This window comes from Pelobates fuscus, chromosome 1 (genome assembly GCF_036172605.1).
Source record: "Pelobates fuscus isolate aPelFus1 chromosome 1, aPelFus1.pri, whole genome shotgun sequence".
NCBI classification, from domain to species: Eukaryota; Metazoa; Chordata; class Amphibia; order Anura; family Pelobatidae; genus Pelobates; species Pelobates fuscus.
In genome coordinates, this window is record NC_086317.1 from 163,957,773 (window position 1) to 164,101,951 (window position 144,179).

At 41.3% G+C, this 144,179-nt stretch overlaps 1 protein-coding gene across 2 annotated transcripts; it reads right to left on the minus strand.

Annotated features, from left to right (window-relative positions):
- Window positions 1-24,947: 24,947 nt before the first annotated feature.
- On the minus strand, window positions 24,948-80,168 carry FOXP4 (forkhead box P4). 2 transcript variants are annotated; one of them, XM_063451706.1, is made up of 17 exons: window positions 79,697-80,168; window positions 51,892-52,078; window positions 50,459-50,548; window positions 50,240-50,362; window positions 49,779-49,874; window positions 49,248-49,443; window positions 48,542-48,731; window positions 48,001-48,108; window positions 45,326-45,413; window positions 45,132-45,215; window positions 44,825-45,026; window positions 37,033-37,109; window positions 36,820-36,921; window positions 33,069-33,190; window positions 30,856-30,922; window positions 30,598-30,752; window positions 24,948-29,274 (listed from the first exon to the last, which is right to left on the minus strand). In XM_063451706.1, exons 2-17 carry the CDS (start codon window positions 52,060-52,062, stop codon window positions 29,136-29,138), a joined length of 2,010 nt encoding a protein of 669 aa, XP_063307776.1. In that variant the 5' UTR covers window positions 52,063-52,078; window positions 79,697-80,168; the 3' UTR covers window positions 24,948-29,135. The 2 variants fall into 2 exon arrangements, with proteins under 2 accessions (XP_063307776.1, XP_063307785.1); XM_063451715.1 differs by having other exon boundaries at window positions 49,248-49,398; window positions 79,697-80,164.
- Window positions 80,169-144,179: the final 64,011 nt, after the last annotated feature.

Genomic DNA, 144,179 nt, shown 5'->3' on the forward strand with positions numbered 1-144,179 from the left:
TCATGTTTGATGCACGGGGAGATCTCCGCCACACAAACCTCAGAATCAGGGTTCGCAGTGCGGTGAAAAAGGCTTTTGGGATGGATATCGGTAGGGCCTGACAGAGGTATAGGACTTTTTTCTATATACACCATAATATGATATACAATATATAAATAAGGGGTTGAACTTTTTACAACAGCACTTTTTGTATACACAAATCAATTATATGCACGTTCCCCAACCCATTACAGACACAGTCACTTTTTTTTTATATATATAGAAACCCCTAATGGGTATATTAGTCACACTGTTTAATTTTTTCATACAATCCAAAAAATATTTTTATATTGATTTTACACTTTGGGAAGGGACATTATCTTAGTGAATATTTTTTATAAGTGTTCTCTTACTGTTTTATAAGTTGTGTTTGATAACTTCAATATGTAAAGGGATGAGAAATACAGGGCAGACCCACAGCGTCACAAAAAGTTGTGAAGTCGTGGAATCTGTCCTATAATGGCCTACTTCAGAGCTACACAGTAGGGGGTAACCCAGACAAAAATAGATACAGTGAAGGAGACCCTTGAAACAAGGGGATCCCAAAGGAAATAGCTCTGGATACAGAAAACGGATTATATGTAGTACCAGAAGATAAAAGGAGTCACAAAAGGAAGGGAGAGGGAGATTCCAAATAATGATAAATAAGGGAAATGGAGATGGTAAGGAACAGGATCAGAACAGCAGAGGAGCCCCTCGCCGCCCCATACCACCCACAGCTTCCCAGATAAGAATAGAACTAGGAGCTGATAGCCCAAACAAAAAGAAAATGGAAAGACCCCCCCTTCTCTCAAAAGCAGTTACTGTAAAGTCCTATGGACAAATGGGTCCTTGAAAAAATGACCTAAATATAGAGTCCAAAAAGGGGACTGAGGTAGCTGCTAGAGAAACCAAACTAACTGGGAAACTAACTAACTCACACCAACATACTAACTACCTAAGTGCCACCCAGAGTGAAAATAAAAATAAAAGAAAAGGTGCTCGACGCGCGTTTCAGCGTGGATACACGCCGTCGTCAGGAGCAAGTTCGCATGTGGTTCCATTAGACCGGTTTAAATACCTGTCTAAATTGCAGAAGAGTCTTCAGCTGATACGGCGTAAAGAAGGGCGTGGGTAAGTAACGTAACATCACCACGCCCCTCTAACAGGATCATCGCCGGCAGCATAAGCCATTGGACGGTGGTGGGATCAAACAACGTTGGTCCCCACCCACCCCTCCATATCACAACAAATGCGGCAAAGGCTAGCCCTGTAAGAATAGACATCAAACCCCTCTGTACAATCAGCCCGAGGATAAATTACAAATAACGATCGTCTAATCGAATATTAACCCGGACAAGAGATAATAAATATAGCCCAAATCTATAATATAAATACAAAATAGGTGCTGTCACATCCCATATGCTCTAAAACCCTCTACTGTCAAAAGACATATAGTGTTAGGTAAGTTACCAAATACCAAGTAGTGTACAGTCCACACTATACACAGTAAAGGGGTAGAGGGAGGCAGGCACATTTACCAATTTTCCCAAAATTGTATATACATATGTACCATATAATTGAGAGGACCATTATTAGAGGAGGGGATTGAAGTTCATGATCTAAACAGTGGTTTGGGCAATGGGGTAAATCCTATAGTCAGGTGGGGGCCGGTAGGAATTTATGCGATTATTCAATAAAGAAAAAAAAAAAACTTTTATTTACATATAAACATATTTACAGACAGCAAAAGAAAAGTTAGACAAGTATTATTGGTTGAGTAGACCCATTTTTCTGTAGATGGAACACCTATAAGTCTATAAAAATGATGTAAACGAAAAACCTTTGTTTAGTCCCTGTGGGGAAAGTGTTTTTAGCTTGTAGATCCAGTAGGATTCTCTTTGTTTTAGCTTACGATCCCAATCTCCTTTTTTCGTTGGGTTTGGGATATGAGTTCTATGCCCATAAAGCGTATCCTACTGGATGAATTAGCGTGGCAGGTTTTGAGATGTCTTGAGATGGGAGTTTCTAATTTCCTTCTGACTGAATTAACATGTTCCCTTATGCGGAGCTTAAAGGGACGGAAGGTCTTTCCTACATACTTAATACCGCAGGAACATGTCAGAAGGTAAATTACCCCCTCTGTACGGCAATTGAAAAAAGACTGTACTGATTGAGAGTCATGATTCGAACTGTCAGAAAAGGTCCTAGTTTCCCTGGCTATATATTGGCAGGAACTACAGTGACCACAGCTGTATGTGCCCTTAGGTAGGTACATCTTAGGGGGGCTATTAGGGGTGCCAAAATGACTGGGTACCAATAAATCCTTGAAATTCTTCCCTCTACGTGCTGTAACTGAGGGAAATGATGAAATCACTGACTTAATATGGGTATCTGATGTCAGGATTGGCCAATATCTGCCAAGAATTGACAGCATTGTTTGCCATCCTGCATCAAAAGTCCCAATGCATCGAATCTGATGATTTGAAGATGGAATATTATCATGAAGAAGGTCCACTCTATCTGAATTTAGTGCTCTAGAATAGGCCCTTTTAACACTCTATTAGGGTACCCTTTATCTTTAAAGGACTTCCGTAAGGTGGCAGCTTTTATTTTAAAATCCTCGAGAGTTGAGCAATTTCTGCGCAAACGCAGGTATTGCCCAATCATGATACCGGCTTTAGAGGGATAGGGGTGATAACTGTGCCAATTGAGAAAACTGTTCGTAGCTGTTTTCTTACGGTACAGAGTTGTGGAAATTGCACCATCTTGCAACGACAGGGTGATATCCAGAAAGTTTAAATGTTTACCCCCAACTTCACTTGTAAAGTGTAAATTCAATTCATTCAGGTTCAACAGACGTACAAACTCATTGAAATCGTCTGCTGAGCCTAACCAGATTATGAGCACATCATCGATGTAGCGTTTCCGGCAGTGTATTTGTGCCAAATATTGGACCAAATGCTCATCGGTTTGAAGATTATTTTCCCATGTGCCCAAATATAAATTTGCATATGAGGGGGCACAAGAAGTGCCCATGGCCGTACCCATGGTCTGATGGTAAATTGTGCCAAAAACGTTTTCAGTAAGCACAACGTTCAAAATTTGGCAAACAAAGTCTATGAACTCCAAGGAGAATTTGGACTGTAGTTGTAGGATAAGTCTCAGATTTTCAATCCCTAGATTGTGTGGGATAGAACTATAGAGAGCTTCTACATCAAGACTACACAGTAGTGCCTCTTTAGGTGCAGTAAAGTTCTCCATAAGTTGTAACATTTGTTTCGTATCCCTCACAAAGGAGGGAAGTGCTGATACAAATGGACTCATAATCTTACCAAGATATATACTCATATTTTGAGTTAGATTGCCTGTGCCAGACACTATCGGGCGCCCAGCAGGATCGGTCAGGGACTTGTGGATTTTCGGGAGGCTGTAAAACGTGGATGTCATAGGGTGCCTTGTGAACATAAATTCAAATTCATCTTTAGTGATGAGTTTATTATCCAATGCTTGCGAAAATAAACTTTTCACTTCTATAAGAAAAACACTAGTAGGATCATTTTGTAAGGTTTGGTATGTCTTGGTATCGCTCAAAAGGCGATTAACCATAGTTACATAGTGGGGACGGTCCATCACAACTATATTCCCCCCCCTTATCGGAGGGTTTAATAATTATGTCCGTATTGGAACGTAGAGATTTAAGCGCTTTCATTTCAGCGTTAGTTAAATTCCCATTAGACTTTAAATCCAAGTCATTAGATTGTATTTGTTCAATATCCTTACATACCATTTCAAGAAAAACGTCCACACATTTATAATCCTTAAAGTGAGGAGTAAATGTACTCTTAGGTTTCAAATTGGTCACAGGCACCTGAGCTGATCCCACATCATCATTACTTTGTAATAGCTCGATCAGCATGTCTAGACATTCCAAGTCTTCTTTTCTCATGGTATGATATTTGAATAAAGCCAGTTTCCGGGCAAAAAGGTGTAAGTCCTTAGTCCACATGAACTTGTCAAATGGAGGGATAGGTACAAAGGTAAGGCCTTTCTTCGGGACTAAAGTTTCTGTGTCTGATAAGGTGAAAGAAGAAATGTTTACAATTTTTAAATCATCAGGGCCTAATTTCGGTACTTCCGTTGGCCTCTGCTCTTTTGGGACTGTCTGGTGTTTGGACCTTTGAGTTCCTCGGCCTGTCTTAGGCCTTAAAAATCAACCCCTTTACGTAATATACTTTTCGGGGCTGAAGGTTGGGAGATTTGAGTAGATTTGAAGTGGTAGAGTCATGTTCCTCATTATCAGTTGACTCATACTCTGAAGTACTAAACCGGTCAGAGTCCGTCCTTACTCTTTTTTTTAAAATGACGGTATACTCTACCGGTCTCAAAGTCAGTAGAGTCTCTTAAAAATGTCTGATGTTTTTTGGTCTTAATCTGATGTGAGAATTTATCAAGATTATTTTTAAGCTTGACTTCAAGACTCTGAAATAGAGGGTCTGTATTAAATTTTTGGACTGCCTCTATCTCAGTGTTCAGTTCCTGCTGTATCTTGGTAAGTTGTAAATTCTCATATTTGCACATGATGGACATAAATTTGACTGAGCATTTAGATGCTGCTTCCTCCCATTCTTTATTGAAACCTTCAATTTCTATATTCCTAGAGGGGGGTACAAAGACTCTCAATCCCCTTGGAATATTTTTTTTATTAATATACGTATTAAGTGTAGAAATGTCCCAGCTTGTTTTTATTTGTTTTTTGAAAGTCCTGGTCAATTTATTAAAACTTGTATGTATATTAGGAGAAAAGGAGGACGGTAAGGAGGTGCTGTTAGAAAAAACAATGTCAGCCAGTTAGTTTGGTTTCTCTAGCAGCTACCTCAGTCCCCTTTTTGGACTCTATATTTAGGTCATTTTTTCAAGGACCCATTTGTCCATAGGACTTTACAGTAACTGCTTTTGAGAGAAGGGGGGGGGGGGTCTTTCCATTTTCTTTTTGTTTGGGCTATCAGCTCCTAGTTCTATTCTTATCTGGGAAGCTGTGGGTGGTATAGGGCGGCGAGGGGCTCCTCTGCTGTTCTGATCCTGTTCCCTTACCATCTCCATTTCCCTTATTTATCATTATTTGGAATCTCCCTCGCCCTTCCTTTTGTGACTCCATTTATCTTCTGGTACTACATATAATCCGTTTTCTGTATCCAGAGCTATTTCCTTTGGGATCCCCTTGTTTCAAGGGTCTCCTTCACTGTAACTTCAATATGTATTTTTATTTTTGCCATTTCTGAAGAGATTAGAGGTATTTACCGTATAATAATGTTTATTTTAAATAATAGTAACTACCCTTGTCTATTTTAGTGGTCTCTTTGACTGTAATTTGTCATTTGTATTATTTGGCAGGCTCTGTATCTTTGAGTATCTCGGTTACCATGATAATACATGTGCACGGAGAACGAGCAAACAGTAAGGGTTTGGAGGAAATTTGTTCCCCTCGGCTCCCGTACATGGTCAGGAGATGGGAGGGGATATGCCACGCGCATCCCAGTCTCCAAGACAGAGCTGCAGTTTTACTTCCTGAAGTAAGAGGTGGAATATAGATCCGTCGACACAGCATAGAGGGTCAACACTGATTGTCCACACATGAATCCTGGTAACGTGAGCACACCAAGGTACAGACCTGTTAGCCCACAAGTGTTACAAGTTGGTAAATAATTTATGTCCTATGTAAATCAATCATTTTGGTTATGTGTATTGACTGTCCTGATGAAAGTTCCAGGAAGAAACTGAAACATTGACATATGGATTTAGAATAAAGAAAGAACCTTTGGAAAAAGAACAGAGTGAGCACTTGGGAAATAGTAATCACAATATAGTGTCCTTTGAAATAAAGTTAAAAAAATAAAAGCACTTACCAAACTCAAAACGGCAGTAACGAAATATGTCTGGAGGGACGGGAGACCGAGGCTCAGACACGACAGATTGTGTCTACCCAAACCGTGGGAGGCTTGGCGCTGCCGGACTTTCGGAAGTACTTCCAGGCGACCGTGCTCCAGAGGATTCGAGAATGGCACACGGCACCCACTAACAAGCTATGGATGGCTTTGGCCAGGGAAAGCACGAATAGGGCGCTACACACATACATCTGGCTCCACCCGACAGGACCTGCCGACGCTCTGGGGGTGGAATCTCCCATCGCGCAGATGCTGAAAACCTGGTCCACCCTGAGAAGGAGCACATTCATCTCGCCGCAACTAGTCCCTTGATCCCTCTGACGCACAACGACGCCTTGGGAGGGGGACTGCAGATGAATGCGTGGCCGATACACAACCAAGGAGACTATGTACCCCTATGCTCTGCCCTGACCAACACTAGCCTACGCAGGCCTCCGAGACTGGGCCACCGTGGAACGCCCGACGGTGATGCACCAATTTCACTACGCGCAGCTGAGGCACTTCTACTACAACTTACCCAATAGAGAGGCGGTACATAGGGAACGGTCCTGGTTCGAGCACCTCTGCGACACCTCCCCTGAGGCGGACGGTAGAGTGTCGGTCTGATATCAGGGTCTGCTTATGGGGGACTTAACCAGAAATACTGCCTTCCAGAGGCAATGGGAGGAACTGACGGGCCGAACTTTTACAGACGCCCAATGGGCACAAATCCTCATACTACAACATAAAAGCTCGATAAGCACCAGGTACCAAGAGGTGAACTACAAGCTGCTCTCACATTGGTACAGGACACCAGCGAGGCTACACCGGATTTTTCCGGGGGTCCCGGATTAATGCTGGAGATGTGACATGGAGCGGGGCACGCTCCGCCACATTTGGTGGGACTGCTCAGGGATCAGACCATTTTGGGATGGGGTGAACCGCGAAATCACCTCTATTCTGGGAAATTTACCAGACCTCACCATCGAGGCAGCGCTCCTCCATTTCTCTACAGGTACACTAGCGCAATATAAGCGCTCAATCCTGCGGCACCTGCTGAATGCAGCCAAAGCACTGATCCCGGCGAAATGGAAACAACCCCAACCACCCACTACAGTGGAATGGCTCCAGAGAATTGAGGAGATCCATACAGCCGAGGCGAGATATGCTGACATACACGGGAGGAGGGACAAATATCTCGAGCTGTGGATGCCATGGTACCTGTACACGTCGCGAATGGAGACAGGGGGAGGCGCACAGGGACATTAGTTACCGAAATCGACATGAGCACTCCGACAATGCCCCAGTAGGCTAACTCGAGAGATACTCTAACACTATCAGCTAGTGCAGTTCAGCTCACTCTTACCACTCCCTCCCCCCACTCTCCCTTCCCTTCCCCCCCCCCTCTCCTCTTCCTTCTTCGGGCGGAGCCGGGACCCGCCTAGTGCAAATTGAATTCGATACTATGCGGCCCTAAAGGGTCATTGGGATCTCTAATAGAGCTTAAGGCTCGCGTGATGTTGCGTTACGCATTAGTGAGGGACCCTAGATTGGGGGTTCACATAAGCAGCACGGCAACCGCCTGCCAACCTATGAGGGTCGACACGACCAAACACTGCGACAACACACCAGCCCTACAGGGGGTGGACACGTGAGACACAGCACGAATAACCCACGCAGCTGGTGACTGGACAACCACACTAAACACCACATATGAGGAAGCAGGACAACAACACTGACTACACACTTTACTGAGCCTCCTCCATACGGGCAACATTCTGTGACTGAGAAGCAGACGGGGACACATACCAAGACAGTGAACACTCCGGAAATGACCTGGGTGACCTCAGGGACGCGGGAGACGCTAGGGGAGGACAGGGCGGGCTGTGGGGACCTGGCCCTGATGCGGAGCGGGGGGGCCCTGACCCGTACGCCTGACCGGTCCCTTGCGCCCCGCATAAGTAAATACTAGCTAAAAACCCTGCCCCGCTATTGCACAACCCGTAAGAGACTAAGTACACGAATGAACGCAGGACCTATGTGTCCACTGAAGCTGTAGGCCAGAATAACTTCGTATTCTGAAACACTACATAAAATTACACTTGATACTTGTTATGCTCACGTCATTGCTGTTAAGATGCTGGTTGAGACCTGCGAGCCTCACTGTTGCCATTTGCATAGATACCCAATTGTGTTTGAACTACAAATAAAAGCGACATTATACTAAATTTACACATGCTTACTTCACAGCGATAGGTTTAGCCACCTCCTAAATAGGGACAAGGCAGCTATTTGAATATATGCTAACATTGTGCTTATGTCCTGATCATATGCTACACCTACTTATCTGCAACCATCTAAGCTGACCACGCAGTGGAATCTAATGTTTTGCATGTTTTATCCTGTTCCACAAAAAATGGTAGTACACTCTTTACTTATTATTTTTATGTGGTAGAATTACTATGCAGAGATGTTTACCTAACAATTGCGCAGTTCTATCAATTGTCATGACACTGTTTAACCTACATTGTTCTTAAAAGCCTGTACATGTTGTTGTGACAGTAAATGCCTGCTTGATTGATACTCTATGCACAAGAAAATAAAGAATTTATAACATAAAAAAATAAAAGCACATGGGGTATACTAAAACATAGTTTTAAAAAGGCCAATTTCAATATGTTAAGGGGAGCTTTACAATATATTGACTGGCATAAACTCTTTAGTGAAAAGAACACTGAGGATAAATGGAATATCTTCCAATAAATATTAGAAAGGTACACACGTCACCCAAAGCCAATGGTACTAGTATATGTATTACAGTCACAGAGTGTACCTATCCCTCTCTGGTTTCTCCTCATTGTATTTTACCTGCCTGTATAAATACACTTGTGGACGTGGTGTGTCCATGCATTTTGAGTGAGTGTGTGAGCGCATTATCTTTACTTAGCTTAGAAGATTGATTGGTGCTATGTGTGAACACCTCAATGATCAATGGGGTAAATTAAAAAAATACTTTTTTATTGGGATCTTGTGGTTTTTAAACCATCCTTTCAGAAAAAAAAATAAAAAAATTTCAAAACACTATTATTGTAACAGTGCATACAACCTTGGTGTCCCACATTTGGATACATTTTTAAGTACATACATTCTAAAAAAGAAACAAAAAATAAAGCATAGGTACACTAAAAACCAGGATGGGAGTGTTAGTTAACAAAATAAAACTATTACATTTTGTGAGACTTAAAATTGCTGTTTAGTGAATAATTGTTAATTTGCTTATTTGGGTAGATTTGCATATTGCTAATTCTGCAGGCAGGAGAGATATTTGTGTTAATTGTCTTCCCCGCTTAGTTACATAGTTACATAGCTGAAAAAAGACTTGCGTCCATCAAGTTCAGCCTTCCTCACATAGGTTTTTGCTGTTAAACCAAAAGTAGGCAAAAAACCCAGTCTGAAGCGCTTCCAATTTTGCCACAAACTAGGAAAAAAATCCTTCTTGACACCAAAATAGCAGTCAGATGTCTCCTTGGATCAAGCAGCTGCTAACCCACTAATTGTAAGTATGTTTTGTAAGTATTTATCCAATTGCAGTTTAAACATCTGTAGTGACTCTGACAAAACCACCTATTCAGGCAGAGAATTCCATATCCTTATTGCTCTTACTGTATAAAAACCTTTTCTTTGCCTTAGATGAAATCTCCTTTCTTCCAGCCTAAATGTGTGACCTTGTGTCCTATGTATAGCCCTGTTTATGAGTAGATTTCCAGATAAAGGTTTGTACTGGCCCCGAATATATTTGTATAATGTTATCATATCCCCTTTCAGGCGCCGTGTTTCCAAACTAAACAGATTGAATTTTTTAGACCTTTCTTCATAACTAAAATGCTCCATTCCTGTTATCAATTTTGTATCTCGTCTCTGGACGTTTTCTAGTGCCATGATATCTTTCTTTAGAACCAGCGCCCAAAATTGCACAGCATATTCAAGGTGTGGTCTCACCAGCGATTTATAAAGAGACAAAATTATATTTTCATCCCGAGAATTTATGCCCCTATTTATACATGACAAAACCTTACTGGCTTTAGCAACTGCAGACTGACATTGCATATTGCTGCCCACCCTGATATATACTTCTACTTACTTCTTCGTAGAATGCAATTGGGTTAGTTTGACATGACCTATGTTTCATAAAACCATGCTGATTATTGCTAATAACAAAGTTCTTCCCAATGAATTCCTGAATATTATCCCTTAATAGCCCTTCAAATATTTTCCCAGTTACAGAAGTTAAGCTCACAGGTCTATAATTTCCAACAACAACATCTGCCTTCCTCCAATCCTCCGGTACAACACCTGAAACAAAAGAATCTTGAAAAATTAAATACAGAGGTTCACTTATTTCCCCACTTAGCTCCTTAAGTACTCGTGGGTGAATACCGTCAGGCCCCGGAGCTTTATTTACATTAATTTTCTTTAATAGATGTAGCACCTTGTCTCGAGTTATCCAATCACAAGTTATCTGCAAGTTTTTTGCAGCAATCATTTGCATATCTCCTGCCATAGGATCCTCATTAATATATACTGAAGAAAAATACTTATTTAAAATGTCTGCTTTTTCCTGGAAACTCTGTTTCCAGTGTACATACACTTTCATTTTTTGTTTTTTTAGAATTTATGTACTTGAAAAAAAATTTGGGGTTGGTTTTGCATTCTTTAGCTATCAATTTCTCATTTTCTAGTTTAGCCACTTTAATTGCCTTTTTGCAAGCGTTATTGGCTTCCTTATATCTTAAATAGGATGCCTCTGATTTGTCTGATTTATAAATATGTCATTGTGTTATAATAAATTGCTGTATGTTGTCTGCTACGATTTAATTATTTGTATTGTATTGAAGTTGTCACAGTAAGGTTGATGTAACGAACATATGGGCTAGTCCCAAGTAAAGTAAAGTATTGTATGTCATTCACAAATGGAACTCTTTGTGGAAGTTCAGAGATCCCAGTAACAGAGTCTTCAGACCTGTTGGCTGGTGGCACGGTCTCTGTACTCCAGGACAAGTGGAAAAGAGCTAGGCCTGAGAGCCTCAATTGCCATTGGTAAAGGTAATAGTTATAATCAAATTATATGCAGTGTTCAGGATACCTGCCTGATAGAAGGTCTGCAGCAGAATAGGCAGAGCTGTAGCCTGGTTGGGGGGAAAAGCTCCAGTGAGACCCCAGTCAAGCCTTGGCGACGAAGTGCTCCAGGCTCCCTTCCCAACAACTAGGTAGCAGATTATCAGTCATATTACAGGAGCTCCGGGTGTAGCCACAATCCTCAAACCCAGCGCCTGTGCTCTGACTCCCTTACAGAGTGCCAGAACCGTGAGGGAGTGTGGCTGCACCACGGACCACCTGGGAGTCAATTTTTAAAGAACCGTCTGGGAGCACTTTTGATCTCCCTGCTGGCTCAAGCCAGGGGGTCGATCGGAGCCAGAAATATGGGTATATTTCCTAACCAATGCATACCTGCATACTAATACTTGGTCATGCCTCTGTTTTGTAAAAAATTACAATTGCTATAATTTTTATATGGAATCCAGTCTATTAATTGTTTTAAGTTGAATACTTTGAATATTGACTTCCTGTGGACTCGAGAATGAGTGGGTACCTGGTTGAAATTTCTACAATATTACTTTTATATGCTGAGCTTTACTTGTTTTCGTTGTGGATAGTGTTTACTGTGAAATTTGAATTTAAAAGCATATTGGCATCTAGGGGTGGGGGGGGGGGTGGGGGGGAGTACAAATGCATGTGGGCGTTATTGTATTTGTTGTCCAGTCACAAACTTCCCAATGCAGCTCAATGAGAATTCTTTGGAAGGCAGGTGCTCTGAGCAATTACAGCCTCTTGAGTTTAGCTCCACTGAGCTAACCAAACCAGGAAGTAACAGGATAGATTGTCTGATTGAGAGCTGGGGGGATATAAACAAGGTTAATTTATAAAAGTGCTAATTTCAATTGAAATTTGTTTGTAAAACAACAACAAAAGTTTTGTTTTTTTTAAATCTCTTTTTATTTGAAATTTTTAAGTGATACAAGGAAAGTTATGAAAATCATGAAAATCATTACTTAGAAACGTGCAGGTTTCAAATAACTGGTAGAGCAATATAACAGTAGATCAATTGAGATACACAGATCTCCCTGGTACCCATAGAAAAGGGAGACACGCAGGTCTCTCAAGAAATCCCCTGGGTCTGTGGTGTCAATTGGCATGACAGAAATCAGAATAGGCATACAAAACATGACAGAGGTACACGTAATTATGGGCATGCAGGTCCGATTCAGTAATAAGGCAGGAAGACCTGCCGTGGATGTACTAGGTAAGTAGAAACGTCATGCAGGTGATTGCTATTCAAGCCTATGTACAATGAACTTTTAGAGGTCGTGACACTGCTCGGATTGTCCGACCACTCACCCCTGATTCCTCCTGTTACCCCCCACTAGAACATTGGGCTTTTCCCATGAACCATATGGTTTCTTAGTGCGGCTCTTCTCGTGGTGTCTAGGCGTGTCCAAGGGGCGGGGGGCGAGCCTATGGCTTTCAAGAGCGGGGGAGTTTTAGGACATAATTCCCAGGTGTATTCGGCTCGATCCCTTGCCGGTCATGTGTATCGTTATCTGTCAAGGTTTTTCGTGGTGTGCAGAGTAGGATGAAAAGGTAGTGGGTAGAATAGGAGTGAAGAAGAGAAGGAGCAAGAAAGGGTAGAGAGCTGAGTAATGTCACCAGAGCTCCAGCACCCCCTGAGCGGCATCAGGACCCAGCATCCCGCAGGCCCCCCCCCCGCGGGTACCCAGGATGGGATGGGTGTACAGACCGACCATGCCCCCCCGTGGGTCCCCCCTCCAGCTGCTTACCCAATCTAACGGACTAACGATCCTGGGACCTATAGACAACCCATGGTTGCCACCTCTCAGCATGTTTGTCCCCTCTCCCCAACAGGGATGCTTGTAAGGCCTCTGCCCCCCGAATGTCCTCCACCCTGCAGATACAGTCTTCCAGTCGAGGTGTCTCTTTCTTTTTCCAGTATGCCGGGATCAGGGCCTTCGCCGCGTTGAGTAGGTGGCGCAAGATCAATTTCTTGTACCTCGCTATAGACATCTCCGAGATGTGTAGCAACGATAGAGCCGCAGACCATCCCGGCGTCTCCCCCAGGACTTCATTGCATTCCTGCCGAATCATGTCCCAAAATGGCACAATCAGGCGACATTCCCACCAGATATGCAACGTCGTGCCCCTCTCCACTTCACACCTCCAGCACGTCGGTGGAATCGTCAGGAAGATCCTGTGGAGTAACGTTGGTGTCCTGTACCACAGTGTGAGCAACTTATAGTTAGTTTCTTGGTATTGCGAGCTGGTCTATTCCCACTAATAAACCACTAATATGACATGATAACCCATTTTTGGATCCAACTAAAATATTAATAACCGCCGCTCTAGAATACGTTGTCTGGATTCTAGTGAAATAATGTCTGCATGTTCATCACATACGAGAGACTGGTACAGCTGTGAACTGCCATCTCTTATATAGCACCAACTTATTCCGTAGCACTTTACAATATAATAAAGTGGGAAATTTAACAATAAATGAGACAATTACAAAATGTTGCAGAAACAATAGGCTGATGAAGACCCTGCACAAACGAGGTGATGAATCGACAGCAAATCAGATACACAAAAATGTTTTTTGGAGTGCACATATAAAGCTTACCAGTTGACTTTCCAAAGTCCCACCATATTTTGGACACCTTTATTGACGTGATGTTTGGCAGTGGTAGTCAAAGGTAGATCCATACACTGGAACACTATTCCACCCCACCATGAAAGGGTCATGTTATATTATGTATAATTTTCTCTCTGTTGTCATTTAGACTCTAGAACCACTTCTAAAATTCTTCCTAACAGTCACACACCTGGTGAGACAGTCCAAATTTGAAGCACCAGTCCAAAAATGTTTTTTTCTCAGGTCCCAAAGTAAAAGCTTTCCAAAACATGCGGCACAAGCCTGTTATTGTGCTGTTCGAGGGCAGTGTAAGCCTTGTCTATCCACACAAGTAAGCTTTAACAGCTCCCTCTCCATGGGCAGACCTGGTAAGCTGACTGGCAGGTCTTCATATGCAGCAGGCATACTAGTGAGCCAATACAAACACATAAAAACAAATCTGCACTCAGACTCCAACTACTCCTGGGCGGAAGCAATGACAAAAGTACACATCAGCCCCAATACATACAATAAAAACCAAAGAAACAAAGATTTACCCCAAACTATATAATACGTTTTTTGAGTGTTAATAAATATGTAAGGGTTTAAAAAAAAATACCCCTCTCAGTCTCATTAGAGATATTTTTTTACCTAAAGCTGAAGGGCACAAGGGGAATTGTTAGTGAAGGATCCACCTAAGAGGTTTGCCTTGACATGGCAGGTGGGCTTACACCTAATGGCCGTTGGAGTGAAACAAAAAACCTCAATTTATCCAAATATGCAATTTGGGATAGTGTGCAGGTAACTCTTTTTTATTTGTTTTTTATACTAGTGAGCCAGGCTGAAACACGGTCTTTCCAGGCTCGTTTGCCAACACTCTCCACCAAGACACATTACGTCACTGACATATCCTTACAACCTTCAATCTGGATTTCATCTCTCGGAATGTTAGGAAGCATGACTTTGCCTCTTTTACTAGAAGCAGAGCTGCAGGATTTACCATGCTCTGGCAACGGACCTAGTGACAAATTGAAAGTTATAATACCATACATTGCACCTTATTAAAGCTGACTGTGAGCTTCAGGAATTTTTAGTGTGGCCTGACACAATGTAAAGTCAATTGTGCATCAGAGACTGCCATGAATACTGAAAGAAGTAGCATAACCTCAGCGTTAGTTTTATTCTAGAGAAAGCATGAATGAGATGGTATAAGTCCTAAACCAAATCTCATTTAACACCCCACTCTCATACCATAAAACATTTGATCTGCCTTTGCTATCTCCAACATAGCTTCCCCTCTCAGATCACAACAGTCTGACATGTAGAATGTACCCTCTACCCAGTCTCATACACCATGCCAAAGCCCTCAAGATTGTAGCGGACCACGGGTAACCCGACTGGTTACCTCCGCTAATTCCTTCACTCAGCCACTATGGAACCATTAAAGACATCCATTCCCCCAGTAACCAGATGAAACATAGTTCTGGGAGTCAACTGATTTTATTTTGGCCACACACGGCTTTTATGCACAGACCCAATACAAGAATGCAGAGGTTTCAATCCCAAGATCCTCTGTAGCTGAGAGATAATTATGTGAGAAAAACCTATAATTCAATTATCTCACAGGTACAGAAAATCCACAGTACCCCAAAAGTGCCCTCACCATAACTAGGAACCCCACAAAGTAATATCCCTGGATAGTCTTGATCTGAGTGTATAACATATTCAAATATCACTCAGATCGGTTCAGTGAAACTGGAATGCTACCAGGGTAAAGTTTTGACCGGCCGGACACGAGGCACTAGCCCAAAACAGTTCCAGGGAAATAGGTGTCCTGGCCGGTCTCGGTTCGGGGTTATTGTGCGAACGCCATGCAAGGGAATCTCTTAGTTTCAGGATACGAATGCTCCCTTCTGTTTGGTAGTTCATATCTCCCGAACGTCCTTCGAATAGGTTGTTGGGAAGTAGAACGGGCAGCGGTCTAATCTTTACCAGGGTTCGTGCCTAGCCTAAAAAAGTTCCAGGAACTCAACGACCAAGTGCTGCTGCCCACGTTTGGGAGATAAGATGGACGCCATTCTTTTGTCGACCACGTGCATTCGGTTATACGACACGGCGGCCACCCAATGGGAAGCATTCATTAATTACTTCCCTTGTGGTTTCGCACTTAAGTTGATGCTGTGAAATTTCTAATGGGGTATAGGGGTGGTCCTCGTTCGGGAGATGAATGGATGGCATTCGTACAGAATAACTCCCGAACAGAAAAAGGGAAAAACACACGAACAGGGGCAAAGTATACAAAATTGGTGGTAGGTTCCGCCACAAAGATAGTGATTAATGTATTGTTTTGGCAGCCCCAGGCCTGGCCAAGTCTATTTGCCCCCCATGCACTATATTACACAAGTGTAATGAGTCTTACCTGATCGGGAGTCCAGCTCGCAGAGTTATACGCTTACCCTTGCAAAGTAGACACAGACCAGGGTGACCAGGTAAGACGCCACCTGGCCTTTGAGTCTGTGCATGGGGGCTTTGCTGGAAAAGTGCTCCAAGACGCTGTACAGTAGGGATTAGCAGAAGCGTAGTCAAGGGAAGCCAAAATCAGGGAAGCCAGAGATCAGAGTAGTCCAGGAGGAAAGCCAAGGTCAGAAGCCAGAATTAGACAGGAAACACTGGAACGCAGGTACGGAGAAACAGGAACCAAACAAGGGAACCAGAGTCAATGAACTGACACCCCTCCCAGGGTGTGACAGGCTTTTATATCCAGCCAATTAATATGGCATACAGGTGTGCTAGAGTAGCCACGGGTAAGTTCAGCTCCCAGTGCTGGAACAAGGCAAGGACACCTATTACGGCGATACTATGAATGGCTGGATGGCACAGTGGCAAAAGAGCAAGATACACAAAGCCAAAGTCCAGGGTTCAAATCCCCTGCTGGGCACTCCTGGGGTGACCTCGTCTGGCAGACTGGATGTCGCGGCAAGAACCGCACATTTGCAGAAACTCCACAAGAATTAATAATACAGCAGTTCAACAGTAACAATATCAATTTAATCCATATTCATAAAGCATTAATCGCTCAGCCAATCGATGTCATTGTTATAGATACAATTGATATTGCTAATACAGATACTGCAAACTAATTTTCAAATACAGACTAAAAAACACTATTACTCTATGCATAAACATACACACAAACTCTCACGCTAACAATAATCATACACACACAAAACAGGCATAGTGCTGAAGTGCTTTTGTCCATGATGTCTAGGGGAAGTGGGATAGTTCTGCTCTGTGATGCTCACTCTCTTTCCTGCTTTCTTTTGCATAATAGATGTTAACATGGAATTATAATGATTTGAAGTCTAATCATTTGTCCACAACCTGCTATTGGCTTTCATACCTGGGCAACAGGTAGTTACCCAGAGATTCCAAGCTGCCTTGCACAGGTAAAAGGTAACAGGCAGTGCATTAACTGATGACTGTACAGTATCTGTAAAAATATATAGGGAAGTATAGCAAGTATAGCAGCAACTTTCCAGAGATTTCCAGTCTCTTCCATCTACTGTTGCACCTCTAGAGTTCTAGAGTTCCTGTTCAAGTCCACTCTCATCCTTACTAAAGAAAACAGAATCAACAGCACTCAGTTCCTTTTAATATACAACACTCCAGCTACAGTATACAAAGTTATTGCAATACCCCCAAAGCTGCTCCAAAACAGCTGAACATAGCTGGAGAAGGTCCTGTGCTAAACCTGACTTACTGCACCATACATTCAGGCTGCACTTGTTTAGCTAAACACATCACCTTCTCTTATAATAGACACATCTTCCAAACCTTTAACACATTATTTCAACCCATTGCGGCTGTCCCTCTCACCAGAGTCAGAGCTACTGACTTTCTGTCCTCAACACTGCACTAAAACTACTTTAGACAAGGTGATTTGAGTGCTGCTGGTGTTCTTCAAAGTTCCGTTCTGGGACCGTTTTTGTTCTTACTCTACACTGGATCACTGGGTGACCTGGTAAAAAAAATTGATACCAGTTTATGCCAATAACACACAGATCTATCCCATTTCCCCTGACCTAACACCCTCCCTCCTTAATTGCATCATCAGTGGCCTCTCATTCACTCCAACTGGGTTAACTGCTCACTTTCTAAAATTCAATCTATCAAAAGACTTCTTGTCATTCTTTTTGTCTTCTACTTCAAGCACTCTTCCTCCACTATTGCTTCAGGTCAATGGTGCTACTATAAAGTGCACCCAGCTGGCTCACTGCCTCAGTATTTTCTTTGATTCTACCTCTCTTTAACTCCCTTCTTAAAGTCAATATTCAAATCTAACACTTCCATTAAAAACCATAGCTTTATTTTTGCCCCTTCCTAACACTTCATATATGTACAATCTTGTGCATGCTCTCATCATCTTATTTCGATTAATGTAAGTCGTTCATCACTGTTCTCACTCAAGGTCAGGTCACCTGCTTACAATCCCCTGAAATTGCATGAATTATCTACCTAACCTCCTACTTCTCCTATATCTCTGTCAAACCTTATGTTGTGCCCAATACATTCTTAGATCCAATTCAAAATTCTAAGCATTAGACATGTGCAATTCGTTTCATTCCGAATGTCAATTCGGATGAATTTCGGGCAATTCGGACATTCGGATACATCCAAATGTCCGAATAGCTGAATTGCCGAGGTCCCGAAGTTCTGAAATTGCTGAAGTTCTGAAATCGCCGAATTTCCGAAGTGCCAAAGTTCCGAAGCACAGTATTGCCGAAGTACTAATATACCTACCCAGTGGAAGAATGAAGAATGTTACACTGTATACAAGTTAAATAAAAAGTATACAAACATAGCCAGGATTCAGCTGTAAGCATTTACAACACTTACAACAATCAAGTAACACATTCAGATAAAATGTAAGTTACTTCCATTACAGTCAATGGATGGGAATGAGTAAGTAGACAACTCCCTAATTCTCACGTCTATTAAACAGTGAGCCTGTGGCTGCTCACTGTAACCCCCCCCCCCCGCCCCCTCCCCCTAAACGGTGGTTGGGGGCCCTAAAGAATCATAAGGGGGTCCTATTGTCCTCCCCCCGGCCCCCACCCCTGAGCGGCAGGTGGGGGCCCTAAAGTAGAATAGGGGGGAACATATTGTCCTCCCCCCGGCCCCCACCTCTGAGCGGTGGGTGGAGGCCCTAAAGAAGAATAAGGGTGGGGACCTATTGTCCTCTCCCCTGGCCCCCACCCCTGAGCGGCGGGTGGGGGCCCTAAAGAAGAATAAGGGGGGATTACCTATTTTCCTCCCCCCACCCCCCACCCCTGAGCGGTGGGTGGGGGCCCTAAAGAAGAATACGGGAGGGGGACCTATTGTCCTCTCACCCGGCCCTACCCGTGAGCAGCGGGTGGGAGCCCTAAAGTAGAATATGGGAGGGGGACCTATTGTCCTCTCCCCCGGCCCTACCCCTGAGCGGCAGGTGGGGCCCTAAATTAGAATAAGGGGAGGGACCTATTGTGGTGGATTGAAAGTAACCAATCAGAGAGTTATGAGTCAAATTACACAGCATGGGAAAATTCCAAAGAACTTTCCCACGCTGTGTAAAATGACACAGAGCACTCTGATTGGCTGGATTTCAAGCTAACCAATCAAAGTGCTATGACAGGTAAATGTAGACTTAGAAAAACAATACGAATTAATACTTATCTCAAAGAGATACAATGCGGCAGCCTCCCAGGTCACTACCCAGAAAAGATGACGTTACACAGCAGAAATATGGGATAACAAAGAAGTTTGGGATACGGCTGCAAATCTACAACAAACAAAACACATACATAGTGTGATACAGTATAAAAAAACAAATCGCATAAATGTAATGCACTCACAGGATTTTGTAGAAAATTAAGCCTTAGGGTGCCTCCCCGGATAGCAATGGGGGGCCAAATTATCCCTTCTGTAGTTCACCGATGAATACACAATGCAGGACTCCAGAAATGGTGAAAAAGTAGCAGCTTTATTGATAAGGTGGGAAAAATACCACCAAACAATGTCCTCCCCCTGGCCCCCAACCCTGAGTGATGGGTGGGGGCCTAAAATACTAATAAGGGGGGGACCTAATGTCCTCCCTCCTGGCCCCCACCCCTGAGCGATAGGTGGGGGCCCTAAATTAGAATAAGGGGGGACCTAATGTCCTCCCCCTGGCCCCAACCCCTGAGCGGTGGGTGGGGACCCTAAACGCTAATAAGGGGGGGCCTAATGTCCTCTCCCCTGGCCCCTATTCCTGAGCGGTGGGTGGGGGCCCTAAATGCTAATAAGGGGGGGACCTAATGTTCTCCCCCCTGGCTCCCACCTCTGAGTGGTGGGTGGGGGCCCTAAATACTAATAAGGGGGGACCTATTGTCCTCCCCCCTGGCCCCCACCCCTGAGCGGCGGGTGGGGGCCCTAAATAAAAATGTTACCCCCCCCAGGTGACTAGGGGTCTCCAAACCCCTAGTCACCACCCTCCCAAAAAAAACCTAACCCCTACTAGAAAATAAAACTTACCATTTGATGTTTTCTTTCTTCTAAAATCTTTTTTCAGCCCCAAAAAAGGCCAAATAAAAAATCCATAATAACCAACGCAGACTGAGCTCTGCAGGGTGGGGAAAGGCTTATAAAGCCTTGCCCCACCCTGCAATTAGGCTCAGAGCACTCTGATTGGTGGGTTTAAGCCATCCAATCAGAGTGCTCTGACAGGTAAATGAAGAGACTGACAGGTAAGTCTCTACATTTACCTATCACAGCACTCTGATTGGTTGGCTTGAAATCCACCAATCAGAGTGCTCTGTGTCATTTTACACAGCGTGGGAAAGTTCTTTGGAATTTTCCCACGCTGTGTAATTTTACTCATAACACTCGGATTGGTGGATTAAGTAACTTAAACCCACCAATCAGAGTGCTCTGAGCCTAATTGCAGAGTGGGGCAAGGCTTTATAAGCTCAGTCTGCGTGGAGCCCTCCATGGGTGAAGAAGGATTATTTTTATTTTTTTTAAGTGCGTCAGTTAATATGGATTTTTTATTTGGCCTTTTTGGGGCTGAAAAAATAAGATTTTGGAAGAAAGAAAACATCAAATGGTAAGTTTTATTTTTTTTACAGGTACTTAGTTAATGGCCCCCCTCATTATTTTTAGGGCCATAGGCTGCTCACTGTTTAATAGACATGCCCCTACTCGCGGTATAGAGAGTAGGGGCATAATTTACTAATACTAAGTAATCTTTACTTAGTATTAGTAAATTTGGCTGAAAGACCAATTTAGGTCTTTCAGCCTTTTAGTAGATAGCTCCCTGATACCGTGGGAATTAGGGAGTTATCTACTTATTCATTCCTGTCATTACATTGACTGGCTAAGTAACTTACATTTTATATGAATGTATGTTACTTGATTGTTGTAAGTGTTGCACATGCTTACAGCTGAATCCTGGCTATGTTTGTATACTTTTTATTTAAAATTGTATACAGTGTCACATACTTCATTCTTCGACTGGGTAAGTATATTAGTTCTTAGGCAATACTGTGCTTCGGAACTTTGGCACCTTGGCAACTTCGGAACTTCGGCACTTCGACACTTCTGAAATTCGTCACTTCAGCACTTTGGCACTTCGGAAATTCGGCACTTCAGCACTTCGGAAATTCGGTAATTTCGGAACTTCGACAATTCATCTATTCAGACATTCGGAAGTACCCGAATTTCCGAATTGCCCGAAATTCGTCCTAACATTCGGACCGAAACGAATTTCACATGTCTAATTATCAACACAAATACAATCTATAGCTTTTTCACATGCTGTACTCTACATTTACTTACTGTGTAATTGTACTTCATTTGCTTTAGTTTGAATTGTTCTTGAGCAGGACACTCAGCACCTCTTGTAAGTAATACCCCCCGGGTGTAAATTGTGTGTCTCGTGAAACCATTGTGTTTTATAAATAATAGTAATAATAAATAACTATAAAAATAGGTAATTGCACTCACTCAAAATCAAAATATGAACTTGAAGAAAATAAAATAAAACAAGTTCCTTAGCGTTGAGAAATGTTGATATTGTATGTAGTGACACCAAAAGATAAGAATCATCCTTAAAATGTTTACTACTAAACAAATTTTGCTGTATGTACAATATAATCTCTTACCAATGAGAAAAGGCATAATTAGAGATTATTCGTATGCATTAGCCATTCAGTTATTCCAACAAAACACAATTAAGTAGATGAGTTCCAAAACGTATTAGGGCTACAACGCTGTAAATAAGTCCAATTCTAGGTTCCATTTAACCTAAAAAGGATCCTCAGAATATAAATAAGAATGAACTATTATGGAGAAAAATACATTTGCAAACAATATGGACGACAGAGAAAGGAAGTTATGTCAAAGTCCAATAAGCTCCTATTTAGCAAGTGCTGTGCACAGTAAAACAGAACAAAATACTCCATCCATGATACGTGGATTTTAATGGATTCTTGGACACAGGACGACCTACTATGAGTAAGTTTGTTTATTTAATATGTTGTATATATATATTTAGCTGTCTTTCTCTTTTAAACTAAGGCAAGGGTGTCCCATTAATTTAGATAATTGTTTAATCATGTATATTCGCAACGGTCTCTTTTAACTTGAGCATGTACAATAAAATGAGTTGCTATGATGTCCTAATATCTAACTTGTGCTTTATTCACTGCCATTTCCTCTAGAAAGGGCCTTCAAATGGTTAGAAGTCCCAAAACAGCGCACAGGAGATACCATTTAGGCAACTAAATTTCTTACTCAGGGACAGAGCATTTTTCGGACGTGGCCAGATCATGGACTTCAGAGGTCGACAAGATCTACGCATGGTATGATTGTTTCATTTTACTATCCACAGTACAGGCTCAAAAAGCTTATTGCCCACTTTTTCTGTTTTGTACCCCATTTTTCCCACTATATTTTGGTTGTTTAACCGAGGAGCGACAATGCATCCACTTCTCTGCCTAAGAGCTACATGTATTTTGTTGGTATCTATTACATGCCTACCCTAAAGGGGAACTGTCACTCATCTGGAGAATACACAGTTAAGTAAAACATGAAATATTGTCTATAATTTGTTTTAACCTTTTATGCACAAGATTCTCAATTTTCTTTTAATATGTATATTAAAAATGTAGCAAATGGCATCATAACACGATAATACAGTTCTGATGTGCAAAAGCAGACCAAATATTGCAAATGGAGGGGAGAAATAAAAAAAAAATGCATACTTTCTCCCCTTCTCTGTATGATTTCTGTACTCTGACTACCAGGTGTGAGGGAGAGAGTTTCTAACAATGATTGACAGAAGGCTAAGATGGAAGGGCCTGGTTGCAGGATAAATAAGTCTTAATTTCTATATTTAATTTAATTTATCATGCCTCACAAATATTTATTTGTTTAATGTAAGGGAAAATAAACATATTGCTTCAAACAACGGGAAAGTGCCAGTTCCATTTTAAGTGCTTATTGGTTAAGCTAAGACTTAGATATTGTTGGTGGACGATTAAATGTACCGTGTTTGTGGAGAAATTTTGGCCCACTCTTCTTTACAACATTGCGTGATTTGTATGATTTTTGCTGCCATTTGTTTATGCACAGCTCTATTAAGGTCCCGCTGCAGCATTTCAATAAGGAATAGGTCTGGACTTTAACTTGGCCATTGCAAAACCGTGATTCTTTTATTTTTCAGTCATTCTGTTGTAGATTTGCTGGTGTGTTTGAGATCATTGTCCTGTTGCAAGACCCAATTTCGGAAAAGCTTTAGCTGTTGGACAGGTGGCCTTACATTTGACTCTAGAGTACTTTTGTATACAGAGTTCATGGTCAACTCAATGACTGCAAGATTCCCAGGCCCAGTGACTGCAAAACAAGCCCCTCCACCACCGTGCTTGACAGTTAGTATGAGGTGTTTGTTCTAATAGGCTGTTTGATTTATTTTTGGTTTTCACCAAACATAGCGCTGTCCATTATGGCCAAACATCTCCACTTTGATCTTGTCTGTTCAAAGGACATTGAGTAGCGGCACCTGTCTTATGCTATTTAGCCTCTTAACTCCTATGAAAGCAGTAAGGGTGTACCTAGTTTTTGACATATGGCTTCTCTATTTTGGCTTTATTTTTGTTATAGTTACCTAATGTTAAGACCTGTGAAGAAACAGATGATTGTTATTATGTCCTGATATGTAAAACCATGGAGTTCAAGGAGGGTGTTATTTCTAGGTGTGTATCACTTCATTTGATTTGGTGAATTTTGTGAGGTGATAAGGGGATACACATGGAACACACCCTTTATTTAACTTTTTTGAGAAGTACCTACACACCTTGTTTTGCATATATATAATAATAATAATAATAATATATATATATATATATATATATATATATATTTATTTTTTCTGGTTAAATTGAACTTACAGATAGAGAGATTTACAGCCTTATGTACCCTGAATAGTTTTGGGACTTATCTTCTTAATTGCATTTAGCTAGAAACACGTTGTTTTGGACTCAGAACTGTGATTTCTTATTAAGAAGAATTTCACCATGGTGATTGTGACTTATTCACTAAACTGTGCTTTATTGTGAAGTCCGAAAATATTATTATAGGTTAAATTTTGAATACTTACTGTGCAAACTCAATTTTTCTATTACCTATGCATAAAAAAAAAATAATCTCTTTGTTTCTACCTGTTCCTGATTGTACATACATATTTTTTTTTATTATTTTTTTTGTAAATACACATTTTAAGGATTATTCTTGGTGTCACGATCCGCAAAATAAAATATTTCTTGAGGTTAATAAACTTGTTTTCTTTCTTTTTCAAGTTTATATTTTGAGTGATTAATATATATTTTTTTTAATAATAAATTACAGCAGCAAGTGCTTTTAAAATACATAAAACATATAGTCATGGGAGAGAAACAAAAAAATAAAATAAAAAAAAACAACACAAAAAATCTTAAGCCGTTTTCTCTCTTCAGGTTAAATTTATAAAACAATATATTTTTCACAGAGTTGACACCTAGGGGTTATTTGTTTATGTGGGATTAGAAATGTGGTGCAAATTTGTAAAAGTGGAGAGTAATAACCTTTGGAATGTTTTAATGTTGATTGCTCCATTTGTACAATTTTGCAGCTCTCTTAAGATCATTAAATTTGTATCAATCTCCCCCTCAGTCTTTTTCTCTACCTTTATTACCAACAAACTTAAAAACAAGTATGTTTCTCAATAACAAATTTATTGATTCTGATCTTGAAGATTTCAGAAGGACCCACTATTAGCGTTTTCTTTGTAGTGATGCTGGTATTTACCTTGTTAAAGTAACAATTTCTGTCTATGTATTACTTGATTATACACTGACAGAGCTTTTCTCCATATATAGCAGAATCTATAGGAACTTGACCTGTCACCAGACAAAAAAAGCAATTACAACCACATTGAAAACAATAGTTATATATATATTTTTAAATGTTGTGGTTTTGCATTTTTCTGATTTTTTACAAAAAAATTTTTTCAATAAAATATTTCCAAGTAAGCACAGTGGCTTCTTTTGGTCAATCATTTTTTTTCATCCTTAATCTTTGCAATATATTTTATAACTGATGTTGTGTACCGAGTGAACAAATCAGGAAACAGGATGTGGTTTCAACATGTCCGGAGCGTACGTTTAATCAGCAGGTAGGTTAACTAAAACCTATCATTAAAATATCTTAAAACCCCCTCTTAAAATAGGTTAACATCATTTATAACTTGTTTTGTATGCTCTGTTGAATGATGTAATTTTTTTTTTTCAGGTGACAGATCTGTATTTTTATTTTATTATTTTTTGACTTGGTGCGCAGAATGTGCCCGTATGGTTCTAAATGTTGAATATGTAAAACTATACACTGGTCAGGAAATGCCAATATTAAATTGGTTATTACAGACTTAGCTAGACATGATCAAAGAGGCCTCTACTGTTACACAGTTAGAAGGATCTGTGACACAATTATATTTATTGCGTGTTATATATACCAATGTCCATACATGTTTCATGCACCTAGAACCTATTGTACACGAGGAATCTGTGACCATGCATACAAATGATGCTGGCACAGTATCAGAAGCCACAACACTGATCAGCCGACCCAGAGCATGAGGTAATATGTCCTGCCTATTCCCTCCAAATCCAAATGAATAGACTTGGGGTGGTACCTGTTTGTAGATTCTCACATGGAATCTATGTGTATAAGCTCGAATTTGCACACACTCCCATATTACATACATACATCTGTGACATACTTAAAAAAAAAAAAAAATAATAATTAAACAATTTTAATTGAGGTCACATCTGCCATATTACTACCGGAAGTTGGAGATCTTTTGTAGAACAATCCACGACCAACAGGGAATATATATCTATATATACACCTGTATGACTAGTTTAATAGATTAAACTTCAGTGAAAACATGTTCCATTGTGAGTTCTGAGGTTTTGCTTTGGTGCAACCTTTTGTGACATCTACTGTAATGGTCTCCTGTGTTTTGCACAACTCAGTTAGTGATGGGTCCATTAGCTAAACAAAGAAGCATGACAAATCATGAAAACCAAACTTTACGGCAAAATATTCAAATGGAGAAAAATGTTTTGACTGCAGCGTTATTTTACAGCTCATCGAGCTACTTTCTCGAATGAAGTATAAACGTAATGGAAATCTTAGGTTTCAACCCTGCAAATGAAAATAAAATAGATTTTTGAAAAGCAAATTGCTTTTTATTTCTAAATTTAAATAAAAAACAAAAGGGATCTTGTGGTTTACAACCCATTGCTATAAGCATCTTTATAAGTAACAATTTTTAGTACAATCAGAAACCGTTTCTGGCCTGCACTTAAAGGTAGTTCAGGCCGCCATAAACATCTAACTGAACCACTGAAATGACTCTCCTCTACCAGACCTACTGTTAATTAGAAAATCAGCAATCAAACTAAATCCAGTTCTAATCAGTGACACAAGCAGAGTCCGGTGACCCAAGTGAGCTCTCTAGCTGTTCAGCCTCTGCTCGGGTAGAGACGTTTTGCTGGAGTTACACTCTTCTTTATAGCTTTCACATCATATATGCTTATAGTCATCCTGTTCTTTAATGCACTCTTTTGTACTCTGCTTGACCTGCTTCGATCCAAATGTGGGACACCAAGGTTGTGTGCACTGTTACTCCCGGACACAGACATATTCAAGAGGAGGGGGGTTCAATAATAAGTGTTTTGAAGTGTTTTGTTTTTTTCTCAAAGGATGGTTTAAAAACCACAAGATCCCAATAAAAAAGTATTTTTTAATATACCCCATTGATCATTGAGGTATTCACACATAGCACCAATCAATCTTCTAAGCAAAGATAATGCGCTCACACACTCATTCAAAATGCATGGACACACCAGGTCCACAAGTGTATTTATACAGGCAGGTAAAATACAGTGAGGAGAAACCAAAGAGGGATAGGTACACTCTGTGACTGTAATACATATACTGGTACCATTGGCTTTGGGTGACCTCTGTATTCTCTTCTGTGTCCTTTGAACACAACGCCAAAGTAAGAGGAGGTTTTGGTTTATTTGGCATGAGAGGTATCTTTGGTCAGGGAGGGGTAGGAGGATGCAGCACACATGAGGGAGAGTCCTACAAGTCCTTTACTGAAAAAGGGACGGTGTCGACAAATGTGACGGCAGTATGTACATGACAAATAGACGTTTTGGACAACATGGTCATTGCTTAGAACATACATTGTATGTTTGCGAATACATTGGAACATTAGAAATTATAGTGTTTGTGAATTGTAAGTGTCTCTGTGTGTCCTTGTAAGGTAACAACTTGTACATGTGTATGAGAACCAGCAATATCTAGGTTTACTGCGCAAATGGAAAATGTCTGCTTGTGATTAGGAATGTGTAAGGCAGTTACTATGTGTGGATCAATTAGCTATATCTGTGAAAATGTAAATAGCTGTGAATTTGTACATGAGCAATTTTTGTGTTATTATGGATTGTATGTATGGAGCTGAGAATGGGCAGTTTTCGTAGCATGGATTTTATTCTGTAGCATTTCTAGAATGTAGTAAGTGAATTGGTCCCAATAGTGCGACATTCTTTCAAGGTTGAAATACCTCTTACATGTCTCAGCCCACCTACATGTACTATGATTCATAACCCACAAACACTGTGTGTGCTAAGGGATGTAGTTCTATGAGATAAGAGAGGGTTTCTGCATGAGTACACACTGCATACAAACTGTAAATCTATGTATAAGTGATGTGTGTAATTTGTGAAAGTACACCATAGGGCCAACATAGCAAAGATCATCAATAATCTTTTTTGGCACAAGTCTATTTCACCAATTTTCCATTTCCAAACTAGCATACTATGGAGTGTCACTTTTTTTTTCTTCACATGATTTTAACTCCTACATATGTGGAATTACATTCGCAAGATCACAGAAGTTTCCAGATCTGTGCTAAAAAATGATATTTTAGTTAATATTTTCTCTGATATTTTGTTACATGGTGACTGTGAAACAAGGGCCACAAAAGACCATCTTTTTGTTAGTTTTTTTTCTCCAAAAGATACAGCACCAGGTATTCTTTAGCATTTTACAAATATGGAGCAGTTTATGCCAATATCTCTGTGCACAATTTGGCATCTAGACACTCACAATGTTGCTTTGTACATAGAACCCTTTGTATACCCTTGTTTTAAAGCACACATCTTTGTACACACATACAACGTGTGTACTACTGTGCACATCATGTGTTTGTATATGTAGGTGTAAATTTGTGCACACAGTGTGGCTGTATCTGCATCCATGCATTAAGGGGTCCTTGTGTATTGCGTACCATGTGCTCACATGTATGAGTGAGGAATGCCAGCAGTAAAATTGATCCGAAACACGCAGAGCAAAATAAATAAAGTCTGGTTCTTTTTGGTACCTTCTGAATTGACCAGACAGGGAAACAGCTAGCAATAGGGAGCGGGAGCCAAGGGAAGGACACCCAATCCTGCATGCATTGAAGGGCATGGCAGAGGATGTGGTCCAGAGGTGTTCCTAACTGCAGTTGCAGGAGGAGTTCATAGTTCCCATAATGTGCAGTGGGGGATAAATACACAGGACTGGAACCCCCACCCTGTCAATGTCAGAGGTCATTAGTAGCATTCCAACTCTGTTGAAGGGAGAAAAGGATTGTGGGAATTCACCCTCCAGTCCATAAGTCACTGAAGTGCTGCCAGACTGAGGAAGACCCCAAGGAGTGGGAGAGAGTCAAGTTCATTATCTCTCAGTTCAGGCTGGATGAGGCTTAGGGGAGACGGTAAAGTTGGTCTCTGGTGGAAGTGCTGGACTTTGGGGTAAGGAAAATTATTCATTGGGTTCAGAAACCATTACGGCAAGTCTTCCATGGCTGTCTCTGGTTCCAGGTCTCGTTCATCTGGCAGCACTGTTTTCTGATTGGTCGGTGCTGAAAGTAAGGCAGGCCTGACATCCTCTTCAGCTGGTTCCTCTTTAACATGGACTGGTTGACTGGAATAGAAAATAAGGATATTGATAATGTGTATTGGGATAGGACCTGACCTATCATTGATCAACTGACACAATTATGAGAATCACCAAATGGGCAATAGGCCCCATCACTGGTGGTTGGTACATAGATCCTTCATCCCCAGTTTTTGTTGCAAAAACAAACAAATAGTAAGTGTTTGTTAGGAAAAAACATTGTGTGCATGATAATTCTGCAGTTTCCCCTTCTACCTTTTTGAACGCTTGAGCTGTGAAGTAGAGCAACTATGTCAAGGTTTAGATATTTTTGTCAGATTATCTTAGAAATGCATAGTCTGCTCTAACGGGATTTCTGACATCACCCACTGTTTTTGTATTGGACTATGTGATCCTAAAAGACAGTGTATTGTCACAAATAGTCTGTGTGGGTGTGTGTCTCTCTCTCACCCCACCCACCTCATCCTCTTAATACCTAAACAATTCCTTCGGGGGGGGGCTCTTTTTTTTACAGGCCTACCACTACGTCGGTTTCGGCACACCACACCGACTTGATCCAATCACAAGTTATTTCACGATCCCTATATTAACCGACCACAAATATATATCTATAAACACACACACACTACTGTTTTAGGGACATTAGAATACAGTCATACCTGGCAATCACACACAGAAACCCCACCACCACCGCAAAAAAGAATCCACAACTACAGATTGATAATCCATAGCTAAACTCCTTACTACATAAACCACATACTCCTATTTCATATTGCATTATGTAAATTGGTTAATCTCCGCTGGACATACACCACCAATGTGGTGCTCCAGCAGTGAAAGACCAACTAAAGTACCAAGGAGAAACTCCAGGTAATATTTAGGTGGTAGCCCTATTTATTTCTTGCCGTCCCGTTACTAGGATAGCACTGCAGAAGCCCATAGAGCCAGCCCAAATAAAGCTCAGAGGGGATATCTGCTGCTAAGAATATGCTGGTGATACCTTTATCCCACTCAGGGATTATGGAACATTTTTGTACCTACTTGACTTTTTAAACTCACACTTATTGGAACATCTCAATCCTTGAATTCAATGTATATAGTATATTTTTATTAGACTGATGTATATTTCCAGGTAACACAACTAGCCACATTTGTCTTTTGGCATTGTGACTAGCATTTTGTGTTATTCTCTCTTTTTTCATATTGCATTATGGTTTGTGTTAAGGAGATCTTAACTTCTCCTGTACATTATAAGCACAGTATGCCATTCACTTCTTCTAGTATTGGATTACTGTATTACTAAAACAGTCTAAACATATACTGTAACAGAGTGGGGAAGGGTGACGATACCTGTACTGAGGAGAAAGGCGAGGGCTGCTACCATTGCTGTTTCCAGGTTCCCCAGTGCTGGTGACATCATCATGTCCTCCATGAAGGCCACTGCCTGAGCTGTTGAGCAGTGGGGGGCTGTTCAGAAGTGGGAAGCTGCTCTCGGCCAATGCCGCCTGTTTGAGGACATAAAAACAGTGGTAAAAATACAGATATTTAGAATAAAAATGCTGGCTAACTCGGAGCCCAACAATTACATGGATTGGGGTAGTATCTCACCTGATAGCTTGCATTCAGGGCTCCATAACCCAGGCCTGAAATCATATTCTTAACAAGTGTCGGGCTCCTGTAATAATTCCAAACTATTAAAACTTTGTTTCACAAAAGTGCTACAATAAATTAATAGATTGACAGGTAAAATATTTTTAAATAAAGTCATGTGAGTTGTCTAGTTAAAATCTCCATCGGTGCATTGAGTATGAGTCAAGGCAAAAACACGTCAAATCTCAACACTATGACTGGATTATGTTTGCTGAACAAAAATGTAACTCTAGCTCTATCTGCTGGCTATGTTTGGTATAAAACTGCTGTTTTGTCAAAAACTTAAGTGTTACAGGGATATTCTGGGAACTGAGTATTGAGCAGAACTAACTAGACAATTTCACATTCAAAATAAACACATATCAAAAATTCTTCAATTCAACTATAATGTCCACTCATCAATTGTGGCATTAGAAATTGAAATTTCAAGATTCATTCTTAACAGTTCCTACAGTGTTATTCACTGAAGTGAGAATGGCTAGAAATACAAAGTGAATTACAAATGTAAGGCCAAAATAGCCAAACTGAACAGAGAATCAATTTTTTTCTAAATCGTGTATCTTGGGCTAAATTTTGAAATTCGCTTTGAATTGCCAGTAATTCTGATTAAGAACCATTAAGATAGAGAAAAAAAAAGCAAGCTACTTATCTATACATTGTATCCACCAACGTCCCTGCAAAGTTAAAACATGCTACTAGAATACAGCAGCTTATTTTAAATAGAACGGTATGTTCTCCAAATTATCCGTGCTATAGATGTGCTGTCCACTCATGCCACACGAAATGCTCATATTTCATGTAACAAGACTTTCATGTAATCCCCTCTGCTTCCATCCTGGGTAACATGTGTCTTCCACTCTTTACGTGTAACATTTATGGCCTCTGTGCCCCACATGTGCAGTATACATTCTCGGTATACTTTAAAGGCATAGTGAAGAATCATGACAAGGGAGCTCTACATTGGATTATACTAGAACTACATGAAAGGCAACATTTGCACCAATATACATGTTAACACACTCTTCATAAAACGTAACTCTCTGCTTCTGGGACATAGCACATCTCATTTACAAACACAGTCATAATGAAAACATGTCACTAAATGTTTTATTCCTTCAATTATTTATACCAAATAATTACTGATAAAATTATCTCTCTCTTTTTCCCTACGTTTGCTTCACTGCCTATAGCTTGATGACAGCAGAGGCCTCAAACTGACTACAGGGGAGCCTGTCTACGTTACGCTTATGCCATAATCCATTGTGTTGCATAACTAAATTCAAAGTGTGAGTTTTTGTAAACGGAAAATGCAAGAGATTGCTAAGTGTAGTCTTTACTCTGTAACAACAATACCTTGTTCTCTTGCAAAACTATTGATGCTCTGGTTAAATATATACATATTCACATACACAAACTGGAATGTCTATTGTAACATAGTAATACAGATTAAATGTTCAATATGCATATTTATACAGTTGAGAGATTTGACATAAATTATGTATGATTGATAAAGTCTGAGTTCATAAATGAAGTGCTCACCCCCTAAGGACCATACATATAACCCTTTAAGGATATGGGTCCTAAAATCCATCCTGATTTGGCACTCTTATTTGTTAAAAGAGTGGGGCATTCCATTTTTATATTGGACTTTTAAAGGAAAACTGTTATTTTTTCAATGTTATTTAAAATGTATTGTAGGCTATGTGTGTATTATTTTGTTAGTAAATCTACCTAGTGCATCTCCTGGCAAATCTAGGCTCACCTTAAAGTTATCTTTTGTTGGAAGCACAGCTTATCGAGTAAACATTTTTACAGGAAATCAAGAGCTAGTGTACATTCATTAATCCTGACTTCATGTGCAAAAGCCTAGCATCTCTGAAATGCACTCTGGGACACTTGCAGCCCTTTAAATTGTGCACGATTTTAGCAGATCAGTGCTGCTTCTGGCCAAACAGATCTAAAGACGGCTGCCCTAAAACAGCAAATGTATGTCAGGAGATGAACTAAAAATAGCAAGAAGGTATATTACGTGTATTTTTTTCAGTGATATTAATAAAAGTAAAATATCAGTTTTCCTTTAAAAGTTGATTTGTTCCATCTCTGGTCCTTAAGAGGTTAACAATGAATAAGTTGTAGCTGCACCATAATGGCAAAGAGTAGCCCCAACTTACCCTGTCATCTTTGGTGGTCTCCTCTTTTGGTATTCCAATTCATCCACAGTCCACACAGCCCCCTTCACGTTCTCCACTCGCACAAAGCACTTGTGCAAGCTAAGGTTGTGACGCACGGCGTTCTGCAAGGAAAGACTGCGGGTGAGTATCATCATACACAGCCTACACAGGAATGCACGATTCCATCTGAATATCCTAATGGCACATGCGTGTCTTAACATGTACAGCTGCCATTGCGACGGTTAGCCTATTTATTGCAAGACACCACTCAACCATGTGTGTTGGCCTCAGGGACTGTAATAAAGCGAGCATTCTGACAGCAGCCCCTAAGGAATATTTTGCAGTCTCAGCCTCTTTACCCAGTCTAATTCCCTTCTAATTAAACCCTGTACATTTTTAGCAAGTCTCATGAGCTGCTGCTGTGCCAATTCTGATTACCAAGGAGTTAATCCCTGGGCGCTGGTGCCCGCACGTGCATATCACCACCCCTTGCTGATGCTCTCACACACAAATTATATGACCCCAATTTCAAAGCAGAGCCCCCTTCACTCATTCCAAGGCCTGGCTGGAGATGAGAGACTAATTCGTTAGGCTAAAACATTAACAGCAATTTGAGAGGTCACATGAGGGTCAGGCAGACAGGCCTCAGACAGATGGGAGGGAGAGAAAACCAGCAAGAAAGGTAGTCAGAGAAAGAGGAAAAAGATGTGGTCGGGGTATGAGAGGTACAATAAAAATGAATGTGAGATTATCTTATCTTCATAATTTCCTCTGTACATAGTGCCAGCTAAATAACTAGCAGAAATGTAGAAATACATTTTTTTGCTTCGTTTTTTTCTGAGCCTGGCTGTACTGAACTTGAATACTGTATGCATGGAATTCACATCCGTGCCTGACACGCTATTTTGTCTTCTGTCAATGGACATCTGCAAATCTATACATATGCGAGGCATTACTCTAGCAAAAATTGTGGATCAAATTATTAGATTAAAAAGGCATTATAGACATAAAAGGCAAAACTATTCCATGGGAATCAAAGCAAGCAGTAAACAAAAACAAAAAGTGTAAACAAAAAACTAAATTGTCTCGTTAATGCCAGAGAACACACAAAAAGCTTCATCCACCAGTAGAGAACATTAGACTCTTACACAAGAATACAACAATGAGGTCTATGGTCAATCTTTTGTGACTGATAGACCCGAGGATGCTCCACATTTTGTCAACCGAGACTTTTCTCATAAGTCAATGTAGAACTTTCAGTAAAATCCCAACACAATAAACACAATAAAAGAAAGTATTTCTTAAGATCATAAGAAAAAGACTGAGCTTTATAGCTATTCATCTCCATTTGGAAAATTACCACCAAGGAAAAAAAAACAAAAACCTTTTGGTATTGTGTATAACTGATAAAGGGTGTTTAGGCCAAAGTTCAGAAAAACTAAAACGTATCTATCCCACTTATATTTACAGCTTGGTTATCACCCCCTCCACCCCCTACCCCCTGATACTACCCTCCTACCCCCTGTCACTGCCCCTCCATCCACCTACCCCCTGTCACTGCCCCTCCACCCCCCTACCCCCTGTCACTGCCCCTCCACCCCCCTACCCCCTGTCACTGCCCCTCCACCCCCTTACCCCCTGTCACTGCCCCTCCACCCCCTACCCCCTGTCACTGCCCCTCCACCCCCTTACCCCCTGTTACTGTCCCTCCAAACCCCACCCCCTGTCACTGCCCCTCCCCCCCTCACCCCCTGTTACTGCCCATCCATACCCCACACCCGTTGTTACTGCCCCTCCTGCCCCCCACCCCGTTACTGCTCCTCCATCCCCCCACCCGTCACTGCCCCTCCACCCCCTACCCCATGTTACTTCCCCTCCATCCCCCTATCCCGTTACTACCTCCTGTCACTGCCCCTTCAACCCCCCCTAATCCCAGTTACTGCCCCTCCATACCCCCACCCCGTTACTGCCCCTCCATACCCCCACCCCCTGTTACTGCACCTCCATCCCCCCCACCCCAGTCACTGCCCCTCCAAACCCCTCACCCCCTGTAACTGCCACTCCATCACCCACCCCCTGTCACTGCCCTTCCATCCCACTACCCCATGTTACTACCCCGTCACTGCCCCTCCACCCCCTAGACCCTGTCACTGCCCTACCCCCTGTCACAGCCTCTCAATCCCCCAATCCCTTTTTACTGCCCCTCTATCCCCCCACCCCCTGTCACTGCCCCTCCATCCCACTACCCCACCACTGTCCCTCCACTCCCCTAGACCATGTCACTGCCCGCCATCCCTCTACCCCCTGTCACTGCCCCTCCACCCCCTACTCCCTGTTACTGACCTTTCACCCCCCACTACATGTTACTGCCTCTCCATCCCACTAACCCCTGTTACTACCCCGTCACTGACCCTCCACCTCCCAACCCCTTGTCCCTGCCCCTTCAACCCTCCACCCCCTGTCACTGCCCCCTGTCACTACCCCCTGTCACTGCCCCCCATCCCACTAACCCCTGTTACTACCCCGTCACTGCCCCTCCACCTCCCAACCCCTTGTCCCTGCCCCTTCACCCCTCCACCCCCTGTCACTGCCCCTCCACCTCCCTAGACCCGGTCACTGCCCCTCCATCCCCCTACCCCCTGTCACTGCCCCTCCACCCTCCTGCCCCGTTACTGCCCCTTCACCCCCCTATCCCATGTTACTGCCTCTCCATCTCTCTACCCCCTGTCACTACCTCCGTCACTGCCCCTCCACCCCCCTACCACCTGTCACTGCCACTCCAACCCCCCCTACCCCTTTTCACTCCCCCTCCACCCCCCGTCATTGCACCTCACCATCTCTTGCACTGTAACACACAGTCCCCAACCCGGTCACACTCACCCTTCCACGTTAATCTAATCCTGCCACAATAACCCCTTTAATCTTGTCACACTCACCTCCCCTCATTCTGTTACACTGCCTCCTCCAAACATGGCACATTCACCCCAACCATGCAATTAATTTAGTTTGCAAATTATGCCATAACTACAGTCGGAGAGCTCACAACACAGCGACACAGGGAGCTATGACACTGCAAGCCTCTGAACAATGAATACAGAGACTAGCTCTCTGTATCCAGTGCTGCAAGCTTGTCCTTCAATACAACTACAGCACCTTATACATACAATGCAACCCCTATTTTCTTTTTCCACTTTGGGTGTTAGTGGGGACTCATGTTTGAGTTTCGCCCAAGGCCTCACAAAGTCTAGAGCCGCCACTGTCTTGACCTAACATTTTCAATTTACTCATGAATATATTATGTTTGCAACACAGTAAATATGGCTGATAAAAGTATTTTGGTGGTTTGCAAACTTGCCTTATGGAAAAATGAACTCTACAAATGCAAAACTAAAATATCAAAACTTTGCAAAATACCACTTGTATGAAACGGATAGTGACACTATATCCCTCAGGCCAGGGATAGGTACCTTCAACACTCCAGATGCTGTGCACTACATCTCTCATAATGCTCTTACAGCCATCTTGCTGGCAAAGCATCAAGGGTGCAGACGGTTGCCTACCCCTGCCTTAGGCTGTGTTTAAATGGGTAACTTGATCACCCCGAGTTCTGAAGGCAAACCTGTAAGAGTTCTTCACAACTATAAAGAACCTGTAGCAGGAAGCACAGGTTCCATATTACCAGATAACACTTAATACCAATCTTACATGAAATCGAAGCTCAAACTGATGTTATAAGGATAAACCTTCTCACCTTCCATGTAGCTGTATTCCTCCGAAAGTAGGCAAACATCCGTGTGAACCAATTGTAAATCTCATTTAGTGTCAGCTGCCTGTCGGGGGTGTCCAGGATAGCCTAAGAGGAGCACAATGAAAGGTTAACACATACATGTTGTTACAATGCATGTTTGGTAAGCAAAAATCACTTGACATCATCATCCCCCCAGTTATATCTGTGAGCTCTGACCTGTCGGATGAGAGAGGCATATGTGAATGGCGGTCGGACTTCTGCATTCTTATAGAACTCGTGATTCTGAGCAAGCTCTGAAAGAGTGGAGAGTGAAGAAGACAAGACAAGGTCACTAAATAGGACTTTGAAGATACCAGAGCTATAAGTGCTAAAAGTAATGAACATTAAGATGGAAATTAAAAGATAATCATATATCGCACACATAAATTGCTAACAAAACTTTAGCCATTTCTTAAATTTAATAAAAGATAGGCATGTATTTATGTATATATATATATATATATATATATATATATATATTTATTTTTGTCAATATTTTTTTTTTTATTGAGTTTATGCAAGTCAATCAACAAAACACATGAGGTTAAGTAAAGCTTTGACATATCGGGAAAAAAAACAGGAAATATGATGGAAATACCTAATGTTGTTGTTTTTATTTTATGCATAAAAGATGAGTAAAACAATATTACAAAGGCTGAGAGCCACTGGGCCAAATATTGAAGCCAGAATACACTATGGTATAATACCTTTAAATTTAGATTTTTATGAATTCCCTTTCTATAAAGAGAAACACAGATCTTGAACTATACTTTAGGAGGGCATTGGGGTTCAATCCTCCATAATGAATGTGCCCTTAAACAATTACACAATTCTACAACATTACATTACACTCTCTAATTTAGAAAAATATAGAAACTGGATGTAGTTAGTATGAAGTATTATATTTGTATTCATATTATTTCTTTAAAATATCCACTTAGGCTCAAAGGTGATATATAGAAGGCATATGCCTGAAATTGTGGGAGGGATTTAGGCCTATTTAAACCCAGCATTCCCCTCACTCACCTGTCTGCGACGATTTCGGAAATTCACCTCATTTCCGTTTTCACAGACCTCCGACGTCAGTCTCCCGCGACGCTCGTACACTGCCCGCCGGTTTCGTGAGTATTTTTCACACGCTCGGAAGCCTTTCGTTGATCGCGTACAAACAGTAAGTCTATTCGAATAATCCCCCTGTTACGCATACGTCCCGTTCGCATTATCATTCATACAACATCAAATGCTCTGTTTAGCTTCCCGCTCACGTTTTCCTTCTCTCCGGCTAGCTGTTACAACCGCTATCCATACTGTCCTCGGGCAGGGCTTTGTAAGGGGGTATATGGTTTTACTTACCAGCTCTGCTGACCCATGGTACTTCCTGCCAGTTTAACCCCGTCGGCAGCCCTGATTCTCCGAGACTGAGCTGGAACTAAACCGCTCCTTACCCTGGATGAACTCCGTCTATGTCACTAGTTTTCTCCTCTCGCTCTCTCTCCATCTCTTTTTGTGGCATTTTTCTGCTCTCGGTTGCATTGTTGAATGAGCGCGGATTGTGGTGCACCATCTCATCTCTACAGGGGAGACTCCTCGTTTCTCACAGCCACAGCTGTTTGTTGCGTCTCTTTGATGAGAACCGATGACCGTCTCGCTAGCAGGGGGTCCTTCCTGTACCTGGCCATGCCTGTTCGTGGATAAGAGGCTTTTCAGAGTACAATGTCTCGCCCCTCAACCATGCGCTACCGGCCTCGGCAACCCCAGTCATTGGGTTTCGATCCGACATTTGGTCGTTACGGAGTTAATTAAGGAGAGGTAGGCTTGCTGGGGGGAAATCTAAACGACCATTCGCATTCGCATGAGCACTCGGTCGATTGGGCTCTCCACGTGTACTTTGGTCCACGCTAACCGGCTGTGTAGTTTGTTTTATTTATATTCACTTTATGCTATCTCGAACACTACTAATTTCTACTCACACCAAATGCAATCTACAACTCCCTTTACTCTCAACCATTACGGATAGGGTTTATGGGGGCTATAGTTTATCACTGTTTGGAGGGATAATGTTACGGAAAGCAGTCGTACGGGGTTTATCAACTAAGTAGTGAGTTCTAGTGATGTGACAAGCTGTTTGCTCAATTCGAAGTACAGTAGCGCAGACAGGTAGGCTAAGGGGGTGAATATTTGAAGTAGGCATTTCCCCCTTTATCTTGCACGTGGATTATCAGCGGGTGGTGAACTGACCCTTCGTAATATGTGACTCCATTAACCTCTGTCTCCTAAACACTTCATTATTAGCTCGCTGTCATAATGGTTGTGTTTTAAACTTTCCCTATCTCCTGTGCATGTCTGTTTTGCATCTTATTCAAATGTATCTATACCACCGGCATTGTTTTACGTGTCTATGGACCGCAGCCGTTAATTTTCAGGGAGTAGGGGAGCCGTCACTTAGCACTCCCGCTGTACCTCCAGCACGCTGGCGGTATACAGAGCACAGCTGTGGGTGGTTTTACGCTCGGGTTGGTTTAGAATGCATGCCCCATGATTGTATGTTACAGCTTCTATAGCTTTAAAAAAAAAAAAAAAAATAAATAAATAAATAAAAAAAAAAAAAAAAAAAAAATAAAAAAAAAAATTTTGTTTTTTGCATGTCTATTCATCCTACATTTCAAATCAGGGCCACGATTTGGGCACCCCGAGCCCCGAGGGCTCTACTTTACCATCATGAACGCATTCCAGTTTATACGTCCCGACCGTCTGGACCCCAGTTTCAGTCAAGCTGTACGATCCTCACTCGTTACCACCCACGTTTCGTTCAAGGTTATGTCCTCTCTCACTAACTACCCTTCCGTCTTAGTTAGCAACTGCTGGCTGTTAGGTTCCTAGGTGTCCACTAGTTGTTCTTCCCCCTGGCTTCTTCGCCATAGGTTAGTGGTCCCGCGAGGCCAACACCCATCCTCATACTCGGAGGTACTATGCCCCTCGGGCCAAATCATAGTTAGTCGCCTCGCATTGTGGCATAGAGAGGGCCTCATCCGTCACTCCCATTCTATCTTATGTTTAACTGTCACCGAGAGGCCGACACCCCGCCACCTCATTCAGTGGCCACGCTGCCCCCTCACGCCAACGCATAGATAGAGCCTCTCAAGCCGCTTGGCAACTAGCAGGGCCTCACCTGTCACCAACCTAGTGTAATCGTTTCGCCGCATCGCGGCACTAGCTAGTCAGCCAGCACGCACGCACTCACGCTCGCGCTCCTAGTAAGCTGGGGGGGGGGGGCGGCACACCCCAGACCCGTCCAGCATAGTCACTATGTTTTCGATCCCTTAACCGCTTCAGGTATCCTGGCGCTTTATTTCCCGCCTTAGATTCGATCGTGCATTACATACTCCTACTTTGAGGCAAAACGGTGTTTAAGAACTATCGTACTCGGCTGCTCCGGTGCTTTCTATACGTTAGCTCTTGCGGGCAATGGGTCTGCTAGCCGCTTAGCGCTAGCTGTTCGAGGATACCTGTGTATATATGGTTGTATATATTTATAGATACATTTATATGTTCCCCCAACCTGTCGCTCGCTGGCGATCCTTAGGTACCACGTACACTACGTACCCAGTCCAAGCTTGGAGACTCCAAGACCAGCGGTTCCTCCAACAACATGTTTCGGGCATTTCTTGCTTATATTCAGTCGAATTGGTGCGTTGGGTCTCACGTTGCCCTCCGCATTGCACGTCGTACAGATTTGGCCTCGTATCGGACCATCGTCGGGTCCGCCAGGCGCTGACGTGACGTACAGTAACTGCTTCCGGACTCATGTATCACGGATATACCGTTTGTTTCTTCACAACGTTTTGGCGGCACTTTTGCACACCGTATTCTCAATTACCGTTTCTCGACTCATACTATCACTCAGTTTTCACGTCGGCGTCGCTTATACGGGCTATGCAGGACAAGCTATGCAGGACAAGCGATCTGATCGAACGGGTGAACGGAATTCCCACCTGTTTCATATCGAACACCGAAGCATCACTCCGCCTCCATTTTTGGCCAAACCAATATTATTCGAATCCTTATCTGCTAATTAGGGTCTTGTCTGCACGCCCGACATTCACGGGGTCCTCCATGCGCAGTCTATTCATTCGTCACGCATTTGTCGTCGTTTACGCTTCCCTTGATGTAAGCTTAAGTAGCTCATCGGGAGTTACTTTCGGTCATACTGGATGTTCAGATTCAAGGCGTAACACCTCATGCATCCTGTAGTTCAATCCTTTACGTTCTCGTGCCTACCAAGTAACCGCTATAGGGTACTTGCTATACGAGCACATATCGTCTTCATTTAGTCAAAGCTTCTTTTCTGGTTCCTCTCTCGTACAAACGTTTCCCTACGGTGGGTCACGGCTTGGCATTCTGTTCCTTGTTTTACATCACGGCAGTCTCGCCAGGCGCGGTTACAGTCCTTCTTCGCTATGGTTTAATGCAGGTATTCGCACGTGTACGATCAGGTTACGCTTTTCCACCCTGCCGCGCATAGATGGTACAAGTCCACATGGCCCAAATCGTAGGTAGGGCTTCTCTCAAACACAGGGCTACTAGCACGGCCTCAACTCTTACGGGATAATCCTTATCCTCACCTACCGGTACCCATTAGCTAGCAGCTCTTCTACACGAGTAAGCTCAATGGGCTTCCGAGTTTTGCATAATTTAAACTTATTACGTTTCCTCCCCCTCACAGCATACTACAAGAACTAGCTCCAGGTATAGCATTATCTTTAATAAACGCTAACCCTGACGTCTCAAGTTCCCTGCGGTATCCTCCGCTTTCGCCACTTCCGAAGCCCTGAAGTCGGACCTTGCTTAAGCATAATGGTTGAGATAAAAGTACACGCGGTCCAGATTTCCTCCGCAGGTCAAAAAAGGTATCAATCATGCCTGAAGTTAGAGGCTATGCAGGTAAGGCTTGTCTACTAATACTAAGCCAACACACTCTGCGGCTTACGATATGCGTAAGTATTGTACGTGGTGCAAGTTACTAAATGCGTTCCGATTATTATGGTTGCTCGTACAATTTTTTGCCACATCTCTCAAACAGTTCATGCTATACATTCGCTCCTTGTTTGTTAGTCTTGGCCTCAATCCGAATTCCTTCTCGGGACATACTTTCCGCATCAGGGCCGCCACAGCAGCCTCAAGTCGTCCAGTTCCAACTCATCTTGTCGAGAAGATGGGTCGCTGGAAGTCCTCGGCATACTACCGATACATTCCAAATCCAGAAGAATCAGGCTCGCTTTCTATAATACGTCTAAGTAATTTATTATGTTTAATAATGTCTCACACTTTTTGGCCCTCTTTTGCAGGCCTAACCTCACGTCGGTTTCGGCACACCTCAACCGACTCTCATATATTAAATTACACACAGTTTAGTGTGCGCCCCTTCCATAATCCCGTACACAAATAGAAGGCATATGCCTGAAATTGTGGGAGGGATTTAGGCCTATTTAAACCCAGCATTCCCCTCACTCACCTGTCTGCGACGATTTCGGAAATTCCCTCCCACCACACCCTCTTCATTTATCATTATACCTGGGTGGGCCCTCTTTTGCAGGCCTAACCTCACGTCGGTTTCGGCACACCTCAACCGACTCTCATATATTAAATTACACACAGTTTAGTGTGCGCCCCTTCCATAATCCCGTACACAAATGAATAACTCTATCCACACAAATGAAGAAAAAAAAAAACATGTGAAATACAAAATGAGTTATTCATTAAAGTGAGAAATGTTGGGAATTCTAATGTAAAATGTAAGGCCAAAATAGGCAAATTGGAAAATATCTACATGTAAACTATGCTACCAATTAGCTACTTTGGATTCCCAACAGTTTTCACTTGAGTATTTCTCTCCAGGTCAGAAAAATGTTCATAGATATGCACATAGCCTTCAGTTAGAAATATAAGGTAATAAAGGTGCATAAAGGATAATAGGAGAACAAAAACAAACAAACAACATAAGTGTATTCAGTGCTTCCAAATGGAAGTCTTTTAGATGCCAAGAATTATGAAGAAAACAGTAAAAGATATCATAGAGTAAGGGGGCAGGGTCTGATAGCCATGCTGACAGGTTGCACTGTGCCTGAGCTCTGAAGGATGTGCAGAATTTTGTGTCTTTAGAGGAGTTTAAACCTATTGAGCATTTTGGAGTAGTTTCCGAGCGACCTTGAAGCTCCTGAGACCCAGGGCCTACTCTGACAACGGAGTGGCAGGGACGCAGGCGCTCCCTACCTCTATGTGTACCAGTCTTACGACTTGTTGGCTCCCCCCTTCCACCCCTTTGGAGCGGTGGGGATTATCTCGGTCCACACAGAGGAGGTGTCTGTCTATTGGTGGATAAGTGCACACCGAGTCTGTGGGCCGGCTGGCCTTTCTTTATTATCAAGATGACCGAGAAGCTGTATGTCCTAGAGCGTTGCTCTCAAACTGCAGAGGTTTTGGCAACCTTTGATAGAATCTGTGAGACATTTTGAATTTAACCAACGCTCAAACAAGCTAAAGCATACTACTTACCCTCTACAGCAGAGAGCCATTCGAGGGATGTTCTCAACACACTACCCCATGCCTATGGAGGGAAACCTGGAGGAGACCACGAAGAAGCCAAATCCCATCCTGGCACCTTCACAGACCCATAAGGGTAATAGACTGGAGCACTATTAGTCGCTGGGTCCATTGAGCAAAGCTCAGGGCGGGTACAGTTGTCCTCCAGGGCCTATTTGGGATACCTAATCAAGAGACCCCCGTGAAAGATCTCTGCCCTTACCTAGCCTGGCATCTCTTGACTGTGTTAAGTCCATAGGCTAGCTGGATCGGCACTAGTCCCTCACATGAGGTCTTTTTCCAAGGGATTTCCCTGTGGTCACTCTACTTTAAGTTTAAAGTGTAGCCAGTGTATATGTTTCTGTTATTATTTTTCTCTTTGTTTTCTTATATAGGCACTGTGCCATCTGTCTACTTAACAAATAAAAAAAACTCAATCCACATGTTAATGACATATTATGCCATTTTACATTATCCAATAAGTATTTGGTGTATATGTCAAGTATGTGGTTTGAGTTAAAAAAAAAAAAAAAAAAAAAAAATGTACAGTCATGGTGAGTTGTTGTTTGTGCTATTTATGGCTAATTGCTGCATTCTTGCACTCATGATCTGGATCCTGACGGATACCATTGAGAACCAGAATAAAATTGCGTTTGAATAATTTGAGCAAGGGCAATCATGGGAACAATATTCTCACATAACAATGTCCGCCTCTAATTCGTGCATCGGAAGTTTTACTTATTCTTCATATTGCATATTTGGCCACAGAATACATTTCAATGGTGTTTAGCAAAGGCATTGTAAAAATTATGAGAATTTGAAAAATAATGTTATTTTTAAGTTGTGCAGAAAATAGTTTTTCAGAGAATCAAGACAAGGTGGATCAGTAACATAGATAACACAGAAAAGAACGGTGGAAAAAAAAAGGAGCACAATAGAAAGCAAGGTTGACGGTTATTTGGAGAATGTTACAAAACAAGGTAGGATGAATGCGATTAGAAAGATAACAAATGGTGTCCTGAGGCAATTAAGTAAAAGAAACAAACTGGCATTCAGGTTACTTAATTCTATAACGTTCATATTACTTGAAGAGACAAGGAAACAAATTACATAGACTCATAAAAGAAGAACTCTCGTTGCTAGAAAAGCAAAGGTCTAAAAGTGGAACAATGACCGTTAAAACCAATGGAATCAGCAGCAACAGTCCCTGACTCCTATGATAATTGTTCTACTTTTAGGTTAAACATTTCTCTAGTGTGTCTTATCTCCTGTAGTGAGCAACCGAAACATACCAGCTAATTTTATATCACGAGGATGATCACAGAAATTAACAATGAATAATTCCACCTAAGAGATCTAGAATTACAAATGATTATCCTCATGATCTTACCTGAGGATACAGGAGTACAGAATTTGTCCACTATCCTTCTGCGCACAGGACCAAGAGAGGGAAGGCTTGAGGAACTTATCACAGATGTGCCCTGTCTTAGAGGAGTTATGGGGGCTGTTGCTGAGGTGGGGGGTTGAGGTAAGCCGTCTGGGTAAGTGTCAGGTGACATTTTGGTATGGGAAATACTGGAGACCAGGTTCAGCTGTTAGAAAAAGGGTGATAGAGGGCATCAGGTTTAGAAAGCAGTAAGTATGTGGCCAATAGACGAGAATCAAGACTGAGAAAGTATGATAGTTTGGATACTCACTGGTTGACTGAAAGGTTTTGGTTCTGAAGGTCTCATATGCAGATGGGTCATCATGGCCTGTAACCGCTCGCTCTCTTTTGCAAGCTAGCAGAAAAAATAATTTACTGGTTAGTCCAGACAATTAATATTTTCCATAAAGACCAACTGCTAATTTTTTCCCTAAAGCCCAACTCAAAATTACTGATGCCCCTCACCTGTATCTCCAACTGTTGAACCACCTGCATCTGTACTCGGCACTGTGCCGTGCTACGATCATCGAGCGCATGCTCTGTGTTCAGGTGCCTGCAAAGCCACAGGAAAAAGTATATTCACAAAACATGCAGTTTACATGAACAAATTAAGCACTGTGTTATAAATATTTCAATAACTAATATGCTTCCCATGGGCTGAGGCGCCATATGTGACACCACTTCTCAGGGTAATTGAACAGCAACCCTCAAGGCTCACAATAAAATTGATGAGCACTTAGCACATTGCTTAGTGGCAGACTATAAAAATGTTTTGGCTACACGTTAAGAGAAATCTAAAATATCTCCATGGGTAGAAGCTGACAGATGTTGGAGTCTAAAAGTCATGACCTATGTATTTATACGCATACAGAATTGGTGTACATATTGATCTATATCAGAGATGTCTAACCTCTGCCCTCAAGCTATGTTTCTGTTGGTAGGCAGAGGATTTGGGGAATTCTTGATCTAGAAGTATTAATTCGAGCAAATGCAGAAACAAAACTATCATGGAAATACTACTTTAAATTCAAATAGCATGTCCACGGATCTTACACCTAATATTTACACTGCTCTCTCCACTCGGCTGCTTCCCCTTGATATTTACTCTTCCATATCCCAGCGTCTCATCTCAAGTGACCAGATGCTATATCCATTAACTTAGCTTGTGTTTTACCATATCTATCACTCTTTTAAATTTATCACAGATATCCAGAAAGAAACAAAACATTGCAGAACCGAACGTAAGAGACAACGAAAAACAAGATAAACATTATCTTTGTCAATATTATATTTGATTTATTTTCTTAGTCTTTTTTTTATTTGAATTTTTTTTTTTTTAACCATACACCCCAGATTTATAACCAATCCATGAACTGGTTGGGGAACCTAGCTATAAAACATAAAGTATTATAATTTGGCATTGCAAGGTTATATGACTGCCCACCGCTGGAGAAATCAGAGCCCCAGTGCAACCACTTTTAGGGGAATAAAATGTGCATTGGGAAGTTACATAAGTGTGTTCCCCCCTGAAACATTAACCATTCCCCACAACATTTCCCAATGGTCCAGCGATACGTTTGATCACAAATTGTCAAAGCAACTGACATATAATATAGTCATATATATCACACACCGCGTGCACCACATGAATAATAATGGGATAATAGATTTGCTAAAAGCCTTTGCTATGTAAAACCTACAATTTTGGCATATAGGTTTTGCACAATATATATTCATCTGGGGCAGTTTTAGAATCCTAAATAATAAATGGTCCCCTAGGGGCACATGAGGGTTTGGAGACACCACAACGAAAAACAAGATACACATTATCTTTGTCAATATTATATTTGATTTATTTTCTTAGTCTTTTTTTTATTTGAATTTTTTTTTTTTTTTACCATACACCCCAGATTTATAACCAATCCATGAACTGGTTGGGGAACCTAGCTATAAAACATAAAGTATTATAATTTGGCATTGCAAGGTTATATGACTGCCCACCGCTGGAGAAATCAGAGCCCCAGTGCAACCACTTTTAGGGGAATAAAATGTGCATTGGGAAGTTACATAAGTGTGTTCCCCCCTGAAACATTAACCATTCCCCACAACATTTCCCAATGGTCCAGCGATACGTTTGATCACAAATTGTCAAAGCAACTGACATATAATATAGTCATATATATCACACACCGCGTGCACCACATGAATAATAATGGGATAATAGATTTGCTAAAAGCCTTTGCTATGTAAAACCTACAATTTTGGCATATAGGTTTTGCAGAATATATATTCATCTGGGGCAGTTTTAGAATCCTAAATAATAAATGGTCCCCTAGGGGCACATGAGGGTTTGGAGACACCACATCAACAATTACATCACTGCTTGCAGGTTGCTATTACCACAACGGGGGAAATTTATCAAGGCAAAAACAGGTGCTATTCTGGGGAAATGTACTAAATAAGGAGCAATCGCCATTGAAACCAATGGACTGTCTCATTCATTTAACACTTTATAATCAGAATACCACCTGTTTTGCCATTAAATGTTCCCCCAATGTGCAGGTGCCACACAGCATGACAGATGTTTCAGGTCGTCATGTTTATTGCACGTGACAACACAGAATCACATTATAATAATAACAGGATGTGAGAGAAAATAACCCAGATTATAAAGGAACCTGTACTATATATATATATTTTTTAAAATGCTTAATTTGCCTATCTAACTTTTTCACATTGATGTGACTCTCTGCTGGATTATGTTTGTAAATTGGGGATCAGAGCATCGTACAATGGTTGTTTGTAAGTTAGGGATTAGGATGCCCATTTCAGATGTTTGGCCCTTTGGCCCCTGATTGAAGTTCCATCACCAATATATATGTATAGGTATTTGTAGTTGCGGTAATGAATGAAATGATGAGTTGGTTCACAACCCAGACCTATATACGGTTAATAAATCTTATAAAAATTAAGAAATAGGAGATGGAGGGAAGCAGGCACAAATGGTGTTAACAATGTCTGATGACTTGTGTGTTTAAGCATGTTTAACATCTTTTGTATAATGCAATGCAATATGTTGATGTATGACTACACATTCAGTGGCATTCAAAAAGGACACCAAATGCACCATGAATACTGACTTGATAAACTGGCCCATATCCTCGCAGAGAGCCTCGCAACCTGGCCACCGACATTCACCATGTCCATAAAGAGGATGAGAATTGGGGGTGAACTCATAATGTGAGGAGCTGCAATGAGAGAGAGGAAAAAAGTAAGTATGTAAAACCTTTTTTTAAATTTCTGCAGAGACTGCACGACTAAAGACTAAGTGAAACAGGCAAATCTCCACTTTAAAAAAAAAATATTGTACACCCAACAGACAAAGAGAAAATTAAACACGACACACAGGAAAATAATATCATATACTGAGCTATATAATAAACAGAATCAGGACTGGGGGTCTTGACATTTTTCATCAACAAGACCTAACCTAAGCAAAAGGTGTAAATTAGGGATTGGCACCTCAAGAAAAGCGACTTTGATAAAGAGAGATAATGCCACAGATCCCAGGCACATAAGGGAACTAGAACAATCACAGCTTACAAAGTGCCAAAACAATCATGAAAAGACAAAGACTGCAACAGTAATTTGCCAGAGTTTCACTTGATGTCTAACACTCACCTGTCCCTGCGTGTATTCTGTAGGGCACCCTGCCCATTAGGAAGTGAAGGATGAGCTGTAGGAGGTGATACCTTGGTTGGGTACGAGGTAGTGATTGAGGTGGTCAGGTCTACACTGTCCTGTTTACAGGATTCATCCTGACTGTTGGCCATCTCTTTCAGGAGCTGTTGTAGATCTGATGGTGATACAGCTGGAAGAGGGAGAATGTATTAGAAAAGGTCAAATCTGGCCACAAGAGCGTGTCATTAGTTTGACTAGATTTGGGGAAGCTCTGCACCAGCATGTGTTGGGCATGTTGGTCACGTCAAAAAAGAACTTAGCTTACACTAATATCCAGGATATTATTAACATAAAATGACACAAGGTATACAGTGAAATGAGTTTATAAGTATGAGCTACTACTATTTTATCTAAAAAGTGCAATATACTCTGCTGTGCTGTACAGCAGTTAAACAAAACACCTAAATGATCGATAAAAGAAGATGTAGGTGACCATAAAGAAAAAGACGGAAGAATTGCCCTACTTTAAAGAGCTGGAAACTGAAGGGGGCAGGAGGTAAGAGTGCAATAAGGTAACATGGGTTCAGCCAGATCTATAATATTTATGAATTATATGCGATGAAATGACTATAGTGTAACAGATCATAGTATAGCTAGACAGTGATAGGACAAGGTGAGAGGCGAAATTAGGTCAGTAAAGGTTTACCTTGTGAAAGGTTTTGCAAGGACATTGGTCCCTGTCCGGACTGCAGTCCCACCATACTCTGTCTCTGCAAGTTTAGTAAGTGCTGCTGCTGCAGTTGCTGCATCTGTAAAAGCTGTTGTTGGAAAGCAATCTGCTTGTTCCCCAATACTGGCTGCAAAATACAGAGATCATCCACGTTATATCTCGGTAGGTGCTCCTGTTAAAATAATTACGTGATTTTGACAGCATTCAGTAGTATCCAATTTCCAGACTTTTCAGTCACATAATACCCACCCCCAAAAAACTGCACTTTTTAAGGCATAAACGGGTGTTTTTTCAACAAACAACATGCTTCTGTACCAGGTAGCTCTTACTGTAGAATGACAACTCCGATAATGCCTGTGATAACAAGCAAGCAGGCGTTTCTCATACTATTACCAAGAGCACTCAACCGAAAGCTCAGGTGTAAAATATACGAGACTATGCTTACAATCAGCATTGATCTAAAGCTAAGGATTCACAGCTAAAAGATCTTTCTCCAAACCAACTAACCTCTTTGGGCTGCTGCTGATGCTGCTTCCCTGCTTGTTGCTGGGAGAGAAGCTGAAGATGCAGTTGTTCCTGCTGCTTTTTGTAATATTCCTGCAGCTGTAGAGGCAATAGGAGAAACTATGAGAACTGAGAAAACAGCACAATTATTACAAAGTCAATATCACAAGCATACCATACGATGACAAAGTGTTTTAAATGGCTTCTTTACTAAACACATTTTAGTGAGACCCTGATGCTTTAATGGCATATCGCGTTCTTACTTTCTGCAATCCTGCCCCCTAGTGGACAGACCGCACTGTAAACTTGCAGAACTGTTTCATGTTCTTAGATGGCAACCTCTACAAAGTTTATGGATTATGCAGAATTAGCGAGTGTAGCACGACACAGGAGGTTTTAACCTTGGCCACTGGCTTTATTAGTCATTTGTGTCAAAGCACTGGTGGACTCAAACCAGATCTCACCTGTTGAAGCATTAGGGCCTGCTGCTGCTGAAGAACAGCTTGGATCTGACCAGGGGACAAGATCTGCTGCATCTGCTGCTGTGTGATCATCTGTGGAGACATCATGGCCACCGACACTGGAACCTGTGGCATTCAAAGATTTTAATTTGCAAGCGATCTAGACACTTCCACCTGCAAACATCACCATGTTGCACTCTGTACCTGTTTAAAAATGCCCACCTGAACGGACGGCTGTTTGTTCTCCGTATTGCTGGGGGTGCTCAGTCCTGTTGCCTGTTGCAGAAGAAGCTGTCGTGCCACCTGTAAAGCCTGAGAAAGAAGAGGAGTACAAACAAAAGCAAACTCTTACTTTGCAAGCCAATAAGAATATGGTAACCGTAGAACTCAGGATGCCTGTTACATTTGCAATGTCCCTCAGTAGATCTAGAACTTCTTGTAGTTCAAAAACATCTGTAGTACCTAGATTATCTATGATTGACTGTGAGTCATTTCTATTATATTCCATGTCAACACATGAACGTAATCCTCTCTACAACTTCACTTCTCTACTTTACATAACCAATTTCTCCCCCAACATTTTTAATTCCATTACATGGGTTCTTCTGACTTGCTGCATAATGTCTTTCTGGAAGGTTTCTTAATTTATCCGTTCTGTCTTAATTTTGAGAGATGTACATTGTGGAGGGGGCATTTTGTTAGTATTGTAATATTTATTAGTAACAGCTCTCCAAATGTTGTGGACCTTGCGCTCCATAATGCTCACTAAGAATTAGGAAACTTAGTCTTCAACAGCAGGATTGTCATGATTTCTACTATGTCATTTATACAGAAACCTTAGGGAATATTTATCGAAGTATTCTATTCTAAAAAGTGGTGCAAAAATATAAATGGAATGTTCCTGCTGACCCCACAAATTTCCATGGTGATTGCATGACTATTAGTACTTTAGAGCAGAGCTTAAAACTTGAGGTCCTATGAGGCTAGCCAGGCCTTAAAGTTACTGGCCACTGCAAGTTATAGTGCAAGGGTGAATTTCTACCTGCCAGGACTAAATTCTCACTCGCCAATGGTTAGTGCAGAATGGAAATTTTGAGCCCTGTTTCAGAGTACTTTTTTGAACAGAACACTTTTGATACATATAATCCCCATATTTTTGCATTTTATTGTTACCCTGCAAGCCACAAGAGCAGTAAAGTAATATTCACCTTACTTCTATCCAGCCCTGTTTGGTTACCAAACTATCAGCATTATAACAAGCACTTGTAAATATAAAGTCACAGTGTCACCCTACAATACGTCTTTTTGATGTGTTATTTATTAAACATGTGGAGACAATAGGTTTCACACTTTACGTCACAGCCACAAACATTCTTTATATGGTGATGCTGGTAAATCATGAATAAACAGGAATGGGGTAATTTAAAAGAGCCAATAATCAAGACTGACAGGCGAGTAAAGATGCAACCAATGATTTATAAATTAGCTCAGTAAATTAATGTTTTGATTTCCTCCACTTGTGCAGATACCTCAAAGCATGGAAAGATTTACCCAATGGTTTATTTGCATTTGTTTTATTGAAGGAGAGAACACACCATGTTCAACCGCTCAGTAATCCACATGCTATTTCTCATATGACATGTGCCCCCCATTACCTGCTGCTGCTGGAAGTGCAGGAGGTCTGCTGGAGTCAATTCTCCATTGCTCTCTCCACTTGCACCACCGTCCCTCCCTCCGCTTCCATCTGATTGGTTGGGGAGGCTGCCGACTCCGTTCTGACTGTTCGGTGTGGATCGTATGGACTCAGATGCAGATTCCACCATCATGACTTGTTTTTACAACCTGTAGATGACAAGGCGAGATAACATATTAGTGTGATTCAGACAAAAGACGGTCAATGAACCATAGGACCTCCCACACTGTGTAATTACAATGACTACTCTAAAAAACCAGATGTAACAATGAAAACGATGATTTTTTTTTTTTAACACCTTACGAAAGGGAGGGAAATTCAGAAAAGCATTAATAATTTGTCAGTGAACAAAAACTGATGCATGTCCTGCATTAGTACACATCCACACAATTGCAGAATTAGAGAATAGATGTTCTCAAGCAACACATTGATACAGCATTTTACTCACCCATGCTTTAAAAATAAATCCTTGAACAAAAAAAACCCCCAAAACTTGGAAATTTCAATTGTACAACAAAAGACAAGACAAGTTATGATACAAGCATCTTGAAAAGTGGGCTTCTTGCCACCATACTGTGGATTTCAGATTTGCTATTTTAGTATCAACTATTATGAGACAAGTGGGAGTAGCGCTGGGTATCTGTGCCCCCTCTCAGTGAGCAAACATTGCAGGGCGTTAGTTTCCAGCTAACACTGGGATGTGGCCAATCCACATTCTGCTGTGTAGGTCATGCTGCGCAGGGCGGGGAGGGGTGAGATAAGGAAGGGCAGTGCTTATTGTTTTACCTGCACACCTGACACATGTAGCACGGTGAAGGGTCCCGGACTCTGCCCTCCCACACCCCTCCTATCTGGCGAAATGCTGCACAGCCCCTTACACATTAACACCTTCAAAGCTTTAGCTTACTTTCATGTATCTAAAAGACGAGAGAACATAGAATTGCTGGTGTGTATTTGTGTTTGCACAGCAGGTTTCTGTGTGCACGTGAAAGCCATATCTCTGTTTACATACAGAGTTTCAAGTCCTTTTACAGGTTTCAACAACAACAACAACAAAAAATACAATTCACTCTGGAATCAACATTTTTTTTCTCACTTCATTTTTCGACTATAGGTCTCTACTTTTATTATTATTATTATTATTAAAATATATAGTGCTGTATAAAAGGTAAATAATACATGCATGTAATTGTGGCAAATGTTCTACGTAGACCAGAACAGAATGGGACAAGGTGCTTAAATAAACTTAAAGGGCTATTCACTTATGTGAGAATTGTTGGGAATTCAAATTTAAAGTCAAAATAGTTGAATTTGAAAAATTCTTCAAGTCAACTAAACCCCCTTGCTGAAGTGCTTTATGTGTGAGTGTGTATATATATATATATATAAATTATATGTAGGTGACTTGCTGAGTAACATTATTAATTTATTTTGTTCATGAACTACAAATACCATAAACTCTGCGATGTGTACAGCACTTCCAAGAGAGTTTGAGGACCAGAATTGGCAAAATGGACAAAATGGACATTTATAGGTAATTAGCTAACTTGTGAGGTTTTTTTATCTAGCGGAAAATACCATCATGAAGGCTTCTTTTAATTTCCAATCACTGAAAATGGCACATAGTGCCACATTTTATTTCCTGACATTTTCATATTCACACCTAACATTTAATCTATTATCCATGATAATTTCTGCCTCACATTATCACTGGTAGCATATAGCTGTGATGGGTCCCATACCATGACCTCTGCCCCTGACCTTTGCCTCTACTGCATTGCTACTCTAACAGGACACTTTATATAACCTTCCCTCCAGGAATAAAAACTAAACGAAAGGAAGGATTTATTTTCACATGGAAAAATAATTTTCTAGTGACTTAATGGAAACAATGTGCCTTGTCTGGACTCCTAAATTGTATAATACATTTGGGATTATTGATTGTTGCAGAATACCCCTGGTAAATGCAAATGTCATGCAAAATGCAGGGCATCACTATATATGTATGTTGATGTGTGGGCAGCAAGAATTTTATCACCATGAGAACATGGCATCCATATGCCAACTAGGGATATGAGTTTCAAATATTAAGCTAGCCTCCTGTAGTTTAACATTGTTTTCTTGATAAACTGACATAACTGACCTAGTAACAAAATGGCTGACGAAGTCAGAAAATAAAATTAAGCACACCCCCTGCATCGTTTATTATGTTACAAGCTATACCTAAGCCAGTTTGTCTAAAAGCATTTAACAATATCGCATTTCATTCTGATGTGAGTGTTTGTGTTTTTGCTTTATACGTTTGTTTTTGTGTGTAGAAAGAGCTTCTGTTTGTTTGCGAGTGTGTGTATAAAGGCTCTTCATGTTATGTATGAATATGCGTGTGCAGGAGTTTCAGTTTATATGTGAGTGAGTGTGTGTGAAGCTGCTGATTATTCCACATAACAAAATAATCTCCCTATAGTAGGTCTGTTTAACCTTTTGTTTGTGTTAATATTTACTGTTTGTATACCCCCTTTTGCAAAATTATAAAGCATGCACAGGAATAAGTTGGTGCTATACAAATGTGAATAATAATAAACATATGTTCAACAAAATACTGAACATCTGTTAATCACGTCTGCTCTGCTGTTAAGAGTCACTGGTAGTGGCAACTCCCATTTTTGTTGGCAGGTTCGTCTGTAGGTAAGATTCACCGCCTCAGCCAACATTCCATCAATGTAGCTTTACTTCAAAATAATTTTGTTATAAAACAAACTTTTTTTTAACCTGGATCTATTCTCATATTTATAATTAACGTTGTTTTGACTTCTTATCTACTTTAGGTCCTCTTGCTTGTTTTATGTCTCAAAACTCTGTCATTTGAGGGAAAAATATTCCCAAAATAGTATATGTTTGTACGAGTGGATTCATCAGCGTTTTTCAAATGCAGACTCACAGCTTGCCAAGCTTACACCCACATCTCTGTCATTTCGTGGACCCCTTTACCTCCCATTTTGGAGTGTCCAGCCTGCATAGCGTCAGACTCCCAGCTCTTGAAAGTTAACAAGTGCTAGAAAAAGGAACCCTCTCTTCTCCATCTCATTAAAAAGGTAAACATGAGAGCCAGCTAAGTGTCTAATTAAGCTTCTAATTAGTCCCTGCTTGTTACTAATGCAAATTAGATTACGCCGCTTAACTACAGCATGTCCACAACACCCTTGTTAATTGCGGCCTTTGAAATTAAATTACTCCCTAATTAGCATATCAAAGCCATTGATTCTCAGCCAGAGAAGACAAGGGCAGAAGAGAGGCGAGTGCCAAGTTTTGTTAATTAGGGTCGCCTAATTAAATTGTGACGTATGCATGCATGGTGAGATCCCGAAAAGGAAAGCGCGCATGTTTCCAGACTGTCAGCTCATGGGGCCAAGTGAGGATAAAATGCAAAGCTATGTTACTCATGAATAGAACGGCATTGTTCATACCAGGACTGCTGTATTATATGATAATTATATATACACCGGCAATATTTTATTACATCAAACTTACATAAAATATATAATTCACAGCTTAAAACCGACTACATAAATATCCTGTCAAGTAGTGCATTTGCCAGCTATCTAAGACACAGTCCCAAGAAGCGAGTGTTGTTGACACATTTCCAGAAAGCGAAGATATTGATAAAAGGACCAGGTCAGACCCCACACATGCAGACTGCACCTTCTTGCTCAGAGAGTCCTAACTCATGTCAAAGGTTTAAGAAACAAAATAGTGATGAAAAATTACACTGTTGTGCATAATCTTAACACTTTTCTTTGGTGTTACTTTCTTGGGTGAGAAAGTACCCTTCTGCCCCCAGATTAAGAAAATAATGAAGATAAAGAAAAATCATGCAATATTCGTCAAACACCTTAAAGTTAAGTTGCGGTTTTCTTTAGAAATATACCATTTTACATTGCACAAATATCATGACTATTTAAAACCTGTTAACCATGTATAACCCGAACCATATGATCAAATCTGCAAATTTAGAGATACTTTTCAATTTTTTATTAGAACTTTTAATTCTGTAGATCATATGCAGACAACATTAGTCACCACAGATGTTATGGACTACATGTCCTCACATGTTTTGATAGCATTATAGGAGACTTAATCTACATCTGGAGTGCCTTTCTCTGCTCTTGATAGTCAAACTGATACAATTCTGTTAGGTCAGTGTCCCTACTAAAATTGCTTTGAAAGTCAAAGCTTGTGAATTTTTTTGGTACAGATGACAGCCAAGATGGTTGATTTTGTTACTGCCCAGATAATGAATACCAAATGTTACCAAAAAAGCAACTGCGGACCCTGACACCTCGAGGAAATATAACTATGCCGTATTTATACATACAAGTAAAGAATTAATATATAAATAGCATCTATACACACTGCCAGAGCGTAGGTGCATATATAATCTATTAATATGTTTATAATGACGAATACGGTAAATACAAATTAACTGGATCCTCTATATGAAAATCAAAGTATCTCACAAAAAGTACACAGTAAACCACGCAGTTTCTGTCTACAGTGCCGTTCTCTCGTTAGCCTGGCAGGAAAGCAGCAAGTGGAACCAGCACTTCCTCCTGACTGCAACGTGTTTGGTCTCGGAACGTCATCCTTTACACTCGAGAAGCCATCTATAAGCGCAAGACTGAAACTCAGTAGCTTTTCCCGAGACAAGAAGAACAATCATTATTCATCTCTTATTCTACTGAAAATATGTTAAAATGGGCAAATAAAAGGAAGGTTTCATAATGTTGCAGTGTTTGAAATAAGAAAAGGAAAAAGAAAGCCCAAAGAGAGGACGCTTTTAATCACCCTCCACACAAACCTCGTCCCTGAGCAGATTCAATTAACTGATAACAGAAGCATCAAATTAATTTTTCAAGGATGTTAGATTTTGATGAAGAAAATCTCTCTGATTTTAATCGGGCTGGCGTTTAAAAGGCATAAATGAATATCCTTTTTAAATCATCGGGGGCACGAAAGGACATAGGCTCCTCGCTTAACGTTCGCGAAGCAATGTTTAATTTGGGGAGGGGGCATGCTAGAAGAGAGTTGCGAGTATGTATTAAGAAATTAAAATAGACCCCACGCCCCTCTGATTATAAAACTGCGATCAGGGAAATTCTCTCGATTGCAATTTCTTTAGCGAGAGAAAAATAAATCACTAGGGAAAGGAAGAGAAATAGGATGGGAGGAAAACTTGATTGGAGTAGCCACGTAAAGGAATGAATACGCTGATCAACATCTACAGGGCTTTAACGGTTCTCAATTCAATCACAAATATGAGGTGCTGTGTATTGCTGCTTTGTAATTTAAACTCAGAAAAAAAAAACTTTGGTTACTAAGGGGTTTGTTGTGTTGTAAACAAAACAAAACTCAGCCATTAAAAAACTACTATAGCTTAAGACAAAGCACAAACACATAATTAAACTTGTTTCTACTATCAACTGTAATTTTCCCTTCTGAGCACAACATGTGAAGTATTTAAGCCCCTGGAGGTATATAGGCCAAACTGTAAAAAACATGAAGCATGGATTCTACACATAGTAAAAACATCTAAAGGGTCTTCTGCATTACATGAGTCAGGCCACCATGTCATGGATGCAAACATGTACACTTGCACCGCTGTCAAAACATACCCCAAATGCCTGGGTGTAGCACGCTGCCCATTTCCATGCAAAATGTAAGGAAACCTGTTAAGTATTATTTTACTGAGAGGGTAGTGGATGCATGGAATAGCCTTCCAGCTGAAGTGGTAGAGGTTAACACAGTGAAGGAGTTTAAGCATGCGTGGGATATGCATAAGGCTATCCTAGCTACAAGATGAGGCCATGGACTAATGAAAGTATTTATAAAGTTGGGCAGACTAGATGGGCCAAATAGTTCTTATCGGCCGTCACATTCTATGTTTCTATATTTCTTGTAGGTACTTCTGGTTCTTTTGATTTGATTTGATAAAAAAAACAAATGTCTTAAAGTTATTTCATTTTGTATAATGCCAATGGATGCACCCACAGAGAATTATGACATCCAATGTTGCACTTTTATCTTTAGAGAGAGATGTGAATTCCTCCACTAATTTGGCTTCAGTACAAAAGTCAGTTTTAAAAGCATGCTTAGCCATTTGAGATTCCCATCTTTTTCTCCTGTGGATAACACTTAAAATGCTTTTACATTGTTCTTTTTGGTATCTTTGCACAACGCCTGCCGCACTGTTATTACAGAGTCAAATTATTTTTCTTGTATTTTTACCACATGTGCAACTTAAAATGGAACTAAAGCTATATTATATGAAGTACTTAGCTAGATGCATGCCTCCTACCTGTACCGATTTAGACAGGACAGTCCCGATCTGAGGCTTATTTCCCGCCATGCCAGCTTTATTCCCTGTTGTTTTGAGGACACCAGGTAACTGTCCCCAAAAAACATGGTGTAGTCACCATTAGACGTGTTTGCACTACAGTAAAGAAGGTGGACCCAACAGAGAGCTCTGAAACATCCTTGCATATCCCACCTACAGTGGGCTGAACTGTCTGATTGAAAGCCAGACCAGTGTGCATTCACACCAGGGTGACCTATCTATTCTCTAGGAGGACCTACCTCCTGTCTGGTTGGGTCTGCTTCTTTTTGCTGGCTATCCCCTTAACACCTGCCTATTGGTGTTCCGCATGCAGGGATGAGCAAGTTGGCAGGTAGGTTAAGATTGTCCATGAGTTTACAATCTAAAGAAGGTTACATGATGTGTATTAGAGAGTTTGAGATCAATTGAACGCATCTGGTAGTATATCAATGAAGTTTGGTTGAGATAAATAAACACACAAAATACTTCATTCTGTGGATTTTGTTTTGTGGTTGTCATAAAAGGTCATTAGGTGGTACAGTGTGGAGATGATTCTACAAGACATGCACAAGAGCTTGCAAGAGAGCATAAGAGAATCCACAGGAACAAGATGGGCAGGGCAGGATCAGGTAAGGACAGGATCGGGTAAGTAGAACTCATCTTTGCCTGTTCCTGTCCCCCGACTACTGGACACCAGTGGCGATGGACACCATCAGCAGTCACCGTTGGGGGTCTTTACAAATTCTGTAAAATACCTAGACAGTGAAAGTACCGCTTTAAAGAGGTTGGGAGGACTGTAATGTACACATATCAAAAAGGCTGAGAACATTGTAATGTACATCCGATATGTGCATATACAATGTATACCTCCTTAAGTGTACCAATTTAGGACTCATCCCTCTTTTTTACCCTGATTTCCCTCTTTTCTAGGAGCTCCATAGTTTTGGTCTTTGAGCCCCACAACAATCATACTTGCAGTAATGTGCCTTGAAACTAAAATAAATGTCCTTTAAAAATATCCTGTGTAAATTAGATTCATTGCTCTTGTTTAAAATAACATTTTAGTTGCATAAATTGTTATTTTAGTTGTAAATTGCTCAGAAAACCCTCGCTCCTGGCCATACCACCACATTACTAAAATTGAAGTGTCTTTCTTTGACCATTTGAAATGTTGGAAGGTATGTAAAATGTAAAGGAGACACAGGTTTAGCAAATACCACTACATGTGCTATGGTGTAACGCTGGATTGTCTTCTGCACATTATGTGTATTCCAAAGGATGATTTCTGGGCCATTCCAAAATCATGAGGGTAAGTAATTGTACTGATTGATTTTAAAACAACGATTATGTACTGTAACTTCCGGATAATTCAGGAAGGTTGAACCACTGTGATTGTGTGTCACACCTGACTTGTGTTGTTCTAGCCAGAGAGATGCATTATAAACTAATTATGGCCTTGGGAACAGCAGGCTTCGACTAAAGCCAGTGTTCTGTATCAGTCAGAACCAACAGTGCAGAACCTGAAGGAAACATTGATATTGTACTGAGATTTTACACCCAATTTGAGGATTTTCAAGCTACCCTTTAATGGGGCTTGTAATGCCACTTTTTAGGCAGCCAAATGAATAAATATTATTTGGGGTAATGCATTGTGTTCATAAATAGTCAGCTGTAAGCTAAGCCTGTTCTTTGGGTCCTGGGTCAGACGAGATTTGAAGTGTCCTAAAGGATATTTTTGATGGGCAACAGTTCAGAAGTTGTTGCATTATGAGCTGGATTAAAGTAAAAAAAAAAAAAAAAAGAGTGTACAAAAACTGAGATTGGGAACGGGAGAGGAGATAACCAGGTTAAACACAGAAATTCTAGGAATGAATGTCCCAAGAGAGAGAAAACAAACAGAGCATAGAACACATTCTCTATCCCGTCTCCTACTCCTCCCTCTGCTTGGCCTATCCTAAAAAAATAAATAAAAGTGTGCATAGTAGACGTAAGATAGGGACAACGGCAAGGGTATTAGACGTAAGGTAGGGACAATGGTAAGGTTATCTGTACATTATCTGAGACTTCTGTAAGGTCACAAAAACTCTGCACTACAGACTCCTAATATGAGCAATCTTTACATATTTTAAAAAAAAAATTGAGCCCTGACTTTTACAAACTTAAATTACAGTAAGATATATCACAGTAAATGAGCACTCTAAGCACCGACTATCTATGCTTCTTGCATAAATTATGGTGAAAAAAGCTCCCTGCTTGTGCCTCATTATTCACAATGGACCTAATTCACTGCACCTAATAGCCCACCTCACACATAGTCTGATAGCTATTCTTCACAAAGAGATTACGCATGTGTAGCTGCAAATAGCTTGATTCATGAAAAACACATACAGTACATGAAGGCATTTTTTAAAGCAAATCAAAACTACACTGTGATTTCTATTAATTTGACGTCAATAAAGTAGTTATATTCAAGTGTTTTAGGAAATTATCATTCTAAACTACCTATCACATAAACCCATAAAGAAACGACCAGGTGGCTTGTACTTCCTGCCTATTGAAATCAGCTTGCTTACTAAAAAGTATGTCTGGCTTCTAAAGTGTATTAATTAATGTATCAAACTCTCTTAAGAGTAGCATTGTGCAAGAGTGTGTCTTATGGTTGTTGTTTTTCTATAGAGTCTAGCTCTTTAAAATGCGATTCCAAATCAATTCAATAAAAATGAATGACACACGCACTCTCCATAAACATGAGATCACATAACAATATCAAACATGCACAAACATTTTATCTTGCCTGGATGTTGTGAAAATTCCAGAGATCATAGAGGTGTTCAGACAGAACTGCTAGGCATGATGACTAGGCTATCCCTGGTACACTAGCCGCTGCAGGCTATGACTCCTATGGTGCTAGGCCAGTCAAGACACTGGGAGGAGAAGCTGTTAATGCTTGGTCTTTAGCTACTCAATAGTCAGGAAAAGGAAGAAACTGAAAAAAATCCACTGGCTGCTGTTTTGCTACTTCTTTGGTTGTGTTTAAGCCAAACTATAGACCAGCTCACAGGAACACATACACTTGCACACTTTCCTAGTACGGAGGTGACACGGTGTGGCAGCTGTGATGAACAGCTCAGAACAAGGCCAGCCAAACCGATGATTACCATCTATAGTAGACCTACAACTTTGTTAAGGGTAGCAAAACATAATGGGTAGTTTTACTGCTACAGAGTTCACCTATTTGCCATTTCTTCCTCAGGTGATTAAAATGTGTTACTTTTCCCACCTCGGAGCGATGTAAAGAAGAAAGTATGGCACTGCAGCTCCATTAAATGCAAGGAATGACCATCTTAACCCCTTAAGGACACATGACGTGTGTGACACGTCATGATTCCCTTTTATTCCAGAAGTTTGGTCCTTAAGAGGTTAAACTAGAAACAAGCCATGCACTATTTGGCTGGATTTTGATGTAAAAAAATGTACTTTGGTACAACTTGCGATTCTCTTAAAGGACCACTATAGGCACCCAGACCACTTCTGCTTAATGAAGTGGTCTGGGTGCCAGGTACATCTAGGGTTAACCCTGCCTGCTGTAAACATAGCAGTGTCAGAGAAACTGCTATGTTTACATTTGGGTTAATCCAGCCTCTAGTGGCTGTCTCATTGACAGCCGCTAGAGGCGCTTCTCACTGTGATTTTCACAGTGAGAAGACGCCATCGTCCATAGGAAAGCATTGAGAATGCTTTCCTATGGACTGTCTGAGTGCGCGCGCGGCTCTTGCCGCCATGCGCATTCAGCCGATGACGTCGGAAGGAGGAGGAGAGTCCCCAGCGCCGAGGGAGCCCGGCACTGGAGAACCTTCCTACCCCTAGAGCCTGGCGAGAGGGGGGCCATGAGGGTGGGGGAACCTATTAACACTAAAGTGGTCCTTTAATGCTCCAAAAATGGAACCTACCGGATCATACAGTTTCACCTGCGCATACCTTACTATGTTTTTAATTACAAATTATGTGCATAAAGGTATCATTAGGCAGCGTTTTTCCTTGATGGGTCTTAATCTCACTGAATGTGCAACTATAGTGTAACATCTAAACTCGTTACTGTACACTATATACAGTTTGCATATACACTCTCACACACACACCAGTGAGGAAATAAAGTGCAAGCTCATTTAAGCAGAACGATCTTCACCTTTTGGTTTTATCAAGATTGCAGTGCTGTGAAATATGTTGTTGCTATATACATGCTAATAATAATACACATATAAATAAGTGTAATTTTAATAAATGTTCGGGAAGGGTAGTAGAGTCTACTTTTTGTGGACGTTTGTTAGAAAGGAGAACGTCATAGACATTAACAGCTGACATGAGAGCTGAGATTGGCATTCTTCAACAGCCAGGCATTGGCTGCATTGTCTTTAACCCTTTAAGGATTTAGAAAGGTCTATGTCAGGGATTGGCAACTTTGGGGACTCCAAATGTTTTGTACAACATATCCCATGATGCTTTGTCAGCATTATGGCTATAAGAGCTTTGAATGGAGATATAGTCCACAATATCTGGAGTGCCGAAGGTTGCTTATCTCTGGTCTATGGCTTTAATGGTAGCAGAAATCCTTAGTTTAGACCTTACACGTAATGATATTCAACTGGTACAGGGTCTTCAGGGTCCCCATGCCACAACAGCAAGAAGAGGATTAACTGGTCCTTATAGTGTTAATCAGTCAGATCTGGGATATATTATGCAGACTGTGATACAGACATTCATTCTTTACATATTGATGCAGGGGAATCACCTAGGACATGAATTCTGAAAGCCAAGTAATTTGCATTATAACCGTCCACAATCTTTGATGAAGTACATTTTTGGATGCACCTGTTCACAGCAATGGTGCATTATTTACTATGTGCACAGACATGACATCAGACTTGCTAAGTGCGGTTGGCGGTCATCATCAGACAAATAAAATTTATTTTATTTTTATTTTAGTGTAAAAGTGCATTATTTTGCTTGTTTCACCTCTGCAATCCTTGTCCAAAAAATATTTGGACAATTCAGGACCACAAGGCCGTTTTATCCTAAGACCTTTTCAGGATTCCTTGATTTCTCAACCCTTCTTATTATTATTTAGTTCAGCATGGCTACACAAATCACATCCCAAACAACAAAACAAGAGAGTTTGGCAGGACATGGAAAAGATTTCTTTGCCAAAAGAAAAACTACAACATGTGGACAGCAAATACATTTCACTTGCCCATATACTGACTGACAGACATTTAGCAAAACAACTTAAAATAAACGACACAAGTTAGGAATAGGGAGGGACAATACATTTTTTTTTTTCAATAAACATACTGACTTCCAAGCACACACCTATTCAGAAACAGGATAAACTACACTCTAATCTTTCATCAACACAAAGTCGAGAGCACTGCAAGGAAACACAGTTATGTTCCACCTGGCACTAATTTCATGCCAAAGCTGAACTGGAAGAAGACTGCACAGCAAGAACCCACAGAGGGTGCTTGTTTATTAAACTTCTGCCACTGCAGTTGGATTAGGAAACATTACATTCAGCCATGGTGTTTGAGATTGATTGCAACATAGTGGGCAGATTTAATGGACAGGCCTTAAAAAAGGGGGGGGGGGGAAGGTTAAAATGACTTGCCAAAGTCTGGTGTATCTATTTTAACCAGAAGTAGATATAGTGGCCACCTCTGTTATTATGCTGAGTCTGCAATTCATTGAGGATAAGGGATAAATCAATAACAGGATTATTTTAACCAACTACATTTTGCCATTTGGCATATTTTCTACAATTCAGACTTCAGTAGCTGCACATGGAATCTATGAAATAGCCCAGATGGGAGCTCAATGAGTGTAAAGCACAGGGTTAGGGGTAATACCCTTGCTTTAGATCACTGTCAGATACGGTATTTACTAATGCAAGAATACAAAGTGAATTTCAAATTTAAGGCCAGAGTGGCTGAAATGAAAGCAGACTTAGAGAATGTTTTCAAAGGCATTTATGGCTTTTTTTTTTCCTTTTTTTTTTTAAATACCACCGTGTGCCTTCCTTTTGTTTCATTGAAAATACAAACTTATTAACTCACCTCTATTAGTACTACTTCTAAAGCTAGGAGGACATAATATAGTCTGTGATACCTATTTGTGAATGCATTATATACATGGTACATAACAATTAAACACTTAAAGGGACGTTATAAGCACCAAAACAATTATAGCTTAATGGGATGCTTTTGGAATATATATGCCTTAGTCACACCTCTCCTGCATGTGAACTATATGGTCTCCTTACACATTTCCTGTAAAGAGAGATCTAATGTTTAAACTTCCTTTATTGCACTGTCTGTTTAATTTCTAGAGCATGTGTGATTAATGTACAATTATAAAAAATGTGTAAAGTAAACACAATAAGCTGCTACATGCATTAAAAGGGCTGCATAAACAGAAACTAAAGTTACTCTACTCATAAACGGTAGAAAATTGAGCAATGAGACTGTAGGGGCATGATTTATACACCAAAACTGCTTCATTAAGCTAAACTTGTTTTGTTGTCTATAGTGTCCCTTTAACCTCTTAAGGACCAAACTTCTGGAATAAAAGGGAATCATGACATGTCACACATGTCATGTGTCCTTAAGGGGTTAAATAAATTATTATTTAAACATACAACTAAATACCAACTTTTCAACTGGATCTGTTCTGCCCCCTGGGCCCTCAATATCATACAGGAACTGACTGATTTATCCCAGCCAAATTCTATCCTACTGTTCACTTACATAGGCAAAGAGAGTATGTACAGTTACCATACCCGAAAAAGCATATTCATGGCAATGGGTCAGGCAAATTTGGCTATATAATGACTACCAGGATGTATATTATCTATTAAAGAGATAAAAGACCCTTGGTGCCAAATTAATACATTTCCTACTAGAAATGTTAGAAATAAATGTCAACTCTGTTTCATAGTGAACTCTATAAAGACATACAGCGAGCTGTACTGGTTATGTTGCCATAAGTGCCCTTGTGCCCCCCTCTTTGTATGTAGCCAAACCGTTTTAGAATGGTTTGACTTCCTACCGTTTGAGATAGAAAGCCAGGATCTCTCGCTCTGAACGAAGTCCAGTGATGTAGGGATTAGCTCATTGGATGAAAGCGATCAGACAATGCTCTTAGCCAATGAGCTGGCCCTGCACTGCACAGCTAATTGAAGCTCTTCATTAAATGCTTCCGACTCTCCATCATCAGTTGTGGAGCTGGGGAGCAGCGCCCAGTGGTAAATAGTCAAACCATTCAGAACAATAAAGAGATGTCAGGTCAGTCCTGGCACCATAACTACCCAAGTGTGATGTAGTGTTTATAGTGCTCGGAATGTTCCTTAAACAAAACCATAAAAAAAAAAAAACTGAATAATTAGAGAAGAGAATGTCAGGGGGAAAAAGGGGCAGAATAGCAGCAACAAAATAACTTTGCTTTTTTTTTTTTTTTTTTTTACAGCTGTGTGCATTAGATATTTAGGCTTGTAGATCACCCACCTGCACTTATACCATGTAACCTTATGCTCTACGCCTATGAGAAAGAAACCTTTCTGGTATAGCCACTGTAATTAACATACTAGTAATGCAGTCATTTCACTAAATAATGTTTTACACCAGGTGAAAAAATGTACCCCAAAAAAAAACCATAACAACCTTAACGATACTCAGTAGTGGTTGGCCCTCCACTTCTGTGGTCGTAAGATACTAATATTCAGATAATGAGTGTACAAATTTGAAACTGAAATATCACCTTTTTTTTGGCTGGTGTTCAGAGGTTGTCAATATGAAATACATCAAATAAATGGCATATCACCTCATACCTGTAAACCTGAATTATTGCTTTAAATGACGTAAAATGGTAACGGCTATAAATTAGGTCATTATAAAAAAAAACTCCATCTGTTCTTTCTTTTATTGATTTATTGAAAACCAAGCATAATTATCTATATGTATGTGTCTCTGTTTGTGTATCGACCTATTTGTAGGTAGATAGCCAGATAGATAGGAACGTATATATATTTTACTAGAATTAATAAATATAAGGTAGGGTAAGCTCAGCTCCTTACAGCTGATATGCATACAGCATTACTTTTATTCCCCTCCATCAACATTTTATAACTGTTAAAGGTTCAATAGTAAGAGACTGAGACATAGTTTTAGCAATAATGTCTAAATACACACAGCAGGTGCTTCGGTTATTACTCCATGTATGAAATCTACATGAGGGAAAATCATTTTGACTATCCCTCCCAGATATATAATGGTAACAAGCAATAATTCACTACCCTGGGATTCAGACTTTGCGCATACCACAAGGACTCAGCTGATCCCATTACTTGCTTTAAATATACATTTATTAATCAGACAATCTGATCCCCGGCTCAGACCTGGCAGTTCATATAATGTACAAAATGAGACAGGACATGAAATAGAAAGTGATGCAGATTATCACAAGTATGCTTGGTATCCTCATGTATTTATAATACAAAACATAACATTCAGGAATAAACGGGACAGATTCTAACACACGTGACTGACATACAGAGACAAGAAATACAGAAATGATGTACATAGGCCAAGGCAGGAGGCAGGCAAATAAAACAACTTCACAAACAAGATATACAACAAACAGACAAAATACAGATATACCAGTGATGATTAACCTTGGAACGGCAGATGTTTATAAACTATTATGCTGGCCTTTACGCTTACATACACAAGGTTTATGCACACCCTTCAAGCAATAAACTTCCAGAAAACATAAAATCTCCCACCAACAAAACAGTTTTGCAAAGATCTGCCTCTCTGTAACTAAGTAATAATTGTTAATATTTAACTATTTGTGTCCTATAGGAATTCAGTTTGTGCCTTAGTTGTTATTGTTTATGGTTGTCAGGGCACAAGCATAAACTTGGTAGAAAATTAGTGGATAATAGTGAACTTCAGATTCATGATCGACAGTATGTTAGCTAAAATCTAAACAAGGATTGACACTTATCTGAAAAAACGTGCACGAATATAATCATCTCTGAATGCTTATTTGTGGCAAATCCCCACAAACTGCAGCTTCTGCAGTAAAATGTGAAAAAAACAGGAAATGGCTGAGGTCTGTCAGCCTATCCTGATCCTACCTACAGCAGAATAGAGGATTGTTACATTTGTAAGGAGCCATACAATGAAAAATAGCTGTACATTAGTATATCTGTATCTGTATATTAGTACTCAGTCTCACGCTCTGACCTACTGAATATTACTTAATTATAAAAAATATGCATAGAAAACCCATGCAAAAGCAAATGAAGGCTGACAGGGACTTTAAATATATTCCCTAGCTTGTCCCCTTCGTCCTACTCGAAGACACGGGCAACATGGTGGTATGTCATGCTGTTTCTGCAGTTTATGTAAAAACCATGCCAGATTTTTGTGCAAGATACTTAGTTTGGTGGCAGGTGACTGCAAAATGAATCTCATCTTCCAATGCGTACTGTGCTCTTTATAAAACAATAGAAAATACAGTGCATGTTTTCTAATATCAACTAGCGAGGCAATGCAAATGTAACACTGAGTACACTACTTTAAATACCTATATTTCTGATTGTTCTATGCATATCATAACACACAGACAGAACAAAAAAAATTCCCCAAAATAGTACAATGTCATGTTTGCCATAAAAGAGATCCTTTAAATACATTTTAAATAAATAAATACAATTCTAAGAAAAAAAGTAGAAGGCTTAAGATCTGTTATGTCCGAATATATGTAGATAACTATGTAGAACACGACGTGGTAGCACTCTATACATACACAATTGAGATATGGGTGCGTTAAGACTCACATATACAACATACAAAAAAGGTGTAAAAAGTCTACAGTGTACAGACCATATACAAATGAAAAAGCTAAGGACATGATGATGCAGTTCATTAGATGCCTACTTATAGAATTGATGGGTACATAGATAACTAGAGAAACATGATAACAACATAAGCTATAATAGCTGAGACACAAACATTGGTAAGAGAGGATCATCACCCAATTTACAGAGATGCACAGACGTAATATACAAAGTCAATTAGTAAAGCAAGACAGATGGGCACACTAGAAATATACATATTAGGAGCAAACATAAAAAGCAGACACAAAATTGGGACTTAGAGACCAAGTATAGAAAAGGCAGATGTTTTGACAATAAATGACAGAAGAGGCATCATCAGACACTCGGACAAAAAAAACACAGAGAATATATACAGAGACTGAAATATAGCAGACGCGCATATACATAAAATATACAAAGACAAAAGACAAAGATAAAACAAACACACGGAGCAGACAGAAAAAAAAAATAACAGGATAAGACCTTGTGTGGGTTTGTTTCTTTACACAATGTTAAAATTGTTGAACAGAAACACAGGCAATACTAATTTCTAGACAAAATATAAAAAAGCATCTGCCCAAGTATAAAAGGCATATGCAATACAAGTGCAGAAAGACAGACAAAACAAACTGAGGAAATATACAGGTATTCTGATATGCAATAGACACAGATAATATTTAGGAGTGATTTAGATATTGGAAAAAAATACAGAACATGTGCTTACACAAATGGTAAAGAGATACAAAATAGACCCAGTACGGACATACAAACAATGTTTATATGTTTATAGACAGGACAATACATTCAAAACACACAGAGGTAGTTTGGGAGAGTAAAATATGTAGGATAAATGGAACGTTTACTACACTGTAATTCTCTATGAAATTGAATCACAATATGGATCTTAAGGTGTCACTTCCCATCCTCCAACGTAATTTGCCAATATCGGGTGTAAATAAAATAAGATAAAAGTAGTGAAAGGCTCAATAATCACTTAATTGATCATAGACCAATATGTGCAAACTGCAAACAAATAAAATGTTTACCATGAAAAGGGTAATTCAAAAAAATGTGACTTTTTGGGATTTCAATGTGAACACTTTGGACCACAATGGCCATATTGGAAAAATTCTCCAGTCAGCTGTTTTGGTTAGGGTATTTTGGCAATTTGAACTTCATTTTGGTTTGCCTTTGACTTCTTAACAATTAGGACTTTAATGATGTTGAAACACGCTTGCTTGGCAGAGATTAATTCTTTCCTTTAATGGTGATACTAAATGTGTTTTTCGTACCCAGTTACAAAAATATGGTTAGTCTTTTAATTTTATTAGTAATCATTTATTTTTTTTATATTTTACATGATTTTAGTTAATTTGTTAAGTCTAACAAATCTACACATAAATTAAAAGAGTTGCTTGTTTGCTTACAAAGTATATTTTTCATGAAGGTAAAAATGCTACAATTTTATCCTAACAAAGTTAGCAGCCAAACTCTGTTCTCTGGATAGCGCGCGCTCGCCTAGTTGACTGTTGAAATGTACTTATTTTCTGCTGGGCAATTGAAGAAAAACATGTTGCTATGTGTTTCAATAAAAGGCACACTCATATTAAATAAATTACAAACAAATGAAAAAAATCCACCTAATGAACAATGATGATTTCATAGTTTTTAACAAGGAACCTTCGGTGTTCAGTTAAATATATATAGAAACATATATTTTTATTTCTAAAAAAAAATAACAAAATGGATAGCTCTATAATTCAATGAGCTTAGAAAGAAATACATTTTCATGTAATTAATATTAAATGGAACAAAATGGAAAGTTACATTCAGATTTAAGCCACAGAGATGATGTAAGGTATTTAAAGAGACAGCATGCTTTTTTATAGTTTGCTGGAAAGTGAATGATCTACTTGAGAAAGTGGATTATTAAAGAGGCACCTGGAGCTAGAAAGAGTCTGAGACAGTCTGAAGGACTGAGACAGTGAAATCTGATAAAGTAGTAGAATTAAGAGAGAACTTCTGCAGACTAAAGTGGAAAAGAATTTGCTGGGGAAACAAAGAACACACACAAATGGGGGTGGGATGCACGGGGGGGGGGGGGGGGTTGGGGGGAGCTGCGTTCTTAAAGAGAAACACCCATGTTTTTGTTTGTGATAGATTCTTTTTTTGTTCAGTTGAGTAAACACTAATGGAATATTTGCTGGGGTGAAATTTTAAGAAAAAACTTTCTTTCCTGTGCTACATGATCTGGGTAGTACGGGTCACAAAAAGGCATTTAATGCAAATTAACTCTAACTCCCATGATTCTCAGTGCCTGCCCACTACTGATGGGGAATTCATGCAGTAGTAAATTGTGGAAAGATTATTATTTCAGCATACAACCCAGTTTGTGTGAATAGGGTGGGTTTTTGCTTACCTCCGCTATATATGTTGGAATAAAAAAAGTTTGTCAGCAAGTTAATCATAAATTAAGAGTGTGGCTGTGGAGACAGAGCTGGGATTAAGGAGATGGCAGTCAGAATGGGGTATCAACTCTAGTTAGGTTAACAACAATGGCAGTTGGAATGTTACAACAGATGGGTATCAGAGGTAAGAAAGAAATAGATTAAAACTTTCAGAGTAATTCACTAATGTCTGATTTTTTTGGAATTTAAAGTATAATTCAAAGTTTAGACCAAAAAAGCCAAACTGAGAATATTGGGAAATGTTGAATTTTATGTCGAAAATGTTAAAATCTTTTTGAATTCCGAATAAATCACATTTCACTAAATTACCCTGTGTCGTTCACGTATACCTGTACTGGGTTTTCTTTGAAAAAAATAAAGATTTTATTTTTGAATTACCAAGCTCCAATTTCTTTAACATTCAAAACTCTTGTATTCAAATGAAAGAAGTACTGCATTAAATAGGTTGGTTCCTAAGATGTTAAAACTGACTGAAAGCTGTAAAATAACATTTTAAAAAAATTGTATATAGAAATAAACTTGAATAGCTGTCACCAGACCAAATACTTTAATCTTACTCACGGGATTATTCACTAAACAGATAGATACATTGGGCTCTGTAGCAACTTGTAAAGTTTAGGCCAAAATAGAGATTATGTTTTAATTTTAACTCTACTATTTTGTCCTACATTTTGAATGTGGGTTGCTGACTGAAGACAACTCACAATTTAATAAATAATCCCCCAATCACAAACCACTGTATTTCCAACTGAATCTACTGGCTAGTTTTTTTATATGTGATATGTATGACATTTTATTTAAAAAGATGCTTATTTTGTAATACTCTCTGGACTGTGCCTCCACTTCCTTGTAGCTCAATCACACTCCACAGCGCTGCACATATTGTTGAGTTCTTTTTTTTCCTTTAAATACATTTCTTAAATTACTCCTGAAGTGAATAGACCACAAATTAAAGCACGGCGTTATCAGAAATCTCTAAAATGAATGCAGCCGTATGTTACGCTGCCAGAAAGGAAAACAGTGCACTAATCTAGAAATGGTAGGCAATAAATAGCCACAGATGATCTTAGTGAGTCACACGGTTATACCGTAATGTACAGTGTAATTCAAGCATACAGTCGCACAGTGCTGTACATCTTCCTAGATGGACAGCAAATCACTGAGATTCCAGTGCGTGGGAGAAGAAGTCTATGAAAACAATGATGTCATAGTCTTTGGCAGGCTGGATGTCATAAAAAAGCCCATGTAGGCCAGATCCAGGCCAGGACTTCCCATTGCACACCGACATACTGTCACTGTGTCATGTGGATATATGATAATACCATGATGGGTGAACACACTGTGAAAGACTTGCCTAAACAATACATGATGCTATACCAGAACATGCACAGAAATTGCACTGTAAAAGAGTAAGGTTGTGTACTCCGCTGCTATTGAGGTACACATGAGGATACATTTAAACTGTATCTATATTCATACTGGATGAGAATAGGGGCGGCTAGGAGTTTCCTACAAGAGAATTTAAACTTTTTGAACATCTTTTACAGTGTGATAAAGCCTGAGCACGCATTAACACACCGCCTGTTAGAAGCAGAAGTGTCACACTGACACACAGTATGGACATAGAATATCACACTGGCTTGCAGGAGCAAATAGTATTGCTCTGCTCTGCAGGAACACACATGGATATTAACAGTGTAGAAGTACACCCAGCAGGAGCACACATTGTCACACTAACATGTGACACACATTAACGCACTGTCGTTTAGAAACACTAACTCTGAAGGCACCAAACAATAACACACTATCTTGCAAGACGACACATTATCACACTGTTCTGCACGAACATGCAGAGTCACTCTAACCATACAGACACTCACAGAATCACAGTAACCTAGTAACACAACAGGAGCCCAGTGTCACACTACAATCCAAAAATATGCAGTGATATTAACCCTACAGGGGCCTATGGTTTCACACCAAGCCTGTGGAGGAGCACATTATCACGATGTCTTGCAGATGGGCACAGTATAACATTAACACTGCAGGGTGCACACTATTGCATTACCCTGCAGCAGCACACACAATAACACTTTTCGGTGCAAAACACATTGTCACCATAAAGGTCCACTATATACAGTTTCACAAGGGACGGAAAAAAACAAACATATTTTCCCTCATTAAAACATACTTCGGTGGATATATTTGACCTTAACTTGCCAAGTACACACAGGGTGATATGACCCACTTAATTACACCCAGTGCTAAACTAAGACATTAAATATTATTGATTTATTAAAAATCATACCTCATGAAGCCACATGAGTGCGTTACATCCCACAACCTTGCACATGCTTGTGATGTAACAAACAACCCTAGTGTAAACCATACATAATCAAGTGGACATGCTGAGGCCACAGACCGACAGATTCAAAGCCTTAGAAATACAAACCCACGTCTAGGCTAACAGCAGCTGCATAACACACATGCAGAGGCGCACATAGTGCCACACGTCCTGAGGGCCGCACAGACACAGGCTCGCATGTCCATGCAGAAACACACACAGTGGCACACAGTTCTGCAGGACATGCTACTGTGGTGGCCTCGCTGCACATGCTCGGATCTTAATGGCACATTTCCTGCCTCATTACACACCAAAGTTATAGGGTCTGAGAGCCACTGTGGGGTGGCTGTGCAGTATCCTAACCCCTCCTTCCAATCCTACTGATCTCAGCTGTGTAAACATCCCATCCTCACCCCATAAAACCCCTCCCTGCGCCTCAAGGGACATGCAAACTGTCACTGCGGCCTGTACAGAGTTATAGACTGGGGCCTGAAGTCCTGACATAATTTTATCTGGTCAGCATTAGCATGTTGAGATCTCTCAGCTTTAACTGTTCATATTTTAACACTGAATATCGAAAAGAAAATAGATATGGACAAACACATGGCAAGAGTACCCACAGCTGAATATTCCTTTCCAATATTTAAAATTTTCTAGGCAAGCTAGATATGCAACTTGCAGATTAAATTTACTATCGCCTCTAGTATTTAGAAGACAAACTATAACTGTAATAAAACAATACACCTGTTCGGTAACTTTTACAACACTGCACCTGACACAGGTAACCCCACAGAAAAATAACCCTTCCAGAATGTAAGGAGTAAAAAAAAATTAATACAGCTTAAGATTGGTGTGACTGGTGAAAGATACAATTTGTATTTTCATGCAGTCTGTGTACATTGTTAAGAGTCCTTTGTATCATCTGGTATTGCAAACAGGAGACGGGGCAAGGGCACAGAATGGGACGGTTTCAGACACAAAAGGGATATGATTCAATGAATGTAGAATATCTCAAAGGTATCACGGCAATAAAAAATTTGAATTGGTGCACCTTTAGATTATTAACCTGCGTAATAAAGTGATCCTGAGAATCAGTTTGAGTTCTTGAAAAAATAAAGGTCTGCGATTGTTGCATATGTGGATGTATATCTAAGAACGAACCCATCACTCCTGTTTCTTGAGCACAAGCACATTACACTAGGATCGTGCCAAAAGATTTTTTTTTTTTTAAAAACTGAGTTTCTACATCAGGTTTATTTATGACACAAGAAACCAGGCAGAATCATTTTATTCTTATAAAAAAGTATCCTTTTGGTAGGCAAATTAGATCAAAATTAGCACACTAAACACCATAAAAAAGTTACTTGTAAATGTAAGAAAAAAACAACTACTTTTGAACGAGGTAGGCAAAAATGTATAAACAGCTATTTCATATACAAAGGCTTCATGTAGCATACCACTATAAATTACTGTGAAATCTTGGCTGGACAGCCATTCTTAGGAAATTTTAAAGAACCCTGCATCTCCTCTAACACACATTATTTGAATGGAAAGAGTGTCTGCAGACTTTAAGAATATCAAGGTTAGTGAACTAAAAACCATTTGTATAAGATACATTCTCCAGAAGTGACTACACTCATCAAAACAAAACTTCTAAAAACGACTTTTTGGGTTTTTTGTTCATTCAATGTGCGCAAATGTTAACTTAGCGTTTCTTCAGAACAAAAAAGTCCTTAAAAGTACACTCCCTTAAAGAACCAGTTTGTGTATTTCTTGTTATATATACACATATCTGTGAATAAGTGAAAACTATGAATTCCCAAATTGACAAAAATATTTATGTTATTACGCTACATCAATTATACGCGATATGAAGTGAGACTATGGAGGGATTTCCCCTAATGCATTGTGATCAACAAGAGTTTGCTATCAGGGGCCTTTTTTCCCCTTTTGAATCGTAATAACAAATCCAATACCCTCTATAAAATTAGGTTTCCTGGTCTATAACGCATAGCTTCTCCTCCGTCTGTTGAAATGTGCCTTTTAAATCCCCCAATCAAAGCTGTGCTTTAAATTAAGCTCTAAAACTTGGATTAAAAGGGCCAGTCACAGGGGAGAAGTGATGGCAACTGGTTTAGCTTAAAAAAAATAGCACCCTATGTAAAATAAAATGAAATTTTAAAATAAAACATCACAGCTAAATAAAATAAATTAAATTGTTGGGAATCTGGACAGTGTCTTTTCTTTATAGTTACTGTTACATCGAGGAATCCCAAAAGGGATTTAGGACAAGAATATAGGCTGACAACCTGTCTAATACATTAGTCAAATATATGATGTGATTTAAGCACATCACAGGCCTGTTTTGGTGATTTAGACATGCTGAGTACAGGAAAAAGGCACATTCTCACTCTCCCTTTCGAAAGTTAGTGACATATTTGTACACAGTTAAGCAAGAACCTGTTATTCACAATTGTTTGAGGCATTTATTGAAAAGCCCATCTTGATTTTCTGCCGAATATAGAAAATTTGTCAGGAAATTCTACAGCTTGGAAGTTTACAATGTTCTGTGGAAATGCTGTATGGATAAATTCTTCAGAGAGAATTCTTAAACGTGTATGTTTTCCTGCTGAGCATATTTGCTCAAAGTGTACAAAAATCTGTCATTTTTTGCAAAAAGTTCTTATTTGAAAACGTCAAGTAATTTCTTTACGAGCTAGTTCATGCGCTGTTCAATAACATATTTGTAAAGCCAAATACTAAGGAAAACTCAGAATAACACAATGTAAAAATGTTTTCTATCACACCTAAAGCAGAATGGTTACGTATGAGGAGATTTTTCTTCCAAATAGCTGCATGAATTTGTATTTTTTTTGTATAGGTACAGGCATCGAGCGTTATAGCTCCGAGAGAGAGAGACCACTTTCAAAGGTCACATGCAAATAAAGGGTCAGACCTAACCAATTTGATGCTACGGTGTGATTTCATTTAAAGTCCACTAGTATTGGCATGTAAAGTTTTCTTAAATGTCTGAACAAGTATTAGTGGGCCAATATTTGATTCTTACAAAGTACATTCAATCAGACAGTTCTCATATAGAAATTAAATGACACTTTTTTAACACCTAAAATTCTACATGTGGATAACTTGCAAAGAGATTGCAAATAAACTTGCCTACTAAAACGTGATGTAAGCAGTAAGCAAAGCCTACAAAATAACAAAAGAAAACCAAAATGCATTTTGGTGGATAAACCTAAAAGTTTTGTTGTTGTTTTTTTTTCCTATGGAACTTCAGTAGCATACTAATGTTGGATACTATGGCCTTTGTAAAATAAACTAAAAAAAAAATAAAACATTTTATCAAAATAAAACAGGTATAATGAAAAAAAGGGGGGGGGGGAATTTACTTCAAATACTTTTTTTTTAATATTTAGACTCAACACTGAAAAAAAAAACAAGTCCCTAAAATAAAAAGTGATATTTTGCATTGAACACTTCATTAATTATAAAGATCTATGGGAGAATCTGATGGGAAACCAGATGTGCACTTATTTGAAATCAGCAGAAAGCTTTGCATTGTGCCTACAAATAAGGGCATTTATCATAAAGCATAGGTCAATTAAGGGGTAAAAACAACAAAACGCACACCTGCAACTGCATGTCCCAAACACGAAGCCACAAGTGTTCTGCCTGGTACACATGTATAAAAGTCAAGGTGTGTGCTTGTGAGTGATTGTGCTGTTAGAATATACATATAATCACGTATAGTATATCTGTATAAGCAGAGCACATTCATACATATGTAATTTCATGTATGTACTTATATTTCCTCTAAAATACGTATTTATACTTTGTATATGAATGCATAAAACCATCATCTAATATAACCTCTGCCTTCCTAAAAGAATAGCAAAATGTTTATTCATAAAGGTATTGTATAGATATTTGTGTTGGATTAGAAAACGTGCATTGTTAAATTTGTAATGTAGCTGGTGAAAATACTCTTGCACATACAATCTCACTTTTTATTTTTCAGTAGACTTTGATCTGTGTATACCAGAACACACCTCTCTAAAGCAAATATGTGAGCCTATAGATATATAGATATGCATTTTTTTTTCTCGTGTTTACCTTGAACTATAACATATGTCTGATTTATATGTGTGTAACGCTGCTTATGATCTATACAAAAACAATCTAATTTATTGTTGTTATAGAACAGAAACAGTGAAAGTTCAGAGGCAAACATGCCCATGCACTTATTCTGTGACTTGCTCTACCAGTGTTCTAAATGAATTATATTTACTCTTAAATTAAGTCGAAACGTTTTGCACAAGTCTATATATAAAGAACACATAACACAAACAAGCATTCACGCTGTCACTTTGCAGAATTGCCTGCTTTTTTGTATGCACAATGTTATTAAATGTTTTTTTTAAAACATCCATTACATAAAACAGCTTTACTGGACAATATACATAATTGTATTTGGTACCTGAACTATAAGTAATGAAAGGGAGGAGGGAAAAGTGATCAGCAAAAGGTCGCATGGAGGTGGCGCTAAAAAAAAGTTTGTGTCCCATTTTATGGCCAGTGTCCATAAAAATTAGGATGCCAAGGCAGATTTGGATGTTATCTTGACAGGAATAGCAGATATGTGAAAACTATCTTAAGAGATATACTAAGATCCATGCAATAAACTCTGAATATATAGGATACCCTGGGTTTGGACAAAACTGGACAGACTCGGAAATTAATAAATAAATAAAAATTAAAAAGTTGTGTCGTAGAAGTTTGATCACTCCGATAAATAGGGCCACAAGCCAAACTGGCCACAGTAAAACACACATAAGTTATTTTGAAAAATATACTCTTATGGAAATGATGTTGGCATTTGGTCTAATAACCTAGTGTATTTTGGCATCTATATTCCCAACATATCTCCATATATTTACATACCAAGCACACACTTAAAAACACCCACACAGATAATGGGAGCAATCATAGGCTGATTACTGTCACCTCGTTAGCATGTACAGAACTGACAGGCGATCTCACAAGATTTGCAATTTATTTTTTTTTTTACACCAAGGCCACTACATGCTGAGAGATCTCATTGTATAACCTTTCCAATACAAAGGCACGGTGTGAAAACTAAATAGGTTATTAACAATAATTAGTTAAAAATATTTCATGAAAAAATGTAAATGATGTTTCTCAAACATAACCTCTCATATATTTCTAGTACTTTTACGTAGTGATAAATTATATTATTTACTGGCTTTAAATCATAGAAATATATCAAATCATATACACATGCAATTTCACATACTGGCATAAAATATATAGGTTAGCTTGTTTTTAACAGAATTAATCATTTAGTAGTTTTATTGGAATTTTGGTATTTGGACAGTGCATGGTCTCTAAATTGTATCCAAATATAATTTTAAAAAATGCAAATAATCATAAATGTGTGAATATGTATATTAGAGGTACATGTTTAGATTAACTGAAAGTCCTGTAAATCAGGAGTAATTAGCTAGTAGCTCATGGAAAAACTACAAGTCCCATGATCCTCAGCAATAATTTTAAAAGAAAAGGAATGTGTCTATGCCTGAAAAGAGTGTCACAGTGGTTGTCGACGTCTAACAACTGTTGAACAAAGTGTCTGAGATCAAAAATCTGTAGTGATAAATAATATGTGATTTTTGGGTTGATCTCAATTTTGTGGCCCAAGTTATTTACATAAAATTCCCACACCCATGCAAATGTAGCAATCCATCAAGCATTAAAAGCTCTCCTACCTTGTGCTACATACACTCTTTTTAAGAGTTTAAAGAATCAGTGTAGCATTTTTTCCCCACTTGGAGAAATGTTTAAAGGTTCCTTTCACTTGACAAAAGCAGTTTTTCTTTTGTTCCTTTTGCACATGATACAGAAGCCAAGTCCCCGCCACTTATGTTACAAAAAAAAAAACAAAAAAGGGGGAAAAAAAGAGAAACTCTGGAACTACACGTGAAATCTGTAATGGTGAAATGGTGGCACCCCCAGATTGTGAGAGTTGACAGAGAACATACGTGAGGTCTGTATGAAATATAGAAGATATCAGGCTCAGACATGCTAACTTTCAATCACCTGACAGGAAAGAAATGTGGCAGATTTGCATTGTTACTCTGCAAAGTGCTTGCTTACCAACTTCTTTACTGCCTATTTCAATGCAGGACACACAACACAAAAACACACTTCTACAGTTCACATTTAGAACCAAATGCTCTTTGTGTCTTTTCCCCCAAACCTTATTAACCGTGCAGCTAAATGATAAGTTCACAAGCACATGGGCAAAGGACTTGGACAAATAGCAGAAGGCATGCAGACATGGGCATGGCTCCTAAAATCTGAGCACTGGCTACTTACTTTTCTTGTTTAAATTTAACAGTGATCACTATGCAGATAATGCTTTGTGTGCTCTCAAAACAACTTTCTAGGAGTTGCTAAATGCTAAAAAGGTGCCCTGCTCTGCATCCATGTATGAGCAGATTGAACGAGGGAAATAATACAGTGTATAGTCACACACACATTGAATGGAAAGCTACATATTCACACGAATATAAGAGAGAAACAATGTGATGAGCTGGGATATGAAGGGAAGCTTACCTTTACATACGTCCTAAGTGACTCTCTGCGGTGGGCTTTCCGGGGATTCGATCCATACAGAGGATATTCAAAGGATCAACAGAACTTAGATGAAGAGTTAAAGTTTGAGTGTTCTATGCAGACATCACAACCTAATCTCCTGCAAGCAGAGAGTCTTAAACAGATACTGTGTATCCCACAGGAGCAGGTGGACGGTAGGAGGAATAAAAGGGGAAGGGGGGATATGGAAAAAAAAAGAGGGGAAAAGAAACGTCCCCCTTTGGTTTGAGAAGGGGAAAAAAGCTTGATCAGGAAGGGAGAGAGATTGTCCTGGCGACTTCCAACGCACAAGGCTGAGAGTGACTGGATCCAGGAACAGCAAATAATATAAAAAAAAAAAGAAAGAAAAACTCCTTCCTTGCCCCCCCACCGTGACACTACAAAGACAAGAGCAGAGCAGCACCTCTCTCTATCTGCTCTGAGCCCCCTCCCCTCCCATAACACACACACACACATACACACCCACACAAACACACATACAAAAAAAAAAAATCAGACAATCCTCTCTGCCCCCTCCTCCTCCTCCCTCTCCTCTCTGCAAGACACCAGCTCTGAGACTGAAAGCAAAGAAAGCCAGGCAAGGGGAGAAGAAAAGATTGGGTCTTCTCTCTAGGCACGAAATCTGAGCCGCTTCTTCACATCTCACTGAACACGCGGATTCAGACAGGGCTTATTCACAAAGAGCAAGCAAGAAGTGCAGGGAGTGCACCTCAAGCCTGCCTGCTTTTCTTCTCTCTCTCCTTTCTTGTGTCAGGACTGCCAGGGCATCCCACTGCTCGGACATTTACATGTGTGAGTTTGTGTATGTGAGTGATTGAGTGTCTGGGGGGGAGATGAAGGAGTTTAAACTTCTCTTAAAATAAGAGACTTGACAAATAAGTGTTTTTTTGTTTTTTTTTAAAATAATTAAACAATGGGATTTTATTCACTAAACAGTGAGTTGTGATAATTTAATTTGATGAGAACTGACTTTATTCAACAGGCATGAAACATTTAGACCAAAATAACAGAAGTGAAAAAAAAAATTCAAATTCTTGAAATTTTGTCCTAAATTTGGTTTAAAGTTGGTGAATAGCCCTCTTCCATATCTATGTATTAGAGATCATTCAACAGCTCTATAGCGGAGTCATGCAGAAGATAAAGTTTAAATATGAAACAATATATATATAAATATATAATTTTTTTTTTTTTACAAAAGAACACTTCAGTGTATATCCTCTATTTGTGCATGTTAAATAATTTGTTAAACCAGGAAATGCAGCCATGCAAATGAGTAGGTGTTTGCGTGTCACCTGGCATGCAATAATGACAAAGTGATATATTCCAACAATGTCACGTGTTATCACATGCCATCATACGTAGCCATTAACTGTTACAATGCCAAAGTCAACTTAGATACAATAACAACAACCCCTCCCCTTCCAATGCTCATCGATTCATTAATAATATCAATACAATGCCTCTTAAAGACCGCTCTAAAATCACTTTGTGATCTCTTTGTTACAGAAGTTCCTAGATGAGTTTTCACTTGGTAATCGATCTCCAGATCGCTCTAAAATCACTTTTGTGATCTCTTTGTTACAGAAGTTCCTATATAAGTTTTCATTTGGTAATAGATTTCCTGAGCAATATTACACATATTGGACTTTAATTATATCAACTTTACATCTTTGAATGCAGAGATATTATCATTTAGAAACAGGGAAAAACATATGGAAAAAATTTGGATTTGTCTGTTTGTTGCCTTATGACTAGGAGGACATAGGGAGACCCGCTTAATCGAGCTACTAATAACACTCCCTAAAAATTGCAGTCAATGCTCATAATATCACTTTCACTAAAAATAAATATTCTACCAATCAACCACATATTGAGCATTTACAAGTAAAATGTAAGCTCACTTGAGGAAGGCCCTCAGTACCTTATGTTACCGTACGTCCAACTTGTCTTGTTGCAACTACTTGTTTGTTAGTTTACCTATTGTACAGCGCTACAGAATTTGTTAAGGCTTTATAAATGATAATAATAAATGTATTACTGAAACCTAAAATGATCAGACAAATTGACATGCATAAATGCCACATTTTAATCAAATAAGACACTGACTGTGTAATGTAAACATTTGTATCGCAAGTAAAGCAAAGATAAAATGCAACTGAACAAAATAGATCATGAAGCAGCAAACATTTCTAAATACTTATAAATGTTGGCGTTATTCGTTCAAACAAATGTGTGGTGAACAGAAATTCGTCCACATTTGAAAATATTTAGAAATATCATCTCATCCTTGAATATACTGTCTGAGATAAGAAATCTGTCACAAGAACTGGGCATCCTTTAGAGCAACGATGTGTGCCTGGATTACGCAGTCAGAGAAATACATATTTAACAGCGTTTAACACCGAAACAAAGAACTCACCCTGGATGGGAAGTGAAATGATTAGGCTTGAGGTCGAGGGGGTTTTCAAAAGTCTCCTTTTAAGTGGCAAGCTGCAGTGGTACCACACAGAGTCAAGAGCAACCAAGGGAAGTGATGTGGTTAGAGGGATGCTGAAGAGGAAAGTTGCTTTTAGCAAAGTGACGATCCTCAGAAAAGCGCCAGTTAAACTTGCGTTGAGCAGCCAATGACCAGACTAACACATGTTCCTTCACACCCCGGGCTGAGATGGGTAAGCAAACCCCAGCAGAAAGTGTCCATACCAAAATAAACAGAAATAAACAGTTCTGAGAAAGCCTGCCTAAAGCACAGAGACGTGAGAGAGAAAAGAAAGCTGGGGAAACCAATCATTGTGTCTCCCTCCCTGTACGCCAGGGGCTTCAATAAAACGCCTCACACTTATTTTAATTAGCAAGTAATTTAAATTGCCCCTGAGCTGTGTTCACCGGAAATCCTCGCTGGAAACGGATCCCTTTATGTCACTCAAACAGTCTCAAAACACATCGACATTCCCCTGGCACTGCTCAGTTTCAAGACTCAGTCCCAAAGACGGGATAAGAACCGAAAAAAAAATAGATTTGCTTAAAAATGAACAGAATACATGTAAGCCGTTTTAAACATCAGAGATGTATTGACACCTATGAATACATGGCAAACACAGTTTTGTTTTTGTAAAGAAAAAAAAAAGGTTTTAGTTTAGAGTCAATTAATCTTTCATTTAAAGGGACACAAAAAGCACATTTTATTTGCATGTATGCACAGTAACTGGCACGTCAAAGGGACATGTTAAAAGAAACAAATACTAAAAACCATCAGTACAAATGGGGTAAACCAAAGTATCAGTGAAGATTCATGCTGTTTTATAGTGAGCACTGCCATGCTATCGGCATGCTATGACAGCATCAGTGTTCGCCAGCTTACCAGGTATGCAGATGCTGCAAAATGTGTTGGCAGGTGACAGTCGCTCACTTCTATTATAGGGAGACAATGGTATGCACATGTAAACAGTAGAGTGGACATAGTTAGCATTCTCTGTACGTACTGTATATAAACCCAATGGTTTCTTATTGTGGGAAGCAACAATAATGGTTAGTGACGGGATCTCCCTGTATGCTTCATATGGGACGATGGAGGCTGCTGGATATAATAAAATAGTTACATATTTATTAAAAATAGCATGGCATTTGGCAAACCTAGTACTACTATTAATATTTTTTTTTATTATTACTGCTTGTTGTTACCCAACAAGAGGGAGTGTCATCTTGGTGTGAATGAAAACCAGGTGGACTGGAATCTATACTACCCAGCCCCAGTTGGGGGCTGCCCAGGGACATTAAGTGGCCGGAGAGTATAGATTGTACAACATGTTACTTTGTGGGTACTTGTTTGCTCTATTCCAAAATGTGGGACACCAAAGACTAAAAGTGGGAGGGCGGGACACCTCATTTGGGAACAGGGGGGTGGTACGCATACTACAAAATCATGTATATGTGATTGGCACACCTGCAAGCGTAAACTATTTTTTTTTGCAAAATAATCCCTTGCAGGGCACAGGCTCCAGTAGCCATAGTACTGCACTCTGCTGCCAGAGAGCTGGATGCAGTAAGATTAGCTGTCTCTGCACAGTGCTCTGTCGGAGATCCTACATGCAGAATTCTAACATGCCTGGACTGAGAACTCAGAGAGATGTTTTCTCAATGTTTATGTGCCGGGCAGATGCTAATAATCCCAGAGTAAAGTGGAGTCTCCAAAAGAGCACTGCATGCAGAGAGTCACAATTTCAGAGTTCAGAATATCTCTGGAGGAGGCGTTGAGAGGGTGTCTGAGTATGTGAGTGCAGAGGATGCGAGTGTGTGTCCAAAGGGGCAATGGTGGGGCAACATGGGCAATGTCAAAGCAATGTGACACAATATGGCTGAATGAAAGCACATATAGAACTATATATCTCTATATGCAGAATGATATTTGTGTGAGGACATTTGGGTCACATTCATTAAATATATACATGGCAGTAATGTAACTACATAAGGGTTAACATATATGGGGCGATTCAATATAAGGTGTATGGTGATATTACAAGGGGATGTGATAATTTGTGAACAAAAAGATTTGGGATGATTACTTCTAAAAAATTATGTGACACAGAGAGGCCTGCAGCATAGATTAGGAGCTGTGGAAATGGCAAAAAGTTACAGATGCAAAAACATTACTTAAATACTGTTTTCTTCTCTATAACTTAATTCTGTAAGCTTTAATGTTGTTTTTCCTGTTCATAAATCAGAACGAGCCATTATTAATGATCACATTATTAATGGCAATTATTTATGATTATTAAAGAGAAAATTATTCATGGAATAAATTATGAGAAAATTATTAATGGCAAATATTTTTTAAAATGTTATATCCGGTGGGATTTGTCCCTCCTTTGTGGTGCCAGGTGGAGGGCTACGTGGGTGACTTTTGGGGCACGGTAGTGGCCACACAGAGTGCGGATTGCTAAAGAAATAGTGGATGTGGACGTTTGAGCTATCTTTACTTTTTCTTTCTTTAGTTTTATACATTCTACTTTTTATGTAAAATAAGAAAAATGTGAAAGTCCAATATGTCATGTACGCCATCAACATTGTTGTAATTTACTTGACTCTTTTGATTGATATTACAATGTATGTAATATCGATCCTGCATTCCCAAAATATGTATACTGACATAAATAAATGAACACAATAAAAAAAAAAAAAAGTTTCTGGTGATAATTGTGGTCAAATCACTTCGTTATAAAATAGTTAATTTTTTGAATGGGGTTAGATTGTGTTAAGCACACGGGAGGCCAAGTCAAGTATGAGCATATTACTTACAGATTGCTTTAAAGCGACACTCCAGTCACCCACATATAGTTCAGTGAATAGATTAGGTTATAGTAAGTGCTGGGGGAATTGAAATAAAATTATATTTTCGTTTTGTTTTGGTTTTTTTAAAACTCACCCTTACTTCTCCTGCAACCCAAAACACAGTGTTTATTTGCTCCAAAAATAGTGATGTACGTGATGTGACGACCCTTTTACATTAGAAAGCATGCTATTGAATTACAATCCCTAGATATCTTTATATCTTATACATCTTATAGTTACCCATATTTACTAATTATAAGATAGGCTTAGTAATGCTACAGAATGTTAAAGGAACACTTTAGTGTTAGGAATATATCTTTGTATTCCTAATACTTTAGTGTCCCTCTGCCAATGCCCCTCTCCCCACCCCCACCCCGTCTATGAAGGGGTTAAAAAAAATTCAGTCACTTGCCTGATTCCAGCATGGAGGTCGTGCTCCTCCTCCACCTACGTCAGCAGATGGGGAGACCTAATGTACATGCGCGGCCTTCCACATAGGAAAGGGTTGACTCAGTGCTTCCTATGGGGTTTTGCTCAATGATGGATGTCCTCATGCACAGCGCGGGTACGTCCAGCATTGTTTCATGGAGTCAAACTCCGTAAAACTGCAGTAAGCGCCTCTAGAAGCAGTCTTAGCATTGCAATGTTAGCATTGCGGTTTCTCTAAAACTAAAATGTTTTACACTGCAGGACAAAGGGGGACAGGGACACTGCACACGACCACCTCAATGAGATTAAGTGGTTTGAGTTCCTACAGTGTCCTTTTTTTTTTTTTTAAATTCTTTATTTTTGTCATATTTTATAACGTTTTCATTGTCATTGGGGTGGGGGTACAGAAGGAAACAAGGGAATAAGATTATTATTATTACAAAGATCAAAAAGCTTAATTACCATGTGAATGACAGACATACATGAGATACTTATAAGATAAGGTCTTTCATTGGTTACATTATCAGATGTTTGTTAGTACGTTTGTACTACATATGTAACATTTGTTGCTGCTTTGATTCTAAGGGTTAGGGAAGGGTACAGAACTAGAAAGGGGAGGGGGTACGGTTGCCCTATTCGATTTTGCTGTAATTATCCCAAGTAAGTGGGGGTGTGGTAACATGTGGGGAATTTCGGGGAGGGGTGGTGGTGTATATTTCACCCCTGAGCATTCTGAATAGTTTTCCCGTATATTCATCCGCTTGTCCGTCATATGTGTTGTCACTATGCATCGTTGGGAAGGGTTTGGTCTCTCAACGGGGTGTTGAAAGCGAGAGAGTTAGTGTGGCGGGGAGGGGGAGCAACATTGATAGTGGGTGGACCTTGGCTGTCTTGGTGTATATCATCGTTATCCAGTGCACACCCGTATGGCTTGGTGCGTCTCTGTGGTTTCTAGGGAGTCTTTGTTGCGTTCCGGTAGTAGTCATTCTATTATCTCCCTCCTCCCGCGTCTCCCTCTGCGATTCCCAGAGAAGATGCAGTTGGTCGTCGAGAGTTATGGTGTATAAAGTCTGTGTTGTTGTTTCATGGGGTCAGTTCTGGACCTGAGTCACAAGCGTCTTTTGTAGTTTGGGTTTGCGTGTGTTCGGGCTTGTGTGTCATGATATATTGGGGAATCTAAGTATCTGAGCCTGGTATCGGGGTGAGGTAATGGTGTCCTGGGTGGGGAGTAAGTCTTTGGAGAGTTCTCCCCGGTGGGGGGTACTTTGGGTGGTTAGGTAGGGTGAGGTACGGCACGGGATCCCAGCCCGATGTTCCCGGTGGGGTTAGGTGGTGGATATGCTCTATGGGGACCCTACAGTTAGCGGGCCATTTTAATCGTGTGTATTGGTGGGCCCACATTCCAGAGGTGGCGGGTCTTTTGTTGTGTATGTTAGCGCTACCATGGCAGTGTGGTGTCTCCCTCGATCCATGGGTCCCAGATTTTGTGGAAGCGTCGAGGTGTGTCATGGATCAAGGACGTAAGTTTGTCCATTTGAATGTGATCTAATATTTTTTTGGTGATGATCGTTGGTGATGGGATTCGGGTGGTCGACCATAGTTCCGCTATTGCTCTCCTTGTTGCAAGGGCGATACGGGCACTAAGTTTGTTTTCTGCTCTGGTTAGGTCTTCCAAGGGCCTGGAGAGCAGCAGCGCCCATGGGTCTAGTGGGTACGGTTTGTGCAAGATTTTTGTCAGTAGAGCAGTGACCTGCGTCCACAGGGGTTTGATCTTGGGGCAAGTCCACCAGCAGTGGAGGAACGTTCCTTGTTCGCCGCACATTTTCCAGCAAGTGTCGGGTGTTTTGTGTATAATTGCTAAGCGTTTGGGCGTAAGGTACCAGCGGAATAGCATCTTATATGCTTGTTCTGTGTGAGTTACACAGATAGATATTGACGCTGTAGCGTCCCAGATGTCAGCCCAGTCAGTGTTGTCTCCCGGGGGTCCTAGGTCTTTCTCCCAGGCTGCTATGTACGGGAGCGTGATTTGAGTGGGGTGAGTTGCTATGGATGTGTACAGGTCTGAAATTTGTCCCCGTCTGGTCGGGCAGTGTGTGCATTCTTTTTCGAATCGGGAGGGCGTTGCTGTGCCTGCTTGTTGAATTATCGGGTTTGAGGCAAAGCTGCGTAGTTGAATGAATCTAAAGTGATCAAATGTCGTCAGCGTGTCCGCCTCTTTGATTTCCGAGAATTGTATCACCTTATTGTTTAGGTATAAGTGCTTAAGCCTGTCCATGTCTCTTTGGTCGAAGCTAGCGAAGTGCTTCGGGGTTAGTCCTGGTGGGAACAGTCTGTTCCTCCAGATCGGGGTCATTGGGGAGAGGAAAGAGGATAGGTCATATTTGGTCTGTAGTTTGTCCCATAGGTCCAGGGAGTGAGTGATGGAGGGGGCGGTTGGGGGGGGCAGGGGTCTGTATGGTTTAGGGACCCACATGTAGAGAGACGGGTGATCTCTTCCAAAAATTGTGTGTTCTATGTCTACCCACCGTTTGGTTTGCGGAGGTGCATGCCAGTGTTGGATTTGCGTCAGTTGTGCAGCTGCGTGATAGTGTATGAAATTTGGTAACCCCAAGCCTCCTTGTTTTTTTGGGACATATAGCGTGGTTCTGCGGACCCGGGGCTTACGCCCGTTCCAAATGAACTTGTCAACCGCTGTTTGTAAAGCTTTGAAATCTATCGTGCGGAGAGGTATGGGTAGTGCTTGGAAGAGATACAACAATCTGGGGAGAAGGTTAATTTTTATTGAAGTGATCCGGCCTAGCCATGATATTCCCAGAGATTCCCATTTTTGGAGGTCGGTGTGTGCTTTACGCAGAAGCGGTGTGTAATTTTTCCCATATAATGTATTTAGGTCAGCTGGGAGCTGAATTCCCAAGTATGTTATGCTAGAGGGGCATATTCGGAATGGATATTTGTTTTTTAGGTTGGATAGTTGCGAGTCCGACAGTTGTATCGGTAGTATTTCCGATTTTGCGATGTTCAGTTTGTATCCTGCTACTAATGCGTATTCGTGTATGGTGGCTAGCATGGGGTCTATGGAGTGATCTGGGTTGGTGAGCGTGAGGAGTATATCATCTGCGTAAGCGGATACTGTGTATGAGTCTCCTCTGATGTTGACACCTTCGATGTTAGGGTTGGTACGGATTGCCTGAAGAAGGGGCTCTAGGGATATGGCGAACATGAGGGGTGAAAGTGGGCAGCCTTGTCTCATTCCGTTTAGGATCGGAAATCTAGGTGGGGAGATGTTGGGGAGTAGTAAGGCTCCTTGCGGGGAGTGGTACGTTGCCCGCAAGAATGCGAGAAATGAGCTCGGGAAATTCATGTGTTCTAATGTGCGGTACAGGAAGGGCCATAGCAGGCGGTCAAATGCCTTTTCGGCATCTAATGATATTACTGTGGTGGGGATTTTGCGGTGTTGGGTCAGCCAGATGAGGTCAATGTTCCTGCGCGTGTTATCCAGTGCCTGCCTGTTGGGGACAAAACCCACCTGATCTGGGTGTATTAATTTTTCTAGGTATGGGTTGAGTCTATTAGCCATCATTTTGCTCATAATTTTGAGGTCTACATTGAGTAGGGAGATCGGTCTGTAATGGTCCGGTTCTGTGAGGTCTTTATTGGGTTTGGGGAGTAGGCATATGTTCGCTGTCGTCATGTCGGGTGGGAGGTGATCTCCTTTCAGGGTAGCGTTAAACACTGCACATAGATGTTTGAGGAGTAAGGGGCTGAATTCTTTATAGTAGAGGGCAGTATATCCGTCTGGGCCTGGGCATTTGTTGGGTTTACAGGCCCCGAGGGCTGTCGCAACCTCCTCTACCGTTGCCTCAGCTGCTATGGTTTGTTTGGCGGCCTGGGATAGGGCGGGCAATGGTGTGCGTTGTAGGTATTTGTCCAGTTGTTCCCGATATGTTGCGTTCTCTTGGTTGAGGTGTGGGGAGTGGTTATATAGTGATTTGAAATATTGTTGGAACGTGTCTCCTATCTGATCAGGCAAGTTGCTAATTGTGCCCGTCTTTGTGCGTATTGATGATATTTTTTTGGATTCTATGCGTTTCTTAAGTCGCCGGGCTAACATAGTGTCTGCTTTATTGCCCGTTTCATAGTATTTCTGCTTAAGCCACATCATGGCTTTGGTCGTGTCTGTGTGTGTGAGTCTTTTGATGAGATCTCTTGTGGCAATTAGGTCTCGTAGCGTTTGTGGTTGTGGGTTATGTTTGTGGCTCATTTCTAGTTTTCGTAGCTCGGTTAGCGTCTCCGTTATTTGTTGCGTTTTTCTTTTTTTGTAGGCAGAGGCTTAGCTAATGAGGGTTCCTCTGATCACTGGTTTGTGTGCAGCCCACAGTGTTATTGGGGAAGCAACCGAGGTAGTGTTGGTGTCAAAATAGTCTTTTATGGCTTTGGCGATTGAGAGCCTGATTTGGGTGTCGTGTAGGAGTAGTGGGTTCAGCCTCCACGACCAAGGTCGTTTTAGGTCTGGTATGCGGATGGTGATAGTTATGTCGGCATGATCCGACCGTGAGATAGTGCCTATGGACGAGTGACTTATCTGCGTTGTCAGGTTCGGGGATACGAGAAAGTGGTCTATACGTGAGTATGAGGAGTGCGGGTGTGAGTAGAAGGTGTAATCACGGGTGGTCGGATGTTGTGCCCTCCATATGTCGACTAATGATTGTGTGGCTAAGAATTGTGCGAAATATGTGTCGTTTCTGGACGGTTGCGGGGCGTTCGTCTCGCGAGTTGATCTATCTATGGCCGGGATATGTGTGGCGTTGCAGTCTCCTCCTATTATTAATCGTTTGCCTGCATACGCCTGTAGGTGCGATGCATAATGTTGCCAGAACGTGCTGTTAGGAACAGTTGGGGCATAGACTGAGCTTATGGCATAGGGGGTAGCGCCTATTTTTCCTTCTATTGTAACATATCGTCCTTGTGGATCCATGACACACCCGACGTCCGTCAGGGGGCATGTGGTTTTGAGTAGAATTGCCACCCCTTTAGTTTTAGTATCTGGGGAGTGGGCCATGTAGCTTTGTTTGTAGTAACGGTTTGTAAGGGGGAACGATCTCGTGGACGTGAAGTGCGTTTCCTGTAAGAGCAGTACGTCTATGTGTTGCCTGTGTGCCCATCGTAGTAGGCCGTGCCTTTTAATGGGTGTGTTGAGGCCGTTGACGTTGATAGAAACGCATTTTATTGATAGGGGCATCGTGACGGCTTAGATCCTATGCTGGTTCTGCTCCTTGACGTGGTGTGTAGAGTTTATGCGGGTAATGGGCGAGGTGGCAAATGTGCCCGGTTGCGGGCTGTGATCCCGTGCCTCAGTGGTGGGTTCTAGGGAGGGGTGTGGATTGGGGAGGGTGAGAGGTAGGGGGTGTGAGGTTCTATTGAAAAGGGCCCTAGGGGCCAAACTACTGGTCTTATACGTTGCCAGCAGGTGGTGGGGTGGTGCGCCTGACCGCTCCTTATTGGGTAGGGGTAAGAGTAGGTAGTGTGGTGGTCTGTGGTGGCGGGTAGCCAGAGTCGCTTTCTGGTCCTATATTTTTGTCGGTGCAATGTCCTAATGTATCGAGGTCCGAGTATTGTGTATGCCATGTGTTGGACCCTGTGGCATCGCCCCCTCCCCCCCCCCCCGCCTCCCCCCCTAGGGGCGGGGGCGGTCGGGGAGGAACGGGGAGAGGCCCCAGGAGTGTGGTGCCATAGAATGTGTGGTGGAGGTGCTTACTGTACCCAGAGTCAGTTGTCTGTTGAGCGTTGTAAGTCTCCCCCAGAGGGTGATGCGTCCCAGTACGGGTTTCGTCTAGTAATTTAGTCATCATAGTTGGGCAGGATATTGTGGTATGTATACCCTGGTTAGTCAGAAGCGTTCCTGTTCAAGATAAACAAAGATCAGTTATATAACAGCGCCTGCTATTCGATCAACAATATTCATAACATTAGTAGAACGTTTTGGTTGCACACCTAATATTAATACAATCCCAATGTCATTACAATCCCATCAAACCCCCCATCTCTTACCACTTGACACTTCTGTACAAATCTAGTCCTTAAGTGCTCCATTCGTTATGAAATGTGCAGTATTTGCAAGCTTTATACTGCTGGTTATCATTACAATGCTAGGCTTATTGTATCTCTTGTACTCAAGGTATTAAGCATTCATGGGGAGCACTGTTGAACCAGTTTGGCTTTGTTTCTCTTTTTTTTTTTTTTTTTTTTTTTTGTGTTTTGGTCAGTTCCCTGGTGTCCCCAAATATTATGTATGGTGTATGGTGGTAGTGGGTGCTTTCTATTATGTTGGGGTTGTGGTGCGTCCATTGCTTGTGGTATTTTCTGATGGGGTGACGTTGTCATTATTCTCTTTTTTTTTTTTTTTTTTCGTTTTTTTCCCATTTTTTATGTATTTTTTGTTATTTTTATATGTATATTTTTTATTTTTTTTTTATATATTATTTTCTTCCCCCCTTCTTTTTCCTCCTCCCCTGTGTTGTGTTCCCTTCTGCCCCATATCCATAGCAATTGTGGAGGTGTCTCGTGGGCAGTTATCGGGGTGAAGGGACCCCGATGGTTTAAGCTATGGTGGGGAGGTGGGTGGTGGTGTGTTTTGCAATCATGCCCTACCAATATTAAGAAATACTTATGATGTGGTTATGAAGAGTCGGCTTCTTAGTCGTCAGGTTAGCTGTGGTGATGTTGAAGGTCTTCGTCGCATCAGCTCCGGGTGAGACTTGGGGTTTCATGTGTCGGAGTCTCTGGGTGAGTGACTATGTACAGTCTGTGTTGGGATGTCAGGTGTGGCCTTTATGTGGAGTCCTCTTGCTAGTCGGTGGTGTTTAGTTCTGATCGTTGGGGTGTAGGTCTTCAGCAGGTGAGCGAAGTCGGTGATGCGGTGCTTCCTCTCTCCGGGTCGGTGGTGTCTGGGCCCTGTTAGATCTCTCGCCATTGGAGGACTCGAGGTGGGGGAGACCCAGCCTTTCAGCGAAGTTGGCTGCATCTGCGATGTCGTGCAATGTGTACGTTTGGTTATTTCTACGTACCGTGAGCTTAAAGGGGTGCCCCCAAGCGTACCGGATTCTCCTCCGTGTCAGTTCCAATGTAAGTGGACGCAGTTCTCTGCGTTTTCTTAAGGTGCTAGGGGCTAAGTCTTGGAAAAACATCACTGGATGGCCTTCAATTTGGAGAGGAGTGTTTCTGGCGGCTCTCATTATGGCCTCCTTGATGTGGAAATAGTGTAGCCTTACTATCACGTCCCGCGGGCGGGTCATGCCCGGTGTGGGAGCTCGCAGGGCCCTATGGGCACGGTCTAGGAGTAGCTCGGCAAGGGGAGCCTCTGGAAGTAGGCTGCAGAATGTCTCCCTGATAGTGGTCGCGAGGGACTCCATGTCTATCGCCTCGGGTATGCCCCTAATTCTGATATTGTTACGTCGTGATCTGTTATTAAGATCTTCCTGGGCATCCTCCTGCTTCACCTGGTCTCTTAGGTCTTTTATGGCCTGGTCGTGGAGGTCTGTTCTGACTGTGGTGGCGGCCATTTTATCTTCAAGGGAGCTAGTGCGTTGCACGAGGTCAGTGAGGCCTGCCCGTATGGGCGCTAAGTGCTTTGTAAATTCTGCAGTCAGATTAGCTTTAATGTCTTGTAGTAAACCTCGGAGGTCTTCCCTTGTGATGGGGCTGTTGTTGTGGTGGTGGCTAATGTCGCTAGCTGTGGAATCGGAGTCGTACTCCTTTTGCTCACCGGCCTTCTGTTCCTCCTCCGGCCTGCGGCTTTTGAAGATCGGGGCCACGGCCGACCCCTGCTTGGATTTTCTTCCTCCTCCCATTCCCTCGGTTGCACCTCCGATTGTGGGTGCTGAGGTGTATTTTTAGGGTGGTTTTGGCTGTGGATTGCGGCTGATAATCGCTGCTGTAGGACCAGATCGCTCGGAGCTCTAGCAAGGCACCGCCATTCACACCGGAAGTCAGGCGCCGCCCCCCCCTACAGTGTCCTTTTAAGTGAGCATCACGATTTTCTAAGTTGCCTCCTGGTTTGGTGACAGCGCACTGCAGAAGATGCTGAAAATGGGATGTGCGGCAAATAAAGTAAATCCAACTGTATCTATTTCAAAGGTTTTATTTTTTTTTAATTTGTAGTTTTGGGATATATATTAATGCATTTTGTGCATAATGTATTAGAAAAGAAAAAAAAAAAGAATTTGTCATCATCATTGTGGAGTGTCCCTTATGTCATATAACTGAAAAAAGGTACAAGTAATCTGTGCAATTATAGAAATCTAAAATCTGACTTTCCAACAAATGTTAAAGGACCACTATAGGCACTATAGGCTTAATGAAGTGGTCTGGGTGCCAGGTCCAGCTAGGATTAACTCTTTCTTCTATAAACATAGCAGTTTCAGAGAAACTGCTATGTTTATAATAGGGTTAATCCAGCCTCTAGTGGCTGTCTCATTGACAGCCGCTAGAGGCGCTTCTGCGCTTCTCACTGTGATTTTCACAGTGAGAAGACACCAGCGTCCATAGGAAAGCATTGAGAATGCTTTCCTATGAGACTGGCTGAATGCGCGTGCGGCTCATGCTGCGCATGCGCATTCAGCCGATGACGACGAGAAGGAGGAGGAGAGTCCCCCGCCCGGCACTGGAAAAAGAGGTACATTTAACCCCTTCCGCCCCCTAGAGCCCGACGGGAGGGGGGCCCTGAGGGTGGGGGGGACCTAGAGACCCTACAGAGCCAGGAAAACGAGTATGTTTTCCTGGCACTATAGTGGTCCTTTAAAAATAAAAACGAGTAGAAAAAAAGTTAAGTTAGGTCTGTTCATGATGTCTCATTGAAGCTGGATCATATACTATTTGAAGGAAGAAAAAAAAAATTCTCATCTGAGCCAACTTGAAAACTAGCTGACCTACTAGCCCTCTTAATGCTGATTGGCTTTTCTGTAATGCTTCTTGACAGTCAGCTTAAAAAAATTGTCTGTCACGGACCAGTGAATCAAGAATGTCAGGGGAAAAATGTCCAGTAACACATATCTAAACCACCATCTACCCCAATGCCAAGAATACCCATGCTGCACTGCTCCAAAATACCCACATTCTTTACCATATTGAGATATATTACCCAAATCTTTTCTGTTAACAAGAAGACTTACTTGTAAAATCAAATTGTTTCAGGATTGACACTTTTTTTTCAAGTTACAAAGTCAAATTTGGAATTTTGACAGTTGCTTGGTAGTCTAGTTAGCCACCAACAGGCCTCCCAACCATTATGATTTAGTCAGAACAGTCCCTATTTTAGGGTCCTATCCACATATTGTTCCCTGGTGTCTCGCTTTTGAGGACTGTCCCAAAAAATCATCCTACCAGCGTATCTTAGACGCTTTCACGCCATGCTCCCTGCATTGTCTACCTCTGTTGTCCATCCTGCTTGACTGGCAGACAGATTGGTGCCCGTTCATGCCAGGCTGACTTGTCAATTATTTAGGTGGGTCCACCCCTTAACTTAAGTCACCGCCAGTGATATGTTTCGCATCACAGGCCCAGCCCCCTTTTACCCCACTCACCAGCTTCCCACTTTATGTTGGAAGGTATACACCAATTCCAATAGGCCGTGTAAAACTATACACTTTTTTCAAATATAGGCAATATGGATTTGAATTTTGAATCCTTCCAGTACTGTATTATTTTGAGCATTTTGTTTTATGATGCCAATAAACACACATTTCTGGCCTTTAAATACATCAATGTATAGGCTTTGTTTTATACAAGGGAAAAGGAAAAACATGGTGGCTTTCAACATAAGACCTGAGTAATCTTCTGTTAAAGGTACATTAACGGAATCCACATTGTAAAAAATGATCCTATCCTTGCAAAATTGCTTTCTGATTTTATTACGATGCCAGGACTTCAAAACGGCAGGGATAGGCAACCTTTGGCACTCCAGATGTTGTGGACTACATTCCCCATAATGCTGGCAAAGCATCATGGGAGGTGTAGTCAGAAACATCTGGAGTGCCAAAGGTTGCCTATCCCTGCCGTTTTGAAGTCCTGGCGGCCCTTACTATAGCTTCACCCTACTTGTCTCTTCCAAAATTCGAATAGTGACAAGTTAAGAAATGTTTGATAGTCAGGGCTTTTTGTGGTGTATTGCATATCTCTGGCAATAGAGAGTTTACCACAGTATCTCACTGCATGAGCACACCGCAAGAGTATCACTAGGGTCCTGCAGAAAGCACTCCCTACAAGGTCTGCCCGTGTTGTCCGTCCGGGCTTATTTGCTGAATCTCATTCATGGAAAAATAGAATGAGAAACACATACCTGAGTAAGTTACTCTGTGTGTGAGAGTACCTGCTGTTGTATGGATGAGCACATATCCATACATTATAATTTACCCTTTTTGCCATTACTATGGTTGCATTATCTCTGCCATACATATTTGCTGCTTTGCAACAGTATATGGGATAGTAATACAAGTTCTATTGGAATCTACAGAAAGACAAGGATTGGCTCAAAATTATCTACCACTACTTGGTCTCTGGAGAAGTTTCAGTGAAGGTACAGATCCTGGGAATGTACAAATAAGGGAACAAACATAAGTTGCTTGTTTACATAATTGCACATATAGTTTAGTTATCATAGTGTTGATTTTTTCTTACACCATGCTAGGCATGTATTTGTTGTTTAGTTTTGGTTAGGCCACTAAGTTTGAGGGTGTAAAACTTTATGGTAGTATATTTAACTGCACCTGTTTATGCATCTGTCAATAATTAATTATGTACAGAGGACACACCTATGTACCTGACTGATAAGCTACCCTAAGACACAGTACTGGCCTTATCTTCATTAGAATGCCTGTCACTGTATGGTTTTCATGATTCGCTTCCAATAGTTCATTTTCAGGGTCGGATTTTCATGTCAGGTGCCTGTATGAACAGAATTCTTATTGATTGGGTAGTATTTGAACAAAATTCAAAGGCAGATAAAGTGAGATTAATTAATGCTGTAACTGGAATGTGCAGGCATAAAACTATCTAAGATATATATTCATATTTGACAATTGCAAATGTATATATGTGCGTATTCCTACTTGCAATGTATTGTGTTTGATTCAGTGATTATAGCGAGTTAATGCAGCTGTGTAAATGCTTGCAGGGTTAAAGATATTGTGTTACGTGTGTCTATGGTAAAGGGGTTTTAAGGTTAGAGAGGGGTTTATGGCAGGGTTTGATTACATAGAGTGTTAGGAGGACTAAATAATGAGAGGGGTTACAGTTGGATGTTTAAAATTATTGGGTTTAGGATTAGAGTGGGGGTAAAATTTAGGACTGTGTACATGGGTTGTTTAGATTTAAGTGAAATTAAACCTATGATTGAAGTAAAGAGGGTTATTTTTTCATGCTTAAATTTAGAAATAATTAAGGTCTGAGGAGATTCATTTAGGGTTAGGAAAAAAGGTGTGTAGAACATGTGGAGTTTAAAGTGTTATTTGTCTTCTGTTGTCCAGTCAGCCTGCCATGATTGATTGTTGAGTTGCATTAGCTGTTATACAGTGTGCATCATTCAATGCTGTCCTTTATATGGGGAGGTAAGAGACTGTTAGTGAGCAGTATGGAAATGAGCCCTTCCACGTCCTGTCCAGCTTCACACACAGACACTGGAGATGCTGGGACAGCACTGGGTTTTACACCATTAGCAAAAAGCTCTTCTATCAAGCATATAAGTCAGATTGGACAAATGTGAAGAGTGTTTTTCATTTTACAAAAAGTGAAGATTTCATTACAAATTGGCACTTTCATAAATTAACCTTAATTAGTCAACTAGTCATGCTACTTCCTGCTTTGCTTAGTTCAGTGGAGCAGCAATTGCTCAGGACACATGCCTTGCAGAGATTTCTCATAAAGGTTCATTGGGAATTATGTAATTGTACAGGCACAGTAAGTGTGGGTGGGGTTAGAATGGGAGGGTTTACAAAGGCTGCAGACAAGAGAGCTGCAGCTTTTGTGAGGTGTTTTTCACAATATAATGAAAAATACAAAATACATAATTTAATAAGTGTTTGTTTTCATTGGGAGTATGTATACTACACAGTGAATTTTAATTAATTTAATGTGTGTATTGTAATGAGTACTGAGATACAACTCTCTGGGGCAAGATTTGCACCTGATAACGATTTTCCCCACCCAATTCAGCGCTATATTTTTTGGAAAAAGCAAGGGAGCTGAAAGGGTAAAGTGGTGATTTGAAACATAATTAGTCCAGTCTTTCTGAGATACAACTGTCTGGGTAACAGCTCTCCAGATTCCAATAAGTGCCAGGGAAAGTAATATGGCCCAGACACATTGATTCAACAATTAAATTTGTTAAGGGTCATGTTCTCAAAAATTTTTTGGGTACAGTTATAGTGAGCTCTCCAGATAACCAAATACATCATGACACAGAGTTGAAGCTCTTTTGGTGTATACATCACGCCCATGCAGTCTCACTGCTCAATTCTCTGCCATTAAGAAGTGAAATCACTTTTGTTTCTGTCTATGCAGCTCTAGTCACACCTCCCTTGGTTGTGACTGACACAGTCTGCATGAAAACAAAATGGTTTCACTTTCAATTACATGTAACTTACTTTAAATGTTTTTATGTCCTGCTCTGTAAATTAAACTTTAATTACATACAGGAGGCTCCTGCAGGGTCTGGCAAGCTATTTGCAGAGCAGGAGATAAGACATTATGTAAACAGAATTAGCAATAAAGGAGGTGTAAACATTAGATGACACTTTACAGGAAGTGTTTAGGAAGGTTGTGCAAGTCACATGCAGGAAGGTGTGACTACCGCTGCATAAACAAAGTGATTTAACACCTAAATTGCAGTTAACTGAGCAGTTAGACTGCAAGGACATGATCTATTCACCAAAACTGCTCCATGAAGCTAAAGTTGTTTTGGTTACTATAGTGTTCCTTTAAGGACACAACAATGTGAGACACATGGCGTTCTCTTTCGATACTGAAAGAGAAGATCTAAAAAACTGTTTTGCATGTATTGACTGCTTCTTGTACATATTGTGTTTATTGTGATATGAATATATGTATAGGATACATAGCAGATACATAAGAATAAATCATGTATTATTGTATTGTGGGAAAATAATGTCATTTACGGATTCTGAAGACAGCATAACAAACAAGACACAGGAAGAGACTAACACATGTGATGTAAACAAAGTACTGTATAGTACATAGCATTTAGATGAACAAACAATACTATTTGTTATAACAATTGAGTCCTTTGGGAGGATCACTCCAGGCAGTGATTGACCTTTGTTTTTAATGCGTTGCAAAAAACTGTGCATTTTAAAATATGCACGTGCAACCAATCCAAAGTAAGAAAAGATAAAAAGAAAAATCACACTCATAAAGACTCTACTCCAGGTGCAAATCCCAATACATTATATCATTAGCCTTAAGCTTTGCTCATTCCAGGAAGTAACTTTTCCAATCAGGAGCTACACCTTCTGGTGTGTGTGAACTGCTAGATATGTTTAACCCAGCACTGCAAGGGTTAAAACGTAGAAAGAGATTAGCACATTTAAAAGGTCTATGTGCACTGCCCTAGTTGTGCTCAGAGAAGGGGATCATGGGATTTGTAGTTCAATTATCAGCTTTCTACTTAAGAGAGCTGGTAGCTGATCTTCAAGATGTCTTGAGCATCATGCACAACATGTGCAATTGTTTTATTGAAAAGTGCAGGTTAGGGGAGAGATTTGGAAAGTGATCTGTACGTGCGGGAGCGAGGAGGAAATACGTTTATTGGAATGAAAGAGGTGAGATAGAAGAGGCAGGGTTAAGACAAAGAATGTACAATATTTATTTGGATATTGCATAAATTATACTAAATTTAGAATGTAAAAATTACAGGTATGTTGTATTCAAGCCAAAAGCTATAGAATGTATAATATGTGTGTTGATGCCTGGAGTGTCCCTTTAAAGGGGAATTGTTACTTTTACTGGGATTTGCACAATTTAATAAAACATTAAAAAACACCTATAACTTGCTACTTTTTCTTTAAAATTTACATGAAAGATTTGGCAAATTGTATCATGATCTAGTTTAGAGAAGACAAAGCTATTGCAAACATTGCCGATAAAGAGAAGAAATAGGAACATTGTTTATTTTCTCTACATCTCTGTGAGTTTTCTCAATGCTGACTGCCAGGTGAAAAGGACAGCATTCATAACAATGATTGACAGAGCATGACAAAGAGGAGTGAATTTCTACACTGAATTTTATTTTTCACACCTCACAAGCAGATATGTGTTTAATATAGGGATAAGTAAACATACTATTACAAAATATGTGAAGTGACAGTTCCTCTTTAAGTTTTGCATGTATCTCAGTAAGTAAATCCCTGTGGTCACAGATTAACTAACTATGGTCCACGGCTTTGATATGGGAGAGTCCCGTAAAAGCACCAATATAATACAGTCACTCAGAATGAAAACATACATATAAAGTATCTATGTGAATAATGGTTTCTTGTTGTGTCATCAGTTGTGGTATTTTGCTGTTTTCAGATAAATGATTAGCTAGAAGTTTAGTTTTACAGAGTCTAATATAAGGGCGGCCATATAGATGTATGGCAATGCCCGTTAGTATCCAGTCTCACCAATTTGTGATTTCTGTCATTGCACCGAAATGCCCAGAAAAACCTTTGTCACTTTATGTTGGCAAAGGAAGAAAGTAGCATTACTCTGATGGGAGCAGTGAGAGTTACAATATCAATGAACAGCTGCTGCAAATGGGTAGCGGTAACATATCTTCTAGATGAACAATGGGTCCCTGAATCACTGAAACTAAAACAAGCTATGGTGGCAACCAGTAGACTATATTATACATATAGTGGCATGTAGGCCTTGGCATCATTAAGTGAGCTGGTCATCAAAACATGACTGCACCCAAAGACTTATGGTACTATACCCAGCACAGGCAGCTCTCTAATTAGGCAATTTAGGTGTCCACCTAAGGCCTTGTGCTTATTGGGTCCTTGAAGCTGCCTAACTCACCTAACTGGAGTACAGGGCCTGTAGCAATGGGCAGGTAACAGGGTTGCCCACCATAATGAAGCCCATGGAACAGCGCAGAGGGGGAGTGGGCCTTGACAGGGCCAGAGAGTGGGCAGGGAAAAGGTTTAGGGGGTGGGCTTAGGGTAATGCAGCGTGGGGGTGGTCTAGGATCAATTTAAAAAGCGGCCATCTTAGAGAGGGGCCATTTTAACAGAGTTTCACTCACCTGTTCTTTGTCCCTCCCACCCTCCCTGTAGGATTTGGTAAGGTTCCCGTTTGGTCACAGCGGCGGGAACAGGGCATGGTAAAGTCGGAAGTTGGCTGGAATTGGAAGTGGATAGGCCAAGGCCTAGGCTGGAGTAGGCCAGATGGATAAGAGTGTTGGTAGGTTCAAGCTCTTCGGTGGCTACGAACCTAGGGGGTAGGGGTGTCTGGGTACACCCCTACAGTAACGTTTGGTTATGGGGCCTCTTTGGTAGGCCGTGTGTTATAAGTTAAATGTTATTGGAATGTTATTTATTGTTTAAGTGCTAGGGTCATTGTCAGGGGTATTGTGCGGGGGGAAATGACAATGAAATGTCAGAAATGACAATGACCCTAAATATGTTAATTTGTTTAAGATTTAATAAAAGCTGTGGACGTTATATTCCAACAGAATATCTGGTGTCCGAGTCTTATTGAAGGTAAATTAAACTAGCACCTGCCGAATAACGACGGTGCCTATGTCAGGAGGTGCGAGGAGCAACAGCAGCCAGACGCTCCTTGCACTATCACACATTTGGGGGAGGGAAGGAGCGCACTAGCATAGGTGTCGAGCATCACATAATAATGCAAGCGGTCAGCAAGGATTAGGGCAAAGCCTGGGTGAAGTTTTATCTGTGAAGGAGCTGGTCGGTACCAGCACCAGACAGCTCCTTCACATTGTAATACATCAAGAAGTTACTGAGGGAGGGAGCAGGAAATTACATTTGAAGTCTCTCCTTTAATAAGTTTTCATAATACCGCATTGGAGCTGCTCTCCTCTGGAGGAAATGAGAAGGTAATGCAGTTCCTAGTAGTCAGTAGCAGTGGACCACCAGGATGACCTAACAATTTATTGTGCTGGCGAGAGAGACAAACAGGGACGGGAGAAGAGAGGAAATGGAGATTTGAGGAGAAAGGGAGAGACAGACAGCAGTGGGGGTTATGGTTTGAGGAGAGAGAGAGAGATAGTAAGCCTGTGGAAGGGAGTGAGGTGGAGCTAGGTGAAAGTGGGAGATACAGCTGGGTGAGAGAGGGGGACATGAACAGGGTAGGAGAGAGTGATCTGTAACTGGGTGGGGGAGAGGGAGATAGTAATGAGGGGTGAAAGGGAAAAAAGGTGGCGAGAGGAAGATGGAATTGGTGGGGGAAAGGAAGTCATTGCCTGTATGCTGATACATCTAGGGCAGCAGGGTCACCATCAAGAGGATACAGACCATAATCTGTTAAGGGGAATTGTAACGACTTAACTCCACTGCCTCCGCTCCCTCGCTGCTTTGATGGAGGTACACGGGTCACGGCTATCCGCGTGAATGCAGGTAGGCGGACTGCGACCCATGAACTCAGATCGCGTCACGTCTCCCAGGCAATGATAGAAACCTGGGAGATGTGCACGAGCATTCCACACTGCAAGACATCAAATGAAAGCAACACTCATCTCCATGACAACCTCTGCTGATTGACAGCCCCATACATCAATAAGGTGTTATGGTGCCTTGTTAAGTAGGTGTGCCTTTTGTATGGCACCCTATTTAAACCTGGAACATCTGAGCTTTTTATTTTACCTTTTGGATTGTCTGACCTTGCTTCTGCCTTGCCCCTATTGGATTGTTTGCATCATATTTTCCTTTACTATTTTTTCTGCAAGTACAAGTACTGCATTCTGAGTTTCATACGAGTACACTTGACAGGAACAGCCTTGCTTTAGGGACTTCAAAGGGCCCTCTAAGGCTGTGTTGTGTCGTTGGGCAGCGCAGGGCCGCCATCAGAAATTTTGGGGCCCTTGACAAAGCACAAGGTCTGGGGCCCTGCTCCCCTCCCTCCCTCCCGGGCCTGCCCACGCCCTATCTAGTCCACTGACAATGAAGCAGGACTGAATGTGGTGTGTATAGTGGAAGTGAATTAGAATGTATGTAATGGATGTAGTGTTTGTGTGTATTAGATACTGTTTGTGCAGTGAATGCAGAGTGTGTGTTTGTGTAGCGGATGCAGTGTATAGTGAACGCAGAGTGTGTTTGAGTAGTGGATGTAGTGTATGTACAGTGATGTAGTGTGTGTTTGTGTAGTGGATGTAGTGTTTGTATGTACTAGATGAAATGTGTTTAGTGGATGCAGTGTCTGTAGTAGATGTAGTGTGTGTATTAGACGCAGTGTCTGTGTATAGTGAATGCAGAGTGTTTCAATTTGTGGTGGATGTAGTGTGTGTACTGTGAATACAGGATGTTTGTGTAGTGGATGCTGTGTGTACAGTTAATGCAGACTGTATGTTAGTGTAGTGAATGCAGAGTGTGTGTCAGTATAGTGAATCCAGAGTGTGTGCATAGTTTAGTGAATCCAGAGTGTGTGCATAGTTTAGTGAATCCAGAGTGTGTGCATAGTTTAGTGAATGCAGCGTATGTGTTAATGTGTAATGAATGCAGAGTGTGTGTTGGTGTGTAGTGAATGCAGAGTGTGTCAGTGTAATGAATGTAGTGTGTGTGTTAGTGCAGTGAATGCAGAATGTGTGTAAATGTGTAGTGAATGCAGAGTGTGTGTTAATGTGTAGTGAATGCAGAGTGTGTGTTAATGTGTAGTGAATGCAAAGAGTGTGTTAGTTTGTAGTGAATGCAGAGTGTGTGTCAGTGTAGTGGATGCAGTGAGTGTGTTAGTGTATGTTGTATTAGTGTATGCAGTGTGTGTGTTGTATTAGTGTATGCAGAGTGTGTGTTGTACTAGTGTATGCAGTGTGTGTGTTGTATTAGTGTATGCAGAGTGTGTGTTGTATATGTGTATGCAGTGTGTGTTGTATATGTGTATGCAGAGTGTGTGTTGTGTTAGTGTATGCAGAGTGTGTTGTGTTAGTGTATGCAGAGTGTGTTGTGTTAGTGTATGCAGTGTGTGTGTTGTATATGTGTATGCAGTGTGTGTGTTGTGTTAGTGTATGCAGAGTGTGTGTTGTGTTAGTGTATGCAGAGTGTGTGTTGTATTAGTGTATGCAGTGTGTGTTGTGTTAGTGTATGCAGAGGGTGTGTGTTGTATTAGTGTATGCAGTGTGTGTGTTGTGTTAGTGTATGCAGAATGTGTGTTGTGTTAGTGTATGCAGAGTGTGTGTTGTTAGTGTATGCAGTGTGTGTGTTGTGTAAGTGTATAATAAATTAAATTTTATTAAATGTTTCTCCCCCCTCCCTGCTTACCTGTGTCCAGGGAGGGGGGAGATATCATGATCCCTGGTGGTCCGATGGCATGGGGGGCCCCCCGGCTCCCTGTTACCGCAGAGGGGGCCCAGCACACTGCCTCTACTCTTCTCTTCGCGGAGCGTTGCCATGGTAACCAGGTCTCGCGAGAGTTATTAGAAGAGAAGAGTAGAAGCAGTGTGCTGGGCCCCCTCTGCGGTAACAGGGAGCCGGGGCCCGCGGCTGCACACATAGATAGCGTTATTTGGCTGCACACATAGATAGTGTTATGTGTGCAGAAAGGGAAAGTGGGGCCCGGGACTGCCAGAGCAGTCCGGGCACCCCAGGACCGCCGGGCCCGTGACAACCATCATGGTTGTCACCCCCTGATGGCGGCCCTGCGTCAGCGGACCACATTTCAGACTCCTTATAAGGTACAGCCTCTCCACATGCATGGCCACACTGGGAGGAAGTAATGTGTGATCTCTTCCTCCCAGTTTTTCAGAGAAGGCAATGGGGGAAGACAAAAACTACTCATCACAGTCCCCTTAGTACAGCTTGCAGTCGGTGCCAGAACCCCACTGGACCATAGGGTAAACACCTTCTTGGCAAAATGTAGGCAAAGAGTAAAAAATCTTAAATTTCAATATTTGCATTTGTGTGTGTCTCTGTCAGTGTTTGTGTATGTGTGTCTGTCAGAGTATGCATCTGTTAGTTTGTGCATGTGACAATCTGCTAGTGTTTGTTTGCCTGGCAGTGAGTAGGTGTATGTTTGCCTGTGCGTGGGTGAGGCATGTGTGTGTATGTTTGTCAGTGTGTCTGGCATTGAGAATCACTGTATGCCTGTCTGGCAGTTTGTATCTGGGTACATGTGTATATCCCCATGAGAGTGTCTGGAATGTATATGTGTCTGTAAGTTTGTATTTGTGTGCCTGGAAGTATGCATGTGAGAATGTGTGATTTGGTGGGGGCTCGTTATAAAAACAGCCCTGCAGGGTGGACTGAAAGTCACATGCAGAAGGGAAACAAGGAGTCCCAACCACTAGACACCAGGGACCCATGCCAGTTAATTCCAATGTCGCTTGTATTTCTTTCATTATGGGTGTCAGAAGTGCTGATATGCAACTAAGTGCAACTAAATAAGTAGTTAAATTTATATATTGTTGCTTTTTATTGAGTTTCAAAAAGTTACCTGTATTTTATATTTCATGTATTAATTATAATTACTTGTTCTCCAACGTTCTGTATATTTGCATTTTAAATGCTTTTTACCACATGTTTAAGGACAAGTCACCAAACGCTAGTCCTTATCGTAAAAAAAAAAAAAAAAAAGTAGTGTGTTAGTTAATTGATCTGCTCAGGGATCTTAGTAACAGTTTGTGGACCTGGCTGTACTTGTCCTTTATTCCCAGGATGAATTAAGAACTAGGCCCGAGAGCCATAAGCGATTTTTATAAAGGCAATAGTTGGAGATGGTGTGGAGCAGACTTCCCCAAATTCCGGCCCTCCAGATGTGGCTGAACTACAACTTCCATGATTCTATGAATGAAATAGGCTGAGAATCATGGGAGTTGTAGTTCAACAACATCTGGAGGGTCAGAGTTTGGGGAAGCCTGGTGTAGAAGCAGAGGTGTTGATACCTGCCTGGTGTTGGTACCTGCCAATAAGGTGGTCTGGGGTCAGTGTCCCTGTTATTTTAAGCATGCAATGTAAAACATTGTAGGTTTTAAGAAACTAAAATGTTTAAATTGCAGGGTTAAATCCACCTCTAGTGGCTTTCTTCCTGACAAAGTGAATTCTGTCATGTGATGTGGCAGCCCCTAGGAATACAATGCAATGGGGAAGCTTGGATAAGAGCTCGGAACTTGCCATGCATATACATCAGTTTCTAATTCTTCACTCTCACAAAAAGAGCCAGATGATGTTGGGGGAGCCGAAGCACTTTTTTTAGGTATGTCTAAACAGCAATATTTACACCCTATCTTTATGTGCTAGATGTGCATTCCACTTTACAAAAAAACATATTATGCTGTTAGTTTGCTTTTAGCAAGTGTCCTTGGTAGTGAGGGGGTTAAACATTTATTAGGTATATGTATGTTATTTGAGTTATAGAAAACAAAAATATCATAATACTGTGAGATCTTACTTTTAGTTATTCAGGTTTTATTTTTCTTAAATTGATGTTAGAAATATAAAGTTCCATATACCTCTTCCAAAGAAAAAAAAATCTAAGCTTATGTCAAAGTAAAAAAAAAAAAAAAAAACTGATTAAAGCACTAAAGAATAAAAAAAAAAAAAAAAAAAAAACTAAAAAGCTAGGAGATGTTTTTTTTGTGTTCTCCATACCACAAACTCATTTCTTGTGCTACGTTGTGTTTTCAGTCGTGTGAACGCAAGGACAATACATATTCTTCTTGATTCAAAGCATCTCAGGCACTATAAGGCTGGTTAAGAAGATGCTAAAAAAATAGTAACAAAGAGAACGTGATATCCCAATAGTTTTTTTTCATTAAATGTTTTAACATGAGTATGCTGTTATTCAATAACAGTGGCTTCATTATGTGCCTTTTTACTTTAGTTCCTACATGTTGTTGCAAACTACAAATGGGTCATTGCCACCTCTCTTGCCTTTAATTTAAGGAGTCCATGTAATTTTTGTATGACTTGTTTTTCAATCTACATTTATTTTTCATTTTTCTCCAAAGTTGGAAATAGTATGCGATGGCAGCTGGAGAATCGGTTAATTCTATCTCAGAGCTCCTTGACACTACTGTCACGCCATTTCTGAATATTTTTGTTGCATCTCTTATCTTTTTTTCTGTATTTATTCCTAGCAAATATTTGCTCAGGTTAGATTTCTTCAACTGTTTGTTAGATTTTAATAGATTTCCATAAATGTAGGTGGTATATTATCTTTGTCAATGTTTCACACAAAATATTATTCACCCATTGTACGCAACTGACAATGTCTTTCCACCTCAACCAAACAGGAAGTTATATGGAGTCATATATAATTGCTGGCAGGCTTGTACATCCCTGTACTTAATCTGGACATGAGAATCTTTTGAGTTATGTCGTAACAGAGGTCAAGCAAGACGTTTTCTTGACTTGGTAGATTTGATGTATCCAAGTCCTGGGGCTAGATGGTGTCAAGGTTTTTTAGGGTCTTAACTGCTTCTTCCGGTGTTCTCCTGAATGCTGTACATTCTCTAAGCGTGTCCTCTTATTCACGGTGGCATTCGTGTCCAAATGACACACTCGCAAGACCGAATTGGGCGCGCTTGAGGACATCACATATCAGGCAGACATGGTTTTCTACCACCATTTAGAACTCGAAAATCCCATTCTCCAATAGGAAACAAGCCCTATCTATTTATACTCACCTGTTGTGCTTTTTGTTAGCACATTCTTGTATTCTCTGCTCATTTGGTATTTGACTCTTGGTTTGTTTATCGTTTATCCTGACCTCTGTACTCCACTTGTCTTGTCCTTTCCTTCACCTTGGCTATTTTTCTGACTCTGTTCACCTTTAGCCCGGCCACTCTAAGCACCTGTACATGGATAGCTTTTCCCTTGTTGTGTTCTGGGTTTGTGTGCTTTGGTTCCTCCCCTAATCCTGGCAGATGGCTACTCAGTACCATATGATAAACACCTGTAAATATAATTATCCCCTGACCTTCTTATTCAGAATCTTCTGTCATCAAAGGGCAATTCTTCTGCACTATCACTAACCCACTGAAATAGGTTTAGGGCCTGATGCCTTGCATGAACTATGGCCCAATCATGTTTATTAATGTTGATATGTAGCCCTCATTTATCCTCACCAGGTTTGATTTGTACCAGGTAGTAACAAAAGGAGGACCACTGCTGTTGCTCATGCGGACTTTTCTAAGGGCCATTGTTTGAAAATACCCTGTGGAAGTACAGTATTAAGGACAGCTCTCGTTACAATTTACCAGACCGATCCAATGCTTTAGCAGTTTGGGTTATACAAACCCTTTCATATTGGAGTGTAATTGGCTTGAATGATGCTCAGTCTCTATCTGGAGGACCTGATTGTGACAGAACCATCCGTCTGTCTATTTTTGGTGGATTCGTCTATTTTATTCCGTCCGTCCAAATGACTGTTTCCAGTATCATAGCCATACGAATGACTGTTTTTCACGAATAAAGCTACCGAACGAATGGCCACCCAGAAGAGAAGTGTGCTGCTGGTTAACCTTTTGATCCCAATTAGAACGTTGTGGTTAACCGCAGACACTTCTCAATTAAACCGATTTCAGGGTGGCCGTCGTTCGTATGTCGACCAAGAGGCAGCGGCCATTTTAAACCGTACGAAAGCCCAGCGGTGTTCGGCTCTCATTCCATGGAACTAAAAACGGACACTCTTTCTGCCGAACACCGCTGAAACCATGGGTCACCTGGCTGTCTTGACAAATCCGTACGAACACTGGCTATTCGGGAGTTTTACCGTCGACGAAAAGTACTTAACCCAGATAGCCTTCCCATGGAATCGATCGCCTGCCGAAAGACTGTAAGAACTTTGACTCCATGGCGATTGAACTATACGTATGGGATCTGAGCGCTATTCGTCAATAATGTGCCCTCAGATCCCGGCTATCTGGGGATATGTGATGTGGATGTGAAATGTACAGTTATTATAAAGTTATGTATTTTTATGTATTTTCTGGTTTTATATTTAAAATGGCGATGGGTCCTTGTCCTGGAGATAATTGTATTTCTTCCCAATTATCTCCAGGGCAGGAAGGAGGAAACCATATTGCATTGTGGGAAAAGTCTGTGACTGTATGTCTGGAATGTCCTCCTGTATCATATTCTCTGTCAGAGATCCACAGAAATGTCTCTACTAGTGATGTTGGGATTTCCTGCAGATGACATTCTTACAACTTTACCCAATGGTCGGTTTCCCAGGCCTTGCATTGTAGAATTAGGGAGTAAAAGTGCAAAGGACAATCTTCACTTGTTTTATACATACACGACAACATTACATATCGTGATATAAATTATGACATTTGAATGGTTATCCACTAAATTTAAAATTCCTAAGAGAATTTCAAATTTAAGGTCAAAATAGTCAAACTGAACACATTCTCTAAGTCAGCTATGCTTCCACTTCAACTACTCTTGCCTTACATTTGAAATTAATTTCACTTTAGTAAATAACCCTGACAATCTGTGTCACTTCAAGGGGTTGCTGTCAATCATCCCATGTTCATCTTTCAGCTATGGCATCCATGTTCCATTTACCCACCAGCTCTGGCTTCCAGGAGCCATTTTATCCTTACCTTCATTGATTATGCACATGCATGCTTGCACCTTTTTGATGTGTCGTAAATGCTGCTGTGCACATACACATATAAATGTTGTTCCTCCCATTCAGTGCCCTTTCTTGGACCTCATCAGCTTAATAGCATGTTCTGGGTTCTGTAGTGTTATTCTTGCTTTTACCTAGACTTGTTATTATCATTCTGATGCATTCTGTTACCCTGCTCTGGGTAATTATCCAACCTTGAATATTTGACATCCTTGAAGCAGAGCAGGATTAATTATGAGGAAACCTTATGGAACAGCTTAGGACCCAGGGGACCTATGAATTTGTTTGGCCCCATTCACCATCCCTTAATCCTTCTGTAGCTTGAAAAGTTCATTTGACGTTACAGGCACTCTTTCATGGTTATTAACCAAACTCCAAATTGTAGCAAATTAAAACCCTAATGCCAAAATTGAGGCTAACATAGCTGATTTGTTGAAATTCTCCAAATTAGTTATAGTCTCAGCCCTGGCTATTGTAGCCTCAGTAAAGACTTTACTTTAATACAATTCAGAGTTTAAGTCAATGACTCTTTGTTAAACTTGGCTACGGTAAAAAGATGTAATATGTACCTTAATCATAACACTAATATTATTTCGGTAAATTTACAAGACCCATGTTTTAATGTTATAGTGTTTTAACGTTATGTCATGCGAACATCACACGGTGGTAAAGAAATGTCAATTGTGCGTTATAATTTCAATAAATTGTTATAAACAAAAACAAAAAACTGTAATATATCTTTTTGTCCCTCTTAACCTTTCTATCCTTCCTTGTAGTTTGTGATCTATGTTCCCTCACATGAGGAATGTAGAATTCTGTTACTAATACACCCCACTAAACCCACTAAGTGCATATAATTCTTGAAATAACACACCCTTAGATTTTGATAATAAAAGCCATAGTGATATAGAAAATCATAAATTGTTTTGGCACATTACTTTTTAAAGATCAAGGTAGATTTTTACCCCTAAATCCAAAATCGCACTAAATGCCCCCAAATAAAAGTAATTTAACTTAAATGTTGAAGCCTTGACCTATTATTAAAGAAAGTCATAGATTTTACAAACGTAATATACACCAGTGGCGATATTGTGTATTTTGTGAGACATTTTTCCCACAGAACATTTCAGTCAAATACCCTATAAGATATAGGAAATAAAATATTACATTACTCACTATATGGACGCTCTAATTATCTCTTAACATACCTTTGTTATAAACACAGTATGTATTCAGTGTGACTGACCTACTGAATAGTTATTTTTTATGAAGCATTATACTGGCCACTATATTGTGGCCTGTTATAACATTTGGTAAAATAAATTGTACTGACATATCTATGACGTATATTCTGAATAAAAAAAAAAAATCTGTGTTCACAATGTGCAATGTCTTTCTACTAGCTTCAAAGGGTGATCCTGTAATGATTGAAATCAATGTGCAGCCCTCAATTACATTATATTTATTCTTATAATCTTTGGTACACAAATAACATGGGGTCTTCCTGTCTATTCTCTCCCCTTCAGCTTTCTGACTTGAACTGGTCTTTCTGGTTTTTACCTTTTTTGTTACCTCATTGGGTCTTCCCTCCCTGGGTTATTCAGGCAATGTGTAAATTAATTAAACATAGCGCTCATTAACTATCCTTAATATATGCACACATAAAGTACTGCTACACTATCCTGCTTTTATTTTCTGTTCTTTAAATCTGTTCTGCACTTTTTTTTTAACATAGATAGACAGGCAGTCTCTTTTTTTTCTAGAGATTTTGACTTTGGTGACCATTATTAAACATATATACTAGACATATATCACAATTTTAAAACTATTAGTTTTAAAGCATGAATGTACTCCTTTTGGTATATGACCTGTAACTGTGAAATATATCTGTAAATCCTATATATATGACATATTCCCAAATTAGAACAAATGGAGAAATCTATCCATATATAATTTCTTTATACCTTCAATGGTTGTTTTGACATTTGTCCCTTTCCACTGAGGGACAGTGACATCACCAAGACTTGCAAAAATCATAGGGTCGCAGGAAAGTTTACCCTTTTTTTTTTTTTTCAGGCAGTACCAGACCATTTTTGGTTGTACTACTCCTTTTTATTAAATACAACAACATATTATGTTTGATTATTTTTATAGTATAAATGGAGTGGGATTTTTAAGTATGCTTCAATATTGCTTTTTTAAAATAGAATTTACTTTTTGTTTCTGCTGTAGTTCTATCAGAAGTAAGAAAACACATAGTGTGTAGTTTTAAACGAAAATAGATTTAAAAAAAAAATGAAGTATATGTAAAAGAATGAGAAAAACTCATCCCTTGTTAGTATATGACAGTATCCTTCAACCATATACATGCACCTCGTGTACAGCTTCTGTACAGGAAGTGGAGCAGGGAAGACCATAGAGACTAACTATCTGTTTTCAAACACTGTCTGACCAAAGGTGCATGTATATAGCTGAATGACTCTATCATATACTAAAGGTAGGCATGAGTATACCACAGTTTTCACATATACTTAATTCTAATATATATATATATATATATATATATATATATATATATTTATATTTCCTTTCAAAAGTTAATGAAAGGGATATTTTATATAAAAAAAAAAATCGTTTAGAGATAACATGTGTTCTTTAAGGGTGCACTCTGTGCACCAAAACAGGTACAGCTCATTGTATAAAAGGGTGAAAGCACAAAAAAGGTGGTGTATAATTTTCAAATGTGCTAATGTTAAAATTATTTCTCCCTCCAAAAATGCATTCAGATATTCCCTGGATCCTCATGCTACTATGATTAATAACATTTACGTTAATTATTATATCCCAGGAAATGTGTTCTTTTTAAACATGAGACTTTTTCCCATTATATTTCAAGGTTACCTACAGATCATAACTTTTCAACTCTGGTTCTTCAAAGGCGGTAAACTGGATACATTTTAAGCATAAAGATACCAAGTAACAGGTGACCTACTACTGGTCAAAATCAAACATGAATTTATTTGACATCATACCAATTATATTTTATTTTATGAATAAGCTATATTTATGCGTCGGGCAAGGGTAGAAACTAAATTGGTCATTGGCTGAACTGTTACTCACTTAGTAACTGAAAAGCCAAGTAGAATATAAGAAATCTCTTGAGGTTCTGCTACGTGAGGAGCAATAAACATGAATAAAGTTATTAACTGCCACACTATATCACATTGTCATTTTTAGAGATAATGGATAATGTGATTTTTAGGATTAGGGATATAAAAAAAATCATTATAGGCATAGAAATAGATATGTGAAATGCACTTAAGTTCCTAATGGACAAAGTTATCACTAAAAGAAACAGAGACCAAAAACATTGTGTTATTTACCGATCAGGCGATTGAAAGAATTTCTGATTCCCAAACAGCCTTATGGCAGTATCTCTGGGTAAGGCTTATTTTCCTCCACCCAAAAAAAAAGTGCTTAGTTTCCCATGATGGCCAACAAGTTTGCCCAATTCTCTGTCCACTAAAGAGTTAGAAAAAGTATGATTTATGCTTGGGGGACATCCTCTAAATGTTTTTTTTTTTTTTTTAAATTCTTTATTTTTTTCGTGCATATTGAAGGTAACATCCAACATGTTTCTCCGCTTTGCCCCAACAGCTGCAGCGGGATTTGAACAACATATAGCATTTGTATGGTTAAAGTCGGTCATTACGATAATTGTTTTGCACTTTTTAATTGATTGATTGTGTATGTTGTGGTGTAGCTGGGATGGGTTATAGGAGTGGTTGCGAGTGTGTATCCTAAAATTGTGCAGTGATTTGTCTGGATTGGTAGTGTGGATGTGTCGGGTCGGGCTGTTCGTTTTGGAGCTATCGTATCGTGGCATGTCGTGTATTTAATGAAGGTGGGTGAACTGGCCTGCCATAGGTAATACCCCTTACCAAGGGGGTAGCGGGGGGGGGGGGGGAGGGGGCTGGCCCGTGTGGAGACGGTCTCTTGCCATGTAGTGCCCTGTTTCCAGGTGTTGTGGGTCAAGGGGTGGTAGGTTCCCTTTGAGGGGGCTGTCGTGTGTGTAGTGCTGTAACACCTATGTAACATCTACGTAATATCTACAAACTACTTATAACAGGCTCTGGCATAACACATTGCGAGCAGGTGTAGTCTCTTAAGGGTTCAAGTCCCTGGGTGAGTGGCCGGGTTGGCACCTGGAATAAACTGGGCAACTTGGGAGGGATTCCAGCTCTGTGAGTTTGTCCGTCTGTCGGTGGTTATCGTCTGGGGTGGTATGCCCAGTGCCGTGAGGAGGGTCGGGGCGTCTGCCAGCGACGAAAGCTTGTGTAACGTTCCTTCATGGTCCACCACTAGTAGTCTTGGGGACATCCAGCGATAGTTAATACCGGCTGCTCTTAGCTGGCTTGTGAGTTGTTGTAGAGATCTCCGCCACTGCAGGGTGGACCTCGTGAGGTCCTGATAGAAGGTGAGGCTAGCGCCTTCAAAGATGAGCGGCGTCTTACCCCGCACCGCCGACCAGATGGAGATTTTGTCGTGGGAGTGTGAGCATCTCACTATGGCGTCCTGTACGGCTGTTGCTGGGGCCTTGCTGGACTTCGGCAGGCGGTAGGTCCCGTCCAGGGAGACGTTTTTGGCATGTGCAGCTGGCAGGATGGTAGCCACCAATCGCCTCACATAGTGTGGGAGTTCCTCTGGGGTTACCGTGTCTGGGATGCCCCTTATCTTAAGATGGTTTTTCCTTGATCTGTCGTCTAGCGTGGCTTGGTGTATTAAGAGTGATTGTTGCGTGGTTTGTAGTTGTTGGATGGCTTCCTGTACTGTGGTCATACCTTGTTTGAGGTCTGCAATGTCTCCCTCTGCTGTTCTCACTTTGTCATTGACCCTCTGCAGGTCTGCCTTTATAACTGCCACATTAGCCGCCAGCAGGGTTTTAATTTCTCCCACCAAGTTTTGAAAATCCCTCTGGGTGACTGGGGCTGATCCCTCTTCTGTAGCCTGTGTGGTGTGCCCTGCATGTGGCTGGGCAGGCTGTGTGTTGTTCTCGCTCAGTGGAGGATTCTCCTGTGCATCCACGGCCCTGTTGCTCCCAGACGGCGCCATTTTTGGTAGAGGCTGCCTCTGGAGCATATCTCCAATATTCTGCGCCCCTGATGGTGTGTGTGGGGGCAATTTTTGGGACCTGCGTCCCATCTCGGCGGCTGTTGCGACCTGAGGTGTCGGCCTGTCTCCTATCGCACCCGGCGGTGAGTATGCGCCGAACAGTGCTGCCAGGTCCAGGCCTTGGGTGGTGTAGTAGGCCCCGGTTTTCCGTTTCTTCCGTGGCGCCTTGGCCGCTTGGAAGAACGGCATGTGGCGTGTCGGGGTTGCGCCCTCGGTGCTTGTGGGTGTTCCGCCTGCTTGAGTGGGTTTTTTGGGGGTATTTTGGGGTATTTGTCGAGTATTTTATCGGAGCTGATGTTATTTGCGTCCGCTCCGGTTCAGGCGCAGGCTCCGCCCCCGACATCCTCTAAATGTTGACTTTATTTACTGATGAAGTGAAGTGACCAATCGAGGAGAAATAAGAGGAGCAATAAAACTACTACACTTCCATGTAGGGGTTTTCCAGACACTCCCTGACTTCAGCTATTGAGGAAGATGGACCAGCAGGCCTGTGTGTTTATCCTTGCTATGCCTGTGTTGGAGTAGGAGCCTGGGTCATTGATTCTAGTGTGAGAATTGCGTTAGCTTTATGTTGTATCTAGCAGATTGTACTATCAGGGGCACAAGGAAAATAAACAACAATAAAAACTTGAGTGGGATATAGGAGATTGGCACTTGGCAGGCATGTTCTAATTCATCCTAGTATGACTCTAATTTAGTAATATACAGTTGGTAAAAGTTTCCACTGGTACAAGTACCTCACCCACTGTCAATCTTACCATCACCACCACTACTACTTAATGCACCACCAATACCATCCCCCATCCTGTCACGGGTGGCGGTACGGAAACCGGGACCCCTGAGTGCCTGATTATAAGTGGGAGTCTTCAGCATGGAAATGGATTATCAGGGCCTGGTGCAGGGTAACCACACGCCCTCTGGTGTTGAGCACCAGTGTTTGCATGGCCACATACCAGAACCAGAACAGCGAATCCCAGAAACTAGGAAATATGCAGACCTCCCAGGAACTGGATAGGGAGGCTCTGCAGCAGTAACCAGGAGCTTGGAAATAAGCAGACCTCCCAGGAGCTGAATAGGGAGGCTCTTCAGCAGACATGTATCCAGTACTAGAAACAAGGCAAGACTAGAACAGGCACCAGACATGAAAACAAGACAGAACTAGTAGAATCCAGAACCAGAGAAAGATAGTAAGCTAAACCCAGAACATATACACAAGACATGAGGAAAACATGAACATAACATGGGCATGACTGGACAGGACTGTACATGGACTGGGTATACAACTAAAACAAGACTGTAACGGATCCACTGGCACCCCGACTGGGTACCTCCGTTAATGGATGCTCCTAGCGCTTCCAGAGGACTCCAAGCACTCCACCAGACACCATAAGCACCGCAGGCTGCAGCTATCTCCCTTCAGAACGAAGCAGGAACAAGCTCTTACAAGAGCTCAGTGATTATAGCAAGGGAATATGCGTAGCATAGCAATCCCTTGTAGCAGATTCCCCCAATAAGAGACAGGACTCAAGTTGAGGGTAAAAATAGAACTCTGGACTGGCTCATCCAGCCTGGCTTTTATTTCCATCTCACACATACAGGCCACACCCAGGGGGAGGCATAAAATAACCAATCCGAGATATGGTACAACCCACACATCCCCTCCCCTTAGCCTGAGAGCAGGGGCGTATTAGCCGCGAGGCAAACAAGGCATTTGCCTTGGGCGGCATTTTTCAGGGGGCGGCAAAAAAAGCCGCCCCCAAATGCCCAGGGCAAATGCCTTGTTAGCCTTGCGGCTAACAAGGCATGCTGGGCGGCCGGCGGGCTGCTGGGCAGTGCGGGTAGGTAGGCGGCCGGCGAGGGAGCACTTCCTCTGAGCGGTCTGCTCAGCTCCCTCGCGCGCCGCAGAGTGAGGCTGGGAGCCGGAATATGACGTCATATTCCGGCTCCGCCTCCCAGCCTCACTCTGCGGCGCGCGAGGGAGCTGAGCAGACCGCTCAGAGGAAGTGCTCCCTCGCCGGCCGCCCAGCTACCCGCACTGCCCAGCAGCCACTGGACCACCAGGGAGACAGATACCCCCCCCAGCATTCCCAAAGGTAAGGAGGCTGGGGGGGTTAAATGTAAAAAAAATAATGTATTAAATATGTGAGTGAGTGAGTGTGTTTGTATGTCTGTTAGTGTGTGTGTATGTCTGTTAGTGTGTCTGTGTGTGTGTGTCTGTTAGTGTGTGTATGTCTGTAAGTGTGTGTCTGTTAGTGTGTGTGTGTATGTCTGTTATTGTGTGGGTATGTCTGTTAGTGTGTGTGTGTTTGTGTGTGTGTGTGTGTGTGTATATGTCAGTGTGTGTGTGTGTGTATATGTCAGTGTGTGTGTGTGTGTATGTCTGTTAGTGTGTGTCTGTGTGTGTCTGTTAGTGTGTGTGTGTGTGTGTGTCAGTGTGTGTGTGTGTATGTCTGTTAGTGTGTGTGTATGTCTGTATGTATGTGTGTGTCTGTTAGTGTGTGTGTGTGTGTGTCTGTAAGTGTGTGTCTGTTAGTGTGTGTTTTAGTGTGTGTGTATGTAAGTGTGTGTGTGTATGTTAGTGTGTGTGTGTATCTGCTAGTGAGTGTGTGTGTCTGTTAGTGAGTGTGTGCGTATTTGTCAGTGAATGTGTGTGTGAGGCGGGACGGGGGAAGGGTTGGGTGGGGGTGGCGCGGGCGGGGGGAGGGTTGGGTGGGGGGTGGCGCGGGCGGGGGGGGAGGGTTGGGTGGGGGGGGCGTGGGCGGGAGGGGGGCGCCTGAGTTTTGTCCTGCCTAGGGCAGCACAAAACCAGGATACACCACTGCCTGAGAGATAATCCACTTATTATACAGTTTAAAACATAACTTTTACACAATATCTGTAACTTCAAAACCATACATCACATTCACATACAAATCACATATTCAGACTCAGCATACTTTAAACATAAACACTTCCAAAATTCAGGCAAATCCCTCCAGTGGATCAAAAGTTACACGGAAGTCCTTTTATGACCGACCGCAAGCACATTTTCTTGCCCAAAACAGTTCCATAGATTTGGGCTGTGCGGTCGGTCAATTCCCGGCATAAAAACGGCTAAGTCCCATTCGAAGTGTGCCTGTACTTCGACTTTGGTCGAAGTGTCGAAGTGGAGTTGATGTTAAGGGTCGGCGGTGTTCGAAGTTAAAATGGCCGCCGCCACGTGGTCCTTTGTCCGATACCGGCCGCTTCGACGACTTCGACAACTTCGGTAACTTCGACAGCTTCGACAGCTTCGACCGCTTCGACAGCTTCGACAGCTTCGACTGTGTCTGAAGTGCCATATACAAAAGTACCAATCTGTCCCCAAAGTATTTAAAGGGCTAGGGACAGTATTATATCAATCCACATGTCCAAAAGTAGTTCTTAAAGGGTCAGTACATTATGGTAGCAGTCCATAAGCCCCAATTCAGTCCCTTAAAGGGCAATACCTCCCAGGGACCATAATCACTGGGCAGGAGGCAAGCAACCAGGCTTCTCCAGTTCTCAGTGGCGAGGTTTGTTCCGCCACAAAGACAAGATAACAAAGGCAAAACAAGAGGATAAATAACTAAGTACTACATATGGAAATCATGGGGATTTAGTCACACTATATGATCATACATTGCATAAGCCTGCCAACAACGCCAATGTACCCCATATCTGGCAGGTCCTACACTGCCTAATGTATGCTAAAACAACCAAAAGACATATATATAGCACTTGACTGCAAGAAAGGTCAGAAGCCTTGAGGAGCTGCCTGCATGAACTCTGAAACAGAGGGAATGATGGAAAACGGGTGTGGCAACATAAAACAAACATTTAAATGAAACCTGGAGACTGGGAAATCCAGGGACGGAATATAAGAATGAACCCAGAAACCCAGCATAAAGAAAACCAGACATAGAATAGAAAACCAAGAAAAACTAAACAAGAATGGTAAAAAGAGTACTGGATACCAGAAGCCAAAGCCAGACATCTCCGCAGAACATGCCATGATGTGACACAACCCCATCAACTGTACCAGCACCATCATGTATGTGTGTGTTTGTATGTATGTGTGTGTCTGCATATATGTGTCTGTGTATGTATGTACTTTTGTATGTATGTGTGTTTGTATGTATGTGTCTGTGTGTTTGTATGTATGTGTGTGTCTATATATATATATATATGTGTGTGTCTGTGTGTTTGTTTGTATATATATGTGTCGGTATGTATGTATGTGTGTGTGAACAGTAGCGTACATGCAGGGGTCGCAGCTGCGACCGGGCCCATCACTCCAGGGGGCCCAGCCACCCTGCAGACCCCTGTTACCAGGTGCCCGCCGCCATATGTTGTGGCCCTGTGGTGTAACCGCCGGGGGGGTGGGGGGGGATATGGACCAGTTTTCGCACCGGGGCCCCATGGATCGTGTGTACGTCACTGGTCACAACCATACATCCTCCGCTACTGTTGTCACCATTTTTAGGCAGAGCAGGGCAGATGTTGAGGAGACAGCCAGTAATAGACAAAGGCAGGTTGGTCAGGAACAGTCATACCCCTCATTATCTGGTAAATTAAAAAAACAAAAACACTAAAAAGTTCCACTTATTCCCACTTTGATTCACTGATTAGAATGCAGTGTGCTTCTATGCCACTGCTTATACTTTAAAATATGCAAGCTTCTTCCCTCAGTAATAGCTACAGTGTGTGGCTGCAGTTTACTGAATAAGTAAACCCTGCCTACACTGTGTGTGACAGGTCTTGTTTAACTCAGTGGGTGGGGGGCTTGGGGGAAACAGTGCTCTACCATCAGATTCTACCAACTGTATTAGCAGAGGTAGCAGGCAGGGCAAAACTACAGTAGCACTTGCCCACCTACTCAAACATTCCGCTCTTTAATTAATTAGTTTTTTTGAAAATCCACTTTTGCCTATTAAATAATTTCTGCCTTAACTAAGGCACAGTTTTTTTTTTTAACTGAATGATGGTCACTGGCTTTAAAGGCTGGATACGTGGGATTAGTTCTTGTCAGGTGGAAGGAGTAAGTGGGTGGACAACTGCCCACTTACTTTTTAACTTTCATTTTTAGATAAAAAAAAGGTAAAAGGTGCAAACAATCATTCTAAAAAAAAAAAATTCCCACATTTACCATTTTTAAAATTATATATACAGTATCTCACAAAAGTGAGTATGCCCCTCACATTTTTGTAAATATTTTATATCTTTTCATGTGACAACACTGAAGAAATGACACTCTGCTACAATGTAAAGTAGTATAACAGTGGAAATTTGCTGTCCCTGCCATCTCTCAGTGGCACCCTTAGCCTTTTCAGGCACCCCTGATGCAACCAGTTATTATCTTTACCATCAGATATACTTACAGTGTACACTATCAGTTGTATTTTTTGTTGTTGTTTTAGGCTTGTTGTCAACAAGACTATTTCTAAGTATAATCTTATGCATGCAGTATAAGGGTGTTGTTTACCTTGAGTTCTTCTTACCACATTGTGTGAACTTTTTTGGTCATCTGTATTACCACTATGTACAATTATTATACCCCAAAATGCACACAACACAATCAGGTACCCCCTCAAGTCCTATATCCCCTGATAGCCTGGATCTGAGCGCCCAACATATCCAAAAAGCGCTCAGATTCCACGAATGTAGCCGAAACTCTACCGGGGTAATGTTCTGACCAACCACACATGAGGCTCCTGCCCAAAAAAGTTCCATGAAATTGGTATGAGCAGTCTGTGTTTTTTGGGGGCACGAAATCACACAAAATACCAAACATAGAGATCAGTTTGTATGCTTGTTATGTGTCCCTTGTTCGAGAGTAAGCTCCAACCAAATGGTGGTCTGTTTGTATGAATATAACCGAACGCAGGCGGGGATGGTAGTTCAGCGGTGTTTGCGAGGTCGAGTATCCGATTTTAGTTCCACACACTCGATGACCAAACACCGCAGCCTGCATTCGCGGCTCAAGATGGCCGCCACCACGTGTTCGCACATAAGAACGGCGACCACCCAGCCAACCGCTTAGAGCCTTGCGGTTACAAATGTTAACCAGGGGTTGACAGGGGTGATGAAGGTTAACAAGCAGCACATGCAGCATACGGGTGGTCTGGTAGTTCGTGGGTTTGTTCGGTATTCAAACAAAATAAACAAACTTTTAGACGAACACAGGGAACCGAACAAACAGGAGAATGGGGGAAAAAGCTTTAATAATCCAGGGACAAGGTGGTCTGTCACACCACATAAAGATACCAAATTGGGGACCTATCTACTAAACAGCTGAAAGAGCAGGAAAAAAAGGTTTTCATAATTTTGCTGTTTCAATTGTTTTGTAGATAAGTCCCTACTTTGCTATCCTAATAAATTATTTGTTCAGAGTTAATTTTTAGTTAGTTTTGTAAAGAATTTAGTTATTTGCACGCTTCTGAGCTGACAAATTGGACAAAATTTTATTTGGAACAAAACTAATTGCATGTCTACAGAGTGCACACTCTGGAAATTAGATCAACTGAATTATAGCCAGGGCAACAAAGCAGGGAAATATCTAGCCCACAAATCTAAGGCAAACCCCCAACAACAAAAAATGCCATACCATTTTGACTAACAGGGCAACAAAACAGTTAACCCTACAAAAATAATAATTCTAATACATTCACTCTACAATTTAGCACAAGACACAACCAAAGCACAATCTGATGAATCTTCTATTTCTGCCTGATCTGAAGTGAAGCCGATTTAGGCAAAACTGTTCAATACATTCCAAAAAAATGCCTTCCGGCTTAACAAACTACTATTATTCATTCCATGGCTCCAATTAAATACCTCATTTAACAGGCCAGTTTCCACCTGATAGGCACAGTGAGTATGGGGTCCACATCTGAATTGTCCCTTTAACTTAGGGAGAGCCTAAGCAAATGCATTGCAACAAAAACAGAGAATTTGAGAATTAGAGTAGTATCTTGCTGATGAGCCCCCATGAAGGCTAAAACGTTCGTTTGGGGTTGCAGTATCTCTTGTGCAGAGGGATTTGCTGGCTTTGGGCTGCCTTTGTGGGTGGAATCAGTTTCATATGCAAATGGTATAGATTCTCTTTGTACTGGCACAAGTAAGCAAAGGCCCGTTCTCAGAGTCCTCATATTCTCTGTTTTTGCAGAACAGTTTAATTAAGTAATTGTCATTATGCTATGGCCAGTTGGTGCAGAAATCATCTTTGGACAAACTCCCTTACATGTTGAATTGGAAAAAAGTATTGATGAACTTTTCCATTGGAGGTATGGCAATGTGCAGCTGTTTAAAACCTTAAAACATCCCACTGCACTAGTCACTAGGAAATTTGCAAAACTGGTACTTTGTGCCACAATTACTAGCTCGCATATACTCAGAAACCTCAGCAAACTGCTGGCAGTGTGGCCAGGACTCAGGTACAACATATCACATATTTTGGACATGTCCATTCCTGTACTAATTGTGGGAAGACGTCAGTTCAATTATTCTTTAGACCACTTTGTTCTCAATACCCAACTCCTTTGAGGATCTCCACTTTGACATTTTTTAACCCCATAGTCAGGGGTCCAACAAGGTCCTCTTATTACATATTCTCATTGCACCCAAAACTACTATTGCTGTAGTCCCTTACTCCCTTCTATCCAAGATGTCGAAACACAGATAAACTCATCCAGAATTTACAAACAAATTACCCACAGGCGTCTTGGCATTAGTTTCCTAACTTTTTGTGCAGTAGGGTGGCTTCCCGTTGGCTCCAGTCAGCTGGCTGAGGCTGTTGGGAGTCAGAGGCTCTTCCACTCCACACCCCCTGCTTTCTCTCTTTTGCAGCTCTGTGTTATTTGAGAGAAAGTCACCGTCTGTCACTTCCTTCCACCACTGCAGAAATTACAAGGTCCTGGTTGCACTATTAAAAGGCTGAAAACATTTTGCCATTGGGTGGTCCTAAGTTCATGGGCCACCTGATGGGCCCCCTGAGCGTGCGTTCCCGTTCTGCTCCAGTATCTCCGAACCTGGCTTATGTTCCTGGACGTAAAGACTGATCGTTTATGACCTTGGTTTGTTCACTGATTAAAGGGTTATTCCAACCTATTTAAAAAAAATGCCCCCTTCTTAATATGCAGCAAAACGTACTTGCAATCCAGCACTGGTGCTCCTTTCCACACCTCTTCAGATGTCACAGGCTCCCTCGCGCTGTTCTATGAAATGGTTTTCAAAGAGAGACATTTCATTTGACCTTTCCTACGAGGCACTCAGAGCCAATGAGGGGAAGGATGAACAGGGGAGGTAAATACAAAAAAATAAAAAATAAAAGTTTGCAAAATGGAGGCATGTGGGGAGGGCTAGTAGAGACTATATGGAGGGTGGAAGGGAATCATACTTCCCTTTGCGGGCGCACTGCCTGCAAGAGCGAAAACAACCACCTCTGTCACCAGCATGATATGCGCATTGACAACGGACGTACAGAGTTCCGGTCTGCCTAGGTCATGTTTCAAGTTCAAAGACTGCACATGAAGATACCTACCACATTACCACTTCTAAAAACAGACGTGGTCATGGTGGTTGGCGTTGAATAAAAATATAAAAAATTAACCTCTACGTAAACTCACCAGCTGACTTTTTAAAATAATTTGTCACCTGTGTTTTCACATAAGAGCTTGAAGTGTGGAAAAGAATGTTTTGTTTTACGATTCTGGAATCCACAATGTCTATATGAAAGGAGCAAATCCCCTTAGATATCACCTGAATGGTTTTGCTGGAGTTTTTATTGGCCACTGTGAAGAACTAATTAAAATATCCAGCTCTTTAATAGCCTCTGTATAGTGACCTTACGAACATTAGAAAGAATGTCCATTGATCATCTGGTCAATCATAGATCCTTTAAATGGCTAGTAAAGATTTTCATCCCTTATGGGAAGTAAAGCAAAACATTATTACTTTAAATTCTTGATATCTTTATATTCTATAAAGTATTTCTCATGGTTAGAACCCCAAGGGCCCAAGATGAAGAGATGCTTTACAGAGCCTGACGAGGATTAACGCCTAGCTACTTTCCAGATTTGTGGCTGCAGTGGGCATTCAGTATGAAATGAAAGAAAAACTAAACAAGTTTCGGAACAAAGTAAGCTTTAGCTGGTAAATTTTAATGGTATGGTTGTACATAGGAATCCGCTGAGTAGTATGGCTTCCTTGAACACAGGGAAACAGTGATAAACAACATTTAGGTCAACACTAGAACCTGAATAGATGACAAATAAAGAAGAATTAGTCACATCTAGCAGCCATGAGCCATTCTGCCACCACAGCATGGTATGTGGGCTAGTGATAGGTACTAACACAAAAAAGAGAAAACCTAAGTTAAAGCATAGTGGCAAACAAAGACAGTGCCTATCTGAAGAAGCACATGTGTTAGGGTACCTTCGTGATGTCCCAGATACAGCGAATACACCTGGTTAGTCAATCGGACATCTGGCAGTGTGCGGGTCATCAAGGGCTCATGAACACTAACCTAAAGTACATATATATATTTTTTTGACAATCTGTTATTATTATCAATTTTTCACGTCAATGCTTAGATAGCGTACAGTTGCATGAGTGAAACATAAGTACTGTGTGGTACATAACAAGACAAGGCAGCAGTAGAATTTACAGAGACATGGTAATCAAACATTAAATATTTTATGTAGGAAGATTTTACAGCTAGTAGGGAGTAGCCAGTGAAATGGGTATAGCGGACATGGTAAACCTGGCATTTCGGGTAGTTAACACGATCATAAATACCAGTAGGTAAATTATCAGGCCATCAGCTAGGACACCCATAGGTGTGGAGCTAAACGCCCATGAGGTAAGGCAAACCCAACTTCAAATCGCTCCGAAACCAAGGAGCCAGATACTGCGTAACCTCTAAGGGGGAGATGCTGTGTTTTCTGTTTGAGACAATGGAGACTGGGCGAAACAAAATATAACAGTAATAATATCAACGCAAAGTAAAAACTAAACTTCGAAGCGCACTGGTGTATGACAGTCTCTATATAAATCAAGTCCCTGGTGTTAGGGTCGGGTTATGAGCAGGGAGGAGAGGGGAATGGTCGCTTGGTCTCGTGGGAAGCCGCCCGGTAGACCACCTGTGTCTGTTGAAGGAGAGCCGACGATTCGGCCAGAGAGGAGATTTTATGTGTTGTCCCTTTATGTGTTACCACTAAGAGTCTTGGTGACATCAACCGGTAGTGCATCCTGGCAGCTCTCATTTGGCTGGTGACAGGGTGCAAAGATATTTGCCATTGCAAACGTGGCTCGTGTTAAATCTTGGTAAAATGTGAGGTGAAAACCTTCAAATAAGAGCGGCGTCTTGCCTCTCAGGGCCATGAGCAGGAGTCTCTTGTCCTGAGACCACGCACAACGGACAATAACATCTCAGGTCATGGATGTGGCAGCCCCTCCTGGTCCCGGCAGGCAATAGGTCCCATCCAGGGCAAACTTCTTGGCCTGGTTAGGTGGCAACACCGAGGCCACGAGGTGGTGTATATAGTGCGGGAGCTCCTCGTATTGGGTATGCCCCTGATCTTAAGGTGGTTACGGTGTGACCTGTCGTCAAGCGCAGTGTAGTGGATTGAAAAGGCCAGTTGAGAGGCCTGTAATTAGTGCACAAGGTCCTGTATTGCATTCAGTCCTTGTTTTAGGCCCACAATATCCTCCTAGGAGGCCTTTGTCCTGTCAGCGATGCTAAGAGAGCCTTGATTTCTGCCACAAGGGTATGAAAGTCCTGTGTGGTGACAAGTTCAGACCTTCAGTGGGTATCCGGAGGTGTAGGCTCCTGTCTTGGGCACTGCTTTGGTGAGTTGGTTGGCCTCTGAGACCCCGTGGCCCATGTGGTGTGCTGTGCTGTGTGTGGTGTGCTGCGTGTGGACCCCAACTCAGGAGTTCCGGGAGGAATCAGGCCATCGAGTATAGTCGCCAAACCAAGGCTCAGAGGTGGGTAGTAGGCCCCAGATCTGCGTTTTTGCCGTTTTGACTTAAGGGTGTGTAAAAATGGCATGTGTTGTTGCGGCAAGGTTCACATGGGTAACGCCTGTTAGTCTGCTCTCAATTGCTCGATGAAGCTCCCCAAAAAACAAGCTTTGGTGGGAGAATTGTACGGTGCGAGGTAAAATGGAGTCCGCTCCCTGTCAAGGTCAGGCTCCACCCCCACCTAAAATATTTTGACTGTGGATGTGTTCTGTATTGAATCCACTTGGCAACATCCAAGTTGAAAGAATGGAAAGCTTTTAGAAAAAGAGCAGAGATAAGTATATGAGGCGTTTATTTTAGAAACAACTCACAGACCTTAAATATGACATGTATCGATTTTTTTTTTATATTGTATTTATTTATTTATATATGTTTGTTTTCGTTTGGTGGATCATAAGGACATACATCATCTCTTGTGTTTGTGACACGCAAGTCGCGTAAATCCTTCAACAAAACTGGCAACATAATGAAGTGCAAAGACATAGCAATAAAATCATGCAGGTCTTACTATAACTCTATGATTTGGAAACTCGCCTGTCTCATCTCGTGCCTCGTGTCACAATAATGAAATGCGGTAACATCCTTGTCTCAATTCGCAGTATTTCCCAGGTTATTTTATGTGAGTGTGCTGTGTGTCCCCTTACGTAGCTGGGGCAATCTTAATTTCTCTGGTCACTGTCTGCATGTGTGATTGCAAGCCCTGAGAGGTAGGTATGTAGTTAACATATGTGAATGTCATGTCTTCGTTTTCCCCTTTTAAGTCTCCTGTCAGGGTTTGTCGCTCTCCCCGCCGACCCCTATCTTATGTTAGTATTTTTCATGAGAATAAGGCTCAGTGTGGTACCTTGAGATATATTTCCTCTAAGTAGAAGCCTATAATTGGGGCTAAGGGAGGTTGTTCCTGGAGAACCAGCCAGCTATAGTACGCGGTTAATCTGCGTGAGTTTCGTTCCCTACTTGCGTGCCTTTAGGGTTGGTCTTTAGGTTGCGCTGGCCACTCTCTTCCCCCATCCTCTCCTCCCCCTGGTCGCGGCTCCATCCCCTTGTGTCCGAGGTGGGACATCCACTCCGCACGCGACATGTAGGGATTTTTTTGACTAGCGTAATACATGAAAACTTCTCAAGTGTCCCTGTAAATTAAGTTTTGCCATTTCAACCTGATCTATTTCTTCTGGTTGTAGATACTGCTATCAAAGTAGCCATAGTAAAGGAATACATTTCCTTGTCATTGCCAAGATTATAATCTTACTTTACACATACTGGAATATTTAAAAACACAACTGTTGCAGCATAATGTGATCACCATAGAATATCAACGTTACTCTTTGCTTTGAAGTCTGTTTATGCTATATATATATATATATATATATATATATATATATATATATGATAATATGATTATTGCATTATTACCAAAATCATAAAACACTAAAACTTTAAAAAAATTATTTTAACTGTTAAAGAACAAGAGTACATTCCGGTATCCAAAACAAATAAAGATGCATTATTATATTATTTCAAGTGTCTAGAAGAGAGTGTCTTTTACTCAACCAACACTCTAAAATTACCCCAATCCAAATAAAGTCAGCACTTTTTTTGTAACAACTGCTAGAGAACATTTCTCCCCTCTGTCTAGTGACAGAGCTTCTCTGCCATCCAACAGAGTAAAAGCTATGCTCTCAATCCAGAGCAGACAGAGAAATGGGGACGAGGATGGAAGGGAGGGGGTTGGTGAGGGGGTCTCTCTTTCTTCTCCCTGAAGGTCACCTGAAAAGGTCCAATGCCTTAATTACCCTCTTTAGAATGCGGGGGCACACAATGCTCTGTTTTAAGAGCGTGCTAGCCATGGCTCGCTCTCAAAGCTTTAGGGACTGCGCTATGCCTGCCTCTCTCGCTTCTCCCAGCACAGAATAGCTGCAGATCAATGAATATTTTAACAAAGAAATATTTCATTAAAAGAGCTGATTGCTTAATGAAGTGTCCCTGGGAGCCATCAGGACGCCTGCCTCTTTTCCTTAATGCAGGCAAGATTCATATCACGGACAGCTGATTTATCAAATTACCGTAATCACCTGCATAGACATATTTATTTTTTTTCAATTGAAAATTATATTGGGTTGTTCAATGCGAAAACAAACAAGAATACAGTCTGGGAAAAGGTAGAACTGCACAATATATATATATATATATATATATATAGAACATATATATATATATATATAGTACATGGCCATCAGACCAGAAAGTCAACTGAAAAAGGTGGATAATGCTAATAGTAGTTAGAACTGATTTTAAAAAACATATAAAATAAAAGGCAAACATAAAACTCAAATGATGGAGACGTGCATCACCAATCAGGGGCCACACAAGTATGTCTCAGTGGCAGTAGATGAATATCTAGATTGTAAGCTCGTTCAAGCAGGATATTCTTCAACCTAGTGATCCTGTCAACATTTGTAATAGTTTGCCTCATCTGTTGTTAAATTCCCCCCTCTATAATATTGTAAATATGGCACCTCATAAATGCCAATAATAACCATAATAATAATAATAATAATAATTAGGGTGACTTGCGGTAAATGGTATATGCTGTGCAATGTGTCATGTGTGATTATGAGTCTAAAAATGAGCACTGTCAGCTACTATGGCTTTATTAATCTTATGAGCCTAGATCCAGAACAGGATCAAGATCACCCAGGGCCTTTGGCACAATGATAGATTGGGCGCCCACCCTAAAGCTCTAGGCTCTGTCACCCCGCAGTGTCTCTAGTGTCGGTATTATAGGTGCAGGAGCAGTAGCAGGAGATGTGCATTGTTGCTGCTGGTCACCGATGTCCACGTGTGATTCTCTGAGGGGGCTTTCCCTGATCCAGAAGCAGAAGAGATGTGATGTCACACCCCCTTCATCCATTGCAAACTCTGCTCACTGGGAGAAGACTGAGTGAGAAACAGTAACAGGCCACAATGCCCATCGCCTGCCAATGCGCGAGTATCTATATCACCATCGGTAGGGAGAAATGTATTGCAGGTGTCGTCATGACTTGGAGGCATGCTAGATCTGTAATAGCACACATGGTGATCTCCACCACGTGCTACAGACCCTCCCCCAGTACGTTAGTTTAATCACTGAACTTCAGATGGGATCTGACCAATATGACCAGCACCATATTTGCCGCAACTGGGGCCAACCTAACCCTTGGGCCTTAGGTGGCCGGCTGAGGTCGCCTACTGAGTAATTCAGCTCTGCATAGATCAGTTTTGGAGATACTATTCAATGTTTGGTGAAGTTGGAAACCAAATGTTCAGTTCACTAAAGGAAACAGTAACATGGGATCATGCATATCTGAGCTGGCAACACCCAATATCTAGGTCCCATAAAGAAAACATAAAATGAGGTTATGGGCCACCAACTCAGGGAGTAAAATAATCCTCAATATGCATTAGCTATAAGTATCTCTAATCATAAACAGTGTCCAGATCCACTATTTTTCAGCAGAATCCAGGATGCTAGGCAACGTAGGATCCAGTGGTAGCATCAGGTGATGGAGAGGTCCTTTTAATCCATGTCTCTGTGTGACTAGAGTTTTGTGGTGGACTACTTTGGGATGCAGTCTTGCATTCTGTAAAAGTAAGGTATATTTTTGCAAATTAATTTGCTGAGTTATAGAGAGCATGTGAAAAATTGGGCTGCTGATGACATCATACTAGATTACGTACAAACAATGGTTTCAACATTCCAAATTGTCAATTTATGTTCAATAGGAGATCCACACACACCTTGTTGTGATCCTTCATTTTACATTACTATACTATAATGGCATCGTTCGTGTCAGATTTCATGGTTCCAGCATCTCAAAAATAGCAAATCTTCTCTTTAACAGGAGGTTCCAACCTCTTCTGGACCAAGGCACATTTCACTTTTTTTTTTTTTTTTAAGCTTCCTCAGCAGGTTATAAACGTCCCGTTTTGTTGGAGCCTCTTCTGAGAGATATACATATGTCTAGATTAATTGACTTAATAGATCTAACAGTTTTCTAGATGGAAATTGCAATTCTTTTCACATTTTTAAGCATAATGTTCAAAGTACAGATTGGGACATTTTTGTAATTCTAATACCACAAACAGTATATGGCTTTTCTTTCCCCCTTGCTGCATATTTTCCATCTCATTATTTGACACTCACCACCGTATGTACATGTATTTTGCAGAATTGAACATATAAATGCAATATTTATCTTTAAAAAAAACAAAACAATAAAAATAAAGGGATTCTATAGTGTTAGGTATACAAATCTGTATTCCTAACACAAAAGTGCCCTCTATTCCCCCTCATCACAGCCCCCTCAGCATGTTTAGGATTTTTATTTATGGGTTTATTAATTTTTATTTTTTTTAATGTGTCAACTGGCTAGCAAGTGCTGGCCAGCCACCACATAATTAACCCTTATAACGCCAAGGGCTTTTTAACTAGCTGTCTACTACACTGCCGTCTCCAAGCCATTCACACCAGTCATGTTTTATCTCTATTGGATCCCTTAAGAGAATCCAATTCTAAAAATTGACTCCAGGTCCGGTTAGACGCTGCCCCTCTGCCCAGTAGTTGGGCTAAGATGAGTTGTTGTGCCCCCAAAACCCTCAGTCAAGAGAAAAGAAAGTCACCGGGTTGTACTGGTAAATAGGGGGTAACCCTAATAGTAATAGTAAATAGTGAAAATATAGGAAAAACGAATTCTCTCTCTTCGTGCCGAGAAAAAGAAGTACAACCCTATGGAAATGTACTAATAAATCAAAAATAAATACAAATTATTTATTAATAAAGCTAAAAACCATAGCCTACTTACTAGTAGGCAATCTAGGTGGGTAGGTACTGTAGCCGGGAGCCAAGTATGAAAAAACTATCAAGGATAGACAAAACAGCGATTTTAAGTTAGTAACCTGCTCTAAATCAGGTAAGGTACATGGAGTTAGCGGACCGCCAAGAAAACCCTATGAAGTCTCTCTATCAATATAAAATACACCAATAAGGGATTCAGAGACCTATATACCCACTCCCCCATTGAAGGCATAACGTTACTAGAAATCTATCCCTACTACCTCGGCATCGCACGGCGCTAATGCCTACCGGAAACTCTGATTCTATAGTTAGGCTAAATTAAACTAAAAAAGTGCTCGCAAATATAACCCAAGTGCATGGTGAAAATAATAAATAAAGAAAACGCCCGACGCGGCGTCTTGAAACACCGAAACGTGCGTCGGGCGGTTTCTTTATTTATTATTTTCACCATGCACTTGGGTTATATTTGTTAGCACTTTTTTAGTTTAATTTAGCCTAACTATAGGATCAGAGGTTCCGGTAGGCATTAGCTCCGTGGGATAGATTTCTTGGTTGCGCAATCTATAAATCATACAATTGGGGACAACACCAACCTGGACTGTATCTTTAAAATGATAAAGTGTGGCATTAAAATAAAGGTGAGTGAAACTCAGAAGATGGAATATAGCCATAACAATTTCTTTCTTTCTATCTGTCTGTCTGTCTGTCTATTTCAATGTTTTTAAACTATTACATGTGTTTTAGTACTTGAGAAAATTGTTTTGTTGATATACAGCATATTTAAAGCTTTTTGTGAGTCAAATGTTCATCTGGACATTTCCTAGCTAACAGCAGCCTTTCTTAATTCTAAGATTCCTGGTTCTGTAAACTGAATAAATGCTCCGTACATGACACCGATTGTGTGTTAATGTTGCAGTTTATGCTACAGAACGATTAATTACATGGCTGCATATTAGATAATGAAATTGAAGAACAAGGAAATAAATGCAGCGGTTATGAAATGTGGCGAACAATATAACATCAGCGGAAAATACTGGTTGGTGACATTTTATTGTCCACAAACAAAATTCAACTAGTTGGCAAAGATGTACCACTTTCCACAAGAGGCTCCTAGTCTGGAAATTAAATGGTGGTAAATGATTTGTTATAATTCTGTTAGTGCTGCCCAGCAAGTCATGCCAAATAGCATTCATAAGCTTAGTTTGGAAGACTGCATGTGATTTAGTCAATCGTGTAGTATATCAGAACCTATGTCTTTCACATACTGAAGACTGTACAAAAACCTTTCCAAACATTGTAAGCGTACCAAATTTATCTGTTCTCTGTTAAACGGTCACTATAGTCACCAAAACAGCTTTAGCCTAATAGAGCAATGCTTGTGTTTTTAGTGTATAGATCATGCCTCGGTCTCATTGCTCAATGCTCTGCCATTACATATCATTTTCAAAACAGATATAACTTGGTTTAAAGGTTTTTGTAGCGGAGAGCTGGTCTTTCACAGGTTAACTCCACTAAATATCCCAGTAAGGCTCAGGAACAAGTTATAAAATACCATAGAATAATAATCACAGCAAGCAAGGTAATCCACGAATATCCCAATATGGATCCCAATGACTGGACGACACACAGCATCAGGAGCAGAACTAACTTTTAATCCACACAACCTCCTTTTAATGCATTCTCCCATGCAAGGAAGGGATTTACAATAATTATTACAGTAGCCAATCTTACACGAGTTGCCACCCACACATCCCCTCCTCTTAGTGTGACACATAATCCCATTATACAAGACACAAATTCCCTGGGTTTCTGGATGTACCCCTAAACATAGGGGTACCCCTTTATATGTTACATATCCAAAAATCACCTAGGTCGGACCAGGGGTTCGGGAAATCTATGGAAGTACTAAAAAGACCGACCGTGCTGGGTTTAACAGCCGAAAAGGGTTCCATGTATTTTGGCCTTGCGGTCGGTCACAGAAAAGGGAATGAACCATACGAATGGCTTATGTTAGGAGACCTGGGGAGGTTTCGGGTAAATCCCCTTGTTCGTGGGGTTCTTTCTACCGAACGGGAAGCCGTTCGGTAGTTTGTACACAAATTGGCGGCAGTGTGGAGGTCTCAGCGGTGTTTGCCTAACCGAGTGTCCGATTTGGGTTCCAGACACTCAATGGCAAAACACCGCTGTTCGGGAGTTTAAAATGGCCGCCGCCACGTGTTCGTCTCCCGAATGGCGGCAACCCAGAGAACAAAGAACCCACTACACAAACTGCCAATTAACCGTTTGCAACATTGTTGCGAACGGTAATTGGAGGCACACTTACTCCTGGGGTGGTCTGATTGTTTGCTAGTTTCACTCGCATAATAACTGGAGTGATTTTACCGAACAATCAGACGAATGCTGCATACACATGTTAAAATTCAACCGAACACATAGGAATAAATGCAATTTTAGGACAGCCCAATGCCATCCGCTACAGTTTTTATCTTCTGCTCTGTAAATTGAACTTAAATTATACACAGGAGGCTCCTGTAGGGTCTAGCAAGCTATTAACGGAGCAGGAGATATACATTTTTTTCCCTAAATTAAACAGAATTTTAAAAAAGGAAGTGTAAACATTAGATGATTCTTTACAGAACGTGTTTAGGGAGACTGTGACAGTCACATGCAGGGAGGTGTGACTAGGGCTGCATAAACAAAGTGATTTCATTTTTCAATGGCAGGAAATTGATCTATAGACCCAAACTGCTTCATTAAGCTAAAGTTGTCTCTTTAACCTAGTTACACCCCCTGACTGTCCGGTTTGTTTAGCTCAGTGGAGCTAAACTCAACTGGTTGCAATTGAACAGAGCACCTGCCTTACAAAGACTTCTCATTCAGCTGCATTGGGAACTCTGTAAATGGACAAGTCAGAGAAAGTCTGGGCTTAGAAGGGAAGGGTTTGCAAAGGCTGCCAACAAGAAATTTGTAGTTTTTGCAAGCTGTTTTAGATATACCCAAAATTAAATACATAATTAAATGAATGCACGTTTTCTTTTTCATATTTACTAAATAGTGTTTTTTTATTTAGGTTTTATTTCAGCAGTGGAATGTGCCTTTAGCTAATAATTAGTGTGATGAGACCAATCTCGCCACATTGCATTGGAGAAGCCTGGTTGCCCCCCTTTGCCTCTGGACTAAGGCCCCATGTTAAAAAGCCTTCTTTTCCCCTGCAGAAAGGGCTTGTTCGTGCCTTTCTGCCCGGCACTTGGTAGATTTAATCTACCGAACAAACAAACAAATGACTGGACCATCTGGGAGCTGGAGTGTGCCATCAATTGACCTCCCAGACGCTGCGGTTAACCGCAGCTTAATTGACGAATACTGGGTGGCCTTTGTTCGTTTGTCGAACACGTGGCGGTGGCCATTTTAAAGTTCCGAATGGCCAGCGGTGTTCAGCGCCCAAACTATGGAACTGGAAACGGACACTTATTTGCGCGAACACCGCTGAGCCGTCAGCTTCTACAGTCGGTCATTTAACTGGATGCCTGTTCATTCGGTAGTTTAAACCGTATGAACAGCATTTCCCCAGATAGCCATTCCGTGCATACCGGGCAGGTAGCCCACATTAAACCAGACCACTGCTTGACCCTCAACACGGAGCTCTGTCTCGTCTTTGGGGGGATTTACTGTATGCTGTTAGAGACTGATTGCCAGGAGTGTAAGCCGCTTGGATGCTTTTCCTGTTCGTCTGCTAGCAGCTATTCGTGAGGTTCCGGTTCGGGAGTTTGGAGTGCTATTTTGTATGCAGTTTGGGAGTTTGGAGCATTCCCTTGTATTCAGTTCAGGAGTTTGGTGTTCTACAGTAGCTGTGCCTGTATCTCTGGAAGGTGAAGATCGACTAAACGGCGGTTTAACCCCTTTTATGCCCGGGGTGCCGTTACAATTGGTGGCAAGCGGCGGGATCGTTCCTACAGCCAGAAGCACAGCTACAGGAGACACCATTTCTTTGGATTTTACAATTTGAGGTCAACGCATGTCCCAGTACAGTGACCCTGACAGCACCAGGATGGAACCAGCAGTGGAGTACGATGAGGGTGTCATGGATGACCGAGATGCAGTTCGCAAAGGCATCTGGTACCAGGCACTGGGTATTGTGGAGTACCAACGGATGAGAGATTCCCCAAGGAAGACCAGCGGTTACAGAAGCAAGTAGCCCTGCGGATGCCCTTCCTGGGAGAGCAGCCCCTGGAGGAATGGGTGAAGAAATTGGAACACCTAGTATGGCAGGAGATGTGGCTGGAAGATGCCTACCAGGCGCTCTGGTGGTATGGGGCACAGTACCTGCCCTGGACAGCCGAGCATGACAAGCCAGAGGGAGAGGAGTTTGATGGTCCTGGCTTGTTATGGGAGTCTTTTTTAGAGCCCGCGTTTGGGAGCCCTACACAAGCCCGGTTCAGTGATCTCTTTGAGTGGAGGGAGAGCAGGTATGACTGGGACGACACTCATGAGATTGAGCAAGACCTGGTCCACCTAGTGACCCGAGAGATGGAGCTGGAGCAGGGCTACCAAAATCTGTTCCACTCCAGTGAGAAGGCTCAGCAGGGAAGCGGAAACCCAGATCCAGACCCATTCAGCTGGGCAGATATTGCAGAGTGTTACTGGGAAGAACCCCAGGTGGCCAGTAGAGATGGGACCGAGGTCTCTCCACCGGTCCTGCAGGGAATTGGGAGCCCAGTCTCCATTCCCCAGCGGCGGAGTGATTTGCAGGGAACAGAGAGCAGTGTCTCCTTTCCCCAGCGGCAGGCTGAGTTACAGGGGGCAGAGATAGTTGCTCCTGTCCCCCAGCAGCAGAGTGAATTGCAGGGAATTGGGAGCCTAGTCTCCATTCCCCAGCGGCAGTATGATTTATTGGGAATTGGGAGCCCAGTCTTCATTCCCCAGCGACAGGCTGAGTTACAGAAGGCAGAGATAGTTGCTCCTGTCCCCCAGCAGCAGAGTGAATTGCAGGGAATTGGGAGCCCAGTCTCCATTCCCCAGCGGGAGATACAGCAGGGAATTGGGAGCCCAGTCTCCATTCCCCAGCGGCAGGCTGAGTTACAGGGGGCAGAGATAGTTGGTCCTGGCCCCCAGCAGCAGCATGTGTTACAGGGAATTGGGAGCACAGTCTCCATTCCCCAGCGGCAGAGTGTCCTACTGGGAATAGAGAGCCCAGTCTCCTTTCCCAGCAGCAGGACTCTATATTGGGAGCGGAGACAGTCGGTCTCCCTCCCTGTGGCTGGAAGTATATATGGGAGAGGAGCTTGTTACCCCCCTCTCCCCAGCGGCAGCTTAACGTACCAGGGGGAGACAGTAAGCCCCACAACCGTGCAGATGGGACCGTGGTCTCTGCACTTACAGCACAGGGGGTAGGGATGGTCGGTCCTGCCCCCCAGCAACAGGATTGTTTAGCCAAAGGGGAGACAGTCGGTCTCCCCCTCCAGCAACAGGATTGTTTAGCCAAAGGGGAGACAGTCGGTCTCCCCTTCCAGCAGCAGGGCTGTGTATCTAAAGGGGAGACAGTCGGTCTCCCCCTCCAGCAACCAGGCTCCAACCAGACTACTCCCGTGGTAGGGCTGGCACCAGGGCAGAGTACCGCTGGTCTCTGCCCACTCAGCAACCCACCAAGTCAGCTTACCACTCAGCCATAGTGAGGCACCTGGACATGGACAAAGTTCTCCTCTACCCAGGTGTAGTAACCAGTTATTGTGGGCGGGCTGTATCACTGTTTATGCTTTGTGGGTGGGCTGCTGGACTAACCAGGGCACTGACCAGCAGGAGGTCAGATACCCTGTTAGTCTGTATGGAAAAGGGGAGAGATGTGACGAGACAAATCTCGCCACATTGCATTGGAGAAGCCTGGTTGCCCGTCTGTTGCCTCTGGACTATGGCCCCATGTTTAAAAGCCTTCTTTTCCCCTGCAGAAAAGGCTTGTTCGTGCCTTTCTGCCCGGCACTTGGTAGATTTAATTTACCGAACAAACAAACGAATGACTGGACCATCTGGGAGCTAGAGTGTGCCATCAATTGACCTCCCAGAAGCTGCGGTTAACCGCAGCTTAATTGACGAATACTGGGTGGCCTTTGTTCGTTTGTCGAACACGTGGCGGTGGCCATTTTAAAGTTCCGAATGGCCAGCGGTGTTCAGCGCCCAAACTATGGAACTGGAAACGGACACTTATTTGCGCGAACACCGCTGAGCCGTCAGCTTCTACAGTCGGTCATTTAACTGGATGCCTGTTCATTCGGTAGTTTAAACCGTATGAACAGCATTTCCCCAGATAGCCATCCCGTGGAGTCTATTCGTATGGAGAACAGACTTTGTGAACACTTTAACTCCACGGCGATTGGACTGTGTGCATAGGATCTGAGCGCTATTCTGTACTTTTGTGCGCTCAGATCCCAGCTATCTGGGGATGGGTTACATGTATATATTTTATGTGACAAATGTAACATTATGTATTTTATTGTATTTTAGTGTTTTACTGTAACCATGTGGTTAATGGAGTTTTGCCTCTGTCCTTGGAGATAATTGGATTACTTCCCAATTAACTCCAGGATAGGGGGGAGGGATTGTAATGTACTGTGGGAGTGTTTTAACCCTGTATGCCTGTGATTAGTCATTTTACCGTTTGTGTCCCAGTCTTCCATCTGGTCCCCTAGGGGAGTGTCCACCAGGTGGAAGACCTGCATATAGCCTGCAAGTAGCCCACATTAAACCAGACCACTGCTTGACCCTCAACACGGAGCTCTGTCTCGTCTTTGGGGGGATTTACTGTATGCTGTTAGAGACTGATTGCCAGGAGTGTAAGTCTCTTGGATGCGTTTCTGTTTGTCTGCTAGCAGCTATTCGTGAGGTTCCGGTTCGGGAGTTTGGAGTGCTATTTTGCATGCAGTTCGGGAGTTTGGAGCATTCCCTTGTATTCAGTTCGGGAGTTTGGTGTTCTACAGTAGCTGTGCCTGTATCTCTGGAAGGGGAAGATCGACTAAACGGCGGTTTAACCCCTTTTATGCTTGGGGTGTCGTTACAATTAGTAAACACCTATGGCATTGGTACTTGGTATTAGGGATGTGCATGGGCCAAAAATTTGGTTTGGTTCGGAAATTCGGGTAAGAATTTTTTGTTGGCACTTCGGCAATTCAGTTTGGTTCGGCACTTCCGAAATTCGCGACTTCGGCAATTTGGAACTTTGACAATTCTGGACTTTGGAGTTTTGGAACATCTAAACCTAACCTTACCCTTAACCCTACCCCTAACTATAACCCAAACCCTACCCCTTACTCTACGCCTAACCCTACCACACTCCTGTCATCATTCACATGATTTTCCCACCCTCTTTTGTTTTGCCACTTTTCAGAAATCCAAAGCACTTCTGCACTTCCAAAATTCAGTTCGGTTTGACACTTCTGAAATTTGGCACTTTGGAAATTCGGCATTTCGGACATTCGGAAGCATCCAAATGTCTGAATTGCCCGAAATTCGTCTGAATTCACATTCGGAACGAAACGAATTGTACATGTCTACTTGTTATTTACATGCCAAAAATAGGAAAATAAATTAAATATACTTCCAACCTGCTATTTTGTCTGAAAATGTGCAATTCTCTGGTCAGTTTGCAATGATTCCCAGATTAAGATGACTTGAGTGTCCACATAAGCAAAGGCAACCATAGATTACAAAAATAAGAGAAGCACGGTGCACAGATTATCTTTCTCATGGGATGATTTTATGTTTGCTGAGTTTTATTTTATGTTTGCTGTGCTCATCTGTGTTATTAAAACTGGAGCATCTTAGTAAATAAAAAAATACATTCTGATGCACTGCAACTAGGGATAATATTCAAGAATTCCTTGAGAAGAATATGGTTATCAGCAAAAATCAGCACGGTTTTATGAAGCACAGGTCATGTCAAACTAACTTGATTGCGTTCTACGAAGAAGTAAGTAGAAGTATAGATCAGGGTGTTGCAGTGGATGTGATCTATTTGGATTTTGCCAAGGCATTTGATACAGTTCCACACAAAAGATTAGTGTTCAAACTCAAGGAAATCGGTCTCGATGAAAATGCTTGTTCTTGGGTAGAACATTGGCTTAAAAACAGAATACAAAGAGTTGTCGTTAATGGTAAATTTTCAAGCTGGACAGAGGTGGCAAGTGGTGTCCCTCAGGGGTCTGTTCTGGGACCCCTTCTATTTAACATTTTTATAAATGATCTTGAAGACAGCATTGAAAGTCATGTTTCAGTGTTTGCAGATGACACAAAACTTTGTAAAATAATACAATGTGAGCAAGATATTACTTTGCTGCAGAAGGATTTAGATAGACTGGAGGACTGGGCACTCAAATGGCAGATGAAATTTAATGTTGAAAAATGCAAAGTTATGCACTTCGGCGTAAAGAATACACAAGCAACGTATACCCTTAATGGAAGCGAATTAGGGATAACAACACACGAAAAGGACTTGGGAATTGTTATAGACAACAAACTATGCAACAATGTGCAATGTCAATCAGCAGTGGCCAAGGCCAGTAAGGTATTGTCATGCATGAAAAAGGGCATTCATTCTCGGGACGAGAATATCATTTTGCCTCTCTATAAATCACTGGTAAGACCACATATTGAATATGCTGTGCAATTTTGGGCACCTGTTCTAAAGAAGGATATCATGGCACTAGAAAAAGTGCAGAGGCGGGCTACAAAATTAATAAAAGGAATGGAACATATCAGCTATGAAGAAAGGTTAACAAATTTAAACCTATTTAGTTTAGAAAAACGTCGCCTGAGAGGGGATATGATAACATTATACAAATATATTCGGGGCCAATACAAACCATTGTGTGGAAATCTATTCACAAACCGGACTTTACATAGGACACGAGGCCATGCGTTTAGACTGGAAGAAAGAAGATTTCGTCTAAGGCAAAGGAAAGGTTTTTTTACTGTAAGAACAATCAGGATGTGGAATTCTCTGCCTGAAGAAGTGGTTTTATCAGAGTCCATACAGATGTTCAAACAGCTACTAGATGCATACTTGCAAAGACAGAATATTCAAGGATATAATCTTTCAATGTAGGGTAATAACTGCTTGATTCAAGGATAAATCTGACTGCCATTCTGGGGTCAATAAGGATTTTTTTGTCCTAGCTTGTTGCAAAATTGTGCTTCAAACTGGGGTTTTTTTTTGTTTTTTTTTTTTCTCTTTTGGATCAACAGCAAAAAACAGGTGTGAGGAAGGCTGAACTTGATGGACGCAAGTCTCTTTTCAGCTATCTAACTATGTAACTATGTAACTAAGCAACATGTCTTAATATTTTTAAATTAAATCCCTATGTTTATAATATGCAAAAATCAATTACCATACATGCTATCTTTCCTTTATTTTTATTTGTTAACTGTTATAATACATTAACATCTTCCAGCAATTAATATGAAAGGTGATTTTAGATTTGGGCTTTTTTTGTATTTTTAGTCAAATGTGATAAATGCAAGGCTACTTGTTTGACATCTTTCGGTTCGAAGAAATGGCTGTCTAGGAAAAGTTAAATATGGAAATCCATTTGGCAATCTTACCAACAGAGTAACTTATTTTGTAAAGTTTCATACGTGTAGAACATTCACTATAGAGGGTACTTAATAAGTCTCAGTAGGCTGATAGCACAGTAGATATTACTCCAGCTGCAGTATCTTAGTGGGACAGGTTTAATACTATGTAGGCAAATGTATCCTTTCATCCCTCTGAGATCAATAAAACAAATACCATTCATTTTTGCTATAAAAAGATATAGATCTGCAGGTAAATGTACCAGGTTTTATATATATATATATATATATATATATATATATATATATTTGACATTCTTTATTTTTGTCATTTAGACAAGTAAACAGAATTGTCAGCACGCAGGGTGTGAACATAGCATAAACATCTACAGAGAGAGGGAAATATTATCGAAATGGAATATATTGCACATTTGCATCTTTTTAAGATCACCGAAAAAGAGTGAAAAAGTGTTAAGATAAAAAACAAATCTCCTGTGGAGATATTGCAGGCTAATGCTGCATATTCCGTGTTAAAGCAAAATAAACGGATACACTACACTTTTTGTGTTAAAAGTGGAAATCTATTCACAAACCAGACTTTACATAGGACACGAGGTCATGCGCTTAGACTGGAAGAAAAAAGATTTTGTCTAAGGCAAAGGAAAGGTTTTTTTTTTTACTGTGGAATTCTCTGCCTAAAGAAGTGTTTTTATCAGAGTCCATACAGATGTTCAAACAGCTACTAGATGCATACTTGCAAAAACAGAATATTCAAGGATATAATCTTTCAATGTAGGGTAATAACTGCTTGATCCAAGGATAAATCTGACTGCCATTCTGGGGTCAAGAAGGAATTTTTTTCCTAGCTTGTTGCAAAATTGGAAGCGCTTCAAACTGTTTTTTGCCTTCTTTTGGATCAACAGCAAAAAACAAATGTGAGGAAGGGTGAACTTGATGGACGCAAGTCTCTTTTCAGCTATGTAACTATGTAACTATGTAAAAGTGGTGACAATGCTAAGGTGTACATGCTTTTAAAACTTAGTAGAAAGGGGCGGAGCTTAACCACCGAGCTGTGCAGACGTGCCTCGCACGAGCTCCGGCCAAGCGGGCATAATCTGGGGCAAAAGCAGCAGCTACTTAGCCCAAAACGACCCAGGGGTGCGCCACCCACATCGGGGGTGCCCCCAGGAATCCAACGATACCACCCCAGGGCCCGACGAGACCGGAACGACGGAGACACAAATGCGGCCTACAGAAGCCGAACCCGAGGCGAGGCGGCTGCCCACCTCGGTGAGAGAGCCTTCAAGCGACAGCTCTACAAATCACCCCCCCCCCCTTTGGACCGGCGGGGGAGATCCCGGTCCCCACTGGTCACAACGGCCAGGAAGGAAATCGAGTGATCCAGCCAAGAGCAACACTGGGGCAACTGACCCACGTGGTGGTACCAAGATGGCCACACAGCACAAGCACACAGACCGGAATACTTGCACCCAACCACCCGGGTCTCCTCTGGAGACTTTTGACTACCTGTGCACTAGCTTCAGGGACATCCTGCGGAACAGAGGAGCAACATACCGCCAGGCGGAGGCAATGGTAGCCGCTTGGATCCGGCCGACTGCAAGACGCAGTCAATATAGACAAACACCACGGGCATCCAAGATGGCGGTCCGGCAATACAGACACCAGCGGGCCCAGAGCGTGAAAAAGGCAGCAGGCAAATCGGGTGCACCCTCCCTCTCACAGGCTAAAATCCCCGGGACAACAAAGCACAGGACACAGCCAAGCATTTCTCCTGACCAGCGGCTCGGCACCCAACAACACGGGGACCAACTCTGCACAAAGAGTGTCACAACACAAGCACAAGTGACCCAGCACCTGCAGAAAACTCACAAGATGGCGCGGGGAACCACTGATACACCTCCAGAACGCTCAAGGTACCAGCCGAAAGCCGGAATTGGATAAACTCCCCCCCCGATCTGGGGCCCCAGAGACTGACACCTCCAACCACCGAGGTTACAGCAACGACCCAAGATTGACTTTCTTATAATACTGCCCACCTCCTTGCCTTTTATTATAGCGAGCATTACCCCCCATCCCTACACAACCCCTTTAGTGCCTCACCAGTGGGGCAGCAATGTATATGTCCTCTCACCACAACAGGTTAGCTAATGATAACACATTATGGCATATGCATAGTCTCACTAGACGAAGTAGGGACTGGCCTGCTAGCTCTTATTGCATTAAAAGATATGCATGACACTATTACAACAGCGCTAGACATGCTCACCTAAGACAGGACCAAACACTTCCTATCTGCCTATCGTTTTGTTCAAACATGTTCTAAAATATTACGCACGCCACAGACAGAATATATGATGACAAGTTGAAACGTTATGTATACCCACTGTCTTTACTCTTACTTTAACTAAATCCAAAAATGTGCTGACCAAAAAAGAATTATAAGCCTATGTCACGCCGCACTAACCTATGGTCGCGGTCCCTGGTTAATCCATGCCATCTTGGGCCACTTATGTTTTTATGTTATCTGCCTTAACTAACCTTGCATCTCACTACTGATATACGGCGCAGGAATAAATATATGACAAAGCGATATTAATGTATATAGAAGAAAATGCGCAGCACCCTCCAATACCTAACTAATGTTAAACCACGAGTATAACCGTTTGTCCGTGCCGTTGTGAAACTGTAAGCCAGATATGTATTTTCATAACCTAGATTAACGCTGTTGGTAATGATATTATTGGATGCGACACAAAATTTAATGTTAACAAAGCTTACTCTCTACCGTGTTTCTGCTCAACTACCTTTAAACATTAAATTTGTGCTAGATATTGCATGTACCTCTCTGTTAAACTGTTTACTATGCGTTGGAGGAATGCCGTTGGGGTACCTCTCAACTGATTGTTAATAGCTTATGCACAACAAAAATAAAGAATTAAAAAAAAAAAAAAAAAAAACTTAGTAGAAAAAAAAAAGTATTCGGCTAGCTGAAACCGTCCCTGCTACCTGCATCAAAACATCTCAATCGGGATTGCAAGACTTGTGATGGTGGTAAAGGCTTTGCGCCTCTTATCTAGGTGGAGAGTTTCAAAGGGTTTGTACCCATTTTGCAGGCCAGGAGGTTGATATCCACTTTGCTGGGCTATAACAAAAATTCGCAAAACCAGGGTAAGTGGGTGGGGGATTGAGAGTATGGGGGAATAAACCCCCAGTGCCAGCAGTATGTATTAGTATTAGTATGGGACGTGTCTCCTAGGACACTTGTCTGAAATATGTGTTGCTATAATAATATAGTAATAAAAAAAAAAACAAGGGGGGGCGGAGCCTAGCAGCCGAGCCGCATGGCCGCAAATCGGATGAGCTCCATGCCAAAAAAGCCTGATTTCGACTCAAAATACGACTCTAAGCCCTAAAAGTACCTGCATTTCGACCCTTGAGACAAGGGTTTACCACAGCGACAGGGCATGAGCGAGCCCGTAACGAAAACGGCAACAACGCCCAAGGGATCGACCTGAGGCCTACAGAGGGCCTACTCAGACGGTACGGGGGAGGCGGCCGATCCCCCCGCTGACTGCAGCCTACTCACCAGGAGGTCTCCCTGGTATACTCTCCCCCCCCCGCCGGTGAGGGATATCCCGGCAAAGCAGTCCGTATCTCAGCAACACAGCACCACTCTCTGCCTAACAGCACTGCAGAACATGGCGGATGCCATGCGCCAGCCTGAGCGAGGATCCCAACTACCACCACTCTCGGAACGGCTTGACCGCCTGCTGGCCGACTTTTGGGCCAGGCTCTCAGCCCACAAGAGCGCTCCAGAAGAGGTCCGACCGGCTACAACACCACGGGTCACCACGCCACAGCCTGCAGTTCCAGGAGGGGGCCAAATTGCAACTTGGAAGGCTGGGAGGAGGAGGCGAGCGGGCCGATGCAAGCCCCAGCAGGTCAGCATCAGACCAGCGGTGAGCCGACTAACTACACAGCAGCAAACCCCAGGCCTACCTACTCAAATCCCCCTCCTCCTCGTGGAAACCACAACCCTACCTGAGCGACAGCATCACGCCGACAGGCCTCAGAATACCCGGCACGACTCCACAAGGATCCGCTACCTACAAGTACCGGGGAATTCTGCTACCAAACCCACGGAATGTATCCCGGCTGGGAACTGGAGAGGCACTGACTGGGGGGACCCCCAACGCTTGTTGTTCCGGGCATCAAACCCACCGCTGATGGGGATCGGTTAAGCCACAAAGTTCAAGCCTGCACAGTGCCAGTCCCTTTGTTTTAAGC

Coding starts and splice junctions, on each gene's coding strand:
- FOXP4 (XM_063451706.1), bottom strand. CDS start 52,062: ATGATGGTGGAATCTGCATCTGAGTCCATACGATCCACACCGAACAGT. Junction 50,549..51,891: donor TGCACTTCCAGCAGCAGCAG/GTAATGGGGGGC, acceptor CTTCTTTCTCAG/GCTTTACAGGTGGCACGACA. Junction 29,275..30,597: donor CGCCTTTCTCCTCAGTACAG/GTATCGTCACCC, acceptor TTTCTATTCCAG/TCAACCAGTCCATGTTAAAG.